Source organism: Anolis carolinensis, chromosome 4, assembly GCF_035594765.1.
Source record: "Anolis carolinensis isolate JA03-04 chromosome 4, rAnoCar3.1.pri, whole genome shotgun sequence".
Classification (NCBI taxonomy): Eukaryota; Metazoa; Chordata; class Lepidosauria; order Squamata; family Dactyloidae; genus Anolis; species Anolis carolinensis.
The window spans coordinates 205,441,683-205,585,861 of record NC_085844.1 but is presented as its reverse complement, the minus strand read 5'-3'; the positions used below and the strand labels follow the sequence as shown (position 1 = coordinate 205,585,861).

Here is a 144,179-nt window from a genome sequence, read left to right as displayed (position 1 = left end):
GCAGGTAGATTCATTTGAGAACAACTTTCTAAAGAATCCTAAGTTTCCTGTTGTCTTCTTTTGGAACTGTAGTGCATATGTTGAAACTTGTATATCATTTACAGTACTGCGTCCTGTGCCACTGCTGTACCTGATGTATCCAATCTGGATTAAATGGAATATGTGCCACAAAGCACTGAACTGGCTGTACATTTCTTTAAAGAGTGTCATTTGTTAGATTAAATATCCTACTCCAAACCTGGACAACAGTATCATAAGCCCTGCAAGATGCCACCAAAGCTGTAGTGGTCAGTTAGAAGGGTGCTGGAAGTCTAATAGGAGGAGTTTAAGCCAATCCAATATAAAGGGTAGAAAAGCAATTAAAAGGATCTGCACTCCTGACACATTAGAATCCCACATTAACATCTTTCCACTTATGTTGAAATTACAATGGCTGAGAATGCAGTAAAAGGCGAACACTCAAGCAGTTCATTTTGCTTCTAACAAAATAAGGCACTTGAATTTTACAATTGAAAATTAGCTTACAGCTCATGATTGGGGAACATAAAATACAATCTACTTTGAAATTTGATCTGTTCAAGAATAAGAACTTAAATGAGGAAAAGAAAAGGACTTTGTGGGGGTGTGCTTTTAAACTTTTTTTTTTTTTTAGACTTTGGGTCAATAGGCTTTCAGAAATGGAAGAACGAACACTTAACTTTTCATCTGCACTTGTGCATTCAAATGATGCAGAAGAGAGGGGAACCTGCTGAGATAGCCTTTAGAAACAAAAAGCAACTTAAACGAATGAGCAAAGAACACAGCTTGTTCCCTATTTCTTTTTTGTGCTCTTTGTGTTTAGAGTAGGTTGTCATACTCCAGGAAAGAGAAGGGAGGGAAGGGGAGAAGATGACTTGCCCATGGACTGAATCTGAATTGCAAAAGAATTTTGAAGAGACTGCAAGCAACAAATGCCAGGCCACCACAGAATGGATGAGTCTGGCTGGGCCAAAGCAGCATCTACTGCTTTCTATTTAGGTGCTGCCACAGCTGTGAAGAATCCCGACCAAATTCCTCCTAAACCAGGGATGTACAGGCTGCCTGGAGAGCTGCACCAGCAAGTTTCAGCACATTCAAGGTGATGCAATAGTACCCCCAGCCATCATTTTGGACATTTTTTTTCTGCACATTTTTTGGGGGAAGGATGAAAAGCTTTATAGGGTTGGGTAGTTTTGTCCCATTTAGGAAAAAAAACTGCCAAAAATTCACCCCCCTTTTAAAAAAAAAATTGGCACTGAAGCCGTAGAGATCCAAAGGATTGTACACAGCGTCCAAAGGGGCACATGTGGCTTTTGGGTTACACTTTGCCCCTCCCCAACCTAAACCAACCCCCCACGAGGTTCTTGAAAGCAGCTTTCAAGACAGCACACAAAGATTGGGCATAGGCTGGACAAGGAAGTCCAGATTCCCTTGAGCATCCAAAGATCCAGAACCACATTGGTGTCATGTGTAAAACAAAAATAGGTTAGGTCAACTTTCTTAAGTGACATCTGAAGCAAGATGCCTTCAGGTGCAGAAGATGTTTTGCTAATGCAAAACTGCTTGGTTAAAATAAAAACTTCCCTTAAAAGATCCTCTCTTTCCCGATTTATTTTTACATGCCTTTGCTCTGTGTGTACACATGCATGTGTAGAGGTTTTCCTTCTCCAATTGAGAGAACTCTCTCTGTAAAGTCCAAGGTAGGAAAATGGATTAAATAAATTCCACAGTGACTTCCCACCGAGGGCCCATCAACACAGTACATTTCTCTCAGGAGCTCTCAGTTCAAAATGGCGGATGGCTAAATGACATCCCCTGAAAATACGGGAGGAATCACTACAAAGCACTAAAAACATGAGATTTTCAGTTGTGGTAAGATCCTACAAGGCAGACTCCAGCAATACATGGAGCGAGAGTTGCCGGATGTCAAAGCTGGTTTTAGAAAAGGCAGAGGAACAAGAGACCAAATTGCCAATATCTGCTGGATAATGGAGGAAGCCAGGGTGTTTCAGAAAAACATCTATTTCTGCTTTATTGACTACTCTAAAGCCTTCGACTGTGTGGACCATAATAAACTGTGGCATGTTCTTGGTGGTATGGGGGATACCAAGTCACCTTGCCTGTCTCCTGAGAAATCTGTATAAAGACCAAGTAGCCACAGTAAGAACAGACCATGGAACAACAGACTGGTTCAAGATTGGGAAAGGAGTGTGGCAGGGCTGCATACTTTCACCCTCCCTATTCAACTGCTACGCAGAACACATCATGCGATGTGCAGGGCTTGACGAATCCAAGGCCAGAGTTAAAATTGCTGGAAGAAACATTAACAACCTTAGGTATGCTCCTCAGCTCCTCTTCACTTTCAGCCACTAGAGTGGTAACTCTAGTGGCTGAAAGTGAAGAGGAGCTGAGGAGCCTTATCACCAAGGTGAAAGAAGAAAGTGCAAAAGCCGGGCTACAGTTAAACATCAAGAAAACCAAGATCATGGCAACGACACCTACTGATAACTGGCAAATAGAGGGAGAAAACATGAAGGCAGTGACAGACTTTATATTTCTAGATGCAAAGATCACTGCAGATGCAGACTGCAGCCAGGAAATCAGAAGACGTTTACTTCTTGGGAGAAAAACAATGGCCAACCTCGATAAAATAGTGAAAAGCAGAGACATCACACTGGCAACGAAGGTCCGCATAGTGAAAGCAATGGTATTCCCCATAGTAACCTATGGATGCGAGAGCTGAACCATAAGGAAGGCTGAGCGAAGGAAGATAGATGCCTTCGAACTTTGGTGCTGGAGGAAAATCCTGAGAGAGTGCCTTGGACCGCAAGAAGATCCAACCAGTCCATCCTCCAGGAAATAATGCCCAGCTGCTCACTGGAGGGAAAGATACTAGAGGCAAAGATGAAGTATTTTGGCCACATCATGAGAAGACAGGAAAGCTTGGAAAAGATCACGATGCTGGGGAAAATGGAAGGAAAAAGGAAGAGGCCGACCAAGGGCAAGATGGATGGACAGTATCCTTGAAGGGACTGGCTTGACCTTGAAGGAACTGGGGGCGGTGACGATCGACAGGGAGCTTTGGCGTGGACTGGTCCATGAGGTCACAAAGAGTCGGAAACGACTGTGTGAATGAAGAAGAATATCCCTACACTCAGAAAATATGGGATTTCTTTAAGTTGGTTTGTTCCTGGGTTATACATATCAGTTCCTGATTGATTGTATCCTAAAAACATGACTAGAGGGCAAAAACTTTATCCTGGCAAGAAAAACTTTGTCCTCCACGTTTCATGAAATTTGTAACATACAAAGGTTTTGCAATGTAATCAAGTCTGGACATATGGCCATGCAGCTTCTGATAATAATAATGACAAAATTCTGTTCTTGGCTTGAAAGTGTCAATTCCTGTTTAATAGTGTAGTCCTAACTTTGAAAGTAGTGTTCCTATTCCACAAACTTTGTTTGTGTGCCACAAACTTCATTAAATGTGTGGAGGATGAAGTTTCTCTTGCCAGGACAAAGTTTTTGTCCTCTAATCAATTTTCACCATCTTTTCAGAATAAAAACAATGAGGAATAGATATGTATAATCCAAGAAAAAAAAAACACAATTCAAGCGATGTGCATATTCGCATCTGTGCATTTAGTTTTAAAAAAAGAAAAACACCAACTTTTCCAGTGGACGTTCCACGGTGGCCACCTTGCTGGTTTCAAAATCCCGTAATGAATCAGCAAGTCTGGACGTCGCAGGCAACAATTCCAGGACCAATAGGTCTGTGTGCAGACCTGTTCTCAGGTGTCGGGTTTTTTTGCCCCTCATGGAAAATCTGCAATTTAGTGCTGTCTGGGAGTGCCTTGAGTCACTAATTTTGGGTAGCAATTAGTAGGTGTTAGCAGCTGACAGAACATAGACTCCCCTTTCCTACTCAAGCATAGGAGATGTGAAGAAAATCCCTAAAATTAGTGCATTTGTTTTTTGCATTTTGTCTCACTAGATTTGGAAAAACTATGTAATGAAATTAATCCAGATTCTTTCTATTTGCTGGAGAGATGATAAATCAGAGTTCCAGAGGAGCTCAGGAAATTTCCCTCCCAATGTGATCTCTTTCCCTAAGTTCAGAAAGCAACTGGTAATACATTGCCACAGCTACTACACAGTTGGGGAGATCGAAAGAATTGTTGCTGAAAGTAGGCAAGGGCACTTCCCTTAGGACCCTCCTGCATTCTCCAAGATGACAACTTTGAAGAATTATCCTTGTGCACTACAGCTACAGTAATTATTTGAACTAGAACTTTGATATAAAGGACTTATAAGTATGAGCTACCCCATAAAAACAGGGAAAACAAGAGATAAGCAGTGTCTACTATAACTTTAGTGCTGACATCTTAATGGGATGGAGTCCTTCTTTCTCCCTCTCTCCTTCTCTCTCCTACACCCCTTGCTTCTATTCCATCAGAATGTTAACTAATATAACTATCAATAGTTGCACCACTGTCATAGTTTCAGCTTCTATAAAGAAAAGTCAGGACATTTTGCGTCAAACTTCTTCTTCCCGAAAATGGCTCATCTTGGAGAATACATTTGAAGGAATGCCAGGACACACCATTAAGTAGCACTTTTGCTACATTTTCAGACACAGCAACAAGTTGTTCCAAGTTGTGTAGGTGCATTCCATTCCATTGAAAGCTGCAGTGTTATTTCTTCCATCCAGTCCAGAAATCCGCTTCAGGATTTTCCCACTTCTTGAGAGACAGGCAATAAGGAAGCATTCTCTGAACCCAAAAAAGTTTACGATCTCCAAATTACCCTATTTTTCAGAAACAACAGGAAACCATCTTTGCATTGAAGAGAGGACCTGAATTTTCTTCATCTTTGTGGCAGTATAATGTGTCTTTTTTTTGGTTATTTACAACTAAAGGTATATCAATTGCTGAAAACCTTCAAGTTCACAATTCAATATAAAATAAATTTTTCAAAAACTTTACATTTTATATGTCAGAGAGTTAACGTGTGTTCTTATTTTTACTACTACTGCTACATATTTCAGGCCCATGATTTTGTACAGGTAATCTTGTAAACTAAGCCACAATTGGCTCAATATTCATATAATGTATACAATTCTGGACTCAGAAATTTCACTCAGAAATTAGAATTCAGTGACACCAAGGTCAAGAGTAGGAGCTTTTATGCAGCAGTTTGATCTATTAGAAACAGACTGGCAAATATGAAAGCCACCATTGTGGTCTCATCCAACCATGATTCTATGGTTGGATTCTATGATTCTACGGTAAGGAACAAGCAAAATAGAAGTGGTAAAGATACATTCCAAAGATGCCTTTGGAAATAAAGGGAAGACAAATACAGAACTGAGAAGCAAGTAACTTTTGCATTGGTGCTGAAAAGAACTTGAAAAGGCTAGATTTCTGCAGTTTGCAGAATCCACTACCCACTATGGCCCAAGGTCATGCTGATTGTGGGGGGAGGGTTGCCATCCAAAAAAGTAACTTTTCCAAGCTTTGCTGAACTATCAAAGGCTAGGATATGTACATGTTCCTTCTACCTGTTAGAAGCTGCATGTCCCACTAGATGGCATCCTCTTCCATTGCAGACTATACAAACTATTAAGGTTTAAAAAGTGCTTTTATATCAGATGGTCATTCTTAAGCTGTTGATTTCAGTGCTCCTTTGTTGATGAACTAGGAATACAGCTTCTCTTTAGGAAAGTATCATTTTGCTGGATTAGAACAAGAGTACAAAGTATTCCAGAATAAGTCTGCAGCAGGCAAACCAGTGACTGGAAACTCTGAAGCAAGTTATATCCAAGTAAGTGATTTAGAATTTAGCACAAGTTTCAAGTACTCGGAAATCAACTTTTTAAGGTGCTCTTCTAGGTCTGCCTTGTGTAGAGTATGGAAGAAGCTACACCTAAGTGATGTAGTTATCGGAAATGAGCTATTTTTTAAAAAGACACACTGTTCAAAAGGAACATGATAAAAGGGAATATTATTTTTGTGCATTAATTTGTGGTTACTTTTTGTAGAGATATTTCACAAATGTGTGCCATTCTTTTACCAATTCACTCTCCCCCACACCCTTTTTTCTATGCACTGTGGGACTTGACTCCCAGCCAAGTCAAGCCCCACAATAGCAAAAGGGCAGTCACACTCTAAGTTCACTTGCCCAGCTGGGTGAACTAAGGGTGCGACAATTATGCAGGGAAAGACAAGTCTTATTTTTCCTTCCTCAAAAGGAGGGTGTGACTTCTTTGCAATGGCGACAATTATGCAATGAAATACGGCAATTGCTTCGGTGGGCTTTGCAATGTAAAGTCTTAATGGATTTTAAAAATAACTTCTCATGCTCTGCCTTCACCAAATTCATTTTGAGAGGATACTCAAATATTAAGTGACAAATCATACAACTCTCTCGTTCCTTCTTCATGACTTGAGCAATAAACTAGAAATACGGTGTAAAATGCAGAATTTCATAGCAGTCTTTTGAGTACTCCCAAGTGGATCAGCTGTGTGTGTGTTGGGTGGCATTAACATGTAGACAAATGAGCAATCTAAGTTTTGTAGATTTCCGAGACACTCAAAAAACAAATCTAAGAACTTTACTGTGACTGCGATTTAAGGCTGCAACTACTTGAGTGGGCAACTTACCAGTAGTATGCAATACTTGGTTTGTTATTTTCATTGCTGGTGGGGAAAGATTTAATTTTGCTGTTAATATAGGATGCCCTAATCTACTTAGGACCTATTTACACAAGATACCTTTTTCCTTACAGAATGTTCCTTACCATCAGGAACATATCTGATGTCCCGTAATTTCAAATGTCATTACAGGTTAGGCTTGAATAGCGTTTGGACCAGTAGGAATATCTGATAGGTCTAGGAAGTAAACCTTGCCTGCAGCTCTAGGGAACCACTGTTGATTAGACATGATAGTAATGGGCTACTTGAACTAGTGCTTTAACTTGGTATACAACTGCTTCCTACTTTCCTACTTAAGTCCTTGAGATCATTTCAGTGAGGCTCTCTTGTGGCACCACCCGTCAACATCTTTCTCATGGTCGATCAGAGCAGGATATTTTCTAGTAGTGTAGAACAGTGTTACTAAAAGTCCAGGGACTTATGTTGGCGAACAAAGCCACTGGCTGTCAGTCCTTGGTGAGTTTTTAGGAAAGAAAAAAAATTAGCCATTGGATATAAATATGGTACCAGTCCCTGGCACATTCTGGCATGGGGGGGGGGGGAATCATAGAGTTGGAAGAGACCTCATGGGCCATCCAGTCCAACCCCCTGCCAAGAAGCAGGAAAATCTCATTCAAAGCACCCCGACAGATGGCCATCCAGCCTCTGCTTAAAAGCCTCCAAAGAAGGAGCCTCCACCACACTCCGGGGCAGAGAGTTCCACTGCCAAACAGCTCTCACAGTGAGGAAGTTCTTCCTAATGTTCAGGTGGAATCTCTTTAATCATGGAGTTGGTTAGTTACAAATAAAACAAACTAGATGCCTTAAAAAACAAATGTTTAAAATATCCCATTATCTCCTCACTCAAAACCTATTTGCCCCTTAAGTTTGGATATAACAAAAGTGCTCTAGCAAGATGTTAGGGAAATGTTACTAAGAAGAAAGTAGGTTCAATAATTATGATTCCATCTTGTTCTGTAGGCATACTAAAATCTAAACAAATATCCTTGTTCCAGACATACACAGCTTTGTTGATATAATGTGACAAGCAAAATGAATAAATCGTAGCATCCAGAAAATTTGTTTGCACACACTGGAGCTGTGACTATCCTCTCCCATTGCAATGAATTAGTTTAAATGCAAGGAATCACAAGATTACCTGCAAGCCTACTTACAAGCAGGGAAGAGAAGTTAAACCTTGTGACGTCCTTATCAACCTGTGCAGGGTCTGAATTAACAAGACAGACACAAATCTCTCTGTGCACCATTACTCAGGCATTTACCTACACAGCTTCCCATCATGTCATGATTGGAGATAGATATAGAGCAGATGAAACAAAGGAGGGCAATTAGTTTCAGAGTTAATAGGTAATTTTATTTCTAATTAAAGTTTTCCCTTATGAATGGAAAGCCTGATATTGGCACCTACTGGAGGGTGATCTAATTAGAATAGCTTCATAAGCTTTTTTGAATATATATAATTAAAATCTTTCCTATCACGTGGCCAACTCAATCTAGCTCTGGAAGTGTTAGTTATACAGTTTTAATTAAATTTTATTTAAATCAGCAACATGCATTAATTGAGATATGGCTTTTATTTATGCCACTTCCAAATAGGAGGAACAACTGCAGCTGTAGCTCAGGACGAGCTGTGACATTTGGAATAATAAACAGCAAGCAATACATTGGCAGCTTAGTGCCAAATGAAAAGAATGTTCTTCACATTTTCAAGTACTTATCAGGTGTTGCCCTGCTTCTTTATATGTAACCCTATCATAGCATTATTTCAATTGTTACTACATATAAAACTATAGACTGGGTACTCATTATTCAAGGCATTTGATACCAGATGTTTTGGATTTCATTTTTTTTTTTTTTGGATTTTAGAGTATTTGCATATACATACATAATGAGATATTTTGGAGATGGAATCCAAATATAAACATGAAATTCATTGAGGTTTCATTTACATCTTACATACATAACCTGAAAGTAATTTTAAACAATATTTTTAAGAATTTTGTGCACAAAACAAAGTTTGTGTACAACGAACCATCAAAAAGCAAAGGTGGCTCTATGCTACCCATGTGGACAATTTGGGAGTATTTTAGAATTCCAGATAAGAGATGCCCCACTTGTAGTGTGATGGTTAAATCCCTGTTCAGGCACAAATTTCACCAGATGACCTCAGACCAGCTGCTACTCTTTGGAGTTCCTTCAAGCGTTAAACTGAATATGGGAGGAAAGGTTAGGACAAAAAAACCCCTTTCTTTACAAAACGTGAAAGCTGAAATAGTAGGTACCAGCTTTCAGATATGGACTTTTTTCCTGAATTATACACTGGCAGGATGTAAACAGCACCATCTATTGAATAGTAAAGGATAAAATAATATGCTTCATCTAAAACAGGCAACATACTCTTGTTTTCATTTTAAAGATTTTTGGTCATGCAACAGTTTAATGTTCACATATAGAAAGTTTAGTCTGAAACTCAATAGAAACATAACCTAGCTTAGTCATGCTGGTTGGGAATGATGAGACTTGTATTCTCACTCCTGCTACCTTTAACAAGTATTTTTACATATTTGAAAATAGCAGTCAGCTACCAGATGTTTTTTTTCTGAACAGAAATATAGGCATCTTGAGATTAATCAGGTCCAGGACCTTCTAGAAGTACACATTAATCTCATCTGAAACCACTAAGATAGGAAATGGATATATCTTAGCAGGCAGCCTGCCCTACATATGAAGTCTAGAAATTAGCTTAAAATGCTATAAAAAACATTTTTACTAGGCATAAGGAAGAAAAAATTCTGGCATATTAGATTGACCATAATGCCTTGGAAAACTCTTTCAACAAAAAAGAAAACACAACATTGTTTTTGCACTATTTCCTAGAAACGCTGCTAAACCACTTCACTTTCTGATGAATAAACGGAACAGAATATAAATACAACAAAAAGGTAGCATAAAAGAGAGAGTGAATCAAACAAAACCAACCAAATATATTGACATGTTTAGACGGAAGGAACAATCTCAGCACCTTCTTCCCACTATTGATAACACCCCAACAACTCTTCAAAATAGATTGCATTGGCATGATAGGCAGTCACCATGTTGGGTGGTCTTTGGTACATCTGATAATATGAACGAGAAGCTTCTTTATAATAGTCCCGCCATGCCCGATAATACGATCTCCAGTATTCCTCAGCACTCAGGTTCTCTGAACATTTGTTTTTCTTGAAAGGCTTTGTGATGGGAGCACAGCAGTCTTGCCTCTTCTGTTTGCTTTCTTTCATCTTCTTCTGGGTAAGAGATGCCTCTTGGATGCACTCAGGGAGACTGGCTTCCTGAATCTGCCTCTGCACAGTCTGATGTGTTGAGAGCATGTTGTCACTATGCAGTGCAGATGAAGGGTGTTTGACATAGGAGTGGTCCTCTGGGCAATATGCAGATGATCCAGAACTATAAGAGCTACTATCACTACCAGATTCTTCAGTCCACACCCCGGTCGTTGTTGCAGTATTTATGCCAGATTCTATTCCTGTAGAATCAAAGCTATCACTTTCTGGGTGTTTATGCTGCTCTCCAGGTCCTGTGAAACTTCTTATGATCTCCACCTCTCTTTCTAACCCTTCCTTAATGAAGTACTCATAGTCATCAACAAACCCAGCCATGCTCCATGCATTGGTAAACAGACATTTCTTATAAGAGGACAAGCAAGGGATCTTAGGGAGCATGTCTTGTAAGATTTTCTTGTCTGCCTCCTCCTTACAGTGTCCACCCATATGGAGATCAGGTTCCACCTGAAGTTTCTGCTGCGAGACCCTATGAGAAGCCCGCTGATTCTCAGTTAGTGCTGCTTCATTGTGCTCCACTCTGCTTTTAAGTAGCTGCTTTTTCTTGAAAATCTGCTTTGGTTCTGCAGCAGGAACATTTTTACAAGCAACGTGAGAAGCCTGTGCTCTAGACCTTTCTGTTTTATGTTGCATTGTCCCTTCCAGGCTTTCTGTTGGTAACACAGATGCACACAGTGAAGCATTGGGATAAGGGACAGCAGTGACTTCTACACCCCAACTTTCAAAGTGTTCCATCAGTTCAGGGGAAACAGGTTCTTCAAAAGAGAAAAATGCTAGCAGTTAGGAACTATACACCATATGTAACAGAATCATAGAGTTGGAAGATACCTCATGGGCCATCTAGTCCAACTCCCTTGCATGCAGGAAAAGCACAATCAAAGCACCCCAACAGATGTCCATCCAGCCTCTGTTTAAAAGCTTCAAAAAATGATTCCACTACACTCTGGGACTTGAGAGTTCCACTGCTGAACAGCTCTCATGGTCAGTTAGTTCTTCCTAATGTGCAGGTGGAATCTTCTTTCCTTTAATTTGAACCCATTGTTCTCAGTCCTAGTCTCCAGAGCAGCAGAAAACAAGTCTGCTCCCTCTTCCTTATGACATCATTTCTAATATTTAAATATGGCCATCATATCAGAGGACACCAATCAATCATTATTAACATTGTTTTCATTTTTAAACTCTTTTATCATGTCTGCCTATTCTTAGCCCAAACATGCCTTCCATTTTGTAGCAAAAAAATCAGACCTGATGTATATTTTAGTTCTTCCATAGCCTATAAATATTTTTACATACAACTAAGAATTTTTAAATCCAGAAGCCGGAACATAGAAACATTCTTCTTAAATTTAATATGTACTGTATGTGTCAAGACATAATCAAGTGTTAAGAATAGTTGTCAAATTAAAAAAAACAGATGGAAATATGAAGACAGACACCAGCAGTAAGTCAGAAGACATTACACTGTACAGCAAAATAGTCCCAGTGGGAAGTTAACCAATAATCATATAGATTAACTCCTACACCCTGTTCAAAGGGGGGTATGTATAACAAAACAACCTTGGCACATGCATTCCTCTTTGGTCTTCCAGATGTTTTGAAATTAAACTCCCACAATTCCTAACAGCTGGTAAACCAGCTAGAATTTCTGGGAGTTGAAGCCCAAAACTACTGGAGGAAGAAAGGTTGGAAATAACTGAGCAAAATAGATTTAAAGGAAAAGATTTCAGAACCAATCCGACTTAATCTTTTGCTGAATTCTGGCAAATACATAATATTCTCCTGGATTTATTTTCATCTTGTCTAAAATCACTGCTGAAGGAAAGTACTTCCTAACATTTATAATGTAAAAGGTTCATGTCTTCCACTAGAAGCAGTTTCAAATTAAAGTATTATTTGCTGGGACAATTAATCACCTTAGTCTTAACAATAATACCATTATTAAAGTTAATGCCAAAGAATTTAATTTCATAAACAAAAGCCTACACAGAAGCAGGTCTCAACGACTCCCATGCAACTTGCTCCAAGGTAGGGATGACTAGGATTGCAGCCTGTTTTAATAACTCTGGAGTGCCAATCACAAGGGCATATTCAAAATTCAAGCACCAATTTTTCACACGTATAAAAAGATATACCTGGTAAAGGAAGAAGGTGAAGGTTACATTTTTGTGCAATTTTCATCATCATGTTTTCTTCTTCTCCACGGCAGCAATATGTCACTGATAATCCTAAGGTTCCTGGAACAAGGAAGAAAAGACAAATTAGTAAGGCTGGTGTTGTAAATTCAGTATCTGCTGCTGCACAGCAAATTCAAAATAGTGTTTACCAAAGCGTCCTGCTCTTCCAATTCTATGCATGTATGTTTCCCAGTCCAAAGGAACATCTAAGTTGATTACTAGATTCACCTTCTCAGCATCAATGCCACGTGATGTCTGGGGGAAAGGAAGGGAAACATCAAAGCCAGTTGTGAGCAGAAGACATGCCAGCATGTATAACAGCCCATCCATACAGATGTCCTCCCATTTACTCTGGTCAGCTGTGAGCTCCACAGAAAGTTCAGCAAAGGTAAAAATGCAAAACATACACACGTGCTCTAATTCAACTTCCGTAGTACAACAGATTGCATTCCTTAATTATTTATGCCAAATGATTCTATAAAGTCACTGGTCATAATTCAAGAGAGTCAATTTCAGTGAAATTAAAATGTTGCTCAGAATGGTATCTGCACAAATTGAAAGGTACCCTTCATCCAAACTGCCAGTCCTGGCTTCAGGGGGAGAGAAGGGGCAAGTAACAGCTCCACCATACAGAGGCCAGGGAGATTAAAGGACCTCTTTCCATCACAAATAAATAAACGAGGAGGAGGAGAAGTAATATTGCCTCAATTGTGGAAAGAAAATCTATACATAGTCCATTTTTCAGAGGCAAGACTGTCCTAGTTTTAGCTCTAATTTCACGTGACTGCTACTCAGTTCTGTAATAAATATGTTTGCTAGCTATACGTGAAGTTGAAATAGGAAAAACTCACCAAATCAGTTGAAATCAAGATCCTGCAATGGAACTGCTTGAGTTTAGCCATGGCATCAAGTCGCTGGTTCTGATTCATACTGCCTAAAGGCACAAATTTCAAAACAAAGTGTGGGTGTGGGAAGACAAATCAGCTTACTAGCAGAAGCATTAGGGCAACTCACTGTTCAATTCCCAGACTGAAAAAATTCAAATATGAATTCACAAAAATTGGGTCTATTTCACATGAGTGTCTAATTTAGCTGCAGGGCATGATGAGAGTAGAATACAATTTGAAACAGCACAACTGTATCTTACAAAAATATGTTGAATATCCCTTGAACACAAAGAAATACTCTTTTGTTCATAATTATCTTATACTAATACTACAGTTTTACATATCCACACAAACATTCATCTTGCTCAGTTTAATGAACTTATTGTACATTCCGAGTATGTACAGGGAATTTAAAATTAATCTGTCTCATAGTATACACTCATGTTTATAAACCTGCATTAGCTGCCATAAAATAAGAAATGAGACCTACTTGCCTGAAATACATTCAGCAGGAAAACCTTTGGATGTCAGTAAATCTGCCAGGTGCTGGGCTCTTTAGTGAGAAAGAAAGACAAAATCAAAGTATCAACACCAAAGTAATGGCTATTTAACTTAAAACAGGGTTAGCATTTCAGAAAGAGTTTTATCTTAAAATACATTCAACCTTATATATTGCATGTACCTTACAAAACCAATCTTAAAAACATTTTGCCCTGATGATATTATCTCTATCCATCACATTTGACATTTGCTTCATGGAAAAAGAAGGAAACACAAGATAACTGCTTTTATTCTGTCATCTTATTATATAATTTAAAGGAAAAGCAAAATACCGGCTATGCAGATTCGAGAAAACCAGGGCCTGGTTGAAAGGAATCTTGCTGAACAGCTCCAGTAAATGTTCAGCCTTCTCCTCAAAAGTCTTGTGAGGCAATGGGTGAGAATTCACAACTTTGAAGTACTGCTTCAATCCTAGCCAAGATAGGATGAACTTATATATCACACAAAACAAAAACCCAAAAGCTACCTAGATGCAAGAATAAACATTTTATAACAAATGCTTTCACCAACTACATGTGACTAAAATTTTGCCATTCTTAGCAATGGTTCAGCAGAATGTACAATTTATTCTAAACACTCATTTACTGATACATTAAGCTGTAGAACTAAATGTACATTTATTAAACACTGGTGGTTGCACAATGGTGGACAAATGGAAATCTACTGAGTCTCTAGGTGATTTTCAGTATTCTACCAATGATTTCTGATCTGCAATTGTTTAACAATGACAGTGACTCCGTACCCTAATATATATTGCTGAAATGAACATGATCTGGAGTAAGGAGTCAGCTCTGATATTAAAAATAAAATACTTAATTCCAAGTGTGTGCCTTTTTGTATCATTAAAAAAAAACCAGTAGATAAATATAAAGATTACATCATACATACCAATGAGACTTGGATCAGTGGAATTTAATCTCACAAAAGTGGGATCTCTCATGTATCTAGTCAAAGTATTAGCCAGTGATTCTGGGTAGGTGGCTGAAACGGCTAACATTTGCTTATTGGCTGGCAGAGAAGAATAAATCCAACTAAGAAAAAAAGGAGAGAAAAAGAATGCAGTGTTTAAAAAAATGTTTCAACTGATATTTCACTTCACAGTTTGAAGCTGCATTTTTCAAAAGGAAACATAGTATAATTTAGAGGTGATCTGTGTAAACGTTACCATGGCCAGATGTGGCTACTCCAAGTTGGAGATTGTAAAAATCTTCTAGCCTCTGTTGCTAATAGAGATTGCTAACTCCAGAAACATTCCCAAGTTGTACATCTAGATAGTACAAATCTCTCCAACCACAACCGTTAAAAGCTATCTAGATCATGTTTTACCAATCTACATAGTCTCTGTCTTTTGAAGCCTAGGTTTCAGCTTGTTCCCCCTCCATAAACGAACACAGACATTTCTTCAAAGGTATGCCTTCTCCTAAAGATAAATGGGTAAAAGTGTTATGGCTGGGTGTAATTCCAATATTGATAATATCACACTCCAAACCAACACCTGATCTTTCCCAGAAGCTTTACACAAATTTAAATGAACTGAAGATAGGTGGGAATCCTGTGACACTTCACTACAACTTTACCATTTACTCAGAGAATGCATGGTACTCTTCAGACATTGTAAGAGTCCAGTAGACCTATATGACCATGCATTTCAGAAGCCAAATCCTTTTGCAAAATAAGAGATGCTTGCTCACAAAATCTATGCCATAAAGTATGTCATTCCTCAAAGCAACTCAAGTCTCAAGTAGAGTACACCAGCAAAGCTTCCTTAATAAGACATTTTTCACTTATCACTCGTACTTGATTTGCTCCTGGAAACTGCCTTCTTCTAGAAGCTTATCAGCTTCATCAAGAATGAAGAGACGGATGCTGGATGTATTCAAGAAGTCCAGCTCTATGAGTTGCTTTATACGTCCTGCGAATCAGAAAAGTCACTTTAATACCTCATGTTTCTATGGAGACAACTATATTACGTAAATCTATAGAGACTGAGTATCTTTTATACGAAATGCTTGAGACCAAACGTACTGTATTTGCTATTTTGAAATACTTGCATAGTTATGAGATATCTTGGAAATGAAACTGAAGTCTAAACGTGAATTTCATTAATGTCTTAAATACCACTTATACACATAACCTGCAGGTAATTTTATACACTACATTTTAAATAATTTTGTGCATAAAACTGAATGTGAGTACACTGAACCATCAGACAGTGAATGTGCCATCATTCAGCCATCCATGTGAACATTTCTGGAATACTTTGATTTTAGAATTCCAATTAAGGGACACTTAACCTGTATAACATACACAATTATATAAACTCACATTAAATAAATTTTCGAAATACCAATCTTTAGAAATACCTGAATTTAAAAACATGTTTTCTGTATCTTAAGGTATCAACTCTCTTCTGTAACACAATTGCAGAAGACTACCAACATGATTTGTAGACCTGATAACCATTAATGAAATGCTATTTTTTCTTACCAGGGGTACCAACTGCAATATGACACTTTTTCAACCTTGTTTTGTCTTGATTTAAAGGTGTGCCTCCAATAAAAACATGACATTCCAAGCCTTCCATTTTGATCCCAATAGTTGTAATAACTGCATGTATTTGTACAGCAATTTCTCGAGTGGGAGCCAAGACTAGAATCTGAAATAAATAAAGTCCAATGCTGAATAAAACAGAAATGGAGAAAGTGCAGCTTGACATATATTAAACTAGACTAAAAATAAGTTTCTCCACTTTTAGCTCTGTAACATTTGAACTTCAGTCCATAGAAGCTCACATTTGGAAAATTAAGGGATGATAACTAGTTGTATACAGGAACTTGGATAAATAGATTTATTTATCGTGTCAGAAGCAAATTGAGAATACAGTTATGTATTTAAAAAAACACAAAGTTAAAAATTTGGCATTATAGTAAATTTTCTTTAACCAGAAGCTGGCCACTTTGAGTGCCTCTGGTGCTACTGTAAGAAAGTCCTCCATTGTGCATGGGGCTGGGCTCAGACTGCATTGTAGTAAGTGGTCTGTGGCTTGCTCTTCTCCACACTTGTATGTCATGGACTCTACTTTGTAGCACCATTTCTTAAGGTTGGCTCTGCATCTCGTGGTACCAGAGCGCAGACTTTCAGCGCCTTCCAAGTCGCTCAGTCTTCTGCGTGCCCAGGAGAGCTTCTCATCTGGTATCAGCCACTGATTGAAGTTCCAGGTTTTAACCTGCCACTTTTGGACTCTCGCTTGCTGAGGTATTCCTGCAAGTATCTCTGTAGATCTTAGAAAGCTATTTACTGATTTAAGATGTTGGCAGACTGGCTGATAACCGTACAGGGGATAAATAGATAAGGTGGTTTCTCTCTCTACCATAAATATGCCATGAATAAATAACACAAGATTAATATGGTCAAATAAACAAATCAAAATGTCTGAACAACTATGTTATGCTGTTATTTGTAAGCCTGCTTTTAATGTTCACAGAATTTTTATCCTTTTCTGAAGGATATAAAGGTGATATAAAGCTCACCTGTGTAACTGGACTTTCCAGGATTAGAGAATCAAGTGCAACAGTAGAGAAGACGCAGGTTTTACCAGTACCAGACTTTGCTTGTACAATGAGATCTGAAAGATAGAGAAAGGGACAAGGGTGAATCACAAGGAAGCCAGGTCAGAGGACTTGCATGAATAAGGAATGAAGTTTTCAAAGTGAGATGCGGTGCTATTCTAGAATTCCTAGAATATTAGTAATTCCTCAATTACAAAACCTGCTATGATGAGCAACTTATCTTAGAACAGTGGTTCTCAACCTGTGGGTCCCCAGATGTTTTGGCCTTCAACTCCCAGGAATCCTAACAGCTGGTAAACTGGCTGGGATTTCTGGGAGTTGTAGGCCAAACATCTGGGGACCCACAGGCTGAGAACCACTGCCTTAGAAGATTAAAAGCATTACTGACTGTCCTTTGCAAAGAGCACATACACTGAAATCCCAGGGCTTATGGAAGCTTTTTCATCTCACACAATGTGTCAGCACATCTAGCGGACTGGGTATTGATCACAAAATTTGTTTTCAGAGAAGCAGCCATATTATACTTCTACAACAAAACATCTAAACTTCTCAAACCATAACAAATTTATTAACTCACCTGTTACAGACTGGCTGCCAGTCTGTTTCCGGTTACAATTCAAAGAGCTGGTTATGACCTTTAAAGCCCTAGACAATTTAGGTCCAGGCTATGTGGCTGGCTGCATCCCCTTGTATGAACCTGCCTGGCCCCTAAGATCCTCAGGAGAGAACATTCTCTCAGTCCCACCTCCTCTCAAGCAGTTGGTGGGAATGATAAAGCAGGCCTTCCTTCTCAATGGCCGCTCCTCAACTCTGAAACTCCCTGCCCAGGGAATCCAGAATGGCCCCCTCCCTGCTGTCCTTCCAGAGGCAGGCTAAAACCTTTTTATTTAGGCAGGCTTTTAAAGATGAAAGTGTTTAAGATCTTTATCAGGGTTTTAAACTTTGAATATGTTTTAATGGATTTTAACTGTGAAATTTAAATACCGTTTATATTTAATTCAGTTTTAATGGTTGCATATTTGTATAATTTTAACTGTATGCTAATGCTTTTATGTTAAGCTGCTTTCAGTCTCCTTCAGGAGAGATAATGCAGGGTATAAACAAATATAACAACAATAACAACAACAACAACAACAACAACAACAACGGGTTAAGTTATCATTACAGCATTAGTACTGCAACTAGGACTCTGGGGTGTGTATATTTGCCTTCAAGTTACCAGTTGTCTTTGGGCTAAATCATGGAGAATCACAGATTATGGGAGCTACAGTTCAAAAACTTGGTGGGGACCCATTGTTTTAAAACATTTAGAAACCACAACACTTGAATCCCATACATGCATTTAAAACTATAGAACTGATGCAGTTTGACACTTCAACTGCCAGAGCTCAATGCCTTCTCTATCAATGAATGCTGGTGCCTCAGCAAAACACAACTCTCCTCATTCTACAGCATTAAGCAATTAAAGTGGTTATCAAACCACATTAATTCTATAATATAGATGTACCCCATGACTTTGGCAACATCCGAACACTAAATATAACCTCCAGCCCCATTCTGCTTCATCCCTCGAAAGTCAGCATATCCTTCTCTGCAATCCAAAAGTTAATGTCTTGATATCATTTCTGACTGACACTACATGAAAAACCTATTCTATTTAGAATTTAATTACAAATTCAACTTACTTTTCTTAAATTTCAATGTTATTTTGTTACAAATGCAGCTACCAGAGCCTGAATGAGAAAAGACTTCTTGAGTTTCCCAAGTTTGGGGAGCAGAAAAAACAATAGTAAAGCACAGATAACACACACATTCCCCTAAAACAAACTCAGATGCATCTTTTCTACATAGTAGAGTTAAGGCAGTTTAAGACCACTTAACTACCATGGCTCAATGCTATGGTATCATGAGTATTTTAGTTTTACAAGGACTTTAGCCCTCTCTGCCAAAGAAATGCTGCTGCCTCACCAAAACACATAAAGCCATGGCAGTTAAAGTGGTGTCAAACTACATTGAATCTACAGTCTAGGATCAGGCACGGGCAAACTTCGGCCCTCCAGGGGTTTGGACTCCAACTCCCACAATTCCTAACAGCCTACTGGCTGTTAGGAATTGTGGGAGTTGAAGTCCAAAACCCCTGGAGGGCCGAAGTTTGCCCATACCTAGTCTAGATGCAGCCCAAGAGCCAAAGCGTCCTCTCCTTACCTAAACCACATCTCCCGAGAGGGATGGCTTTCAGCTGCACGGGAGAAGGCCTCAGAAACCCGGCAGCCTTCAGACCTTCCAGCACGGGAGGGGAAAGCAGCAGCGAGCTGAAGTCTTCGGGCCCTTCTTGCAAGACAACGTCCCGGGTCCGAAGCCAGCTCTCAGTGTGAGGTGTTTCGACAGCCGCCATCTTGGACAAATGCTGATGTAAACCTCGCGAGATGTCCGGACGAGAATGAAAGCAGGTTCTCCCCTCCTGATCATCGTCTTGCGCAGCGAACGCAAGCGAATGAGAAGAAACCATTTGAGGGAGGAGGGGTGGAAGGAGGAGGAATAACAGTTTGGCGCCCAAAGGGGGGGGGGAGTAAACGAAGGGGCCTGATTGGACAATGAGTGAGAAGGTGGGCAAAACCATTGGGCAAGCTGAAGGGGGGCGGGGCGTAGTTCACTGTCGTTCAAACTTGGACCTACTGAACTGCACAGGCCTGTATAGCGTTTCCTTGTAACTTTAGTAATGATATGTACTGACTCCACTTCCCTCCCTTTTTATATATTTCCTCCCCTTCTATGCAAATGCCTTGTGGCAAAGAAGTAGAAACAGTGGTGGTACGAAGATAATTGGAAGCACATGTCATAACTTATTGTTATCAGTATATTTATCGGGTTGCTGTAAGTTTCCGGCCTGTATGGCCATATGCCAGAAGCATTCTCTCCTGACGTTTCACCCACATCTATGGCAGGCATCCTCAGAGGTTGTGAGGTTTGTTGGAAATTAGGCAAGTGGGGTTTATATATTTGTGGAAGGTCCTAACGGCGCTCCATGCAGTCATGCTGGCCACATGACCTTGAAGGTGTCTACGGACAACGCCGGCTCTTCAGCTTAGAGCTGGAGATGAGCACCAACCCCCAAAGTCAGACATGACTGGATTTAACGTCAGGGGAAACCTTTACCTTACCAGAATGGGAGAAAGAACTCTTGTCTGTTTGAGGCAGGTGTGAATGTTGCAATTGGCCAGCTTGATTAGCATTGCAGCTTCAAAGCCTGGCAGATTCCTTCCCGAAGGAATCTTTTGTTGGGAGGTGAAAATCCAGCAAATGCAACTTTCAGCGAAGGACAAGAGGGATCCTCTCACCTCTGCAGGAGTCTACCATATTCCATGCAGCTGTGAACAAGTCTACATAGGGACCACCAAACGCAGCATTGGCCAAACAGGAATCAAGGAACATGAAAGGCACTGCAGACTAGCTCAACCAGAGAAGTCAGCCATAGCAGAGCACTTGATGAACCAACCTGGACACAGTATATTATTTGAGAACACAGAAATACTGACAACCACCATGTCAGATATCATGATATTTTGGTGCTAAATTCGTAAATACAGTAATTACTACATAGCATTACTGCGTATTGAACTACTTTTTCTGTCAAATTTGTTGTATAACATGATGTTTTGGTGCTTAATTTGTATAATGATTACCTAATTTGATGTTTAATAGGCTTTTCCTTAATCCCTCCTTATTATCCAACATATTTGCTTATCCAACATTCTGCCGGCCCGTTTATGTTGGATAAGTGAGACTCTACTGTAATAATAATGGTGAATTAGAACAACACTTCCATTTGGAATAAACTCATTGGTATAAATTGTTGAATGCTTCTATACTGTAGAATTAATGCAATTTGGGCACCACTAACTGTCAAGGCTCAATGCTGTGGAATTAAGGGAGTTGTAGTTTTACAAGATCTTTAACCACCTCCTCCTCAAACTACAACTCCGAGAATTCTATAGCATTGACCCATGTCTGCTTAAAGTGGTGTCAAACAGCATCAATTCCACAGTGTAGACCACAGGCATGGGTAAACTTCAGCCCTCCAGTCACAGCTGTTAGGAATTGTGGGAGTTGAAGTCCAAAAAAACCTGGAGGGCCGAAGTTTACCCATGCCTGGTGTAGGCAGACCCCTTGCCTGCAAATAGGGCTCTGTAGGAAAGGGATGGGCATCATCAAGCAAATCTTTATCCCCTTTCTTTATTTGGTATTGTGATTGTCCCTTTTCATTATGTTATAAGCTAGTTTGAGAACAGTTTCCAAAAAGTAACATTTTCAAAAAGAAATAACATGATATGGGTAAGAAATTGATAATTTGAAATAGTGATCAACAGTGCTCTTTAGTTAAATGCTATATTAGACTCATAGAGTTGGAAAAAGCCAGATGGGCCATCCAACCCAACCCCCTGCCATGCAGGAAAAGCACAATCAAAGTACCCCTGACAGAAGGACATCCAGCCTCTGTTTAAATGCAATCAAAGAATGACTTCCCACCACACTCTGAGGTTGTGAGTTCCACTGTTAAACAGCTCTTACAGTCTGGAAATTCTTCCTAATGTTCTGGTGGAATCTCCTTTCCTCTAATTTTAACCCATTGCACCAAGTCCTAGGGCCCTTCCACACAACCATATAACCCAGAATATCTGCTTTGAACTGGGTTATCTGAGTCCACATGCCATATATTCCAGTTCAAAGCAGAAAATGTGTGGAAGGGGCTGTAGTCTCCAGGGCAGCAGAAAACAAGCCTGCTCCCACTTCCTTATGATATTCTGTCACATATTTATACATGGCCAATATGTCTCCTTTCAACCTTCTCTTCTGCAAGCTAAAAATACCCAGCTCTTTAAGACGCTCCTCATCGGGCATGATCTCCAGACAGTTGATCATTTTCATTGCCCTTCTCTCTTTTAAATTGTGGTGCCCAGAATTGGACACAATATATTCATTAAACCTGTTTTTGAAAATACATGTATTCTGTGGGTTCTTGTTTTGCGTTGCTATCCTTAGTAAATGATAGTTACTAGTTTCTGGTTAAAATAAATTCGCATAACAAGTTTAACTGTTGTTAATAGATATTGGAAATACTGATTCTCGCCAGAAGAGGGTGCAATCTGCATATGGGATGCAACTTTTAAATTGATGTTTGCTGTGCAGGGAGAGTATAAATCAAAACAGTTGCCCCCATCAAAAATTATCCCACTTCTTATTAATGAAAAGGAGTAACAAGATAACCAAGCACACGTGAAGGCATACAGAATCAAGTGTGGTGATCAAATATAAATAAGCCACACAATTGTTGCAAGAACTTCAATGCAGTAGCTCAAGGAACATGCATTATATTTCATATGGGTAAGAATTTAGATTAACGGATATATTTGGTTTGTCATTCCACTGTTTTATCACATCATGAAGACGTCTCAGGAAATCTCACCCTTCACTTCACTTCATTTCTTAATTAGTCGCTCTCCACCAGAGTGCTCCAAGCGACTTACAATTTAAAATATCATTCCACAATATAAAAACATTCAACATAAAAACATTCAGCAGTGACCATTTGGCAAATTAGATCTGATTTACTTAAATGCACAACCAAACAGCCAAGTCTTGAGCGCTTTGACAAAAGATTGTAACTCCGACATTGCTCTAACATATGGAGGCAATGAGTTCCACAGAATTGGAGCATAGGTTGAAAAGGCTCTATGCCTTGTAGCTTCCAGGTGTACCTCCCTAGGGCCTAGTACGTATAGGAGATTTTCCTGGGAGGATCGAGGTGACCACTGATGGAAAAAAGGAATGAGGAAGTCCCTAAGATATAATGGTCCTTGGCCATTTCGAGCTTTAAATGTGCTATGGGCCTGACTCGTTTTCCTTTCCGGATCTACACCCTTAAAAATGCAGTTTGAACTGCATTATATGGCCAGTGTAGGCCCACATAATGCAATTCAAACTGTATTATTAGGCAGTGTAGATCAGCCCAAATCATAATTTAAGCAAGTTTTTTTTTCAGCCATGGGTTTCCAGAAAAGTTGCTAAGAATTCAATTACTGCAAAATAAAACCTTTTTTAAGCCTTAGCTAATAACTTTTTGCAGGGGCTCATTGAGAACTGAAAATTACATGCAAGGAAAAGACTGGAAAAGTCCAGTTTAAGACAACCAGGTGTTTTTTTTTAGATGATCTAACACCCCTTCCACACAGCTGAATAAAATCCCATACTATCTGGTTTGAACTGGGAAATATGGCAGTGTGGAATCAGATAACCCAGTTCAAAGCAGATATTGTGGGATTTTCTGCCTTGATATTCTGGGTTATGGCTGTGTGGAAGGGCCCAAAAAATCAAAATAAAAGCTTCTGACATATTGGTTATGTCTGGTCCAAGCCATTGTACCATGCGTGTAGCTTGATTCATGTGTATGGACATTATTCTCCATTTAATTTGTAGGTGTTACATTATATAGTGAAATATAACATGGACTATTGTTTATCTTTTATTTCCCATTTTATTTCATTAAAACACTTAAACCTTTCATCCTCCATTAACAATACCTTCATAATGTCCTTCCTCCAATGCTTAAGCAGAGGATTATTCATGCTGTCTTATGAAAATGGTGTGAGGTCCTGGACAAGCAAACATGACCAGGATGAGAAGGTTTTTTCCCAGCAATTTTAAAATGTTATACATAAATTATTTTGCAGGTTTTGCTGCCCACAACATGTCTAGGGACTTAGAAGGGATTAACACCCATAGTTCAAGATTAATAATTATTTTCAAATGTGTGTAATTGTTCCCCCCCCCCCCCCCCCCTACACACACACACATAGTGAAATGTAAGCATACTGTTAGGAAGGTTGGTGTAGCTTACTTTTCCCCATAAACCATCACAAACTTTGAATAGAGAATGCTGAAACAGCTGGTTGGGGTTTATTATTTTCTCCTGTTTCAGTTAATGTCATGAGCAGCTGCTTTATGAAGTTAGCTCAGATTTAAAATGTTAAGGGTAGGATGAGAGGTAAAGACAAATCTTCTCCATAAGTTTTGCCAGGCATCATTCCAAAGCAACTTTTCTTGCGTTTTCCAGAATAATAAACTAAAATCACTGGAAAGCTTCTGCTGTACTGTTGTCTAGAACGATATAATTATTCACTCTCTTGACTGAAAAGATAGGAGATGAGACACCACAAGGGAGTTTACTGCAAAGAGACATAGTGTGTTACATCCAAAATACATTGAGATATGAGCTGCAACACACTGAAAAGTTCACATTCGGTTCATTTATTTTGGATACACTTATTGGTAAAGTCATCCCAAATGTAATTCTGCAGGTTACTATGAAATCACATCATGAGAACTAGCATGGAATAGTAAGGATCATATGACTGTATTGCTTTTCCAGGAATTTGGTATATATAGCATATTGGCAAATTCAAAATATATGAGGCTTGGGGGTTCCCAAAATGATATCTATGGGTTTAGGTTCCTGATCTGTCCGATTTCTATACTATGACTAGTAGCAGCTGAACTTGACAATGTGTCTCAGCTAGCAGACCTTAGAGAATATATTTTCTGAATCGCCTCCAGAATCCCCCAGTTCGCAGCCAGTGAATTCTGAGAATTATGGTTCAAAAGTAAATTTTATCACTGTTTTTCTCTTCCATTTTAATTTTCTAGAGTTCACATTACTATGCATGTATGTGAAGGGCTTCATCTTTCAGAAGGGCTTTTTTATCCTGGAAGTTGCACATCAGTCTGTCAACACACCTTCCTAACCAGTAAACTCTTATTACAGAAACCACTTTTCTCCTAGCAGTATGCAGTCATCTCTTCACATTTGTGTTGTTCTGACTTCAGCAGATTTGATTAGTTACCGATTTGATTTTAAAATGTTCTCTCTACAAATCGCTAGGTCCTTCAGTGTGATTGTACAGCCAACTTCCATCAGTCATGCTGAAGGATCTAGAGAGAACATTTCGCTAGGAATATCTAAATCCTTCAATGGAATTCTGTAGTCGGGCTTCCAGTGGAAGTTGACCATAAAATCATGCTGGGAAACCTAAAAATTCCTAGAGATGTATTATCTCAGGTCAAAAAATAGAAATTTATTTATTTATTTCACTTTTATGAAAATCCTGGGCCCACCTCTAACCCCCCAGCAAATGTGCCTGTGCTATGTGGAGATGTGGAAAAATGTTTGTTTTTTTAAAACAGTAACAGCCTAACTGTGTAACCTTACTTTAAAGTCCTGATTGATACTAACATTGACTACACTTCAGCATCAGGTTAAACAACTTTTCAACCAAGAATTGACAGCCTGGTAAGATTCTGGCTTGGATTATCTAATGATTTGCAGATCTTATTTTGCTGGCTGAATTTTTAACTTTTTATTTGTTTTTGATTACCTTAAAATTGTTTTATTGTTTATATCCCTGTACTGATCTTTAATTATAGTGCATACTAGAAATACTTTTAGTAAATAAAATCAGTAAAATCATATCCATATGCATTTTGCGTCCTTTGATCATTTGCACAAAGATGGGTGACAGTTTCCACACTGTTTGATAAAGCTAGACAGAATAAACGAAGGCTCATTGAACTTCACATGAATATCATGGCATTTGCTTAGAAAATGCACAAAATGATTCATTTCCAGAAACACCCAACAAAAGGTAAATATCAATTTTCTGCTACCAGAACATAGTTTATTCATTCATTCACTCCTACAATTTTCTAGTTTGGTTTAATACCAGTTTTTAATTGAGCCAAATAAAAGAGCTCAGAGAAAATTCCTTTCAGACTCTAGTTTTTTTGCCCAAAAGAGGCAAACACCACTCCTACAGTAAACTCACATGAACAAGGATGCAATTGATCACACATTTACTTGGTCAATAATTTGTTGTTGTACATGGCTGGGGCTTAGAGAGAACTCCACTGTAATGACAGAGGAAGGGGGAATAGAAAAAAAATAGTGCAGCTGAAATTAGTTATACCTTTTAGCAACAGGTCGTGATCTTTCAGGGTAGCAGTCTAGGTTTATGTTGCACTTTATGAAATCAGCTTCTATTCATTATGGTCCAAGGCGGTGTAATAAATAACGTTGCCCATTTGGCCTACCATTTATTACAGCTTGATTTGCAATGCTGACAGTGTGATCTTTAGCTGGGGAAGTTATGCTATAGCTGCAAAGTAGGTGGATTTTAAATTGATAATTATATTGGTTCTAGAGTGAAATCTGACTATCATTAGAAAGTTGCAGAAAATGTTCTGACGCATATTGCTGTCTGAAAAGTGGGACATACGTGATACAGTGTTCCCTCACTTATCGCAGAGGTTACGTTCCAGGACTGGATGGCCCATGAGGTCTCTTCCAACTCTACTATTCTATGATTCTATGATTCTATGACCACCCGCGATAAGGGAAAATCTGTGAAGTAGGCTTCTCCTTAGGAACGACGTAGAAAGAGGGAGGGATGGAGGAAGGGAAGAAAGAGGCAGGGGAACATGCGCCACCTCCTTCTCCTCCCACTACCATTTGGGCTCCTTCTCCCCGCTGCCCGTACCCAACTGAGACCACCGTCACTGTAAATCATAATTTTTAATTATTTATAATATCTCGCAAAACAGCAAGTCCGCGAAAAGCAAACCGTGAAGTAGTGAGGGAACACTGTCATTTGAATAATGGAGTGATCCTATTACGAGTTTCAGTAAATCGGCATGGTGCAATGTTTAGAGCATTGGGTTATGAGTCTCAAGACCAGGGTTCTGTTGAAAATCCTCTTATGATCAACTGTTAAAGGTACAGGGACCAACCCCTGACACATACTATATCTGTCATTTCTATAGAACCCTAACATTACCAGATCTTAGGGCCCTTCCAGACAGACCCTATATCCCATGATCTGATCCAAGGTTTTCTGTTTATCTCAGGGCCCTTCCACACAGCCATATAGCCCAGAATATCAAGGCAGAAAATCCCACAATATCTTCTTTGAACTGGGTTATCTGAGTCCACACTGCCATATGTTCCAATTCAAAGCAGATAATGTGGGATTTTATTCAGCTGTGTGGAAGGGACCCCAAATTATCTGGGAGTGCAGACTCATATAATCCAGTTTAAGGCAGAAAACCTAGGATCAGATCCTGTGGTATTGTGCCTGTCTGGAAGGGCCCTTAGAGTTTCACTGAAGTTTCAGGGTGATGTCTGTGACTATTGGCTGGGAGTGTTGATTTTATCCTTCACAAGTTTTCTGAAATTTTGTTTCCATTATCTGCTCTGGCATTCTTCAACCCTATCCGGCAGACTCTTCTGAAGCAGTCATTGTCCCAGCATGGTACTTTTAAAGACTCTACCAGAGAGCACACTTTATATCCCATGCTGTGCTGCTCTGAGCCACAATAACCTAAATTTGCAGAGATAGCAAGGTCTTCTTTCAGTCCAAGATCCCAGGCACATTTAGCAGAAATATATTCCTGAAATCTGTGGAAAGCTATATGTACTTTGTTTAAGACTGAGAATTATTCACCTGTACAATTTAAAATTAAGATACAGTGCCATGCTAGATGCCATGCTAGGTTTGGATGTAGAATATCCAATTGAACAGTCATGAAATTGATTGATTTGAGATTGAATAAGGTATTATGTGATAGCTTAGCCTTCTTCACAGAGTTGTTGTGAGGTCAAATACTTCAAAGAAATGTAATGTATCTATTAAAATATTGCAGTCTTCTGTCCCATTGCAGCTGGATGTAATGCAGTCCGGGAAGAGCTTTACCACCTTACAAAATTGAGTAGGTACTGACTGGCAATAGTAGTCTGATTATTAAAATATCAAAAGAGTTTATTACAATTGCTTCTGCAGCTAATAATAATTTTATGTTTTGAAACGATATAAAGTATGCTTGGATTTGGAGAAAAGTGGAAACTTCCATAAGGAATATAATAGCCTTAAATCCTTTCTGGCCTCCAGTAATATATACCAGAGTTTTGAGCAGAGTTTCTTCTAGAAAATAGGTTTTTTAAAAAGTCTAACATAGCTATATCCACCTATGGATTTGTATCTGCAGTGGAAATAGTGAGAGGCACCACAAGAAAATTGGCAGCCGGAACAAGCACTGAGAAAGATAATCGTTCCAAAGACCCACATGTGATATTACTGCTAATTTAGTAACTACGATATTGTGTTGGAGGTGTCACTGACGTCAGTCTGGCAAGTCTGCAAACTTCCTAGAGAGGGTCGCTGAGATAATTGCTTCCTTCTCAAGCAGAGTTTGCCAAATCCTAACCTCTCAATCCGGTTGATATGATTTGCATAATCTACACTCCAGTTGTCCTAATTTTATGCAAATTACACATACAGAATTTATTTGTGTGATTTGCAGAAGTTATTCAATGTAGTTCATTCTGCTTTCTCAGCAGAATAGAGATTGAGGGAAGTAGCAGCACGATCCTGTTTCATCTAGGTAGCTTTTTGTTTTTTGCTGTTTTTAAATAATCAAAGTCAGGCTGGCAGTTGTGGAAAATTAAATGGAATGGGGCAAGTTTCCTTCTTTTGATGCAAGTTCAACTGCACCTGGATCACATCTGTGCATACTGAGCTGAACTCCTAAAGCTTCAGGTCTTCCCAGATGTTACCTCTTATTTCATGTTCTGCTTCTGGGATTGTCAACAGGATGCAGGATCTGAACTGTTCACAAGTACATCCCCAATACCATTCTCAGGGCCAACATTATGGATCCATCAAAACATAAACTTAAGCATCTGTTTGAAAATATTGGGTTCTTTTGGGTTGGTGAAAAGACCATGGGTTCTCATGAAACAATGATTTCTTGAATCTAAACAAGGGCTTTTCCAATTTTCTCTCCATTTCTTCCTTCTCCTCTTGGTACTCCCTATAGTTTGAAGGGCAACCTGTCTCCTTCCTATTTTTTTTCCAAATCTACCTATATGTAGTGTAAATATTGTATTTAATGTATGCACTATAGTACTATAACTCTTTCAACAGGGGGAAAGGAGAAGAATACATTTTTGTTCTGATTTGTCTCAGAACTGTGAAGAAACCCACACAAGTGCGAGAAAAAAAATGTTGTGGCTAGTGGCAGGAATTGTCACAAAGTAGTCCAGAACAAAAGAACTATCATTGAGACATATTAAAAACTACAGCAACAAATACCATAGCCTGTCCTGTTTGGAGGGCTCTTTACCACAATCTTGCACAGAATCTTTGGACAGAAGTGGACAAACCACGTCACGGGGGGGTGGGGGGGTGGTGGCAGGATTTGAGGCTGAGAAAGTTGTCCAAGGTTAGCCAATAGGCTTCTATGATCTAGCAGGAATTTGACCTCTGGTTTTCCAGTGTCAACCCAGCACCCAAACCATACACCATGTTGGCTCTCTTCTATACTATAGTAAATGGTAAACATGCTGTCATAGAATACAAATTACAATTTTACATGTTTATAGAGTTACATGATTTTCAAACATACTATATTTGTGCAAGTTTTTGAGTATCAATGGATTCCTTTTCAAGCAACAAGATGATAAACACGAAAAGACTAAATGTCTTAGAATTGTTTCTTCGTTTTTTATCTCCATTGAGCATGGCATCCCTTACAATTTAATTGTATTACCTGAAGTGTAAGACATATTTTGTTAGATGACACAATTACTTTGGTTTAGCTTCTAATCTGCAGGACACTTCCCCTGTATGTAACGTAACGTACATCCATGACCTGTATATTATTGTGTAACACTATTGGGGATGGAGATGAATTGGCTTATGTAGTATAAAATAAATATAACTCCTTTGCTTTGTTTTATATTCTTACAAAATGGTGAGATATATATATATATATATATATATATATATATATATATATGGCTTGATCGATCCATGAAAAATTTGATTCTAAACTCATTTCAAAACTAGAGGGGGGCAGCTTTTCGTTTCTGATGGTATTTCCGAATTTGGCCCCCAAAAAATTTCAAAATTAACGAAAATTCGTTATTTTCTAAATTAATACGTTAATGGCGGACGCGCATGCGCAATTCCCAAAAACAGCACAGAGGGAGAGGACTTTACAGGACTCTCCCACCCTCATTTTTTGAGTGATCTTCTTCAAACTTGGTACAGTGGTAGAACACATTTAACACTGATAGCTCACCAAAATTTGGAACGTTTCCCTTATCCTCTGATTTTTGGAGAATTTTCATAGCTTTTATAATAAACCATTTTTTAATAATTGCAGAAATCTGTTCCTGGTTTGAAAGTCTTATTTCCTGTTAAATTGGGTTGTCTTTACTGTGAAAGTCATTGTTCTACTTCAGAAACTTTGTTTTTGTGGCTGAAACTTTGTTAAATTGGTGTGTGTGTGATATATATTGTGTATATATATATATATATATATATATATATATATATATATATATAGTCCCTGCTTGTGTGTGTGTGTGTGTGTGTGTGTGTGTGTAGGTAAAGGTAAAGGTATCCCTTGACGTTAAGTTCAGTCATGTCTGACTCTGGGGGTTGGTGCTCATCTCCATTTCTAAGCCCAAGAGCCAGTGTTGTCCATAGACACCTCCAAGGTCATGTGGCCGGCATGACTACATGGAGTGCCATTACCTTCCCAGAAACACCCAGAAAATGGGAATTCCAGACAGGAAACAATCAGGGCCAGCTAATACCTCCCAACAAAGGATTCCCCCAGGTAGGAAGCAGCCAGGCTTTGAAGCTGCAAGGCTATTCAATGCTAATCAAGGTGACCAATTGCAACATTCACACTTGCCTCCCACAGACAAGAGTTCTTTCTCCCACCCTGGACCTTCCACAGATATATAAACCCCACTTGCCTAGCTTCGCACAGACGTCAAAACCTCTATGTCTGCCACAGATGTGGGTGAAACGTCAGGAGAGAATGCTTCTGGCACATGGCCATAGAGCCCGGAATACATACCACAACAGTGTGATCCCGGCCATGAAAGCTTTCGACAACACAACCACAGTATCCATTCAAGTTCATGTAGCGTGGTATGGACTGGAGACCTGTATTGGGGGGAGGGAGGGTGCGAATCTGGGCCCCTGGGAGCAGCCGAGGACGGGCCTGGCCCACACCCCCTCGCATCCTGGGCCTCTTCCTCCTCACCGCCGGGCCCCTCTCGGTCTCTCCAGGCCTGAGCTGAGGCGAGGCGGCGGCGGCGGCGGCCATTTCCCCCCTCCGTCTTCCTCCTCCTCCTCGGCCTCCTTCCCCCTCGCCCCCTCCCATTGGCTGAGCCTCCCATTGGCTGAGGGGCAAAAGGAAAGGAGTTTGGGTGATTTGCAAAAGCTTTTTTTTCCTAACGAAAAAAACGAAGAAATAAGAAAAAACGGCCTCTCGCGATTCGAAACCGCGATATCCAGACGTGTGGACAACCAAGGTTCTATATTGCTTCAAAACAAACGAAAATAACGAATTAATAACGGGTAACGGGAAAATCGAATTATTTGAGCAAGCCTAATATATATATATATATATATATATATATATATATATATATATATAATTACAGTGTATTTTCTTGCAACTGTATTACAAAGCTTTTTCCAGATTTCCAGAGACTGAAACATTTTTCTTTTCTTTTATTCCATGCTGTTCCTGCTGGGCAAGCAAACGTCCAGCTAAGAGATCGTTATAAGTATTCAATCTTAGCTCCAACAGACACAAGGAGACCTTTTAATTGGGTACCCATGATGAATAGTTTAAATAAAATTCCTCGTAACCATTTTAAACTAAATTGATGTCAACTGAAGAGGCAACAGAGGGGAGTGAGCAGCATGGATAATGACTGGAGGAGATGTGAAGACGAGTCAATATAGCAGCCCTGATTAGATGTCTTCCATTTACATGTCTTATGCTGTGATTTTTCTTAATTTAAGGCAGAAGTCATTATTATGAGTCACTAAGAACATCTTTTTGCATCTTTCTCTTCCTCTGAATGTTTGGTTTAACAGACTAGGCCTGAGATGTATAGTGTTTGTTAGCGTTTGTTTTTCTTTTCCAAATTTAAGTTGTTATTGTTTCACTCTGTAATAATAAATATTTATTATAGGTCTTTCATGGATACTTTTAAAAAGTTACTTTAAAATGCATAGTGCTGTTGTACAGTGTCTGTCCAACCTTACCACTGAAATAAAGCAAAGGAATATAAGGGTCTTACTGTCTCAGAGGAACAGTGTTCTAGCAAGCAAGTCTCCAGTTTTTTGGTTCAAAGCTCCTGGCTTGTGCTGCCAAAGCCTGGTCTGGATAGAAGAGACTTGAAATATAAGAGGGGTAGGCGGGCTCCCATGTCTCATGACTTTCTACCAAACATAATGGTTTCTAGTTATGTCCACCTCAGCCACCAATGTATGGACCTTATCTTGCCCTACCAATAGCCACCAGCTTTGAGTTTACCCTCATGGGCTGTATCTATACTAGAAGTAATGCAATTTGACTCCATTTTAACTCCCATGGCTCAGTACTATGGAAATCTGGGAACTATAGTTTTACAAGCTCTTTAGCCTTCTCTGCCAAAGAGTGCTGCTGCCTCACCAAACTACAGGAGCCATGGCAGTTAAAGTGATGTCAAACTGCATTCATTTCACAGTGTAGATGCACCCCTAGTCATTCTGTAAAACTTACTGCTCTTATAACCCCACAAGACAACACTAGACTTGATTAACTGCTGTCACCTCAGGCACCATGCATCTGAACTTAAGCTTTCCAATAGCCTTTGTTCTTGAAGACAATAACATAAAAATAATAATTGTGCATGACATCACAGATTACTTAATACAATCACATCTCTCACACTCATCTCTTAGGAGCCCCCGGTGGCATAGTGGGTTAAAGCCTTGTGACTTGAAGGTTGGGTTGCTGACTTGAAGGCTGCCAGGTTCGGATCCAACCCGGGGAGAGCGCAGATGAGCTTCCTCTATCAGCTCCAGCTCCATGCAGGGACATGAGAGAAGCCTCCCACAAGAAAACATCAAAACATCCGGGCGTTCCCTGGGCAACATCCTTGCAGACGGCCAATTCTCTCACACCAGAAGCAACTTGCAGTTTCTCAAGTCGCTCCTGACATGAACAAAAAATCTCTTAGCTAACTCTTACTTTAATAATCTCTTTCTCTCACCCTAACTCTCCTAACCACTCAAGATCCTAAAGCCATCTGATTAAATGAATTCATACTCTTGTGGGATCCCCTCTTCTTCCAACCATTTTTTTTTTCGAAATGTCTGCTGTTATCTCACCAATTTCCACTCATGCAAACAAATCCAGAAATGCACACAACCCAACAGAGAAGTCCTAGCTCTTTTTGTTGAGAGTGCTTGTTTTCAGTTCAACAAAGTATTGTGTGTGTGTTACTATTGGTAACGGAGGAAGCAATTAACTTGTACAGTAGTGGCCCCTTCTCTGGTCAATATTCCTCTGGCTAGAATATTCTTTGTTTTGGTGTTCTTTTTGTCAGCAGGGAATACAAGCTCCTAGTAGTTCTCCTATTAAACTGATTTAATTTTACATTTAACCAAGGAGGATTAGGAAAATGACACAATTTCACAAACTTGTTTGCATACATTTATAGCAAGCAATAATTAGCAGAAACAGAGGGGATTGCCCACTTCCACCAAGTATGCCCTTGTGTGTTACTCTAATACTAGATGTAAATGTTTTGTTAAATGTTTTCTTCGGTTAGACATGCATTAACACTAGCTGACTTTCTATACAATTCCTCATAGAAACTTTTAGAAGCAGTGAACAATTTATTATACTGAATAAAAGTTACAATATTGAATGTTTAAATGTTGGGCTTACTGATATTTTTTATTTTACCCATAAGAGTATAGTACAAACATTAACTCCACTGTTGAACATCTTAGAGTAGGAAGGATTTTTCCTACCTATTGTTGCTTACATTTAAACATGCCTTACTAAACTACTCGAAGTTTCTTCAACTTTTGTATGTGTTGAAAAGAAATGGGGATAGAAATCCATCCCATTTTATGATTTGGCTATGGAAATAAATTACATATAGTTATTTGAGATCCCCAATGGTTAAAAAATGAGTGAAACAGCCCTTGTCACTCAGTTTTCTATGTATCCTTTCTAAAAACAAATCATGGATTTCAGTGGAACTTCATTCACATAGGTAAATATAAAACTACACCTTTGCTGTTCAATAATGTCCATCAAATTCAAGATGTCTCCTCTCTGTTGCATCAAAAGATTCTGAATTATACTTCTAGTTCTGCAAATCTGCTCAGGCAGTCATAATTACAACAGATATACAATGTGACTTTTCAGAGAGATATTTTGTTATGTTACACAAAATGAAATGCTTCTAGTCAACCAAGCTCATTCTTTTAGATTACATCAAATCCCAAGCACCAGCCCTTTAGGGCTCTTTCATCCAAATAGACTATTTGTAAAGGGAAGAAACACTTTTGAAAAGCAGGACATAAACATCATATAAAACCATTATTTCCATTGCCAATCTCTATTATTATCTTGTTGCCCAACAGTCAATCCTGAGGGTTGATGAACATGTTTTTGTGTCTTCTTTAGAATCTTTTTTACCTTTTGGAAGCATTACCTTGGGACATTTTAGCTGTTAGTAGTAATAATTATATATGAATCACATTTACAGTAGCAATCCCATTGTACTTAACTCTGTTCAACCTCCCTTTCATTCAGATTCAGAGCGAGTGCGTCCTGTAAAGTCCTGAACCCCTTTCACCATGTATTCTTTATGAACTCCAAACCAAGATACAATATTTGTGTGCCACTTTTCATTTGTCTCCCTTTATATTTCTGGCATCAGGACATATATTCGCCCAAATGAACAGGGCATGGAACAATGGTGATAAGGCTTAGAACAAACACTGGTGATGATTTCAAAAAGGATAGTGTGGATATAACATGAAACTCAAATCACTGTGTAAGAGTCAAACATATTGAAGTAACATAAAATAAACCACAGGTGTTTTTAGACATACAAACACATACAGTTCAGATTCTTCAAATTACTCCTTACTGTGGTGAAAGAGGACTGCTAGGGTTATTGCTTATTTTCTGCTGATTCTACAAGCCTATCTGGTTGATCCATGCTTCCCACAAATCTACCAGAGCAAAAAGCATCATTAAAGTAAATTAAACAGTATATATTGACTGTGAGACTGTGGAGAAGTATTCACATTAGGTTTCCAGATCTGACTTGCACCTAAGCAGGAAATATACCAGTAGTTAAGTGCTAACTTAAATAGTAGATAATGTTCTACCACCACAACTCTTCCTTCTGACTTTGATCAGACGAGAACAGTTCTTGAAAACTATCTCTAGAAAAACAGCATCCCTGTCTTTGCATCAGATTTTTCTGGGATAGAAAATAATGTCAACAAAAATCTCGTTATGCATAATTCCTCCAAGTCAGTGGTAATCAGTTGTCAGGGTCTAACAGTGGGTTGCTGGACGATTTACAATTGATTGGTAAAAGCTACTAAATGTGTTTAACAGTAATACTTAATAGCAACACCACTCATTTCTCCAATCAGCAATTAGAAACTTTAGCCTGAAATAGTTCAGACTTCCACCTGTACCTGTTTATGCGGATCTTACCAATGTGGAGCTCACAAAGCGGAGCAGAGAGATTGTGTAACCCAACGCATTTAAAAAATCACTCAAAACTGGAGGTGTCTTCCATTTTCCAAACTTCTTCAGTGCTCAGAGACAGAACACATTTCTGCCTGCCTAGTTGGCATTCATGTTTACCATCCTTTCCTTTTCACTACTTCTTTGATGCAAACATAAGATCGTAAAAGAGAATTGTTTTCCTCTTTCTCTCCAAAGACGGATTTTTTTTTTTTTCAGTTTCCTTTTCAGTTTTCCTTTGAATGGAAAGAATTCCAAAATTGAACAAAAATTTCAAAGAAATTAAAAATATATCATTAAATCTACATCAAATATCTAATTAGAAAGAGGGGAAGGAGGAAAAATGGGAAAATTCAAGCATTGATTAACATTCTAAAAACTCTAAAGGACACAAGATGCTTGGAAGCTACACAGGATCAACCCTTGTTAGTACCTGGTTGGAAGGCCACCAAGGAATAACAGGTGCTCTAGGCTATATTTCAGAAGAGGTTAATGGCAAATCATCTCTGAGAGGCAGAATAAGGTGGTCACCTCAGGCAGTTGATTTAGGGTGTAATGCAAGGCAGCAAAGTTTTGTGAAGATTTATGTTGCTTTTGTACTTGTGGGACTCAAGGGAATTCAAAACTGAAAAATGTAAAGACTTTAAAAAACTCAAACACGAATAAAAACTTAATAATGTATCATTTCAAAACACAGCTGCCCCCCCCCCCACACACACAGTTTTGTACACATGATTTGGGTAAATGGGTGTGGGTTCCCATTTTCTTGTACACTTCAGGCAGCAAAATGACTTGAACAAGCCTTGCACAGAGGTATCTCTTCTTTCCTTTGCTGCCACCCTTGCCTTAAAAATACGGCTCCCTTTCCTTAGCCTTTTTATCATTGAAAAGGCTTTTGTATCTCATTTGACCGAAAACTGCAAAAGCTCTTTCTGCTTGTGTTTTTCAAAAGCATCTCACTCGGAGGAGTCTCTAGGCATTAAAATAGATTGCTTTCAGAGTTTCAAAGCTGTTAAGGGCAAGCACCTTGGCTTTGCATGCCCATTCCTCATGGATTTCCTCATCTGCTATCAGCTCAACATGTACAGCTTCAAAGAGCTCCCTTTTGTATCTCTGTGATTTAGGTTTATTTAATAGGCATATTTTCGAAAGTGAGATAATTGTTTCCTCCTCCCCTGAAAATTAGGGTGAGACGATTGAGGCCTCTTCAACAGACAAGATTCATTCATGGGGCAGAGGTATTTACATCTGTTGTTATATCTCCATGGTGACTATTTTTGCTCTCCAGAATCGAACCACTAGAATGAAAAGAGACTATTGACGTTGGCATGAACACAGCCTCCATATTCATCATCAAAATGAGTGTCTCGGAGCATCTCTGGCATCCATTTTTCTTTTTAAGAAAGACACTGTAATTTGCCCATCAGTCGACAAGGTTTCAGGCCAGCACTTAACAACCCGGTTGCTCTGACAATTGGCAAAGTACCATATTTTCCCCAGCAGGATTGATATAAGGAACCACTATGGATGATGATATAATAGGGTCTAGTGCCTCCATTTATAATGTGTTTCTTCCATTGACAGAATATATATAGATAGATATATAGAAGATACAATCCCTAGGGTGCACAAAAGGATTACTGATGCGATTATTTAAATTAAAATTCTTCTTCAAGAATACTACAGTCAAGAACAATGACCATTATGTATGCAGTGGGCTTGCCATGTCCACAAAGGTTTGGCTCTAGTATCCCACAAGGACATGAGAAATTGTACATGATCATGCCCCAGATTATTAAATCCTGTTTAGCTTCCAATATCACATGGGATTTGGACCCTTTAAGGTATATTATTATTGTTGGGTTAAACTGAAGATTGGACTATTTGTATGGAAACAGAATTGGATTAAGACTATGGGATTCCTGCTTGCTTATGTCCTATGCAATTCTAAAAAAAAAAGTTCAAATCAATTTATTTGTATCTTGACTACTCAAGCCAACTTTACACATGAAAAAAAAACAAAAACAAAGCACAAGTGTTTCAAAAACCAAATGCATTCAAAACATTGCATTAATTAAACAAGAGCAGCTTCCAATACTAGCGGAAATTACACAGCAAGTAAGATTTGGGATTGGAATTATATTAATCTAAAATGCAAATTGGCCAATCACCAAGATTACTACATGGATTCCTTCCCATTAGCAGAACTGTTAATATCCTGGTGATCAGCTGATTTGCATTTTCAGTTTATTGTTATTCCATGCAACTATAAGAAAATGGAGTAATAATTACACAGGCAATTAAATAACTAGTCAGACTGTGGCAGCAAAGTCAAGCTAACAATGCCTTATGAGAAATTATTTATGATGAGTGTTTTGGCACTTCTTTATGGTTTTTCTCAAGTCTTTGTTTCTGGCTTGGGATGCACATATTTAGGGGTCCCTCTATTATGATACAAATCTGCAAATTCATCCTCAGAGATCTTACTCCAGATGCCCATAGCTGATGGTGGAAATTAGAGGAGGATTTTTTGCTTCTGTGGAAACCTATGTGTACGATACAGACAGACTTGCTGCTGGATCCTTTGCTCAATACGAGCTTATCTTCATGGTCACCTAAATCTGGGGCATTACTGTTTCAGACCAGCCCCAGATTCAATGGAGTTGTTTACATGCTCTGTCTCCCAAGTTGCAGCAGTGGCAGGAGCAGAGCCCAGACTTTTCAATTGATGTGTATCTGATTTGACCCCACTAGACATTCAACAGGCCTGTCTCCCCAGTTGCTGTGGTAACTGGTGCAGAGCCCTGGAAGCACCTGACCATGTAAACAATGGGCCAGTTTGACATAGTCTTCCACTGAGGCTGAGAGTATGTGGCTTTATAGAGGTCACCCATTGGGTTTCCATGGTTGATCAGGGATATGAAACCTCATTTCTCAGAATCCTAATCTAAAATAAGGCTTGAAAATTAAGGTCTGAAGTAAAAATCTAAGAAAATATAATATGCACATCCACCTTTAACAAAAAATTAATAGAATGGAGTTTACAGGACATTCCTTGGCACATTTCTTCAGTGGTAACCATCACTGTGTTCAATGGGACTTAAGTCCCCAGTAAGTATGTTTATGATTGCATTCTCTATCATATTTCAACACTCTTTATTTCAATGTCAGAGAGCATGGGAAATAAGTTCATTGACATTCACAGTACTGTGAAATAATTGCTAGAAAACAGAATTTTCAGTTCAATCATTTAATATACTCTGTGTGTGCATGTGTATTGTAAAAATGAGTAGCTGTTCAAAGCTGCCACATGACATCTGATATCCTTGCGGAGCCTGGAAAATATATACTAATCTGAGCAGTCTATACAGAGAGTCCAGCTGGCCAAAAGGAGCAGACAGATTTCACGATAAAATGTGCAGCCAGGCCATGGTTTCTTGGCTTTGATTTTGAAACAACAGTCAAGCCTGGCAAATCTTCTGCTTGCAAGGTGGAAGGAAGATCTCCCAAAGGAAATGGTTCCTTTTATCATTTTTTTAAAAAGCCTTTCAGTGATATATGATATAAGAAACTCACAGCTCAGCCTAGAGTCACGCTGAGTCTTTTGCAATCAAGAGATTTGGTTTCTCACCTCCTTTTTTAATGGATTAGATAATGGAAATCTTTAAATGAGTATAAAAAGAAAAGCACAGAAAAGTAGCAAGGCAGGGCTTAAGGCAAAGAAGGGGATGTGAAGGGCTTAATGAGGAATTCAGTAGGAGCAGAGGGCATGGGGAGTCTCATTTTAAGGCTTTGGGAGTATAGAATTCTTTTAAAGCATCTTTCTAATAAAAGTATCAGGCTAAGTACCGTAAATATGAACCACTGGTTTCTGTGGAATCTGTTTCAGTGCATATCTGCCTTAGGACAGTAAACAATCATTGATATTCTACACAAAATTCTTAGTTATACCTGCATAATTAAAGATAGTTGTCACTCCATATTTGCTGTTCTGACTGACGGATCTGATCATTCAAGGATTTGATTAAAATGCTCTCTCCAGTTATCTAGGTCATCCAATGTTATTGTGTGGTCAGCTTCCAGCAGTCATCATCTCAGGTTAAAACATAGTGATTTCTTTATTCACAATTTTTTACTTTCACTGGGGTCCTATGCTCCTAATCCCAGAAAATATGGAGGGTTGGCTGTAATGTTGCCCAACTCCTCTCTTGAAAGCCAGCAGCTGGATTGAGTGGTAATCAGGGTGCAAGGAAATGGCATTCTCACCTTCTCTCATCAGTGAGCAAGGCAGAGATGTGGGTTTGAAACAGAGGTTTATCTTCTGATTGGTGTAGAAGGGATGAAATATTCACCTGGAAACTCAATGGATTTCCTTCACCCAGTCCAGCTGCTAGCTCTTAAGGTGGACTGGAGTAATATTTATGTAGTTTTACAGTAAGACTACATTGTCTTATTCAATAACTATCCAACTATATTTGGATTACTGAATGCCAGCCAATATATCCAAAATAATCATTGGTCCTCTCTTTCTCTCATTTGACTCTAACCTGATGAAAAACACTAAGTCAAAAAAAACCCTCAGAAATCTTTCCCTGTCTTAATAGGTGCACATTAGTATTATGAAGTAGTCATGCATGACATCTCTACATTTATTACTGCGAAAGATAAAGATATTCTTCACTCCAGAAGTTAGCTCATATTACTTTACAACAAGCCAGATATTATCCGACACAAATCCTCCTATCCTCCTCCTTTGACAGAATGTTCTTATGAAACTGATGACATAAAGCATTGCAAGTTTAAACGGTGGAAAAAGGAGGTCTCTCAGTTCCCCAAAAGTCTGTGATCAGAAATAATTTGAAGGCATACAACAAGTGAAGATTTAATAGTGAAAGAGACCTTGAAGTGACACTAACAAATTTTCTCACTATACTTTCCTATTGGATGAGTGTTAGGAGTTATTATATTGCAAATCCCAACATTCCTAATCTTTGCCTCATGGGACAGGGCTACTGAACAAGAGTTCAAAACCATCTGGAGAGCTACATGAATCCCATCCTAGCTAGATTCCTATATGGAGAGAAGGGAGGGGGAGAAATAATGAATGGTTGTGTCGAGAAAGAGTCAGGCTTCACTGTACTTCAGACACAACACATCCCTTCCAGGATGGTTGAACTATGACTGCATGATCAGTCATTAGTAGATGTGAAACTCTGTCTGCCTTTATATTGTTGAGGTTCTCAAAACCATCACCTGCATTTTCCCCCTTGCTTCCCATCAGGTTGCAAAACATGATGCCTGTATTGTTGAAAACTTTCATGGCAGGAATCACTGGAGTTTTATGTGGTTTCCGGGCTGTATAGCTGTGTTCTAGCAACTTTATCTCCTGCTGTTTCACCTGCATCTATTGCTGGCATCTTCAGAGAGCCATACAGCCCAGAAAACACACAACACCCCATGATGTTGTTCTTCAGTACAATATTTGGTTACTCTTTTCCTATTCTTTTCATTGGTCTGTTGACCTAATACAACTTTTCCACATTAATTAGACAGCGTTTCTGGGTATTTTTCCACTGTTTTGTATTTTAAAATATATATTTTTAATTTTTTTCAGATATGAACTATTAGCCTCACAAACATGTAAATGTTCAAATCAAGGTACCTATTATCTTGCCATCAATCTTGGGTGGTACAAATAGATCAGGGCAGTTGATTCCAGTAAAAATTATTTTAGTTCCTACTATACCTTTCCCTTCCTATATGATCAGTTTAAAATGATTTTTAAAGCTGCGTTCATTTCAGGTGCTTCTTTTTACAATAGGTTAAGTAGGATATTGAGAACGTTCATATTAACATTCTGGGGGCCCTTCCACACAGCCATATAACCTGGAATATCAAGGCAGAAAATCCCACAATATATACTTTGAACTTGGTTATCTGAGTTCTAATTTATCTTACATAGCAGAATCCTATAGAATCCTTGGGTCTGTAGTTTGATAAGGAATTAAGACTCTGTGGCTGAGAATTCTTAATAGCCATCTCTGAACTTCAAATCCCAGAATTCCATAGGATGTTAATACGTATTATGGAAAATATGGAATGATAGCACTGCAATTATGTTGTTGGAATCACAGATGCCTTAAAGGGCCAGACTTAAAAATGACTTCAAAACAGAGTTTATTGAAACAAAAGGAAAAAGGATGCAGGGATACTAAAATGCAGTTTCACTGGTCAAAAACTCAAAAACCCAAACCAGACCTGGTCCAAAAGGTAAACAGAAATGTAATCCAGATCAACTGGATGCAAAAAGCAACAAGTCAAACAAAGTGCTCTAAGGCAAAACAAAAAGGCACAGTACACAAATGGTTAACAAAGGGAGTTGCAAGAAGAGAAGCCTTGTCAGCTGAAGTCCAAGGTCGAGGCAGGAGGAATCCAAAGCAGCGTTGCTTCAGTGTCCGCAGAAGCAGCATCTTTAGCCAAATAGGTTCAGGTCCAAACTGCAAATCCGAGTCCAACGCTGAACATGAAACAGGCAGCAGCAAGACTACAAGAAACTTTCTCAATACACAGCACACGAACGCACATCAACACCTTTCCTTCTGCAAAGACCCCTCACCCCTGAACCCACTTTTATCTACAAACCATCATCAGAGGACGAACTGACCACCGCCCTATCACCATCCCCTGCAGCTGTTCCCAGCTCTTCACCTTAATTCCTTTGACTCTCCCTCCAATTCCTCCATCTCCTGTCAAGACTTAGATCCCCCCAAGAATCAGTTGGATCCCCTGATTGCCAGTCTTCACCCCCAAAGAACCCCATAAAGGTGTCACTAGTTGTTGGTGCTTGCACTTATCTTAGTCCAATCCATGGTGTCTCCTTCTTCTCTTTCACTCATTGACCCATCATCCCAGGAGAATCCCTCAAACGACTCCTGATCTGTAGGTGCTGTAAGTATGTCCCGAATACTCTTTCTCTGCTGCTCATCATCGGATTCCTGCTTCCGAGTAACCCTTTTTCCCTTTCTGGAACCCATACCTCTGTTTGTAACGTTACTCACGGGCTCTACTACAACATATGTAGTGTGAAAACCCCAGTTCAAAATTCCCACTGACCTATGAAAAGTCTTAATTGCTCTATTTTGTCCTGATCTAACCAACATGTTTCATGAGAAGCCAAAATTAGAACAGGGAAAATCATGTTGACATTTTGAGCTTGTTGAAGGGAAGGCAGGGTGTCACCAGTGATTGAATATCCCATGTATTGCAATGTTTTTTTTCTTTACATTTCCTTTCTTGTTTTACAATGTCTCGCTCCCCCGATTCATACTATTCACATTCCATGTTCCTGTAATATTTGTTGTGTAACTCTGGACTTTCCTTTCACCTCTGACCATGCCAACAGCAAAATGTTCTCTTGGCTAGAGTTTGATTGCATAATTAGTCACAACACTATTCAGAGTTATCCTTTGCTCTACCCCAGTAGCTTCTTTAGTTCCTTCTGAGCTGGGATCACATCTTCTTGCCTTCACTCTTGTTTCATTCTGGATTGTCTTGTTATAAGATTCTCGTGGTAAAAGACACCATGAGAAGGAGACAAGTTTTCCTTGCCTCCTTCTGAACAGTAGTTACAAGTATTAGCTGTGATGCCACTTCCACCAGTGCCAGCTGCTACTACTGGTACTGCCCTGTAGCTGTTTGGCACATTTAGTCTGGCTTTTTAGCAAAAACCCATTTGACAAGGAAGACTGTATGGGTTGCAGTGAGGAAATGGAATTGCAAAGTACTGTTGCAAATGAAAAAGGCAATTCCCAATGACATTTCAATGTTTAAATAGCCCATAAAAGTCTCTTAGGGGGGCATCTATACTGTAGAATTGATGCAGTTTGACACCACTTTAACTGCCATGGCTCAGTGCTATGGAATCTTGTGAGTTATAGTTGAATGAAGCACCAGCACTCTTTGGCAAAGAAGGCAGAAAGAGCAGATGGTAATACCAGAAAACCAGAGGGATTTGGACAGATAAATGCAGTTAAATTCATATGTTTGTGAAATGAAAGTATGTAGGAGAATCTACTTCCTACCATAGCCCTATTAATTATATAGGCAAACTAGTAGTCTGGAGTTGCAATCTTAAAGAAATACAAGCTAAACTAGAAACAATGTTCAATTTTTATAGTTCTCTTTCTGTGTCAACTTCCTATTGCCCCCAAAACCTTTTTGTATCACACACAGTGACGGAAATGTGTTTTGCCAAGGATGTTTTTACTTTGCTGTATTTCAGGAAGCCAAACCATGTGAGTTGAACTAATGGATAATGAATATGAATGTTACACATGTCATCATGCAGTTGGAGGCAATTATTTTACCCTTTGCATACAGTAAATACGTTCACCACATACAGGATCAGTTGTTTTGCATGTGACAGCAAACTGCCTGAATATGGATTGCCTCATGCTCAATGGGTACAAATGGTCATTTACTAGAGATTGTCACTTGTAAAGAAGAAAAGTGGCTGCTACAAGCAAAGCAATTGCTTAAATTCAGTGCCAGTCAGAAGTGATGTTCTCAGAAGAGATGTGTATGAATTCATTCATTTATTTCACCTTAAAATGCTAATATATAGCAGAATAAAACCTATTTCAAAGCGTCAGTTCCAGTCTGGAAAAGCTCTTGTGGGATTCTGGGAGCTGTCCAAGAAAGGTAACTTTTCCAAGGGAATCACCGTCATAGTGCTCATAGCCCCAAATCCCCATTGTTAACTTTTCCCATTCTTGCCCTCTTAAAACACACAATGTTCAGGGCTCACAAGTTTCATGTGGCCGTTCCCACAATCCACTGACGGATACATTATACACTTGCTTATAAAACCCACTATATGAAGCAATTTCCATTTAAATTAAGGTGGGTGTGCAGCATATACTTTGTTTTGAAGCCAGTGACTCTTCTAGGAATGATAATTCAAAATATGATGCATACTTCTCACAAATACACCATGCGTTTAAATGGAAGAGCCCATTTAGTGGTGTTTTACTGCTGAGCTTCTGAATTCTAGTGCAGTAATACAATTAAAGAAAAAACCGCATTTTCCACATGTAAGCATTCATCATGCCAAATCTCAGAGGTGGAAAGTAAGGTCCTCAGGGGATACGGTTGCTTGCCATGAATAAGCCAAACTACAGAGCACTTTCAAATCATATTGCAAATACAGTATCTTTGCATGTCTATTGAAAGCAAATATGAGATATATGCTTACTTACAAACAGTGTACATAATATATTTATGAATTCATAGTTATAATGATTCCAATGTAGATTCCTTTGAATATTGCTCCTGAAAATGAAAAACAAAAATGACATGTTTGTTTCCTACTGATTCACTTTCCCTTCTCAACAGCACTATTGTTCTGCCCAAGCTACCCTGTTGTGTACTCTGTATATCACCAAAGGTTTACAGTATGCACAAAAAAGCAAATATTGTCTTTCAACTGAAATGCCTGTGATTTGACGTTGTTCCGCTGTGGCAACAATCTCTGTGGAGCATACTGTCCTATAAATCTGAGTAGAGTTGTTGTTGTAAATGAAGGAAAGGGGCAGTCAGAGAGACAGCTTGGATATAAAAACATATTTTCATGTTACTGTGGGAGAGAAGACTTTCACTCAGCATTTTCCCGTTTGAAAATTGTTGGTAGATAAAAGACCTGCTGGGCATGTTGGAGAATCTACCTATCTCCCAGACTGACTAGAAGAAGAGAAAACAAGGCAGATCTCTCAAAACATGGTTGCAGCTGATGTGGAATGGAATTGGGCTATATATAAAAGAGAAAAAAAGTATTGTTGAAAATGAGGACAATTCCCAATACAATTTCAATGATTTTAAATAGCCAGTAGAATTCTCTTTGTAGGTCCACATTGTAGAATTAATGCAGTTTGACACCACTTTAACTACCATGGCTCACTGCTGTGAAATCTTGGGTTTTATAGTTTGGTGAGACACCAGCACCCTTTGCCAGTGAAGGCCAAAGACATTGTAAAACTACAACTCCTATGATTCCATAGCACTGACTCATGGCATCTAAAGTAGTATGCAGCAGCATTAATTATACAGGGAAGATGCACCCCTTAATAGGACAATAATCAGGGATGTTATGAGAGTCATCCATTCTAGACCAAAAACATGGGAAAACTAATGTTTTGGATAAAAATGTCCAGATTACCCCAGGGATATGACTAATCACCAAGATGACTACTCACCATCCTGGGAGTTGGTATCTCAAAAAAACAACTTTCCCAACCCCTGTCACTGATGACACACCATAGAAAATTTGAATATTACCTCACATTATCTCTCAACAAGGAGCCCAATCATACTGCCTTAGTCAGCGGTCACAACCAGCCGAGTGCTGTTGAGAAATTCCCAGACAGGTAGTTATTGCTCATATTTATCTGTTGCAACCCCCCCCCACCCCCCCAAAAAAACAACAACAACAAACAAACAAGAAAGTCATCTTACGGCACCATCAAAGCTAAGACTTTTATCATGGCATAAGCTTTTGAAGAGTAGAGTCCATTCCATCAGAGATATGGAGCACTGAATAATGAGATGCAAGGGAGCAAGTGATGGTTATGCATGCATACATTCATTTGTCTTTTAGACATAGTAATTTATGTTTCTAACAACAATAAAAATTCATAAACTAGAAGGTAACATGTTATAAAGTCAGATATCTAAAAGCAGGTAGCCATATTTATTCAGTCACTTTTCTTAGACCTCAACTTTTATTCTGACTACTTTTCCTATATCCCTTCTTCATTCTCTCCCAAGAGCAGATTCTCTGGAACCCCCAATATATTAACTAATGTCAAAACAACCCAGGCTTATGCTTGCAGAATTTAGGTGGCTTTCTTTTTTATTTGTGCAAAAATACCTTAAAATGTATTAATAGAAGGTAGCTATGTTCAGAGGATGCACCTGCCCTGTAGAATTAATGCAGTTTGATACTACTTTAGCTGCCATGGCTCAATACTATGGAATCATTGGAGTTTGAGGAGGTGCCACCAATTTGGCAGAGAAAGCTAAAGACCTGGAAAACTACAACTCCATGATTTCAGTAAGGCATGGCAGTTAAAGAGGTGTCAAACTGCACTCACTCCACAATGCACCCAAAGTATCCACTGACATAACTGTATGCAAATACGACGCTAAGTTTGCCATATGACCTGACTCCCATCTAGTGCCAAAAAACACAGTTTCAGAAGATCTGTTCTTTATTTATTTGTACCATTTAACTCTTTTCAGTCAAAAGGTCTCCTTCAAGGAAATGATAATCAAAGGAATATCTCTGTCCTTGGGTTTAAAGCTAAACAATCTGGCAGAAAAGACAATAGAATTAGGATATTGCTCAGTCGCATAATCATTTCCAACTCTTCATGATCTCATGGACCAGTCCATGCCAGAGCTCCCTGTCGGCCATCGCCACCCCCAGTTCCTTCAAGGTCAAGCCAGTCACTTCAAGGATACCGTCCATCTATCTCACCCTTGGTCGCCTCTCTTTCTTCTTCCTTCCATTTTCCCCAGCATCATGATCTTCTCCAAGCTTTCCTGTCTTCTCATGATGTGACCAAAATACTTCAACTTTGCCTCTAATATCCTTCCCTCCAATGAGCAGCCGGGCATTATTTCCTGGATTTTCCCCTAGCACCAAAGTTCAAAAGCATCTATCTTCCTTCATTCATTCAGCCTTCCTTATGGTCCAGCTCTCGCAACCATAAGTTACTATGGGGAATAGCATTGCTTTGACTATGCGGACCTTTGTTGCCAGTGTTTAGGATTAAGATGGAAGAAGAAAAAAACAAAACCAAGCATTGGTTCTCCACAACTACAGGAAAGAAAAAAAATCGTTAAAGGAGATCAGGATCTTAAAAGTTTCTTCTTGATCAGCCAGTGTAATGAAGCATCTCTGTCCTTTGGGTATCTCAGTTGAGCCTGATGGAAAGATTGCTGCGCAGTGATGGTTGATGGAGAAAGTTTGATGGAATGGCTTTTGCAAGATGTTCAGTGGGAACCTAAATACTATAAAGGCCCCGAATCCTTTCTGATCCTGGTAACTAAAAAGAGTCCGCCTGTTAGTACTTGGATGGAAGACTGCTAATGAATACCAGGTGCTGTAGGCTATATTTCAGAGGAAGGAACTGGCAAAACCAACTCTGAATATTAATTACTAAGAAAGCCCTATTAAATTAATGGAATCGCTATAGGTCAATGGGGCAACATGAAGACACACACACACAAAGTGTGGGAGAGGCATGGTTTTATTAATTTGACTTCTCGACATAGCTCTTTTGCTACTACAGCCACATGGAATGGTTCTGCTTTTTAATTGCTGATCCAGTAAGAATGGGCTGCATGATGTCCAGTTGCCCAATAGTGCTGTTGCCCCCATACATTTCTCTCATTCCTGTGTTGTGGGGTCCAAGTTATAGATCTATAACATGGAATTCCAAAAACTGAAATATTCCAAAATCTGAAATTGTCCACTATCGGCTGAGGTAATGACATCTTTGCTTCCAGATGGCTCAATGTCCACTTTGTTAAATTATTAAAAATATTAAAAATATTTTGTATAAAATGCCTTCAGGCTATGTGTATAATAAGGTGTGCATACATGATCATAAGGTGTATATGAGACACATGACTCCTTTTTAGACTTGGGTTCCATCTCCAAGATATCTCATTATATACATATATGCAAACATGGGTATTTTAAAATCTGGAAAAAAATCAAAATACTTCTGGTGCCATGCTATTCGGACAATGGATACTTAACCTGTACAGCTTCACTGAGACTTCAGAATTCAGGTACAGAGTCAGATATGTCAGGGGATTAAGCTTGCAATGGCAAGGAATTTGCCCGTTTGGAGGCTGGAATAAATTCTGGAAGGTTAGAGAGCAGAGCCTGACAGAGAAAGGTAGAACTTGTTAAACACTGAGCCGAACTAAAAGCAAAACCTCACAAATCAGAGTCAAATATGGCCTAATCTGCCTGGCTCAACCCCTGTCTGGAAGATTTGAATCTTCCTTTGAAGACTTGAAATGATTAACTTGCTTCTGAAACTAAAGGTCAAACCCTGAGACCTGATAATTTGGATTGGGAAAGCATCTTTAAATGGTATGTGTTCCTTCAAAGCTTATGATGCCCATGCAGCCACTGTTAACTTGCACACCAATAATCTAGTTAACATGGAATGCTGCTATCACCACGAAAAATAACTCCAATCCAAAATGTGGAAAAGTAACTTTTTGGACATCTCAAATTCACCTTCCATTGGCTAACGATATTGTAAACTGTAATTCAAAAATTACTGCCCATCCTCAGCATCTCAAGATATGAATCCTCTCACGATAAACTGCCCAATACAAGATTCACCAATGCAAGACATTCCCCCTCCTCCCTCAAAATTGGTGTCATCTGCATGTCTGATGTGTCTTAAAGTATGTATTGTGGAGGGTGCAATGATAGAGGCCAGCTGCCATTCCTGAAAGGTGCTCCAAGGATTCTTGGATGAAGATGACATCTCCGTGTGATGTAACCTGTTGGTGTTCCTCTTCACTAAAACCCTTAATGTTGTAAAGCAGACAGCCCACTTTTACATATGGATCCCTTCCACCTTGTAGTGAGGTCTTCGTTGTTAACCGCCTTCAACGTGGACTCTGACTTACGAGGTCCCAATGAATGTGAGGTCAAGTCATTCAACAATCCTGTTCAGGTCATTAAATCCATCACCATCGGTAATTCAGTTTTCCTGCTGCTTTCTTCCTTACCAATCATTATTCTCTTTTCTAGTGAGTCATGTCTTTTCATGATCTGGCCAAAGTACAACGGTTTCAGTTTAGTTGTCTTCTAGGGAGACTTCAGACTTGATTTGTTCTAGGAGCTATGCATCAGTCTTTTTTTTTTTTCTTTTTTTTTTTTGGTGTTGACAGTTTCTATAGAACTCTCCTCCAGCATCACATTATAGTTGGAGCTTGGTATTCTCTGGAGTTTTGTTCCAGGACTCCCTCTCCTTGGATACCAAAATCCATGGATGCTCAAGTCCCATTGGATACAATGGCTAACAAACATGTTGTCCCATATATAAAATAGTAAAATCACCATTTGCTTTTTGGAACGTTCAAAAATATTTTCAAGCTGTGGATGGTTGAATCTATGGATGCAGAGGGCCAACTGTAGTTGATTTTCTGAATGTCAGCTTTTTTTCTTCACTGCTCAGCTTTCACAGCCATATATAGAAATGGGAGAAATGGTGGCATGGGCTATCCTAACTTACTTTATACCCAGTGAAATACTTTGACACTTCAGGATAGTTCCTTCAGCAACAAAAACTCAGTGATGATGATGGTGAAGAGGAGAAGGAGGAGGAAAAAGAGACTGAAGAGGAAGAGGTGGAGGAGGAGGAAAGCGGGAAGAAGAGGAAGAAGATGAGGGAATGTAGAAAGGGAAGGAGGAAGAAAAGAGAGGGAAGTAGAAGATGAAACAAAGAAGAGGAAGAAAGAGAAGAGGAAGCAGAAGAGGAAGCAGAAGAGGAGTGAAGGAAGTAGAAAGTAGCAGAAGAAGAAGAGGAGGAGGAGGAAGAGATGAAGAAGAGGAGGAAGAGTAGAGGATGTTGGAAATAACTAGCTCGCAAGCCTTTCACTGTTAATTTGTTAATGTATATATTTGCTAACCTGTATTCTATGTGTATGTTGATTTGCCAGTTTGATTGTACCTCTTTGGTGTGGGAGGGGTTATAGACATGTGATTGTACTGAGCATGTTCAGACTCAGGACTCTGTTTTTTATTCAATTTGCATCAGACCTCAGTGGAGGTGGGTGCATGTTGCTGTTTGAACTTCAGTGGAGAAGTATGATTTATGGACTTCAGTGAGTACAACTACACCTAAAGACTACGGATTATTGATTAAGAACGATACTCTTGTATTCAACACTTTACATCCAATCTATAACTGAACTTTAATAAGAAATGTGCCTGTATGGAAAATTAATACAAGAAGTTTGTGAGTAAACAAGATATCTTATTGTTCAAAGAAGACTCTTTTTTTTCATCTCTGACTGCATATTTTAAACTAAATGGGTTGTACATATACATTGGCCTTTGTATATTGCACTTTAGTTCTAGTGGCCCCTCCAGGCCACCCTCTCCTCCATCCCAGTGGGTTTTTTTTCTTCTTCTTCTGTGATTCATATGTTATTTGAGTGATTATACTGCTCCTGTTTATGTGATTGTCTTAGTCAATTGTTATGTGGGGGGGTTTTTTGTATTTTTATAGCGTTTTATAGTGTTTTTGGTGTTTTATTGTACAATGTTTTATGCTGATTTTATATTGGAAACCGCCCTGAGTCCCTTTTGGGAGAGAGGGCGGTATACAAATAAACTTTTACTTACTTACTTCAAGGGAGTGTATATCTTTTAGGCAATTTCAATTTCAACTTCAACTAAACAACCATCCTCTGCTAACCAAATATATTTTTGTAGCGGCATGTCTGTATCCTTGGCAGTTCATAGACATGGTTCCTCAGTTTAACAGCTGAATTACTTGTGTGCCATTCCATGAATGCTTATGAATATCACTTGTTCAAAGGGTTGACTTCTAACAAGGTCTTGGTCAATAAAAGTGGTTTTCCAAAAGTGGTCTCCACATGGAGATTCACAGTGATCAGGGACCGGGTGGCGTTCTTGGGGAAACTACTGGACACACCCCCGGGGAGGCGGGCTGTGGTAGGAAGCCCCCGGTGCTAAGTCTCTCCCCTTGGCTTCCCCCATCCGCCGCGTGCTGCTTCTTCCTCCTGTCAATCAGGCGCCACGCGGGGTTGCCCAGCCTCCCTCCTCCTCCCTCTCCCCCCTCCCACTCCGCCGCCTCCTCCTCCTCTTCCTCGCGCGCGGAGAGCGCTCCTTGCAAATGCCCACATCCCAAGCGCGTCTGGCGGGCGTTTGCAGAGTCCCGCGCGATTCTTTTGCAAAAACCGCCCGGTTCCTCTTGCATCCGCGCGCGGTGAACTTTTCCCCTCCCGCCATCCCTGGAGCAGAGTTGGAGCTTACTTGCCCACCACTCCAGGGACCAATGGGCATTTCTTTGCTTTTACCTTTCTTGGATTAGTTGCTGAAAAAACTATCAACAGCTCTTGGCCAACCCTGCATGGTGCAAAGAAGCGAAGCGCCGCTACAACAGCTGAGCTCTTGGGGAGCTGCCGGGTGGACGTGGAGGGCAGGATGGAAAAGAAAAATATGGATCATTACCTGCGCCGCTTGAAGCAGGAGTTGGTAAGAAATGCTGGGGGAAAAGGGGAAGTTGCGGGCCCGGGGATGCACAGGGTGACCACTATCCCTTCTCCGAAATGCTTGGGACCAGAAATGGTATAGCATTGGGATTTATTGGATTTTGGAATACTTGCATATGCATTGTGCAATTCATTAAACTAGGTTGCAATGAGTTATCCGAGCTGTATGGCCATGTTCCAGAAGCATTTTCTCCTGACGTTTCGCCCACATCTATGGCAGGCATCCTCAGAGGCTGTGAGGTCTACTGGAAACTAGGCAAGTGGGTTTTATATATCTGAGGAATGTCCAGGGTGGGAGAAAGAACTCTTGTCTGTTGGAGGCAAGTGTGTATGTTGCAGTTAATCAGCTTGATTAGCATCGAAAAGTCTTGCAGCTTCAAAGCCTGGCTGATTCATGCCTGGGGGAATCCTTTGTTGGGAACTGTTAGCTGGCCTTGATTGTTTCCTGCCTGGAATCCCCTTTTAATTTATTATTTATTTATTTACAGCATTTATATTCCGCCCTTCTCACCCCGAAGGGGACTCAGGGCGGATCACATTACACATATAGGCAAACATTCAATGCCTTTTAACATAGAACAAAGACAAGACAAACATAGGCTCTTAGCGGGCATCGAACTCATGACCTCCTGGTCAGAGTGATTCATTGCAGATGCCTTGCTCTCCAGCCTGTGCCACAGCCCGGGCCTAATGAATGTTGTTCTTTATTTACTGTCCTGATTTTGGAGTTCTTTAATACTGGTAGCCAGATTTTGTTCATTTTCATGGTTTCCTCCTTTCTGTTGAATTAATCCACATGCTTATAGATTTCAATGGCTTCTCTGTGTAGTCTGACATAGTGATTGTTAGAGTGGTCAAGCATTTCTGTGTTCTCAAATAATATGCTGGTTAATAATGGCACTCTGAAAACAGGGGAATTCCAGAGATGAAACACTCAAGGCCAGCTAACACCTCCCAACAAAGGATCCCCCAGGCAGAAATTAGCCAGGGTTTTAAGCTGCAAATCTTTTCAGTGCTAATCAAGGTAATTAATTGCAACATTCACACTTGTCTCCAACAGACAAGAGTTTTTTCGCCCACCCTGGAACTTCCACAGATATATAAATCTCTGAGGATGCCTGCCATAAATGTGGGCGAAATGTCAGGAGAGAATGCTTCTGGAACATGGCCATACAGCCTGGAAAACTCACAGCAACCCAGTGATTCCAGCCATGAAAACCTTCAGTAACACATTAATTCTCATGTGCATTTTATATTCATCAGGATAATGTAATGCACAGCATTTTGAATAATTGTGTGCATGATTCAAACTTTGTGTACATTGAACTGTCAGAAAGCAAAGTACTCACTATGGCAACTGCCCACATGGACTATTTTGGAGCATTTCAGATTTACAAATCAGGGATGCTCAACCTGTTCATTGCTGTCAGGTGCCTTCACGTTGTTCCTAACCCATGGTGACCCTAAGGCGGGCATGGGCAAACTTTGGCCCTCCAGGTGTTTTGGACTTCAACGCCCACAGTTCCTAACAGCCTCAGGCCCCTTTCTTAAGCGGCTGAGGGGGCAAAGGAAAGGGCCTGATGCTGTTAGGAACTGTGGGCGTTGGAGTGCAAAACACCTGGAGGGCCAATGTTTGCCCATGCCTGCCCTAAGGTAAATATGTCGCAGGGTTTTCTTGGCAAGATTTGTTCAGAAAAGGTTTGGTTTGCCATCTGAGGCTGAGAGAGTACGACTGACCCTAGGTATGTTTTTGTGACAAAGGATTTAAACCCTGGATTCCAGAGTGGTAATCTAATGCCCAAATCCCACTACTAGAGATGAATTTTTAGGAATAGTTTCTAGACTCCAGATGCACTCCTGCCTGGTTGGTTTTTTTCTCACCTCTTTTTTGTAACTTCCTATGTGGTGACAGTGAATGCTTCCCTTCTCTTTCTCTGAGCTTCACTTGCTCTGTTCATTTCCTGGGCTTTGTTATAGGTCTTCCAGCATCCTTCCTTTACAGCTGTACACAACCTCCAATAATTTCCCCTTTCCTAAAAAAAAAAAAAAAAAACTCACATGAATTTTACAAGCCACCAGAATAAGAAGTGACAAAGAGTAAGGATTTCCCAGTCCATCTTCCCATTTCCATCCAACTGCTCCATCATTGAGAAAATGGGCTGCTTCAAAATCCATTTGCACACCTGGGCATTTCCTCTGACATGGAAGCTAAATCCAGTTGATACTAAGACTTATTTATTTATTATGCCCAGTGTGTGCGTTTCCTCCTAATTTGTAAGACTGAAGTGCTTTGCCTCTATTTCTAGGGGCACTGGCACTGTCTAGTGAACGCCCCCACCAACAGCCTGGCTTTGCTATTCCTGTGAAAGCATTGCTTTCTGTTTGTATAACCGTGACAGGCGGCAGTGAACTTTGTAATCAGTTTAGACACAGAGTCCATCACAGCCCAGAAAGTGGCAGTCTAGGATTATATCACATCACAATCTGTTACTGTCTTCTTTGGAGCAGTTTTCCAGAGAGGCAGCTGAATTACTTTGTTCCAGCATCACCAAAATAATACACAAAGAGTCCTATGTTCCTTTCAAAAGAGCTTATTTATTTCTCATCTGAGCTTCTGTGAGTTAAGAATACATTGCTTCAGGCACACAGAGTACAACATTCAAACCTCATGCATATATATGTAACATACATACACACACACACACACACACACACATATACATGGTTGTGAATAAATTGGTATATAAAAACTTTCCGTTATGTTATTGACACTGGTCAGGGTCATTCGTGTAAAAATCTTGGCAATAAGTCAAACAGTTCACCAAGAGGAACAGTACCGTACTTTTTTGTAGCTGGACCTGACAATTGCCTCTCCATTTTCTCATAACCTTGTTTCACTTCATTTTCTCTTTCCTGACACGGACTTGTCAGGAAGGTTTACAATCATCCCTCCCCGATCACCCAGACCCTTTCTTCTCTTGGAGCCCTGCTTTGAGTCCTCCCCCTTCCTCTGCCATCCCGGCACAGATGTGGCTGCGTAATCTCTCCAGGCATTCTGTTTGCCAGCCACTTCATTTAATTATAGGGGTGACTACAAATCTTCTGTAGGCACTTTGGAGATGGGCTGCATACCACAAGTGCTGATTTCCCATTAGCTGACTCTCAGAAGCTCCTCCTTTTTTGTTATTATTGTGTATTGTACAATTTTGCTAATAATTCTGTTTGAGCAGTTTTATTCTTATGCAAAATAACCACGTCTGGTCCAGTTTTGGAAAAAGCAAAGCGTTACTAATTCAGTGTCTGTGACTGTAAGAGCTTCACACATCTTCAGGCTACGTCTACATCAAAATTATTCGTCTTTTGTACTGGAAATTTGATTATCCTTGACATCTGCTACCTAAGATGGTCATCTTCGTCCTCATCCCTGTTTTACAGATGAGGCTTCTCAGCAGAGTTCATAATTTGAACCTAAGTTTCCTTTAGTATGGACTGGCAAAGTTGCCCCTTCATGACCAATTTCCTACAATGTTTACTCCGACATACTGGTCTTGACTTACAATAAATTATTTCAGTTGTGCATAAAAATAATAAAACCAGAAACCTAGAATGCTGCTAAAACTCCAAAGATTGATGTGCAAGTAAAGAAAAAGTTTGCAAGGGAGCTTACCATGTATTCTTTGACATTGCTGATCTACTATTCTGTCTTATAGTACATCCAAGCATCTTGTCAGTCATTTCTAGTCCCTTGCCTACTGCAAGTCTGTCTTGTCACCGCCTGTTCTATTCATATCCCTTCAGTCAGATTTATGTTGCTGGAGGGAAGCCAGTCAGGTAGAATGTTCCACCCAGACATTCCCCTTAAGGGCTCAGCTTTGCTGCTTTGCAAAATCCTACATGTTTCCTTTTGAAGTGCAGTCATTACAGGCAGACCCAAGTTACGAACAAGATAGGTTCTGAAGGTTTGTTCTTTAAGTTGAATTTGTTTGTAAGTCAGAACAGGTACATTTTAAAAGTGTATCACCAGCCTATATGTGTGTGTGTATCCATAGTATGCTTTGAATACCATAGTAAAGGTAAAGGTTTCCCCTGATGTTAAGTCCAGTCATAACTGACTCTGGGGGTTGGTGCTCATCTCCATTTCTAAGCTGAAGATCCGGCGTTGTCCATAGACATCTCCAAGGTCATGTGGCTGGCTTGACTGCATGAAGTGCCGTAGGGAAGGGTTAACACCCCTGTGGAGTTTGTTTTGCTGCCTGTGCCCCCATTCAGAAGATTTCACCACACTTTCTGTCCCTGTGATAATTGGATTTTGACAAATTTGTCTTGTTCTGGAAATAAGGATTGGTGATAAAGCTTCAGTGGAGACACTTTTTCACCATGAAATCTCTTTTAGGAGAGGGTTTCCCTTTCTAGAGGTTGATTTCTCTCACTTCCTGTTGTCTTACCCCTATTCTTAACTATGAGTTGTTTGTAAGTTGGATGTTTGCAATTTGGGATAGCCTGTATGTTATTTCTTCTATTTGTTTTTTCAGTGCCTTTTTCCTAAGAATTTTCATAGCAACCAAATGAAGTAGATCAATCTCAGTCTTATTAGTATCTAACACTGATAACCAAATACCAGATAACTGGGGGAGCTGGGGTTTATGTTCATTCTTGTTGTCCATGTGTACTTTCACGTTTCTTCCAACTTATGATGACCATCTGACAAAAGTTCCATGGCATCTTCTTGTCAAGGTTTGTTTCAAGGGGGTGTGCCATTGCCTTCCTCTGAGGCTGAGGCCCCTTCCACACAGCTGAATAAAATCCCACATTATCTGCTTTGAACTGGAATATATGGCTGTGTGGACTCAGATAACCCAGTTCAAAGCAGATATTGTGGGATTTCTTGCTTTGATATTCTGGGTTATACGGTTGTGTGGAAGGGCCCCAAGAGAGTGTGACTTGGCCAAGCAGGGAAATGAATCCTGGTATCCAGAGTCATAGTCCAACACTCAAACTATTACACCACACCAGCTGTCCTTACATTCATATCTTCCAGATCTAGGTAAAATAACTAATCTGCATTATTTCAGAACTAAATGGGAATCCCCATTGGTACTTCCTGTTTCCAGGAAGGATGCAAATGTCCCTTTGTACAGAGGCAGATAATAGTAACATTTCAGGCGAACAGATCTACCCTTCCTCTACATCGCTATTCCAACCCAAGTATTACTTGCTGTGACACGCTTGGACTTGCCCACCGGCAGATGCTGCTTTCTGATGCCCTAGTTTTTGTTCTAATGGATTAGTAATGAAGAACCAGGAAGCCTTTAAATAAAGCATTGCAGTTGTTCAGTAAAAAGCTTGAAAGGGTAGGAAAAGAAGAGAAATGACAAAGAAGAATTGAAAGTACATGGCTTGTGAATAAATAATAGCAACTGCAGTTTTTAAAAAAGGTCACACACAAGTCAAAATTGCAGGAAGAGCTTTTGAAATACAAAAGGCTTCTTTACAGCTGAAGGATGACTACCACCACACAACAAAATCCAAGCAGGGGCAGACGGAACAGGAATTCATAATACGCCCCAGTGTCTAAAACCATGGTTTGCCAAGAATTTAATCATATGCAGAACCATAAAAGCAGCTCTTGTTAAACACAGTGATATTACTTCCATGTACGACATAAATATGTAAAGGATTTGTGCTTTTCTGCTGATGTGCAAAAATCTTATAGTGTCTGGGTATTCCAAAGCTCAGTCCTTTCATGCCTATGCAAATGTAAGAACCTTTAAGTTGAGTGGCACTTACTCCCAAGTCAGTACGCATAAAACTGCAATTCTTTATAGAGCGGTCTCATATATCACTCTTGAATTGGAGGACTATCGCCTTTTTGTGTATGCTACACTCAGGAAGGGCAACCAGGAAAAAAATGTAGCACGGAAGCAACCTATCCACAATACTCCTTGGAAACATTCCCACAGCCCAACTGCAAGAGACTATGCCAATGACAATGCACATATGCCATTTATACTCAAAGGATGCCAGTAACTAATAGGGATGCTCCCCACCAGCACACATGTCTACATACAATATCATCACATATTCAATAACCAAAATTTTGCCATGGCATCTTTACTTGTGAAGCCACCAACAGCTCTACTTGTGCCAGTGCTCAAGCATGCCTCAGCTGGCTCCACATCCAAGGCAGTTTTTTGAAACCACTTGTCCTCACAAATATTGATGACATAAACACTCTCAAAAGGATATAATTTATACAACACAAACACTTAAAGGGAAGGAAAAATACATATTCCATCTTGAATAGGACACTTCCAGAAGGCACATGCTTCTATTTCTCTGTGGTGACCATCCACAATTCCCCTAAGGAGGAAAATAACTTTATATGAAGCAGCCAAGAGTAATCTGAATTTAGAGCAAGAACAGCCATGGACACAGAATGACAAAACAAAACCTCTAAACTGAGAATTCATTCCCTATTGCAGTTCCCTACCTTTGGTCCGCCATGTGTTTTGGACTTCAACTTCCAGAAATCCCAGCCATCTTACCAGCTGTTAGGAATTGTGGGAGCTGAAGTCCAAGACACCCGTAGGACCAAAGGTTGGTAACTACTGTAACAGGGAATGAATTTTCAGTTTAGAGGTTTTGTTTTGTCATTCTGTGTCCAAATTCATGCCTTAGGGCATGAATTTGGGAAGGATAAGATGGAAACTAAAGCCCACTATTGGAAAAGGTGAGATAGCCCCCACATAATAACAAGGCAGAAGAGCTGGATTCCACTACAACGTTGTAGGTAGTTCCCTGAGCAGTGATGGATCTCGCCTCCACTGCTTCAGAGGAATGAACCTGTGGTGGGTCTTATTGGAATGATTAATGGGACCTATCTATGGTGCTGAACATATGAAAGAAACACGAATCAGCACCTTGGATAGCTTCTGTAAAATAGAAATCTGTTTCTGCTATAAAATCCATAGTATGGCCTGTAAAAGCCACCATGGATTCACCACTCTGATGCAGAGGAGCCCTCAGCTGCTACTGTCCACCAAACAACATCAGCAGAAAGCAACCTGATACTTCACAAGGCACTTGTATTTTCGCCCCAGTCTTGGCAACCCTAGTTATAAATGTTAAAAGCCTGAGAATTAGGGCAGTAGCTGTAGCCAAGTGGAACAGGTCCTTCTTGATATGTAAACGGCTTCAGTTTCAAATCCATGATATAACACATACTTGGAAAGACGGAATGTGCCATAAGGGGGTAAGGAAAGTGAAGATGGTGGACTATTTTGGGACTGAAACCCATCTCCCTTTGTCTTCCCATCTCATACACACACCCATTTGATTCTAAACAGCTAGACACCTCATTGATCACTTTCTGTTTTTGGAGAAAGCAGGCCCCAAATAGGTTGTCTTGAAAAGGAGTAGTATGGCCAATTGCACTGCACAGAGGATAATATTGGTTGTTTTTAAACAAAATTTAAAAAAGGTTAGTGGGTGCCTGAGCCAGTTCAGAAAACCACTAGAATGGATCATGGCTGATGTCATGGGGAGTGACACAGAACAGTGGCAGAGGAGGAATCGGTGGAGGAGGCAGAGGCAAGAGCAGCCTCAGCCCTCATCATCACCTAGTGGTGTGCATTCGGGACTTAACTTGTCCTGTTGCGTGTTCGTCTGACCTCCCAAAATCTGGAAGTCAGACATTTGTTTTGTTTTCTCTTCTGGGCTGAAAGATCTGCTTTCTTTTGGCCCAAAGCACCCAGGCCTACAGGTGCAGGCTTTGAGCCTACGCACCCGGGCTTCACAGGGCCTACAGTCAGGTGCCAAGTAAGAAGGAGTGCTCCTTACTCAGCACCCGGCTGTAGGCCCTGCGAGGCCCAGCCGATTGCCAAGTAAGGAGTGCTCCTTACTCGGTAATCGGCTGCAGGCCCTGCAAGGCCTGGGTGCATAGGCTCAAAGCCTGAACCTGTAGGCCCGGGAGCTTTGGGCATATGGCTGCAGGCTTTGGGCCTACACACCCAGGCTTCACAGGGCCTGCAGCCGATCGATCTGAAAAGCAAGCTTGGAGTCAATACCACCTCCCGCCTGCCTTTAGTTTTGATTGCATTTTTTGTTTTGTTTTTTGTTTTTTTGGGGGGGGGGTCCATTTTGTGCCATACGAATGAACGGTACAAAAGGGAAATGCAAATGCAACAAATACCACACACATCTCTATCAGTAGATTTAAAGGAATACAAGAAACACCAAGAAGCAATGCAACTCAGTAGAAAAGAAAGCAATTTCACTTTTTATTTAGGCCATGGGAGGTAACAACTGTGCAAAACATAAATAATGCACTACATACATACACTCACTCCTAGCACAGCCCATACAATGTAAAGATTTGCAGACCTCTGTGTAACACTATGTTGCATAAGTGCAGGGGCTATTCAAAGCAAAATTCTGATAAGGGGGGACTGTGATTAGCTCTATGTGGTTCTCCTGTTAGTCAGATAGATATAGCAGAATTTGAGTATTCTTGCCAATCCTTATATTGAAAAGTACTGGTATTTAACAGTCATTTCATATTTTAAAAGATATGGTAAGAAATATGAAATCTCTATTTCATATAATAGGTATAGGAAAAGAGACAAGTATGCATCTAAGCATGAAATAATGGTTAGAGTGCTTTTGTACTTGGCAGCATAAAATTCAGTTTATATTGAAACAATATGTAGTTTGATTTACTATGTCTTTTGATTTATTGTCATTCAATTTTCGACATTTCTTCAACAAACATTATGAGGTATAAAAACATGCTTTATAAAAGATAAAGCTGACATTTCACAGTTTTATTCATGACCTGCAAGAATTGTCTCCTAGTCATGCACAGCAAGATGTAATAATTATGCAGCCTTACTTCAAAATTTTTCCCTCTTAATTTCTGTTTCCTTGTTTGACAAAAAGCAAATGACTCTGTTATATTTAGCCCAAACCTTTACATTTGTCCTCAGAATCCCGTATGGCCACACTTTACGTCATCCAAGAAAACAGAAACTTGCCAGTAGGCTTAGGTTATGCTTGATAAACAATAGCAAAAAACACAACCAAACCTGTCACCCTGTGTAACTTTGGCACACTCAGCTGTTACTGATGTGTCATGTTTGATAGACTGTAAAGTGACTGTGAAAAGACATAAACAAACACACTGGGCAATGTTGTCAGAAGTTCTGTTCCTGTAGATATTTTGTATTAGTTTTTAAATAAGAGATGTATTGCTTCCAGATATGCTGAATATTAGTGAAGAAAAAGCATGGCTAGATGCAACTGCTTACCGTGTTTCCCCGAAAATAAGACAGTGTCTTATATTATTTTTTACTCCCAAAGATGTGCTAGGTCTTATTTTCAGGGGATGTCTTATTTTTCCATGAAGAAGAATTCACATTTATTGTTGAACAAAAAAGTGAACATTTATTCTATACTGTACAATAGTTGTCATCACAAACCAACATAACCAAACCAGACAAACTGACTCCTGTCAAGAATTTCTTGTTACTACCATTATTTCCATATACAACTGGTATGTACATTTACCAATCCTGCATGCTATGGTGTTTTGTTTGGCGGGTGCCAGGCATGCTTCCAAACAAATAGTTTGCTAGGTCTTACTTTCGGGGGAGGCCTTATATTTAGCAATTCAGTAAAACCTCTACTAGGTCTTATTTTTTGGGGATGTCTTATTTTTGGGGAAACAGAGTGGTAGTTTCATAATGTAGAAATCTTCTGTGAAGGGCGACAGAGGTATTGTACATAATTACATGTTATCTTGACAGATCTGTGTTTTCAAATTTGTGTTTTACTGTACATATTCTTGAGCTTGGGGAGAATTGGTGAGAGATTTGTGGAAACTATAAAGCATCTGTACCATGCCCTTGTAAGTTTTCCAAGGGCCCTCTGAAGCTTGTTTCCAGTTTCAGGGATCAAATGATTAAAGATTATATAGAAAAGTTCCTCAATTAACAGACGAGATGAGAGTTTTCATTATAACGTACAACTGCTTTCATAAAATCTTGGAATATATTCAGCAATATTAAGTGGTTTTGTGCAATTTCACAATTCCAATGTTATGTGTACATATGTGATTTTTTTAAAAGGGAGGTACCTATAAATGTAATTATGGATGAGACACGTTTGTCTGGAAACACTTCAAAAAAACCATGCTTGGCAACTGCTTCATATTAAAAACATACCCTGTAGCTAAACCCAATCTGGTGCCACATCGTGCCCTAGTTGTGTATATTATATCTTGCCTTCGGCTGCTGTGCCAAGAGGTGAGTGTTTAAGATACTTATAATTTTATTAGATACAGTACTTAAATACACCATGAGAGAGAATTTGCCAACATATCTATCTCATCTTTGTTATAGGCCTGGACAACTTCTGAGGAGTAAGGGGCTGAAATTTGATAGGCTAAGTTTCTTGGAGTTGCAAATATGTTTTTAGCACCCCACTTTCCAAGGAAGGTATAATTGTATTGTCGAAGGCTTTCACAGTCGGAATCACTGGCTGCATGGCCATGTTCTAGCACAGGTATGGGCGAACTTTTTTGCCTTGGGTCCGCATTGCAAGTCTGGCCAGGAGGGAGGGGGGTGGGGCACATGCTGGGTGGGGAGGGCCAGGAAAGGGCAGGGCCTGGGTCATCCTCAGGTTGTTCTCCTGGCATAAGGATGGGGCTGCTCACTTCATTTTTATGCTGGGAGAAAGGCAAGATACGTGGCAACTGCCCCTATCCTCCTCCTTGATCCTTGGGCTGTCACTTGGCATTATGCCAGGAGGAGGGCGAAACAGGCGGTAGCTGAGAGTGCTTTGGAGAGCTCTCAGCCGCTGTGTGCCTTCCTCGAGCCATCCTGGCAAAACGATGGGGTCACTCGCAGTGTCCTTTTGCTGGGAGGAGGGTGAAACATGCTGTGGCTAAGAGCTCTCCAGAAGGCTCTCAGTTGCTGCGTTCCTTCCTTCATCGTCTTTTTGACATAAGGATGCAGTGGGTCACCATGTCCTTATGCCAAGAGTACAAGGAAAATGAGGAAGGCCTGAGGTATGCACCCAGGGGGCCACATCCGGCCCCCGGGCCTTAGTTTGCCTATGCCTGTTCTAGCAGAATTTTCTCCTGATTTTTCATCTGCATCTGTGGTTGGCAGTTGGAAACCATTTTTTGTGCAGGCCTGGCTTAGAGAATTATTACAACTACCTGAAGGTAAACAGTTCATCTGTGGATAGATTCAGTGCTTCTTAGTCCCAAATAGAGAATACACGTTAAACGAATAGGAGTTTGATAAGTCAATGCTTACAGCTAATCCCTGTTGATTCAATGGATCTACTCTACTTGAAACTAACCATTGGAATTGGATATTATGGCCAACTTTTTGTAACAGTTGGAATCATGCAACCCTCTAGACCAGGGGTCCCCAAACTTTTTGAGCAGAGGGCCGGTCCACAATCCTTCAGACTGTTGAGGGGCCGAATTATCATTTGAAAAAAAATACAAACAAATTCCTATGCATACTGCACATGTCTTATTTGTAGTGCAACAACAACAACAACGAAAGAATACAATATTTAAAAATGAAAACAATTTTAACCAACATAAACCTATTAGGATTTCAATGAAAAGTGTGGGCCTGCTACTGGCCAGTGAGATAGTCAAGTTAATTAGGATTGTTGTTGTTGTTGTTGTGTGCCTTCAAGTCATGTCAAACTTTGGCTGAGCCTAAGTCTAAAATTAATTATTTATTTACTGCATTTATTTACTACATTTATATCCCGCCCTTCTCACCCCGAAGGGGACTCAGAGCAGCTGTATGTACATACAATATATTATATTATTAGCATAACACAATATTAGCATTATATATTACTATATTGAACTATACCACTATACTATTATATAATATGTAATATATACCATATAATTAATATTATTATATGGTATTACTATTAGTATTATATTGTAAGATAATAATAAGATTATTATCAATATTATATGTATATACAATATATTATATTATTAAAACTGATATAAAAATATTATATTATAAAACTGAGGGCGGGGGCCAGGTAAATAACCTTGGAGGGCCGCATCCGGCCCCCGGGCCTTAGTTTGGGGACCCCTGCTCTAGACACTATTGGCATGTAATATCTTGCAGCCCTATCTAGTATGGGTAGTGGTGAGGAATTCTGGGAGATGTAGTCTAGTACAGATAGAAAATTGGTTGTAGACTGTATCTTTGCCCTACAGACTACTTTGGTAATATTAGTATTAATGTGCTTTCTAAACTGAGATTTTAAGAACTTAAAAACTCAACAACTAAGTGAAATGAATAAATAAATGTTATACTGACATCTTTAATTTATTCTGGAGCCTTTTTAAAGATTTCATCAGGATTTAAGTTAAGATTCTAAAGTGGATTGTAAACTGTAGATTAGGTTCTGTCTGTGCTTATCTTAATTGTCTTCTTATTGAAAGGAGGGAAATATGTGCCTGTTTTAAAAGACAAAATATGTTGACATATACCTGTCTGCCAACACCACACCCAAGTCTGTAGCTTTGGCTCCTTAGTATGAGACCACAGTGGTGGAAGTTGGATTTTGCTCAAACGGTGTATATTGGATGCACATGGGTTTGTATGCACTTAGGAAACGATGTGCAGAATTACTCAAGTGTAGAATTGCCAACTCTCTTTAGAGGGCTAAACACAGCTATGTAGACAGTACTTGATAAGAAACAGGTAGATGCAGTGATAAGAAACGGTTTTCTGTGACTCACCATTTGTATGTGATACAACTGTCAGATGGCCAGGAATTGTCACGGAAAACAGTAACAAGAGTGGAATGCAAAATTACTGTATTTATTTACCTGGATGCAAGTTCATTAGTTTCTCAAGAACTGAATTAATGTTCAAAATACAGGCACTACATATTTCTCTTTGTGGAAGGCTGGAAGGACTTTGGATCCAGGGTGCTCCTCTTATCTGTCTCCAAAATCTCTTTTTGCAAGTTTAGAGTTCTGACTTAAGCCACTTGCAGAAATCTGCATGGCAAAGAGGAAGTAACCTTGGCAGTGCAATCTGTCAGACCCTGAGAGTTGAAGTTTAGTGAGGTACCAGCACTCTTTGACAGGAAATGCTAATAACTTTGTAAAAACACAACTTCCATGATTCCATTGAATTACTCCATGACAGTTAAAGTGGTGTCAAACTGCATTAATTCAACAGTTTATATGCATCCCAAGTTTTGGGAAACTCAGTGAAAACAAATACAGTGAATCAAGTACACAAACACATATGGGAAATTATTGAAGCACTACCTGAAAGTATACAATTCTATGAAACTGAATGTAAATTACAAAATACAGAGGTAGCAGCTTCTGCCTTCCCAACCCTCCTCTTCTATTCATGTATATCTCCCCTTTCATAGAAGGCAGCTTACAATATATTAAAAACAATGCAGTCTGCCTTCTATGTGCATGGATTCTGCATCCATGAAATCTTACCATCTGCACAACCCCCACATAAAAAATATCCCAAAACCAAGCCTTGATTTTGTTGTTTTATATAAGGCACACCATTTTACTACGCCATTATATATAATCCACAGATTTTGGAATCCATGCAGTTCTACTTGGATGTGAGACTGCCAACAAATAACAGATGCTATAGGTCCAGCGTAAGCTATATTTCAGAGGAGGGAACTGGCCAAGCCACCTCTGAATATTACTTGCCTAAGAAATCCTGTGATATTTTAGTGTTTGCCAGAGGTCAATGGGCTATTTGAAGGCACGTTCACACATGTTTATGTCCATGTTTTTTAAACAAGTCACGTTCACCTTAACAAGAATGTCAAGACTGTATGGATTTGAGAGGCCTGTACTTGCTAACCATTTGAATGAGCAAATGGACTTCCAGAAACTATGTTTTAGAAAAATGCCATGGAATCTTTTCTTAGATCTGCCCACTAAGGCTGAACTTTCTTTGAAGATCTGAGAAGAGAATGTCTGCACCTTCCTTTGATCAGTTAATATGTCCATGAGATCATTGGATTGCGATATCAGGTGTCATTTCAACAAAACATTGGTACCTATTAAAGCCCGTTTTGTTCCAGTCAAGTACTGAAAGCTTGTGTTAAAGTTTGGGTGGGTTTTAAAGGCTGAGTGGGTCATTCACCAAATTTAGTGCACAGGTAACAGCTTATGAGAAAGCTATTGTGCAAGAATTTGTCATCTGTCAAAATAAGGGAGTTTGATTTAGCTGTACCATTGATTTTGGATAATTTTCTTCATAATGTCATATGCTGCCCAACAAGCAGTGACATAAATTAGAAAGACAAAAGAAAGATGTTAGCTGAAGCCATTCTATGTCCTATATCCAGTATTAAATATTTCAGGATCAATACTCTATCCAGGTAGCATGCAATTAAAACAGATGAAGTTTCGCTTTTTAAAAAGGCAAGCAATTTAACTGACAGCTGGAGCTGTCTGGATATAATGGGTGAGGGGGAGGGGGTGGGAACTGAATCTGTTGACCCTGACATTTTCTCCACTTTCTTCATTACCAGCCAGGTCATGATTTAAGCTCTTAATTCACCCAGACCTAAAAGCAGTCTCTTTGTATCCGTAGATAAGGACAATAAACACCCTATGCACAGTTTAAGTGGGCAGTCAGTTTCATACTCCCAGTTGTTATTGCATAAAATGTCAGTTTGCATGTCATATACACAAAAAGCTTCGCTTCTGTGCGTCAACAGGAGCAGAATAAATGTCACTTTTCAGTAAGGTCTTGTAAGGCTGGCCCACTTAAAGAGATGGACCTTGTTAGTGGCTGGCAACATAAGGAAGCTAACTAGACCCTGAATTCAGGCCTGTAGCGAGGGGGGGCGGTTAGGGGTTCAAACCCCCCCCCTGAAATTTTTCAGGTTAAAAAAAAACCTGGTTTACTCATGAATTTTAACTGGTTAACCAAATCTCCATGCTAAGTCTATGAGACGTAAAACATTAAGAGTCCCTCCATGCACTATCTCAAGCAGATATTGACAGGTCTGAACCCGGGGGTTGGGTGGGTCAGGAATTCACCCCCCCCCCCGAAATTTTCAAAACCCCTCCCAAAAAAATTTTCTGGCTACGGCCCTGCCTGAATTAGTTTGGGTTTGTGTAATGGGAAGCTCGAACCTATGCCTGTTCATACAGAGGAGTGATGGTAAGGTAAATCACTGCTTCTTAAACAGGGTTCCGACCCCAAATGAGGTTCCCTTAGCTCCATATTGGGGTCACGATAAATGTCACAACAGTAAAGGGTTTCTGAATGCCATTCATTTACATGAACCTGTTAGCAATAACATGCAGTTAACAGTAGACTCTGAAGAAAAGGTTTCAGCTGTACTCACAAAAAGGAAAATCAGCTTGTTTAGCAGCCCTTGCGAATGCTGATTTATTATCAGTAAATGTTTGGTTTTTATACCTGTTTCACATACCTATATATATATGGGTCATGTAAAATTTTCTCAACTGGAAATTGGTCGTGAGTAGAAAAAGTTTAAGAAGCCATGGTGTAAATACTCATGACAACTGGATGTAAACAAGGAAGAGGCTGCCACTCCAACAAAGTTTAATAAATTTCAACAACTTAATTCATTGAAGTGTATTTTTAATTTGAATATTAATGGAAGAACCCAATGTGCTGGAAATCTCTTTTTTAAAAGCTCTAATGAATTAATAATATAATCATTTAATTAGTTAGTTGGCTCTGTGGAAGTCTGGGAGAGGAATGGGAGGCACAATTTTCATCTCTATTATGAAGAAAAGCATCAATAAAACAAGTGCAAATCCACTTGTTTATCCCAACTAGAATAAACCCATTTGACAGTGAATGTAAGTGTGCCTACAGGGGGATTTAGGAATGGATGTGTAAATCAGCCTGAGCTTGAGTTTACTCTTGACTTTTTACTCCATGCATTTGGATACCCCAAAAACAGTCTTTGGCCATGCAAATGAGTAGCCCAGAAGCAGCATCTGTCACTATACAGTTTCACTACCAAGTGCTGAAACTATATGTTAAACATTGTTTGCATAAATATACTCTGTACTGGACTTCAAGCTCTCAGACAAGACTGGTTCAGATGTCTGTGTGATCACACCTACCTAAAATAAATGTGCTCTGAATGAATGGAATATCTTTTGACTTTCTGGCAGGGTATGTTCCCCCATGGAAGCTGATAACCACTGGTGCACTCACATTTCTTTCCAGATGGCTTTAATTCAGATGATTTGAATTGTCGAAATAGTAGGCCTTGGAAGCTGTGATCTTCTCAGCTGGCACTTTCATTCATTAGAAAGGGCAAAACTATAGAAAGCAGGACTCGGGGAAGCCAGTGTGTATTAGTTGTTGTGCACTACATTCTTACAAATGACTCTTCCCTGATAATTTTTCATTAACTCAACTGGGTGTAATAAACATAGGGTAAAAAATATGGAGAGTAGTATTGCTACAACTGATTGCTGGTATTTGCCATATTTGAAAAATCTGGCAGTGTGTGTCTCAAGGTAAAGCGGCAAAGCCCTATCCTTAAAACAACAACAACAACAATAATAATCCTACTGGAATCTGCGCGCATCATCCGAAAATACATCACACAGTCCTAAACACTTGGGAAGTGTTCAACTTGTGATTTTGTGATACGAAATCCAGCATATCTGTCTTGTTTGCTGTGTCATACAATGTCATTGTGTCAATAATAATAATAATAATAATTTCACACAGTGAAAGTTTTTTTTCATGTGAGGAGTGACTTGAGAAAATGCAAGTCACTCCTGACATGAAATTGCATTTTTAAAAATAAAATGTATCAATGTGGCTTTCTAGAGTGCTAATATCATATCTTTATTTTTTGGTAATATTGCATTTTTTCCTAGGAAAAAGAGGGAGAAGATAGGTCTTTTTTAAACTGGGTTCAAATTTCTCACCTATAAAAGGCCCTAATATTTTAAATAACCTTGGCTTTGTGCAGATGCTACTTCCTTGTCTATGGTACAAACCTTCATTGCTTTGTGTATCATAATTAGTGATTAAATTGGTTGTGCAGAATTTTATAACATACCAGATTACATTCTGCCAAAGTCTAAACACTTAGATTCATGAACAACTGTGCTCTAATATATGTATTTGTGGAAGAGTAAGTTGACTTTAGTAGCTCTGGACATAATATCAATGACAATGGTAATATGGGAGTCACACTCAATCCCATTTTTGAGAAGGTCAGGGTATAAATTCAATAAATAAATAAAATAATTAAATAAATGTTGCTAATATTAAGAAAGAAATTGTGTGGTTATCCAGAACTGGATTTTGTTTAAAATGATAATTCACTGAGTTCTCTTCTGGCATTGATATGCATTCCTAGGCTCAGAGTATGCTCTAGTGGCCCTCCTTCTTTAATTATAATTATACACCTTTGTATTTGGTTGGTGGATCTTGGATTTTCAAGTAAAAAGAAAAGGCAGCACAAGACTAAAATCTTCTATCCCTCCTCAGTCAACCTCGCTATTCTATTAACTTGCTTGGAAGTAGTCAGCAGCTGTACTGGGGAGCAATCAATCTATAAAGTACATTTCTCCAAATTTCTTCTTTTCCACCTACAGGTCCATTCACTGTCAATCCCATGTAGATTCTTAACAAAATAATTGAGAAAAAAAACTATTTTCACATTTTTGTGAGAACTGTTTTCAGATGGATGCCGGTTACATTGACTAAAATATGTTTGTGTTCATTTTGGAATTGTATGCAGTATTTTCACAACTTTTAAAAAAATATGTGCATAGAAAATACACTATACCACATTGTTTTTCTTCCATGGAATATATTATCAGTTCATAAATGCATTTTGTTACTATTAATCCAAGGAGTATGTCATTGAATGCATCCGTTCAAAAATACCCCTACGAAATTAATGTCTTGCATAGACTTTCTTAACAATTGTGAAACTTCCCTGCCCTCCTTTTCTCATATCAAAACAAATTATTAAGGGAAGAATGTTGAGTCACAGCTAGTGCTAATTCAAAGGAGGAAAGGTGTCTTAGTTCTTCATAAGAAATGACTAATTTTTGTAAAGTCTGAATCAGTGGGAGGCACTGCATTTAATCAGCTAGCCATTCGCTCTAAAGTAGTATTGTTTTAGATCAATAGATACTGGAATGAATTGATACTTTTGAATAATTTTTTCTCAGTCATTAAGTAATCTAGGTTGATGTCAGATTAGGTTAGAGTTCAGCATTATTGACCTGACTGCTCAATTTTGCGTGGAGAGCTGGGAATCCCAGACATGGTAAATGACTTCATCATTCATCATGCTATAGGAAGGAATATGTTGGTGCTTGTAGTGAATTATCCTCCTATTTTGAAATGGTTTTGTTAGAGTGAAAACTATCCCTGAATATTTTCATGGCTAGATATGTGAATACATGTGTGTGTGTAAAAGGCTTTTTGCCCCAGAAAAATGAATAAAATTAGATTATGGAATATTTTACATTTGAGGGATAAGAAATATGTATAATGTTGGGAATCTGCGAGCTGTTAAGCTCAAATGACCCTCCTTTGTAAGGTAAATTCCCAGGAAAAACAGCAGAGTGAGTGGAAGTATCTCTTCCAAAACAGCAGGAAACTTACACGGAGCGAGTTCAGGAAAGCCTTTGTCTTCTGGATGGCAAAGGATCGCAAAGTCAGCTTACAGGTTTAAAAGCATTTATTGAGGTAAAAGAAATCCACTGATGGATAGAAAAGGTTTGGAGCTAACCTAGATTCTCTAAGCTGGTCTAAGACAGGTGGGCGAAGGAAAAATAACAAAGAAAACTAGATAGCTACATTTTGGCTACGAGAGGAGACAAAATGCATCCTCTCAGTGAAACAAAAGCAGGAAGAGTAATGGCGACCACCACATGGGCAGTCCCTTTCTACTCTAGGGCCATAAAAATTCCAAAAGCTAAATTGAGGAAGTTGCATCAAGCCCTAGGAGAGATCACATTTCTAGATCAGCAAAAGGATGGGGTGGACCTAAACAGGACAGGAAGAAGGAAATAATAGTGAAGCCTATCAAGCATGCATGGGACTATGGGAAGGTGTCCCTAACTTTGTATCTAGGCTTACTATCTAACGATAGAGACTTAAGCAGTGCAGGATGACATCTCTAACATATAAACATAAAAATAACAGTAGATGCCAAAAGTTAATGTATGGTAGATTGTATTGAATATTATGTGTCTGTTGTAAAACAAACGATGTATAATAAATGTATTGAACTATGATAAAATAAATAAAAATATTTTTAAGGGAATATTTTACATTTACTGCCCTAAAATAATTTCTAAAAGGAATTTAAGACTTTTATGCAAGACTATATACAGTATCAAATGAACACCATTAGTGGTCTTGGTTTCCCTTTCTTGGTTCCTTACATAGGGATGAGTACAATCTGTCTCCTTGACAATATGGAGATCTGGGGTTCATTTATATTATAGAATTAATTCTACAGTATAGATGCACCCTTGGACTCCCTCAACTACCAGTCCTACACATTATCCAGTATAGGGACCCAACTTGATCTCTCATATATTACTCTATTGCTGAAAAGATAGATAATATTGTTTGGTGCTATTGGTCAGTCTTGGTATACCAACGTTTTTTCCATGTTTCCTGGATCTGCAAGTTACAGTTGGACATGTGGTATTGTCTGATGATCATAATCTCAGATGCTGTTTCTTGTGGGTTGAGTAGGTGATTGCATGATGTGTGTTACCTTGTTGAAACAAAAAATTGAACTGGCCAATGCATCAATGTGAGACTGGCAGGGAACTCTTGGCTACTTCATGCTGCCTTGAGTTCCATGATGGAAAAACAGTGAGCTATTAAAGGCTTGAAATAAATCAAATCTTAGCTATGCAGTGAAATAAGTAACACAAAAAAGATAATCTCTCCGCCTTGATACAAAGCAAAAGTGCCAGAATAACATGTGCCTGTAAAGATCTGATTTGGCCCTTAGACTGCCATGTGTGAGTAGAATGTTATGACCAGGCATTAAAACCCTGCTCCATTAATTTCCAGCTCATATATTTGGCTATGAAATTTAGATCTCTAAGCAGAAGAAATTGGTCTTCACTCTTAGCGATAAAGAGAGCAAATGACTGAATGAAAGCCAAAGACTGCATCTTTCCAATTTCCTGTCCATAAATTCACCTGAACTTCCATAGAGAAACATCAGTATGACTTTGAGGAAATGTGTGTGCTTAGTCAAGAGCAGTCTTGGTAAATAATCATTGGTGGATTTGATATGGAATGAGTGCTGTCAGTTGGCACCCTCAGAAGTAATATCAACCTAGATTCTATCACTTAATCACAAGGAGCCTGGAGAATAATTAATTTTCAGGGACACAGGTTATTCATGCATTAAGTTATTTATACTAAAGGCACAGCTTGATTTGATGATAGAGAGGGTAGAAAATTACCAGTTTTCATTCCAAGCTACCTAGAGATTGCCAGATTTTTTTTAACTTCATTATCAGACAACACATCTCAATTGCCCAGACTGGCCTAAATGGAGTCTACATCAAACCCTGTGAAATCGACCTATAATGAAGTCTACCTAAAATCTTGTGAAAGGAGAACAAGTGATCGCTTAGGAATCTGGAACTTACACAATAGGCCTTTCTCTTCATAATTGGCTTTGTTGGCTAGAATTGATGAAAGTTGCAGTCCAGCAACATCTAGACTGCTGCACCTTTCCAACTTTTGTTTAAAGTAGTTTGAACTTTTGAAGTTCTGTTTTCCAACCCAGTGTTAAAAACATCAGTGTGAATTGAAACTCCCTCCCATCTGAGAACATGATTACCATTGGCTTGATGTTTATTTCCCCACACTACCAGAACATAATATTCCTTGTGATGAGTGCTATATAATTCTTTGATTTGTATTCTGTCCTTCTTTTGGCTTCTGAAAAAGCAAATGTGCATTGTCCTCATTCAAACAAAATGTCCCACATAGTGTGTTCCTGAGGAGATGCTGTTTGGGTGATGATTTAAGTCCAATTTAGATGTTAACTCAATTAGCCACTCAAGCAATGCTGTGTAAATTCAGCCATAGGAATGTGCATTATCCTATTGACCTCTTGTTACCACCCTTGCTTCTGTTGGCAGAATCTGCAGCTGAGGAGCAATCATTTTCACAAATTGACAGCCCAAAATGGGAAGGGAGGCAAGAGGGCTGGAGATGAATCAGTGATAGGAGCTTTTGCTTTGTTATGCATTGAATGCTATGAAGATCTAAAAATGAATGGATAAACATGCTCTTTGGGGCAAAATACTTTCTACCATTGTATATGGTTTATTGAGAGAGAGGAGAAAGTTTGTTTTATCATTTTATCATTTATTTGCACCTGAAATGTTTGTGGAATCATCTCTCCAGATCTTTAGAGGTTTGTCTCTATAAAACAACCATGGCGAACATATTCTTGATTAGCAGCTTTTATTATCCCTTACTACCGACTGCTGCCTTAATGGTTGTTTCAGCCTGGAAGACCCTTACTGTCCACTCCTGAATATACAGATTTCTTTAGCTGTTGAAGCCGAGGGGAAGTTATTCGGAAGTACACACAGGGCAAAAACCCTCAGGAAAGAACGTGTCTCTGCATTGCCTAGCTCACTGCCACAAGTCTTAATTTGTGTTGCCTCAATTTACAGCATTTAAAACTTAAAACATTTCACTGTAAGTAAATAAATAAGAAATACAGTAACTAAACTAGTTGGGAGTTGCTACTTAGTAATATGTTTGTCATTGTCACTCAAGTCAGCTTCAACTCATGATGATCTTATGAATGTGTGTGTGTGTGTGTATATATACCTTCAAGTCGCCTGTCAATTTATGGCAACCTCCTGGCTTTCATAGGTTTTCTTTAACAAGAAATACTCAGAGGTCCTGACCTAGAAAGCCCTATACTTGGGTTAAAGATATATGGTGGACCATATCTCTCTTTATGGGCCCATTAGAGCTCTAGGATCTTCTAAAGAGTCCCTTCTTTATGTACCACTAACAGCTAGGGGTTCTTTGGTGGGAACAAAGGAACAAGATGGCCTTCTCGATGACTTCTGTTTAGTTGTGTATTGTTTTTAAATATGTTGTTAACTACTTTAAGTTGTTTTTAAAAGCAGCACTATTGGGAAGTTGCTGCTGAGAGAAATAAGGATGAACACCGTGAAAGCCATCCACTGCATGGCTATCAGCCTCTTTCCAATAGACTCAAATCAAGGAAAAGCTTTATGAGAATCACCACTTCTCTTAATATTCCCCCAACATCAGCAAGAGTATTCCTCTGGGCAACTAAACCAGGAAATCCCAATTGGATGACCCCCCACGGGGGTCTGCCTCCAGGGGCAAACCAGGAATGGTCGCCTTGGAACTCCCTGAACAGACTCAGAAGTGGAGTGGGCAGATCAAAAGACAACCTGGCAAAACTGCCTAAAAGAATCCTCCACCTTGTGCGACTGTGGAGCAGAACAGACAACTCTGCATCTGTATGTTTGTCCGCAATGTCTTGTCTCATGCACAGAGGAAGAATTGTTTGAGGCTTTAGACAATGCGGTCGCTGTTGCCCATTTTTGGTCCAAAGATATTTAGCCGCTTGTGCTCCTTCTATTTTTACCAGTTTTATGCTAATTTATGCAATGTTTTTGATACAAAATAAAGCTGTGTTATTGGGAGAACAAATGAAGAAAATGACAAGAACTGGAACAGCAACATCTAAGTGCCCTGAAAATACCAGATCCTGTCTGATGCGGAAGATAAGCAAGGTCAACCTTAGTTAATAATTGAATGGAGGACAGCTGAGAAATACCAGGTGCTCTAGGCTATATTTCAGAGGAAGTAACTGGAAAAATTACCTCTTAGTATTCATTTCCTAAGAAAGCCCACTTTATATATCATTGCACCAGAAATTGTGAAATACTGATAGGAGGTAGCATTGCATGCATATCTAGTCAGGTAAGCGCAGGAGGAAAGCTGAGTCAGCTCCTCTGCCTTTGCTATTCCTCCTTAGGTCATGGAAATGTGGTTTGTAGTTTATCCATGTGGCGCCAACCTTAAAATACCTTTGACTCATAGGACTAAAAGGTAGAAGCTTTGGTGGATTACCGTGTAGGGAAATGAGATTAGCACCCTTTGGATAAATTCCCTTTGGTTGATTGCAAAGCTTGCGAGAATTAGCAAAGGCATACTTTCATTCCAAACAGCTTGAAATCAGTTCTCGGGACCCTCTCCTTATCAATACATTAAAGAAATGGCTTTCTAGTGCTTTTTTTATAGGCGTTTCACAAATCATGAAATTTCACAACTAATCCAAGTTAAGAAGACTGTAGAATTGAGCATACTTACATGCATCAGAATTTTTTTAGTTTAGTTTTAGGATATTCATCCAAATATGTTTTCAATATGTAGGACTGCATTTTATTAGTATATTAGTGTTACCAGGACAGGAGCTCTACTTTGCAAACTGGGAAGGTTTTTCATGTCTAGAAGTTTTACATTAAAGCAGATTGGTACTATGAATATTTAATTTTGCCCTGTGCCCTAAGATTTGCCCATTCTGAAATCGTTCCCAAATTGTGATTTACTAAGATGCTTCATACTGTAGTAGCTGAATACAGCTTGTTTTTTTGGAGACCACCCACACTGCAGAATTATAGCAGTTTGACACCACTTTAACTGCTATAAGGCCATCCTATGGAATGCTCAGATTTGTAGTTTATTATGTAATCATGTCACGACCCAGGCTGCAGAGCACCAATAACCATACACAGAGGCCAGAATCTAACTAATATCTTTATTAAGGAATTGTATAAGGTAAATAAAAGCAAGTGTAGGAAATAGTTCAGGAGTAGACCTTTCAGGGAAGGTCAAAATTAGTCCAAAGAAACAATGTCCAATATGAAATATTAAGGTCCAAAGTTGTAATCCAATAACCGAAACACTCACTTCGCCAAGCGAAGTGAGGGGAGATGACAAGGTCCTTTAGTCCATGAAACTTGAGCAAGGCTAGGTAATAACTTGATACTTGGAACACAAGGCTTGAACAAGGCAACAAGAAACGAGGAGCAAAACCAAGATCCGTGGAATTTACTTGGCAAGGTCCGGGAAGCAAGGCAAGATCCGTGGAAGTAAACAAGGCTGGGAACGAAGGCTTGGAAACAGGAACAAGGCTTGGAAACAGGAACGAGGCTTGGAAACGGAGTAGCTGTCCACACACGCTACTCCAGTAGCTGACGAATTGACTCCGCAAGATTCCAAAAGGGGCAAGGAACCTAAATAGGGCCTCGTTTCCCACCAGAGAACACTTCTCTGGGGAAACCAGAAACGAAAGTCAATCTCTGTGTCCAGATGTATGACTCCCTAAAATTTCTCATGGAAGCAGGCTTAATCATCAGAATGCTTTGCTGCGATTCTCAGGCTTCGGCGATTAGCCTGCTGAACTCCTTTTTGTTGTAGATAATAATTACGGCGAGAAAATGGGGGAGATTTTGACTCAGGGCTTGTTTGGCAGATTTCTGGAATACAAACCTCCTGCAGGTGCAAGGGCTCTAATTCAGGCTGGGAAAGTTCCCTTTCTGGCTGAAAAGGTGGAAAACCCAAGTTTTCCTCTTCATCTGTCACAACAGCACTAGGAACGGGACTACATGGCCCATGAGTCATCACACTATCCCCCTCCTCAAGCCCCCTCTCAAACTGGGACTCTCTCCCCGAGGCGCGAGGCCGCGGCTTGGCGGGATAGGTCTGATGGAAACGGCGGGTTAAATCTGGGGCATGGACTGTGGAAGCGTCTTCCCAAGAGCGTTCCTCGGGACCAAAACCCACCCAGTCAATGAGATATTGAAGGCGGCGGCGGTGAAAGCGAGAATCCAAAATGTCCTGAACCTCGAATTCCTCCTCCCCATCCACCAAAATAGGAGTGGGGGCCGGCCGGTCTACATCAGGGCGCACACCTTCCGCCGGAAGGAGCAGAGAGCGATGAAACACTGGATGAATGCGCATAGAGCGTGGGAGTTGGAGTTTGAAAGTCACGGGGTTAAGTTGCGCCACCACTGGATAGGGACCAATGAAACGGGCATCTAACTTCCGGCAAGGGCGATGGGAGGGCAAAAAACGAGTGGACAGAAGAACCCGGTCTCCTACCTTGATTTCGGGCCCCGGCTGGCGATGTTTGTCCGCGTGACGTTTATAGTCCTCCTTGGCTTGGTCTAGTTGCTGGAGCAAAAGTTGTTGCACCGCTGTGAGTTCCTGCAGCCAGTCTTCGGCTGCGGGAACTTCTGAGGTTTCAATGACAGGAGGAAAGAAACGTGGATGGAAGCCGTAGTTTGCAAAGAACGGTTTCTTTAGTCGAGGCCTGGACACCATTGTTATAGGCAAACTCTGACAGCGGTAACAGGGAAGCCCAATTGTCCTGCTGGTAGTTCACATAACAGCGAAGGTATTGTTCCAGAGTGGCATTGGTGCGCTCAGTTTGCCCATCCGTTTGGGGATGGTGAGCCGAAGATAAACGAGAGTCTATGCCCAATAGTTTTTGTAGTGCTTTCCAGAAACGAGAGGTGAATTGGGACCCACGGTCTGTGACCAAACTCTTGGGCAATCCATGCAATCTGAAAACATGTTGAAGGAATAAATCTGCAGTCTCTTTGGCCGTGGGAAGGCCATCGCAGGGAATGAAATGGGCTAACTTAGTAAAAAGGTCCACCACCACTAGGATTGTGGTGAATCCACAAGAAGGTGGTAGATCAGTGATAAAATCCGCAGAGATTATTTCCCATGGGCGAGATGGGGTAGGGAGGGGATGCAGAAGCCCTGAGGGCTTTTCCCTTCTTGTCTTGGAGCGCTGGCATACTGGGCAGGTGTTGACATATTTTTCCACATCCTTGCGGATCTTGGGCCACCAGAAATCTCTTAGGATCAAATGCATGGTTTTAAATAGTCCGTAGTGCCCTGCTGGCTTGCAGTCATGACACAGACGAAGTGCTTTTTCCCTGCCCGGTCCTGGAGGAATGTAGACATGATTTCTATAGCAGAGTAGCCCATCCTTAAGCGAAAAGGGGAAATGTAGTCCTTGGCGAAGTTGGTCCTGTGCCCAGGCATCTGCTTGCTGACTAGCCCTGATTTCCTGAGCACAAAGGGGCCCTGGAGTAGAGGGAGTTGATTCAATGGGAGTGGATTTGGTGTTTCCCACAGTGAGCGTGGCAAAGTTCTCGGGCTGTAGCAGCTGGGACTCAAAGGTCTCTTTGCGCCCTGCAGCATATTCCGGTTTCCGTGACAGAGCATCTGCTTGCTTGGTCTGGGCTGGGGTTACATAATGGATTTGGAAGTTAAAACGTTCAAAGAATAAAGCCCAGCGTTGTTGCCTCTGATTTAGCTTGCGGGCAGTTCTTAGATGCTCTAGGTTCCGATGATCAGTATGGACTTCAATGGGAAATTTGGCCCCTTCTAACCAATGTCTCCAAGTTTCAAAGGCTGCCTTTATGGCCAAAAGTTCCTTTTCCCAAATAGTGTAATTCCTCTCTGGTGCAGTCAATTGACGGGAATAAAAGGCACAAGGGTGAAGATGATCTCCCACTGGTTGTAGGAGTACAGCCCCAATCGCCACATCGGAGGCGTCCGCCTGCACGACAAAAGGGGTTTCAGGATCTGGGTGCGGAAGGATTGGCTGGGACGTGAATAATTTCTTTAGTTGCTGGAACCCTTTCTCTGCTTGTTCTGTCCAGCGGAAGGGCTGTTTCCCCCGGATGCAGCTGGTGATTGGATCAGACCAGCGGGCAAAGTCTGGAATGAACTTGCGGTAGTAGTTCGCGAACCCCGAGAAACGTTGCACCTCTTTCTTGTTGGTTGGCGCCCGCCATTCCAATACTGCTGCAACCTTTGCCGGGTCCATGGTGAGCCCTAGTGGCGAGACGCGATATCCCAGGAAATCTACCTCTTGTAGATCAAAAGCGCATTTTTCCAGCTTGGCATAAAGTCCATGGTCCCGCAATCGTTGTAACACCATTCTGACGTGGGTCTCATGTTCTGATTGTGATCTAGAAAACACCAAAAAATCGTCCAGGTAGATAATCAAGAACCGGTCTAGATAATCCTGAAAGATATCGTTGACAAAATGTTGAAACGTTGCGGGAGCTCCACATAAACCGAAATTCATGACCAGGGTTTCGAATAAACCGAATTTAGTCTGGAAGGCAGTCTTCCACTCGTCCCCTTCCCTGATGCGAACTAGATTATAAGCTCCTCGTAGATCCAGTTTGGTGTAAACCTTAGCCCCTCGAAGCCGGTCTAAGAGGTCCGAGATCAAAGGCAGGGGATACCGGTTTCGCTTAGTGATATTGTTCAATGCTCTATAGTCCACCACCAAGCGTAGGTCCCCTGACTTCTTTTTCACAAACATCACCGGGGAAGCGGCTGGGGATTGAGAGGGTCTGATAAACCCCTTGCGGAGGTTTGTCTCTAAGAACTCCCTGAGAGCTTCTTGCTCTGGTTCAGTCAGGGAGTAGAGGTGTCCTCGCGGGATCGGGGCCCCCTCCACCAAGTCAATGGCACAGTCATAAGGTCTATGTGGGGGTAGTCTCTCGGCTTCTTTTTCATTGAATACATCCCAATATTCTGAGTACTTCTTGGGCAAGGTGATGATGGGTTCAGCGTCTGTGGCATGGCAGACCTTGGCTACAAGGCAATGGTTTTGGCAATATTTTGAAGCAAACTGCAGTTCTCTGTTGGACCAGGAGATGTTTGGGTCGTGGAGTGTCAGCCATGGAATTCCCAAAATCACAGGGAAGTGGGGAACCTCGGTAACAAAGAAGGAAATCTCTTCCATGTGTTCCCTTATCCACATTCTGGTGGGCTCCGACCACTGGCTTACTGGACCTGTCTTGAGGGGGCGGCCATCGATGGCTTGCACCACACGGGCGTTCTTGAAGTCGTGATATTGTAATCCCAGAGAGTCGGCATACTCTCTATCAATGAAGTTGTTTGTGGCTCCTGAGTCTATCATGGCATGGACCATGACGGGTCCTTTTTTCACTGACCACAAGGTGACCACTAGAAGAAATAGGACCCCGGTTGGCGGCTCTTGAGTGGGGTTTTTGACCGGGTTGGCGAGCCTCTCTACGCCCGGTCGCTGGCTTCCCCCGCCGGCTGTGCGCCAGCCGCCTCAGACGTCTTCGTCTCCGTGGAGGACGCCGCCGCCAGACGAGCGGCGGGCTTCCCTTTGGCTGGACACTCTCTGGCAAAGTGGCCCCCGTTTCCGCAGTACCAACAGAGATTTAGGCGTTGGCGGCGGGCCTTCTCGGCGGCATCTAATCTGGGACGCACATTGCCCAACTGCATCGGCACCTCCTCGCTTCCTCTGGGGTATGGGGCTGGTGGCGGGGGTCTCCACACTGGACGCGGCTGGACGCCGGTGGGAGCGGGAGGTCTCGCTCCGGTCCTACCGCTCTGGCCTCGGATCCATTGTCTTCTGTTGGCAATCATGACTTCAGCTCGTAAACATTGATCAATGAGTGCTTCAAGAGAGTGTGGAGGATCCACCTTGGAGATTTCCTCCAGCATCTCGATATTGAGACCCTCCCGAAATTGTCCTCTGAGGGCTATATCGTTCCATCCGGTGTTATGGGCCAGCACTCGGAACTCGGCTATGCACTGGGACATGGGTCTGTCCCCTTGGGAGAGGCGCCGGAGTTTGTGGCCGGCTGCCTCCAAATTGTCCTCAATCCCCCAAGTCGCCTTAATGTGATCTAAGAATTGTTGCGCTGATCTTAGATGTGGGGAGTCTTGGTCGAACAGTGCCGTCGCCCAGTTGGCCGCTGGCCCGTCTAGGAGACTGTAGATCCACGCCACCTTGATGTCTTCTTGGGGAAACTCGGCATTACGGGCCTCTAGATAAGCCTGGCATTGGCGACGGAAAACATGTACCTTAGAAGCTTCTCCAGTAAACTTGGTTGGCAACGCCAGGGCCGGGAGACGGATTTCGCGTTCCTTCAATCCCCTTATTTCTCCCTCCTGCGCATTGAGCTTATCACGGATGCGGTCCACTTCATCCTTGTCGATGGTGTAGCTGAGTGGTTGGGCCCCCGGTCCGGCTCCGGTAGACATTCTGGCCTAGGTTAATTGGTGCTTAGGGTGGCGGAGTCAAACTGTCACGACCCAGGCTGCAGAGCACCAATAACCATACACAGAGGCCAGAATCTAACTAATATCTTTATTAAGGAATTGTATAAGGTAAATAAAAGCAAGTGTAGGAAATAGTTCAGGAGTAGACCTTTCAGGGAAGGTCAAAATTAGTCCAAAGAAACAATGTCCAATATGAAATATTAAGGTCCAAAGTTGTAATCCAATAACCGAAACACTCACTTCGCCAAGCGAAGTGAGGGGAGATGACAAGGTCCTTTAGTCCATGAAACTTGAGCAAGGCTAGGTAATAACTTGATACTTGGAACACAAGGCTTGAACAAGGCAACAAGAAACGAGGAGCAAAACCAAGATCCGTGGAATTTACTTGGCAAGGTCCGGGAAGCAAGGCAAGATCCGTGGAAGTAAACAAGGCTGGGAACGAAGGCTTGGAAACAGGAACAAGGCTTGGAAACAGGAACGAGGCTTGGAAACGGAGTAGCTGTCCACACACGCTACTCCAGTAGCTGACGAATTGACTCCGCAAGATTCCAAAAGGGGCAAGGAACCTAAATAGGGCCTCGTTTCCCACCAGAGAACACTTCTCTGGGGAAACCAGAAACGAAAGTCAATCTCTGTGTCCAGATGTATGACTCCCTAAAATTTCTCATGGAAGCAGGCTTAATCATCAGAATGCTTTGCTGCGATTCTCAGGCTTCGGCGATTAGCCTGCTGAACACCTTTTTGTTGTAGATAATAATTACGTACATGTTTTTCTGAAGCTCTCACTTTATAGGGTCTTGAACAGATGAACATTTCAATAGATTAGTCATCTCAGTAGATTAATTTTGTTGAGAATTATCCTGTATCACAATCAATAATGTTTTTTGTCCTGAAAGGGTCTTCCCCTCAAGGGGCTTCTTATACATTTACTTTTGAAACATCAGTTTCACATTATAGGGGCTTGAACAGAAGAACATTGCAGTGGACTATTAATTTTGTTTTGGATTGGATGTCTCCCCACCAATAAAAATTACTCTATTGTTACTCTTTCAGTGAAAGATTTTTATCAGTATGAACATCTGGCTTCATAACCTCAACCTTCCATCCTTCCCACCACTGAAAAAGAAATCCTCAATGGTATTGATGTCATTTCATTTTTGAAAAAGAAGTGCTGATCATAATGTCCTCTTTAGCTAATCAAAACATTGTTCATTGGGGATTCCTGTTTCCTCCCCTTCATTATTAAAAGCTGCTGTAGTAATCCCATCTTTCCTTTTCCCAGGGTTTCACTGAACAATAACTCTCACAACACCTCTTTTCACCCAAGGGCCAGACATCTGTCTTACTTCCAATTATAAGAAGCTTCTTCTGGCCTCTTACTCAGCTAAACTGTGCTATCACTTTCATTCCCCCTGGTCTGGACCAAAATATTATCACAGTCATAGGCAGTGCAGATGTGATGTTGAACTAGAATCAAAAACAAGTTTGATCCTAGGAGACTAGATGGCACTGAATTCAAGGGAAGTACTTTCTAGATGCTGAACTCTATCTCTTCTAAAGGTAAATGGTTCAAGAGTTTTCAAGATATGGTGACTGAATTAATGGATTTCAAAAAACTTGAAATGTTTGGGAAAAATAAGCAAAGACATAATTTATGGTGTTCTCCTCCCCCCCCCCAATAATTGTTTTATTCAGCATGCATATAGGTTGTGACAGAGGCCCCCTCTATTCTTATATCCCAGGATATGATCCCAGATCATTTGCTTTGAACTGGATTATATGAGTCTCCACTGCCAGATAATCTGGGATAGCAGATAATCTATTATCAGATCCTGGAATATAGAGCAGTGTAGAAGGAATCAGAGAAACCAGTGCCGCATTTTAAGAAATGTCTAACCAAAATATGTCTTGGGTTTGTCTTTCACTATTTTGCATACCATATACTCACGTTATTGATAAATAAATATACAATAAATATTTTCATCCAGGATATTAGCTTTTGTTAAGATTACATCACCAGAGTGGGCATGCATTTTTTAAAGTAATATATTATTATATAATTGTTATATAACTTCTCTGAAGACTTGAGATAGTCATCAGAATATTTAAACATGTTATCTATCGGGGCTATTCCATAATATATTACTGGTTGAGGTGAAGGGAAAATGGTGGCTTCTTTCCAATCCATGAATGGAAACTGATTAGTCTTGGATTTAAAAGATTCATAGTGGTCATCTATTACACTTGTAGTAGCAGACTAGTTTGGATTTCCCATTGACGTTATGGGACATTTCCAATATCTGTGCTCACTCACTTCAGAGAGGAACAGCTGGGCCTGGGGTTGTGTCTGTGTGAGGGACAAACAGCCTGTCCCAACTGTTGTCCTCCATCTGTCACTTGAGGCAGTTGCTTCAGTATGTGCATTAGAGTTGCCCCTCCTTTCTACCATGGACATCTTCTAGAAAACCCTTTTGAGCTCTCCCTTTTCTCTTTCTTTGTTATCAGTTGGCATTGCATCTTGTTATATTGTACAAAAACACAATTAATTGCTAAAATCAGAAAAATGCACTCTACACAGTACACTTAATTTTTTCGTGGATATAAAAGCAAGTGAACCATGTGTAGCATGCTCCATTTGATTTTAAGTAGCCACAGCTTAAAATGCATGCAGATGGTCCACTCTACAGTTTGTGAACAGTCATGTAGCTTCAGATTCTCAAAACCACTCTGAACTAATTGCAACCTAAAATTTGTATCTATACTCAGAATTTGAACCAAAGTTCTTTGTTTGTTTATTATACTGTTTATTGTTTTATTTTTGTTTTTTAAAAGAAAGGGCTTGATCAAAAACTGGTACCATAAGGTTTTTTTTAAAGGATACAATAATAAAACATTACAATTCACAAAATCCTTTGTTAAAAACCATGAATAATTTGAAACAGTCTTACCAACAATTACAACACAATTGAACACTGACAAATGAATTTTCCAAAACATCTTTCTATATATCTGCATCTACTATTATCAAGCTGATAACTGAATCAGTTAGAGGTGAGAATAAGCAAGAAGCCATGTGAAAAATGATTACCAGCTGAAAATTAAAATATGCAATATAAGTTTGACAACGTTATACTTAACAAAATATGTTTATAACACTAATATTATAGTATAAAATATGTAAGATATAATATTTTTGCCAGTTTAAAACTAACTTACAAATATCATAAATATATTAAGATTTGGCACTTAAGCATTGACAGAAAGAGGACAATAAACAGATTTCTATAGTCAGAGGAATAAATTTAGAAATAATTACTGCAATTAGGAATAATAATATAGTACATCTCCCTATTCTGAAATGGCTGACTGGTCACCTCTGTACCTGCTCAGTCTGTTAAGTTTGTTGGTAATTTCATGTACTCTGTTTTCCCCTCTCACAGATGTTGAGGCTTGGACTCAATTCTGGGATGCTTTTAGGAAACTGGAACTGAATGCAGCAAGTGCTTTGGCACTCAGCGCTTTGAAGCCTTCACAACATAGCATACACTAATGCCCCTTGTTCCCAAAGCTTGGCTGCTGCTCTTTTCCTCTCCATCCAACACAAACTGGGATAGGAAGGGGGAAATGACCATGAGCATAAGAGATGTGAGAGCAGTAAAGCTTTGGAGAAACAGGCTACCCAGATCCAGCCAGTTTTATCTACCTTCATTTACCATGGTAGGCTGGCAGTCCTGGAAAAATGCAACTGCTAGCACAATTCTGTCCTCAGCCTAAGTTGACAGAAACTTAGAGTCATATCTTCACCATTAGTGTAAAAGATACCTGAAAATTGGGGGCTCTTCTGATACATAATACATACATATATATATACACATACACACACACACAGTGTCAGAACACATATATCCTGAAACTAATCCCTGATCTGATCTTTTGCAATTTATTCATGTATTATGGACCAGATTGATCCAAGAGTTCATGTAAAGTAGAAAAAACCCAGGGCAGGACTTCTTAAACTTTTTCCACTTGCAATCCCTTTTCACCTGAGAATTTTTTAGGTGACACTGGGTATATAAGTACATAAAATAGGTATAAAACCAAACATTTACTGAAGATAAATTGGCATTAGCAAGGCTTGCTAAACAGGCTGATTTTTCTTTTTATGGAATACAGCTGAAGCATTTTCTGCAAAGTCCACTGTAAACACAGCACGTTGTTACTAACAGATTTGTGTGAATGGTTGGCATTCAGAAATACTTTATTGTTGCCAATGTTTTGTGACCCCAGCATTGAGCTAAGGGAGCCACATTTGGGGTAGGGACTCATGGTTAGGGTGACCTAGAGCACACTTCCCCATCCTGCAACCCTGCATCCCAACCAAGCAGTTAGATATGCCGATGGAGAATGATTGGAAGAGTTCTTTCACAGTGTACAATTATAACACTATGATCCCATTTTAACTGGCATACTTTCACCCTATGGAAGCCAGGGATTTGCATTTCAGGGAGGGGGTCAGAATTCTCTGACAAAGAGCGCTGGTGTCTCAGCACGCTACAAATACCAGGATTCCACAGAACGATTCTGTGTCCTTGCTTTTATCATTTTGTTTTCCTCCCATGAGATGTTTCAACAATATATTTCCCACGTTATATTTTCCGTGTGCAAATTTTCAGAAGAGACAGTAGTTTCTCTAGTGAACTAAAAATTATAAAATTTTAAGGAGATGCCACTCACTACACATATCTATCAGTCAGCTTCAGGGGAACTTTGTCTCCAGTGTACATTATGTAAGGATTGTATCCGTTTATATAAGCCTCATCTAAATAAAAAATGACAGCTCCTCAATTAATTATGGCCTCTATATTCAGAATGGTATTAAAGAAGTTGGTTGCAGGAAGCAACACATATTTCTGGATTTTCTCTACTCTCATGGGACTGGCAACAATCTAGCCCAAGAGACACAGAAAAGAGCTTTCTAGTGGTAGTATCTTTAGAATGCCCTCTACTTGGGGCTCATCTACAGATATAGATGGACGAGAGACAGGGCCTTTTCAGTAGTGGCTCCCCGCCTATGGAACGCCCTCCCCATTGAAGTCAGGCAGGCTCCCTCCCTCCTATCCTTCCGTAGGAAGGTAAAAACTTGGTTGTGGGGCCAGGCTTTCGAATAAGAATCAGCAGCATTAATTACTATTATGTATACTGGAACTCAATTGACAGACCCAGTCTTTTAAACTTGTACACGCCTATCTATATTTTATAAATGCATTTTATGAATGTTATATGTAAGTTAATTTTTTAACTAATTTATAGTGTATTGTACTGTTTTTATATGTCTGTTTTATTGTAAGCCGCCCTGAGTCCCCTGTTGGGTGAGAAGGGCGGGATATAAATATTGTAATAAATAAATAAATAAATATAGTAAAATCCAGAGTATTTCTGCTCTGGGCCAGCTCCTGATTTCACAGAGTTGTTCAGACACTCTGGCCCTCAGCCACAACAGCATCAGGCGTATAGTTCATACCATCCAATTTGGCCAAACCTGGTTTGGCTATGCTGGGTGGTCACTCTTACCTGGTCTGTCATATCTGTCATCACAACATGAAGTGACTTCAGTTTCTGCAATTTCAGGGGTCCAGGAACCTGGTGTGCTTAGGCTCCGAAGTGTGAAATGAGACATAAATGGGTTAAAGCCAAAGAACAGAGACTTTATTCACTCAGCCAAAGTGGATATCAGGAGAGACTGCACTCTCAAATCTGACATAAAGGCAATAGATACATACAGAGATATTTCTAGGAGTTTGACAGCTATTCAGAACAATGGACTTTTGCTGCCCCAAGCACTGATTGATGCAGGTTGGTGCTGGCTAGGATCCGCATGGTGATTGGCTGTTGCAGAAGATTGGTCTCGGTCTGGCAGAAACTTTAATAAACTGTCATTGTTCAATTTGAAGTTTGTGACTGTTTCTTGGGTCTGCCTCTGGTGGGTACGTGAGGGAAAGGAATGTGGTTAGGGTACAGGCTGATGGGTGCTAATGGCTGTATTCCAGCCAGCCCAGGGTGGGACAGTGTGTCCAGACTGGCAAAACAATGGATGGTAATGGGTGATGGCATACCCAAAAAGATTCTAAGGGCATGGCATTGGGAAACTTCCATGACCTTTTGGTCTGCCTAAAGAGTAGTCCTTTGTTGGGTGCATTGTTAAGAGATTACAACCGCTGCCTAAAGGGATGACAGGAATTGCCCTATGTTCCCCCCGGTGTGTGTGTACATGCTAGTGCAACTTGTAGATTCTGGGCAGAAGTTCTCTGTAGAGGTTAGCTGGATTTGGTTTCTGGGGGAAAGATCACCCAAAGACTCAACACTAAGACTCTTTTTGGCATTTCCTCAGGCTGTGGGCATTTAGGTCTTTTTTTGGGGGGGGGGGGGTGTCCCGGGGTTTTGAAAGAAACAGCAATGGAGATACGGAGATCTCCTGGCTGTCACTGGGCACCTTTGTTGATACATGTTAAAGTGCCAGTGCAACAAAAGAGAATGGACGGTTGGGGGGGGGGGGGGTCTCTATGACTGGCTGTCACAGCAACAAATGACATGACCCCGATCCATCTCCTTTTTCCTGTGTCACAAAACACAAGCATGTACACACACAAAATCACCTTGACAACCTGTGTGGACAACGAACCAGTTCAGACTAGAGCCAGTTCTGGTAGTCACACTAACACCAAAGGACATCCATGTTCAACTTGTGGTTGAAACTGGGACATAGGGCCAGTGTAGACAAACCCTTGGTCCTGGCTAGTAGCAGCATTCCTATGTTTTGTCACCAAGTTTTTCTTTTGCTGTTGATTGAATTCATCTTCAGCCTTTCCCAGGATGGAGTTGTTTGGGATTTAGTGAGATCATGACATGGTTTTTAAACTTTCTATTTATATGATATATTTTGTTGAAGTGATTAAATTGTTTTTATGACTTTAGTGTTTTAAAATAATTTCTCTGGTTGGACCACATAAAAGTTAAGCCCCAAAGTTTTGCAGGTGATTGTTAAACCCGGGGCTTACTAGTCCCTTTTTTATTAAGTGGATTTTTGAACTAGATTTATAAATAAAAGAAGGAAACGGAGAAAAGAGTGGGAAAAGGAAAGTACATAAGTACACAGAATACAAACATGGGCTAGGAATATACCTTAATATAAACCACCAGTTTTTCCAAAAATACATTCTCATAAAGGTAGCTTCTATAAAATCTTCATCCATGCATAGCAAAAGAAGTGAGATTTTTTACCATTGAATAATGAATGGTAAATTGTTATGTTCCCAGCCTTGGGAGTATAAGAAGCAGCAATAGTATTACCAAAAGTAAAAGCACACAGGATACAGCTACACTGACCATTTATTAGATTCCATATCACAGTGATATAATTTAAAATAACACCCACATGTACAGATGTCAACAATTTTTCTAATACCGGTATGTAGTTAATATATTATTTAATTACTTCATTGTTTTAAAACATAATTCATACATTCATAAATACATGAATTTTTATTACAGTACACAATTAATGCATCCAACCAAAAGAGGTAACATGCCACAAAGAATTATCTGTATTATATTGTCAACATTTAGTTGACAGTTTCTTTCTAAAAAGATATAAATGCTTGAAACATCCATTTTTGTTAGACTTGGCAGTTTTAACTATAATGAAATATTTGGCAGTGAAGGACAATTTTTCATTGGTTGATTTGCACAAGACAATGTCTTTATTCCACTCTTTATTGACTCAAACTAGTGCTTTCCATCATTTAGAAACTAGACTTGTTGATTTGAGTTTCCTTGATTATATAATTAATGTTTCCAAAACAGGGATGGCTTACCAGTAGCCACTATCCAGCTATGCCCTGTGATAGGAATGGCCTATGAAGTTTACCTGCCTATGTGCAGAAAAAAACATTGTTACCACTGTCTCTGTCTCCTTGTTACCAGGAGCCACATTTTTCCATACCTAATCTGGAAACCCTACTTGCATGGGAGACAGCAATAAATGCCAGGTGCTGGAGGCTATATTTCAGAGGAAGGAACTGGCAAAGCCATTTTGTAGTATCCCTTTCCTAAGAAAACCCTATAAAATTCAACAGGCAACTTAGCAGATACACATGCACAACCATATTGCTATGACTGTAAGTAGGATCAAGTCCCATAAGCCAGGCAACCATAAAGTGTGTCTCTTCTCATCTCCATTGAGCAAGATAAAAACTTTCCCAGAGCTTTCAGTTATGTAGTTTCTTTCTGCATCTCATTTGCTAATGATCTTCTGGCAAGCAGTGGAGATTATACAGAAAATGGCAGAAAGAGCACAATACAGAAGGACTGTTGCCTGGACGGTTACTGGCATGCTAAGACCCATCCCATGCGCCTAAATCTTGTTGTTAGTCCTGATTAAAGTAGACCCACTGACTCAATAGTATTTATTTACATGTTGACATGATCTTCAACAATTGGTTGAAGGGTCTACTCTAGTGGGTACTAACCAGTAGGATGCCCACCATAGGTCCCAGACTCCACATGCTCACAATGGGAAATGTTGTGTAATAGAGGATATAAGCTCACTCAAAGACAACAATCCACTGAGATTGCCAAAATCTGAAATCATTCAGATTGATAACCCTATCAAAGTCTCATATTATCAGATGGGAAAATATGGTCCTACCACTAACTGATCAAAAGTCTATAATAAGGATTAAGACATATTTCTAATTAGTTGGTGTTTGATATCCCATTCAACTTCTTGTGATGATTTCACAACATGCTCTCCCTGCAAATGAAATGCATAATATTTAGTGCCTTTGGACATCCTGCTGTGGGGTAACTTATGTAACATCCCTTGGAAAACTTTTGCTAAGTGCATCTCTAGCAGTATCCTGCTGACTTTGTGTTGTAGGGCTCTTTTTATTGCTGAAGTGCAGTCTGAAATTGAGATTATATAATAAACCACCATGTGTTCAAAGCTTGAATTGAAAGCTTGATTAGGCTACTGTCCAAAAATATGCTTACTCTAAAGATTTAGTCTCAAGAGAAAAAGAAATGGTCTGAGAAAAAGAAATTTCAGTTGAATGTAGTGGGATTTGCTGCTGAATAAATTGTCAGCTGGCTGTTTAATCAAAGAGCACAAAACACATTGCATCCCAATATTATGCAGCATTGTATTCAGGTTGCATTAGGAGATTCCAGTTTTGCCTCATCTGAAACATCTACTATGAAGGGTTCGCAGAGTCAGCTGAAATAGGGGAAACCCTAGAAAATGATTGTTTGAAAGGTTATAAGAACATTGTGTTCTGTCTCAGAATGACTCTTCTTCTGTTCTATGGTGTTAACATTCTGTTCACAAATTGGCTAAACCAGGTGCCTTTTGGGATGTGTTAGCTCTGGTTATTACTTCGATGAGACAACAAATAGTAGATATTTCAGAGGAAGAAACTGTCAAAACCACTTCTGAGTATTTCTTGCCTAAGAAGATCCTATGGACTTCATGGAGTTACCATAAATCAGCAAGTGACTTGAAGGCACATACATTCATTGACCTCTTTGAGCGCATACACACACATAGATGGAAAGCCCTTGCACAGCAAAATAATACAACCACACCTTCCTATTTGTTGCTTCAGGGCTTCAAAGTATATTTAAACTATTTATGCTTTGTAATGCTCCTGATCGCCAATATATTAAAAGCCAATTGAGTACATTCAAGAGATTCAGGACATTGATAAGGTCCAGAATTCTGATTGGTGACTCGGAGGGAAGAGGGGCAATCTCCCGCCTCACTACCACATGAGGAAGCATTCATGCCCCCCCCCCCCCCAGCAGTAGCCCACTGTTACAAATGGAACAGTGAAAACTCGCATGTTGCCGGCACAGCGTCCTACGATGTTTCTGACCCAGTTGACCCACAGAGCCCCGCCGGAAGTGAGGCTATGTCATGTGATGGGCAGTGTGCAACTCCATGGGCTATCTGAGGCAGATTTCCATCATGTGATGAGGTCCTCGGTCCCATTGAAAATACTCAGTGGTACTTTTTTCACCACCATTTAATGTGTTTTCACTTTCTGTTAGTATTTTGGCATCGATTTTACAATCCTTTGCTGAATGATCATGTACTGAATGGGAAGAAATTCCTGTCGTATGTAGTTAATCCGTCAGCCTAACTGAGCAAATGAAACTAATTATTTCCTCCCCTTTTAAAGTGATGTAAGGAATATGGTAGAATGTTCCATTGCAGAGGCAAATGCAGTAGACATCAGCCCAGTTTTGCTGAAATAGAGGTGTCTCCCACCTATCATACATTTTCACGCTGAAAAAGGGTGCAGAAATGTTTGCAAAATTTGTTGACCTTTTTGAGCTCAGTCTAACATTCAGTACACAAACCACTAAGTAAATGTATCTATAAAAATAGTTTTAACTGGCTAGGAGATTCTGGAGTTGTAGTCTTAAAATTAACTTTTGAACCCACTGGACACGGCCTCCAAGAAAAGGAGTAATTAAAGAATAATTCAGCTGAATTGAATTTGCAAAGAGTTAAATATGGGGATATATATGTATGCCAAGTGGGTATTTTTTTAGTTCATAAAAGTGAAGGGAAATGATTACATTCAGGCCATAGTGATAAGAGTGCTAAATCTGAACTACTTTCACTAGACTTGTCTTTGTGTTTCTTTGTTATAATCTTACTCTCTTGAGACAGAAGCTGGGAATGAGTGTCTCTGAAATATTAATAATTCCTAATAGGTCTTTGTCATGTGAGGCTGCCTTTGTGATGATACTCCCTCACTCTCTTCTCTCTCCCCCCTAAAAAAACTGGGAGTTAATTGAATCAATGAAGTGAATAGCATAGCCATCCAGCATATGCTGACTTTTCCTATCAGCCCCAGTCATTACTGGAGGACCCATTGTCACTCATCATTGCTTGATTACACCACTTGGTCTGCGAGGGGATTTGATTGAAAGTGTCCAATGGGGTACAGGCTGTTCCCAAAGCCAGCTTTGCAAAGCTCCCGATAAAAGGGGGATTCCATTAATAAGGCAGCAAAGGTTACAACAAGAGGCATTGCAGCAGATCTGGAAAGAGGTAAGGTGATTGTTTTCTCTGAGGCTTAGTGGAACAGATGGGGCCCCAGGAGGCTGTTGACAGAGGTTGAGATAGCTTTCGTTTTTTGGGTTGTTTTTTTTTTTACAGTAAACTGAGAAGAGAGATTTTTAAAATGAAATGAGAAGTTAGAGCACTTATGTAGTCCCATTCTTGCTCTTACAGCAACTGTTTCTATAAGGACCAATTCTTAACTTGAATTGCACTGGGGGGTGCTTATGTAGGAGGCATGCCGTGGTTTTTGTATCATTGCAAACAAGCTGGCTGTTTTGATCAACAAGGTCTTGAAATTCAAAACAGCCAAGGAAACTGTGAAGGGGCTGGCAGCTGAGTTAATGTAGCGAAAGGATGGACAGATAATTTGCGGTGCAGTGATTGTCAGCCCTGCACACAGGTGTGAAAGGGACAGCTGCAGAATGAGAGACCCCAAAAACAAACCACAGAGAGTTTTGAATATAGGATAGCAGACATATAGATGCAAGCTTCCCCTGCCCCCTTTTTCTGTGCCTTTGTGAACCCAACTGCAAACCTCAGCACATCAAAGACTTGCATCCTTTCCTTCGGCACTACAGCTGAAAGAGGGGAGAGCAAATAGTGGCAGCTGTTGGGAAGTATGGCCCATTTGCTTTATTGATGCCACTTTGGGAATGAGATCTGGTTCCTCTGGAAGGGAAAATTTATAGTAAAAGGGCAGAGTGGAGAATGTAGAAGCTGAAGGAAAATAGTCGACACGTTTATCATGGCCACGTAGGTAACGAAAAAAGGCATACTAATGATAGGTCTGGCCTGAAGCAAAAATAATCTGTTGGGTTTTTGTTGCTGCTGTAGCTGTTTAAATGGATGGAGTTATTTGTGCTCTTAAAGTAATAATCACTATTTTAATTTAAAAATTGCATGTGCATTTGTGTCATTTCTCAACTGGCACTACAGCATTAAAACCCAATCTTGGAAAAGTGACTTTGTTGCAGTGCAACTCTCAGAATCCCCCTGTGTCCATACTCGCTGGGCAGTTTTGATATCCTTAATCCAGGTGGCAAAATAACTTTGGGTCAAATCTGAAATAAAGGTATGGCCAAGCTATCACAAAACTGGACACTAACTAGATTTATCTCAGATTGAGGTTGGGGGACCACATTGCTAAGTGTTCCTCTCCACAAAGTCTGGCTTTATACTATAAAATTAATTCAGCTTGAGACAACTTTAACTGCCATGACTCAATTCTATGGAATCCTGGGATGTGTAGTTTGTTGAGGCACCAGCACTTTTTGGCAAAGAAGGCTCAAGACCTTGTAAAATTACAGCTCCCAAGATTCCAGAGCATTGAGTCATGGCAGTTAAATTGGTGTCAAATTGCAATAACCTACAGTGTAATATACCCCAAGACATTTCTTGCAGATATAAAAATTAGCTCATAAAGAAGAAGTGTGTTGATATAGCCTTCTTTCTGACATGCTAGTTGTATGGCAATTAATCTCTCTACAGTTTGATGTAGTATTATCTATAGACAGAGTTACCATTTCATATATTGTTTTAAAGAAATATTGATGCTTGCATAATCAGGGCAGTGAGAGAAAAATAGAGAAAAACAAATGGAAGACAGGAATCCTACTTGTTTTTTGGAATAGCCCTTGTGAGTATTTCTTTGTTGAAGTAAAGTGTGATTGATTGGACAGGATATGGAAGATTGAATTTGATGGAGCTGATTGATAAAATCAAAACCTAAAATGAGAAAAATGGAAACTATTAATTTCTTATCTAATCTTAAAGTGACCTAAAACTGATAACATGCTATTTTATTCCTTTATATCTCTATATCTAGAAAAAAATCAGGGTAATGAATGGCAAGTAGGCCTATGTAAGTCATATGAGTGGAGGATAATTACTTTATTTCTTCTGTAGCCATGTCAGTGAGATCTGCTCTTATTCTGTGACTTCTTTTGCATTGATGTAATATTATCTTTTCCTCCCTTCTCACAGTTATCCATGAAGGAGGTTGGGGATGGGCTGCATGAACAGATGAACTGCATGATGGGCGCCCTGCAAGAGCTGAAACTTCTCCAAGTCCAGACAGCTTTGGAACAATTGGAGATTTCAAGCAACTCACACCAGGTTCCAGGACTTGGCCACCATCAATACTGTCAAAATAATAAAGAGGTGCCAAGGGCAAGGAGAGAAGTCAGCAGGCAGAGTGAGAAACGATTGGGAAATGGTTATTTGGATGGCTGCAGTTCCTCGGCCTCTTTGTGCTCTACTCAGGTGTCACACTGCTCCAGCCCACTTTGCCACATTACTTTGCCAGACAGTAGCCATGGGCACATGGCATCATCCCTTAATAGCATAGGTAGTGAAGAATACTATCATGCCAGTGGTCCTTCGTCAACAATAAGTACTGCAGAGTATCATTCATCAACAACATTTGAATCATCCACTGAGCACATGTCTAGGAGTTGGTTTTCTCAAGACACAAGCAGCTTTTCTGAAAGTAAATCAGGTTGCCACGGGTGTCATTTTTCTGATGAGACCAATGATTGGACTTCATCACTCATGTCCCAAAGCAGGAATCGACAGCCTTTGGTTCTGGGTGATAACATCTTTGCTGATTTGGTTGGGAACTGGTTGGATTTGCCTGAGATAGACAAAAAGGGAGAGAAGAATGAGACATCCTTGCCAAGCAGCAGGTCCCAGGAGTTCTACAAAAAGTTTACCCTCACAGCCAATATCTTCAAGAAGTTCTTAAGGAGCATTCGGCCAGACCGAGACAGGTTGCTCAAGGAGAAGCCATGCTGGTTGCCAACAGAAGACAAAGAAGCTGAAATCTTAAAGAGGCCCAAAAAAGCAAACAAACAGAAGGGGACCTTTTATTTTCCAACCCATGGGAACCTACCAAATGCTCAGGACAAAGCAGAAAGGTGCCAAAAGAAGGAAACAAGCAAGGCCAAGGCCAAACACTGTGTTAAGAAGATACATAACACAATAGAGTACACGCAAACGGGGTTTGATTTTAACACAGCAGTGTGGGTTTAAACTCCCAGAACTCATAATCTTTATTTGCCAAAACTCTTCAGTTACAAACAAGAGATAAACCAAAAGAGTTATCTGTCATACGTGGAATCATGTGAGGAAAAGAAGGAGAAAGTAGTCTCCATAAAACAAATGTGGACACAAATCATTTCCACAACACTGCTTATATACTTGTTTGATAAAGGGAATCTGATGGTACAGAAAAGCTCTCCAAAGCTAATGCTGCAGAGAGAGTCCCTCAGAGTTCCGGGTAGGTGAATTTCAGAGGAGTACTAGCTAGTCCCTCTGTTTTTCCACCTATAAAGGCTTCACGTTTGCCAAACATAATCAATTCATTTCTACTTCAGGTAGCAACAGAATGTTAGAGGTGGTTGGGTGTGTTTGTATGGTGTGTGAATGTGTGTTCTTTTTCTTGTGTGCACTAAATCCTGGTTTATGCACCAGGCAAATAAATGAGCACTTAATAGTTAAATTAAGAGTGAAGCATGAATCTGTAAGAATAGAAAGACTGTGTGACTTGAACAGCGGCTGAGTGAAGTTGGTTCAGCCAGTCATCACACTGCATTTTGACTTTTTTTCTAAAGCATTATTTCTGGCTCACCCCTCATGATCTTCACTGTACTAGAATGTGTCTAAGGAGTGCTATGTAGTAGGTAGTCATGCTGCCACAGAAACTTTTAGGATTAGCAGAAGTTTTTAACCTGTTCATTTTGCCCTCAGAGCCTTAAACTCTTGATACCACACTGAGGTCCCACATTGCAGTAGACCCCTTCTCTGGTTTTGTTGTTCTCTTTTGAATTTCTTACTGTGTATGACTTTTGTCTTGTGAAAATTAGTTTTCCTGTGGTCCACTCTCTGACTGTATTAATAAAGTGATGTTCATATCTCTAGTTGTGGTCAGGTGGGCCTTTTTTGTATTATAATAAACTGGTAGCCCACTCTAAAAACACAGCTTCTAATCACTCCTCCTCGCCCCATACATAGACACGTGTGTTTTTCATTTGATTGTATTTGTGTAAATATAACAACAATGCAACATTTGCCATGTGCTTGTGGAATATTTGTGAATATCAGGAAAGCCATAGCAGATATGGAGAACTTGCAGCCATGATGGAATGGATTAAACAGAATGAAGGAAAGCTGTGATTAGGTGCACAAAAATGTATTGAATGCATGCCCTAGTTGTCACAAATGCAAGCAGGTAAGTCTGTAACAGGAGGTATTTGACTCATACATCTTCTAATTTTGCATCAGAATTTTGCATCCTTGCATTTTAGTTGCCTTTTTAAAACTATTTCAGAGCTCTACTTGCACACTAATAACACTTTCAAAACATGCAAAGCCAAAGAAGGGGCAGAAAAATAAAAATGTCAACATTGTTTCAAGCTAAAACAAACAGGCAAGTTAGAATAGTAATAAGGAGAATGTATATGTGCCTTTCCCCCAACCTCAAATAAATTAAACATAGGCACAAGACAAGTGCTATTTTTACTCTTGAAGGTAAAGGTTTCCCCTGACGTTAAGTCCAGTCATGTCTGACTCTGGGAGTTGGTGTTTATCTCAATTTCTAAGCTGAAGAGCTGGCATTGTCTGTAGACACCCCCAAGGTCATGTGGCTGGCATGACTGCATGGAGCGCCGTTGCCTTCCCGCCGAGCGGTACCTATTGATCTACTCACATTGGCATGTTTTCAAACTGCTAGGTTGGCAGAAGCTGGAGCTAACAGCAGGAACTCACTCCGCTTCTGGGATTTGAACCTGGGACCTTTCGGTCTGTAAGTTCAGCAGCTCAGTGCTTTAACACACTTTGCCACTGGGGCTCCTATATTTTTTTTTACTCTTAAAAGAAATAAAAAAAACGACAAAAGATGATCTATGAGCACAGAAATATGTGTGCATGTTTTCTTTTCCCAGAAATTGGAAGGACTTGTTTGTCCTTTGACGCTTACCATTGAACCTTTTAAGACAATATTATATTTTCTCATGATTGCTATGATATTTTAGTGCACATAATAGCTGGATATTTATTATTATTATTATTATTATTATTAGGTACAAGTTTTTCATACAAAGAAAGGGTAGTTAGTTCAGGCCAAAATAGCATAAAAGCCACTAGCTCAGCATAGGGTTCTCAAGGAATTTCCAAGTAGATTATTTCTATTGCTTTTCTTTACTTTTTTTAACCTGAAGCAGACAGAGCAGTCTGAATCAGAAGAGGAAGAACATCTATTCATTCTTTTATCATTTTCAAGTTCAAAAATTACCTTCAACCTGCTCTTTCATCTACCATAGAGAAGATGTAGGAACTCTGGGTCTTTCTCCTGGGGATGAAGAAAATGCTAAGTAGAGAGTAGTTTAAAGTGAAAGGGTTAAGTAGAATCTATTCAGCCTGTCTATGAGTTTAAAAATAAAAACATGACACAAAGAATGTAACATGGACTTGTATCTGATGGGGTTTCAGCAACAACAAAAAAGGCAAATTAATGGGGGACAGTATATCAACAGCTACTGTATAGCTCTCCATCTCTTATCCTTTAAAATCCTTGAAAGTGAATTAGAGGCACAACATGGAAGAAATACTGGACACAAGAAGAGGCCATCTCCATTGAGGACGCTTGACAGAAATAATAGACTAATTTCATGGAAGACATTTATAGACAGAGGGTCTATAATGAGGTATAGTGGCTAAATTGCTGGACTACAATCAGAAAGAGGGCTTGCTTTCCTGCTCAACCATGCGGTGCATCTCCTGTAAAATTAATGCAGTTTAACAGCCATGGCTCACTGCTCATGCAGATTGTAATTTGGCAAGATAGCACCCCTCTTTGACAGCGAACGCTAAAGACTTTATCAAGCTACAATGTCTATGCTACATTCCAAACATTACCAATCCTAATGCTATGGAATCCTGGGAGTTGTAGTTTTACAGGATCTTTATCTGCTGAAAGTTAGTGGTGTCTCACAGAACCCCAAGATTGCATAGCATTGAGCCATGGCAGTTAGGTGTCAAACTGCATTAACCTTGGACAAATTACACATTTTCAGTCCCAGAAAACCCGATAGGTTTGTCGTCGCAATGAAGGCACAGAACAACAAACAGCAATATATAAAAAGATGAAACTGCAGGACTTTTCCATGCAGTATGAAAAAATATCCTATGCAATATTACCAACAGTCTTTTTTGTTGTTGTTGTTAAAAATGGTTACTCAAGCTGCCTGTTCACATGCAGCCACTCAAGCCTTGTGACTCCAGGATTTATAAATAAGGTAATAAGAGCTGATTTGGCCATGACACATGGTTCCTCGCAAATAGGTTAAGCCCCCAGTACAGCAGCTGTCAGCAACATTGTCCTCCTGCTGTCTGACAAGGAAGCCAACTGGAACTTCTCTTGAGAAAGAGACCTTTGGTTCTCCCTGCCTTTCCCCTGACAGCTGCGCTAAAGGCCTCCGAACACTGTCCCCTTTTATATGATATTGGGCATAGGGGGGGGGGGCAGGGGGAGTAAGCTATTAGAGAGATAAAACATTGCAAATCAAAATCTTGCCTTACACCATGGAACTGTTGAGAAACTCACAAGAACAGCCAAATTGATGACATTTCACTTAGTTGTGGGAACTTAGTAAAAACTTCAGAGGGAAACAAATTCACAAGGCTCTTGTATATAGCGGTGCATATAACTGCTTGCAGTATTATAGCCTTTTGGAACAATTTCTCCTACACCTTTTGACTAGATTATAAATCTTGTTAAGTAGGCATTAAATTCATTGGCGGTCTTCCTTATGGATAGGTCCAAAGGTTTCCTCTACATTGGTTTTTCTTCTGAATTTTCAGAGGTGTACCCTCTCAGGTACATCTGGGCCTCTGATGGCATAGGTTAAACCACTGAACTGTTGAACTTGCTGACCAAAAGGTCAGAAGTTCGAGTCTGAGAAGCGGGGTGAGCTCCCGCTATTAGCCCCAACTTCTGCCAACCTAGCAGTTCAAAAACAGTAGATCAAAAGGTACTGCTCCAGCAAGAAGTTAACAGCACTCCATGTAGTCATGTCGGCCACATGACCTTGGAGATGTCTATGGACAATGCCAGCTCTTTGGTTTAGGAATGGAGATGGGCATCAACCCCCAGAGTCGAACACAACTAGACTTCATGTCAGGGGAAAACCTTTACCTTTACTACCCTCTCAGGTGCCTATGTCCATTCCAGATCTCTCAAAAGGCCTTGCAAGCCTAACATCACACAACATTTACTTGATCACTACACAATTTACAAGCCTTCTCTGCCAAAGAGAACTGGTACCTCACCAAACTTCACATCACAGGATTTCATACCATTGAGCCACAGTAGTAAAAGTGGTGTCAAACTGCACTCATTCTACAATGTAGATCCACCCAAAGTCACCAAATGTGAATGATCCTCAAAATGTGCAGCATTTGATGACTTTCTCCTGTGACGAGGAAAAAGGAAAATTATTAATTCTTGCCTGCAAGAACAACATTTACAAAGATTTACATCTCCATCCTCCAGCTGCACTTACTGGCTTCTGCCCAAGGTTGAAAGCCTTCCTTTCTATTCCTTTCACATGTCCTGCCGGCAATGAAGATTTCTGAGATTGTGTAGTCCCAAGGAAACAGTGTACAACAGTTTAGGAGTTTTTTTCTTCTTCCAGCAGGGAAGTAAGAAAGCATATACAAAGGGGAACTGAAACAATTTATCTTTTTAATAAATAGCTGTTATTGCTCCAGTTATTCTTGGGGGGTGGGCAGGGAGAGGTTCGAAATCCCAATGTCTATAATTTCACCATCTCTGTATAGGGACATGTGGAGGGATACATTGAAAGTATTGAGGATATGAGGTTTATTTCCCATACACTACATTTGATTTCTCGGCTGACTATATCACATTTTCATTATCATTTTCTTCTTTGAATACATTTTTTAAAAGAAAAAACCCTGAATAATAATAATAATAATAATAATAATAATAATAATTATTTTATTTTTATACCCCGCCCCATCTCCCCGAGGGGACTCGGGGCGGCTTACAAGGGACCAAGCCCAGGCAATAAACAATATATAACTCAGCAATAAAAACAAATTATAAACAAATAAAATCACATATACCAATAAACTATAAGCACACTTTGAACTGTTTGGAATTAAAGCCACAGAAGCCATTTTTCTCATTACACATTACTGTCAGAACCCTGCTACTAGAGCCTGGATGTGGCTCTGAGTTTCAGGGTCACTGACATGTAGACTGATAAGACACCTGCATCTCGGGATCCTGAGAAGAAACGGCTGTTGGACTTGGCGGGGAAACTTCGCGGGGTTTTGTTGGGCGGGAAATGCTTCTTCAAATGAGGGGGAAGGGTATATAAAGGAATGCTGGCAGACGCCTCCCATTCTTGGCTTTTTCCATGTCAATGTTTCCTGCAGTAAACTTTCTGGTGACAACACAGCTAGTCTTGTGTATTCATTCAGGAGCGGTTGTAGTGAGCCGACATCAAAGCCAAGAATTTTGGCACCATCCCGCCGCAGCGGTGAGGTGTAATATGCAAACAGAGGAAGACGAACTCCTGGGCGCAGGAGCGGATCAGTTGGGTCGGGGCACCCCCGATGAGCCGGATGCTGATTTCCACCAGCTGGCAGCCCTAGCGTCATCCACTGCTTATGCCCAGCCAAACGGGGTAACCCAGAGGCGTGGAGGAGTGCAGAAAGACAGCACCGGAGGAGAGGGAGATCTACACTTCCCATCCCCACAAAGGATGGTGTTCCTGGAGGAGAGGATGTTGGCGATGGAGACCACCCTGGTAATAATGTCGAGGGCTATGGAACGCCTAGCACCTTTGGCGGAGCCAGAGAAAGGAAGGGAACTTTGGACTGGCTCAATGGGGGACTTGAGCATGGGAAGCAGCCAGAGCTTCGCAGACCTCCCAGCACCGAGGGGAAGGGGAATGCGAAAAGAGCTTGGCGCCCGACCCAAGACCTTAGCAAACTTGATGCGGGTGGAGGAGAGCGACGACGAAGGGGAAAGGCCCCCAGGAATCCCAGCCACGTTCCAACCTGAACCTCTGGTGCCCCTAGTGAATGCTGGGCGTGGCACAGGGCAACGGGAAGCAGGGGCGGGGCCTCCAAGGCCTCAAGGGGGCTTGCGACGGGCGGAACATTGGGGATTGCCGCCACAGGGACCCCAACCGAGGCGAGAGGAGCTGAGGATAGAGTATGGAGGAGAGTCCTCTGAACTGGATTTTTTCCTAACCACGGTGAGGGGCTAAATGGAAGACAATGCCCATACCTTTAGGACCGAGTCTAGCCGGGTCCGGGCCATCGGTGCAGTGCTGAAGAGGGGAGCAGCTAGCTGGTACGTCCAGCTGCACGCGCGGCACGACCCATGTTTGGGGTCAGTTAGGCGCTTCATGGAAGCTCTGGAGGCCTGTTTCCGAGACCCATTGGAGCAGATCCGGGCGAGGGAGAAGCTAAAGACCGTCTCCCAGGGACAGAGATCGGTATCTGAATACGCGGAGGAATTCCAGTGCCTCGCCGAAAAGGTGCCAGAATGGTCCGCAGTGAGATCTTTAAAGAGGGACTCAGGCGGGAGATTCTCTCTTGGGCAGTGCACCGTGATGAGCCTGACACATTGCACGGATGGATCCAGCTGGCAGGGTGCGTCGAGACATCGCTGGCCCAAGCGAGGAGGCACAGAGGAGGGCAGCAACAACAGCCGCAGATGAAAGAGGGAAGCCGGAAGGGAGAATCGATTTCAGCCGGGAGGAGAGTGGAGCCGAGAGGGAATGTGAAAGCCAGCAGGAGCGGTTGTTTTGTGTGCGGCCGGCTAGGGCACAGGGCTGCCGAATGCTGGCAGAGGAAGGGGGAAAGCGAAGGTCCACCCAAACCGAAGGCCATGGCCAGCAAACGTGCAGAGGAAAAACCACCGATGAGGGACCTTTCGGGGGGGGGGGGTTGGTAAGTCAGGACAAAACTATGTTGGTGGTCCCAATTCAGCTTGAGAGTGGCAGCAAAGAGGCAACATGTAAAGCGTTTATCGATTGTGGATGTTCCAGGAACATCATTACACCTGAGTTAGCAGTGGGGCTAGGATGTGAAAGAACGAGCTTAGAATCCCCAATAGCCTTTTCGCAGTTGGACGGATCTACGGCATCAGGATCATTAGCCAGACACAGTATCGAGGGCGTGAAGTGTAAGATAGGGAGTTGGGAAGGAAGGGTGTCATTTCTGATATCACAGATAGCCAGATACAATGTTATACTGGGCATGCCGTGGTTGGGGAAGACTGGGAAGATAAGAGCATGCATTCTGGAATAAGGTTGGGAGAGGGGAGCCAGGAAGTCGAGAGGGAGCCAGGGAACAGGGGGGAGGAGGACTCTATCAGACTAGCGGAACTGGCGGATAAATTGCCCCCAGAGTACCGTGATTTTGTGGACGTGTTTAACGAGAAGGAAGCAGACAATTTTCCACCGAAGCGGAGTGTGGAAGTGAAAATAGAGCTAGTCCCAGGAGCAGAGCTTCCTAAGGCGAAAGTGTATCCGATGTCGGCTAGAGAAAAGGAGGAACTGAGGAAATATATCGATAAGAACCTAGCGAGAGGTTTCATCGAGCATTCAAATTCCCCTTTAGGGGCACCCATGTTGTTTAGGCGGAAAAAGGACCAATAGTTGAGGCTCTGCATTGACTACAGAGGCCTGAACGCAATCAGCACTGTAAATAAATACCCCCTACCTTTAGTGAAGGATTTGATTGCCCAGTTGTCAGAGGGGAAGATATTCACCAAATTAGATTTGATTGAAGCATATCACAAATTACAAATCAAGCCAGAGGACAGGTGGAAGACGGCCTTCTCCTGCACTTTCGGTTTATTCAATTATTGCGTCCTCCCTTTCGGTTTGTGTGGCGGCGGGGCCGCATTCATGCAATTAATCAATGAAGTGTTGCATCCATTATTGTACAGGGGAGTCTTTGTTTTTCTAGATGATATATTAATAATATCTCGGACCAAAGAGCAACACGTGAAACTAGTTAGGGAAGTCCTACAAAAGTTGAGGGAAGCAAAACTGTACGCAAAGCTAGCCAAGTGTGAGTTCAACAGAGACCAGATAGACTTTCTGGGGTATAGGATTTCCCCCCAGGGAGTGGCAATGGACCCTGCGAAAGTGGAAGATATAAGGGGGTGGGAAGCCCCCAAAACGCGGAAGCAGCTGCAATCCTTTCTGGGGTTTGCAAACTTCTACAGAACATTTATTAAGGACTTTGCGCGTCTCACTTTACCATTAACTGACTTGTTAAAGACGAAAGGGAGGGGAGAGACGGCCAAAGTGAAGGCCCCTGGTGCCAAACTGACCTGGACATTAGAATGCCAGGGGGCTTTCGAAGCTCTTAAGAAGCGATTCACAGAGGAACCCATCCTACAACACCCTGACATGTCTAAAGCATTTGTGATACATTGTGATGCGTCAGACTGTGCATATGGGGCAGTTTTGCTACAGAAGGACGAAGGGGGGGATCTAAAGCCATGTGGCTATTTGTAAAAAAAAATTAGTGATACAGAAAAAAAACTGGCCAATTTGGGAGAGGGAGGCCTTAGCGATTTTGAAGGCATTAGAGTGCTGGAGACACTTCCTGGAAGGGAGTGGGATACCATTTGAGGTGTGGTCTGATCACAAAAATTTGCAATACCTGAGATCCCCTCGCAAACTGTCAGCGAAGCAAATAAGATGGGCCCAATACTTTAGCCGCTTTGATTTCAAGCTAAAGTTCTTCCAAGGGAAACACAACATACTTGCGGACGCTCTCTCTCGGATGCCCCAACATGGGGGAGGAATTCAGGAATCTGAAGGAAGCATTTTCCTAGATAAGCAATGGGGCCTGGCAGTGCTAACTCGAGCACAGGCAGCTAGAGAAAACAAACGTACTGCTATTTCCACAGGGGGAGGAGAAATATGGGAAGGAGAGTTGAAGCGAGCATACGGGGAGGATGTCTGGTTACAAACGAACAAGGAACGGGGAGAACTGTGTGGGGATTTGGTGTTTGTAAATAAGAAATTGTATATTCCTGAAAGTCTGAGGCAAGGGATGTTGAGAAAATGCCATGATAACAAGGGTGCAGGTCATCTGGGCCCTACCAGGACAATTAAACTGTTAGCCAAACAATACTCGTGGCCCGGAATGAGGAAAGACGCCAGGCTGAACGTCACTCAGTGTGAGTTGTGTGCAGAGAGCAAAACACCACCTGGAAAGCCCCAGGGGCTCTTGCAGAAGGTGGTGGAGCCCACGAGGCCGTGGGAATGCGTGGCAATGGATTTTGTTGGCGAGCTACCCCCCAGCAGAGGCCACAGGTACATTTGGACAATATTGGACCTCTTCTCAAAACAGGTGCACTTTGTAGCCCTGCCAAAACTCCCTTCTGCTGAAAAGCTTGCTGATTTGTATGTAAAGTACGTCTATCGCCTACACGGATGCCCTGACAAAATAATTAGTGACCGGGGAGTCCAATTCACTGCTAAATTCTGGGGGAAATTCTTACAGCTGTTAGGAACAGAAAGGAACCTGAGTTCGGCCTTTCATCCCGCAACCAATGGGGGGGTCGAACGCACTCAACAAACACTGTGTCAATTCTTGAGAATGTACACAAATTATAGACAGGATGACTGGGCAGAACTACTACCTTTTGCTGAAATGGCATTTAATGGGGCTGTACATTCGGCTACAGGTCGTGCCCTGTTCGAAATAGTGTACGGACAGGATGTGGCACCATTCCCCAGGCTACCCGAGTGGAGGGAAGAAGAGGGCCAGACAGATGGGGAATGGCCAGCTAAAATTAAGCAAGGGTGGCAGGACGTGGTGGAGGCACTGCGAGAAACGCAAAGAAAGTACAAGCTCTTTGCTGATCATAGGCGCCGAGAGGGGGACAGATTGGGCGAAGGAGATCTAGTTTGGCTGAGTACCAAAAACCTGAAGTTGGGATTTCCATCGAAGAAATTGGCACCACGCTATATAGGGCCATTCAGGATTACAAAAAGGATAAATGAAGTAACCTATCAGCTGAGGTTGCCCAAGGATCTAGGGAAGGTACACCCGGTATTTCATTGCAGCCTTTTGAAAACGTACAAAGGAACTTTGGACAGCAGAGAACAATAGTTGTGTTTAATCTTTTCCTTTCAGGACGAAGGGGAGGAGGATGCCATGTCAGAACCCTGCTACTAGAGCCTGGATGTCGCTCTGAGTTTCAGGGTCACTGACATGTAGACTGATAAGACACCTGCATCTCGGGATCCTGAGAAGAAACGGCTGTTGGACTTGGCGGGGAAACTTCGCGGGGTTTTGTTGGGTGGGAAATGCTTCTTCAAATGAGGGGGAAGGGTATATAAAGGAATGCTGGCAGATGCCTCCCATTCTTGGCTTTTTCCATGTCAATGTTTCCTGCAGTAAACTTTTTGGTGACAACACAGCTAGTCTTGTGTATTCATTCAGGAGCGGCTGTAGTGAGCCGACACATTACATTTTCTCTTAGAGAAAGAATAAACATGGTCTTCAGTACATTAACAACATGTTTCACATCACAGATTAATGTTAAAGTTGGTTTCAAGTCTAGGAAGGCTGAAGGCTACTGCTATATAGGATTTAGAAGAGCTATGAACAGCGACTGCCAGGTATCATACCAGCTCATACAGCTGAACTGATGGGTTGCCCAGACTTTACACTATGAATTGTGCAGAAGTTGCACAATATTGATGACTGAACCATTGTACAACCAAATGTGTACGTTTATCTGCATGTGCAGGCATATTTATGTATATCCATGTGCAATATGCATGTGCTTCCATGCTCAAGGGTACCACATGCAGAACTCTGTAACCTTGAACTGAATAGAGACATTCTGCATTGGACAAACATGGCCAACTGCGTTCATGAGGGAATTAACAAGTGCATGAGACACCAACAGGATCCCCATCATGATTTATGAGTCTCAGCAGGTATAGTTTTGGCAAAGCCTGTGTTGAACAGTTGGCAGTACTATCACCACAGGAGAGTGTGGTGTTAGTTGAATGAGAGAAAAATGACGAAGGGCAGAATACAAGTCTCAATCCTGGTTGGAAGTTCCATCTAATCTCTGTTTACAGACCACCTTGATTAATTTTGGCAAGGGGCTCTCATTTAGTATTTTGAAGGTATCAATTGCTTTCTCATTGCCTTTCCTGACTTTCCACTGACAAATAAAGGACTTTTCCTTTGCCTTGGTGGTATTTCCATAAAAATGGCTTTGCATTGTTAAGGATGGGGCATGCCTAATTAGCCTGACAGAGGTATTTAATGAGGCAGCATATGATTCTTGGGTTGTGGATTTCATCTGTAATTGCAAAGCACATAGTACAATAGCGCCATCACTTTTTCCTATCCCATTAATTACACCATATTCTCCTTCAGTCCACCCCTTATTTCACACACAGTTTATGTGAGGAATAAAAAATGAACCTTTCCTTTTCTCCCCTTTTTCTTTCCTTTCGTCTTTTGCAGCATATGATCCAAAGAGGTTGACATTGAGTGTACCCACTTGGTATTACATTATAAATCTTCCAGTACTGTAATTCTTTGCACTATATGTTGCTTCAGGTGAATTTAAATAATCTAGACTACAATATGCCTCAATCAGAGAGTAAGAAAAATAATAATATTTAAGAGGGAGGAACAGGCAAAGTCCCTTCTGAGTATTCCTTCCCTAAGAAAACCATTTGAAATCCATAGGGTTATCATAAATAGACTCATAACTTGAAAGTACATACACACTTTCTTCCCTCTTAGACTAAGAGTTTTGGGGCCCTTCTACACAGGCCCTAAAATGAGGAAGAAACTAGGATGAAAGGAGGGTGGCTAAATGATGTTTGCCAAAAATGCACACTAGATTGCATTATTGGCCAAAAAAAAAGTGTGCTTAAAACCCAATTTTGGCCGAAAAATGTGCATATCCGCATGACGTGTTCTCCTGCATGCAAGGAAAACATATGACTTTGTCCCTATACAGTGGTGTGAAATGCTCCAGGACATATTTGCATTTTAAAAATCTCAAAACAGCTGATGAGGGCTATAAACAAATGGAGCCATGGACATACAGGGGGTTAAATGGAAACACAATTGGAAAGCAATTTCCACGAGAACTCTCTGCAACCATTTTTTGTTCTGATGTTGAATTTATACAGTGGGTACTAGCATGGCATACAAGTGACCCCAAAGGGAAGAGGGGTTCAGGAGGGAAAAAATAAAGGTCACAGGAAGGTGAGAAGAGATAATGACAAAACAATTGCTTGTGTGTACATTCAGATATCCACATCAGCACTTATGAAGTCCAGCGCATCTCAGAGAACCAATATTTAAAAAAGTAAAAGTAAACTTCTAGCGGATTTCCCCTATCCATTGTGGGGATTTCTAAAATCTGATATGAACAAACGTGTCAGGATGGTGGCGGAGAATTTACCAAGACTGACAACTTGTTGTCAAGTACCACGATTTTTTGCCCCACTTCTTTGTCCCACATTTTGAGACTGTCTGGAAGGGTTCTTAGCCATCCCCTGTCCCTCTCCCCCAATTCTTAGATTAAAACATCTCATGACCTTGCACAGATTTGTGTGCTTTTGGGTCTTTCTAATAAAAGTATTTCCATAATAAGATTTTTTATGAACCACACAGTTGTTTGGGGTAAGAGTGACAAAATAGTACTGCAGAGCAAATTGACCTATCAAAGAAATCAAAGACTCACTGTATTATTAATACATCAACTTGGTTGTGCATTTGGGCTCATTATTGTTCTCTGATCAGGAAGGAAGTGTTCTTTCCCAATAGAGAAATAGATGGAAAGATTATAGAAAATAGCTTTAATGCAAAAAATTACTGAGCAGATGCAACCATAGAAGTAACAAGTCAATGCTGACTGGTGGTGGTGATGGTGATGGTGATGGTGGTAGTAGTAGTAGTAGTAGTAGTAGTAGTAGTAGTAGTAGTAGTGGCTTTATTCCTTTGTGCTTTCAAGTCAACTCTGACTTATAGTGACCTTGAGTTACAGAGACCATTGCAATCTGCTCCTCACAAGAGCCATGACATGTTTTGATTACTGCTGGACAGACCGTAAGTTAATGAGATCCACAATGGCCATCAAGATCGCTCCCAAACACAGACTCCAAGGAGGAAAGATAAGATATAAAATGAACACTCAAGCCCTTCAAGAGACCTCCAAACGAGCTCTTCTCCAAACAACACTCAACGATCATCTACTCACAGAACACCCTGAAAATGTTGAGGAACATTGGAATAAACTGAAGACCTTCATCATCACAGCCTGTGAAGAAACCATTGCCAAACTAAGAAACATCAAGACTGGCTTAATGAAAATGATAATGAGGTCCAACAGTTAATTGATAACCCTATTATACACCTGCGAAACGTGAACCATCTACAGACATCACATTCAACTCCTAGAACAATTCCATCAGTGTTGCCTCCAAAAAATCCTGCAAATCTTTTGGGAAGACAGGTGGCCAAATATTAGCACTGGAAGAAGTAAAAACCACCAGCACTGAAGCGATGATCCTCCAACATCAACTTCATCGGATTAGCCATGTGATCCGAATGCCTGATCACCATCTCCCAAAGCAGTTACAATACTCCCAACTCAAGAATGGAAAATGGAATGTTGGTGGACAGGAAATGAGATTTAAAGATGGGCTTAAAGCCAACCATAAAAACTGTGGCATAGACTCCAAAAACTGGGAAGCTCTGGTCCTTGAGCAATCTAACTGAAGGTCAGCTGTGACCAACAGTGCTGTGGAATTCGAAGAAGCATGAATGGAAAGTGAAAGGGGGAAATGTGTCAAGAGGAAGGAGCATCAAGCCAACCCTGACTAGGGTTGCCTTTTACCTAGGAATCAATGTCCTCACTGTGGAAGGATATGCGGATTAAAAATAGGTCTCTACAGTTACTGTGATGACTCATGGGCCATGTAGTCCCGTTCCTAGCGCTGTTGTGACAGATGAAGAGGAAAACTTGGGTTTTCCACCATTTCAGTCAGAATTGGAACTTTCCCAGCCTGAATTGGAGCCCTTGCACCTGCAAGAGGTTTGCCTTCCAGAAATCTGCCAAACAAGCCCTGAGTCAGAATCTCCCCCATTTTCTCGCCGTAGTTATTATCAACAACAAAAAGGAGTTCAGCAGGCTAATCGCAGAAGCCTGAGAATCGCAGCCAGGCATTCAGCTGATTAAGACTGCTTCCATGAGAAATTCTAGGGAGTCATGCATCTGGACACAGAGATTGACTTTCGGTTCTGATTCCCCAGAGAAGTGTTCTTTGGTGGGAAAACGAGACCCTATTTAGGTTCCTTGCCCTGAAGGAATCTTGCGGAGTCAATTCGTCAGCAACTGGAGTAGATTGTGTGTGGACAGCGCTACTCCCGTTTCCAAGCCTTCGTTCCTGTTTCCAAGCCTTGTTCCTGTTTCCAAGCCTTCGTTCACGTTTCCAACCTTGCCTTGCTTCCCGGACCTTGCCAAGTATTTACCACGGATCTTGTTCCTCGTTCCTTGTTGCCTTGTATCAAGCCTTGTGTTCCAAGAATCAAGATTACTTCCTAGCATCACATCAAGTTCCTTGGATTAAGAACCTTGTCATCTCCCCTCACTTTGCTTGGCAAAGTGGGTGTTTCGGTTATTGGATTACAACTTTGGACCTTAATATTTTATATTGGACATTGTTTTCCTGGACTATAATTGACCTTTCCTGAAAGGTCTTCTTCTGAACTACATTCTACACTTATTTTTATTGACTTTATATATTTCCTTAATAAAGATATTAGATAGATTCTGGCCTCTGTGTATGGTTATTGGTGCTCTGCAGCCTGGGTCGTGACAGGTTGACTCCGCCACCCTAAGCACCAATTAACCTAGGCCAGAATGTCTACCGGAGCCGGACCGGGGGCCCAGCCACTCAGCTACACCATTGACAAGGATGAAGTGGACCGCATCCGTGATAAGCTCAATGCGCAGGAGGGAGAAATAAGGGGATTGAAGGAACGCGGAATCCGTCCCCCGGCCCTGGCGTTGCCAACCAAGTTTTCTGGAGAAGCTTCTAAGGTTCATGTTTTCCGTCGCCAATGCCAGGCTTATCTAGAGGCCCGTAATGCCGAGTTTCCCCAAGAAGACATCAAGGTGGCGTGGATCTACAGTCTCCTAGACGGGCCAGCGGCCAACTGGGCGACGGCACTGTTCGACCAAGTCTCCCCACATCTAAGATCAGCGCAACACTTCTTGGATCACATTAAGGCGACTTGGGGGATCGAAGACAATTTGGAGGCAGCCGGCCACAAACTCCGGCGCCTCTCCCAAGGGGACAGACCCTTGTCCCAGTACATAGCCGAGTTCCGAGTGCTGGCCCATAACACCGGCTGGAACGACATAGCCCTCAGAGGACAATTTCGGGAGGGTCTCAACATCGAGATGCTGGAGGAAATCTCCAAGGTGGATCCTCCACACTCCCTTGAAGGACTCATTGAACAATGTTTACGGGCTGAAGTCATGCTTGCCAACAGAAAGCAATGGATCCGAGGCCAGAGCGGCAGGGCTGGAGCGAAATCTCCCGCTCCCACCGGCGTCCAGCCGCGTCCAGTGTGGAGACCCCCGCCACCAGCCCCATACCCCAGAGGAAGCGAGGAGGTGCCGATGCAGCTGGGCAATGTGCGACCCAGATTAGATGCTGCCGAGAAGGCCCGCCGCCAACGCCTAAATCTCTGTTGGTACTGCGGGAACGGGGGCCACTTTGCCAGAGAGTGCCCAGCCAAAGGGAAGCCCGCCGCCCGTCTGGCGGCGGCGTCCTCCACGGAGACGAAGGCGTCTGAGGCGGCTGGCGTGAAGCCAGCGGGGGAAGCCAGCGACCGGGCGTAGAGAGGCTCGCCAACCCGGTCAAAAACCCCACTCAAGAGCCGCCAACCGGGGTCCTATTTCTCCTAGTGGTCACCTTGTGGTCAGCGAAAAAAGGACCCGTCATGATCCATGCCATGATAGACTCAGGAGCCACAAACAATTTCATTGATAGAGAGTATGCCGACTCTCTGGGATTACAATATCACGATTTCAAGAACGCCCGTGTGGTGCAGGCCATAGACGGCCGCCCCCTCAAGACAGGTCCAGTAAGCCCGTGGTCAGAACCCACCAGAATGTGGATAAGGGAACACATGGAAGAGATTTCCTTCTTTGTTACCGAGGTTCCCCACTTCCCTGTGATTTTGGGAATCCCATGGCTGACACTCCACGACCCAAACATCTCCTGGTCCAACAGAGAACTGCAGTTTGCTTCAAAATATTGCCAAAACCATTGTCTTGTAGCCAAGGTCTGCCATGCCACAGACGCTGAACCCATCATCACCTTGCCCAAGAAGTACTCAGAGTATTGGGACGTATTCAATGAAAAAGAAGCCAAGAGACTACCCCCGCATAGACCTTATGACTGTGCCATTGACTTGGTGGAGGGGGCCCCGATCCCGCGAGGACACCTCTACTCCCTGACTGAACCGGAGCAAGAAGCTCTCAGGGAGTTTTTAGAGACAAACCTCCGCAAGGGGTTTATTAGACCCTCTCAATCCCCAGCCGCTTCCCCAGTGATGTTTGTAAAAAAGAAGTCAGGGGACCTACGCTTGGTGGTGGACTATAGAGCATTGAACAATATCACTAAGCGAAACCGGTATCCCCTGCCCTTGATCTCGGACCTATTAGACCGGCTTCGAGGGGCCAAGGTTTACACCAAACTGGATCTTCGAGGAGCTTATAATCTAGTTCGCATCAGGGAAGGGGACGAGTGGAAGACCGCCTTCCAGACTAAATTCGGTTTATTCGAAACCCTGGTCATGAATTTCGGTTTGTGTGGACCTCCCGCAACGTTTCAACATTTTGTCAACGATATCTTTCAGGATTATCTAGACCGGTTCTTGATTATCTACCTGGACGATTTTTTGGTGTTTTCTAGATCACAATCAGAACATGAGAACCACGTTAGAATGGTGTTACAACGATTGCGGGATCATGGACTTTATGCCAAGCTGGAAAAATGCGCTTTTGATCTACAAGAGGTAGATTTCCTGGGATATCGTGTCTCGCCACTAGGGCTCACCATGGACCCGGCAAAAGTTTCAGCAGTATTGGAATGGCGGGCGCCAACCAACAAGAAAGAGGTGCAACGCTTCTTGGGGTTCGCGAACTACTACCGCAAGTTCATTCCAGACTTTGCCCGCTGGTCTGATCCAATCACCAGCTGCATCCGTGGGAAGCAGCCTTTCCGCTGGACAGAGCAAGCAGAGAAAGGATTCCAGCAGCTAAAGAAATTATTCACGTCCCAGCCAATCCTTCAACACCCAGATCCTGAAACCCCTTTTGTCGTACAGGCGGACGCCTCCGATGTGGCAATTGGGGCTGTACTCTTACAACCAGTGGGAGATCATCTTCACCCTTGTGCCTTTTACTCCCGTCAACTGACCGCACCAGAGAGAAATTATACTATTTGGGAAAAGGAACTTTTGGCCATAAAGGCAGCCTTTGAAACTTGGAGACATTGGTTAGAAGGGGCCAAATTTCCCATTGAGGTCCATACTGATCATCGGAATCTAGAGCATCTAAGAACTGCCCGCAAGCTAAATCAGAGGCAACAACGCTGGGCTTTATTCTTTGAGCGTTTCAACTTCCAAATCCACTATGTAACCCCAGCCCAGACCAAGCAAGCAGATGCACTGTCACGGAAACCGGAATATGCTGCAGGGCGCAAAGAGACCTTTGAATCCCAACTGCTGCAGCCTGAGAACTTTGCCACGCTCACTGTGGGAAATACCAAATCCACTCTAATTGATTCAGCTCCCTCTACTCCAGGGCCCCTTTGTGCTCAGGAAATCAGGGCCAGTCAACAAGCAGATGCCTGGGCTCAGGACCAACTTCGCCAAGGACTACAGTTTCCCTTCTCGCTTAAGGATGGGTTACTTTGCTATAGAAACCATGTCTACATCCCTCCAGGACCGGGCAGGGAAAAGGCACTTCGTCTGTGTCACGACTGCAAGCCAGCAGGGCATTTCGGACTATTTAAAACCATGCATTTGATCCTAAGAGATTTCTGGTGGCCCAAGATCCGCAAGGATGTGGAAAAATATGTCAATTCCTGCCCAGTATGCCAGCGCTCCAAGACAAGAAGAGAGAAGCCCTCAGGGCTTCTGCAACCCCTTCCTACCCCATCTCGCCCATGGGAAATAATCTCTGCGGATTTTATCACTGATCTACCACCTTCCTGTGGATTCACCACGATCCTAGTGGTGGTGGACCTTTTTACCAAGCTAGCCCATTTCATTCCCTGCGATGGCCTCCCCACGGCCAAGGAGACTGCAGATTATTTCCTTCAGCATGTTTTCAGATTGCATGGTTTCCCAAGAGTTTGGTCACAGACCGTGGGTCTCAATTCACCTCTCGTTTCTGGAAAGCACTACAAAAACTATTGGGCATAGACTCTCGTTTATCTTCGGCTCACCATCCCCAAACGGATGGGCAAACTGAGCGCACCAATGCCACTCTGGAACAATACCTTCGCTGTTATGTAAACTATCAGCAGGACAATTGGGCTTCCCTGTTACCGCTGTCAGAGTTTGCCTATAACAATGGTGTCCAGGCTTCAACTAAAGAAACCCCGTTCTTTGCAAACTACGGCTTCCATCCACGTTTCTTCCCTTCTATTGTTGAAACCTCAGAAGTTCCCGCAGCAGAGGACTGGCTGCAGGAACTCACAGCGGTGCAACAACTTTTGCTCCAGCAACTAGACCAAGCCAAGGAGGACTATAAACGCCACGCTGACAAACATCGCCAGCCGGGCCCCGAAATCAAGGTAGGAGACCGGGTTCTTCTGTCCACTCGCTTTTTGCCCTCCCATCGCCCTTGCCGGAAGTTAGATGCCCATTTCATTGGTCCCTATCCGGTGGTGGCGCAACTTAACCCCGTGACTTTCAAACTCCAACTTCCGCGCTCTATGCGCATTCATCCAGTGTTCCATCGCTCCCTGCTCCTTCCGGCGGATGGTGTGCGCCCTGATGCAGACCGGCCGGCCCCCCCTCCTGTTTTGGTGGATGGGGAGGAGGAGTTCGAGGTTCAGGACATTTTGGATTCTCGCTTTCACCGCCGCCGCCTGCAATATCTCATTGACTGGGTGGGTTTTGGCCCCGAGGAACGCTCATGGGAAGACGCTTCCACAGTCCATGCCCCCGATTTAACCTGCCGCTTCCATCAGACCTACCCCACCAAGCCGCGGCCTCGCGCCTCGGGGAGAGAGCCCTATTTTGAGAGGGGGCTTGAGGAGGGGGATAGTGTGATGACTCATGGGCCATGTAGTCCCGTTCCTAGCGCTGTTGTGACAGATGAAGAGGAAAACTTGGGTTTTCCACCATTTCAGTCAGAATTGGAACTTTCCCAGCCTGAATTGGAGCCCTTGCACCTGCAAGAGGTTTGCCTTCCAGAAATCTGCCAAACAAGCCCTGAGTCAGAATCTCCCCCATTTTCTCGCTGTAGTTATTATCAACAACAAAAAGGAGTTCAGCAGGCTAATCGCAGAAGCCTGAGAATCGCAGCCAGGCATTCAGCTGATTAAGACTGCTTCCATGAGAAATTCTAGGGAGTCATGCATCTGGACACAGAGATTGACTTTCGGTTCTGATTCCCCAGAGAAGTGTTCTTTGGTGGGAAAACGAGACCCTATTTAGGTTCCTTGCCCCGAAGGAATCTTGCGGAGTCAATTCGTCAGCAACTGGAGTAGATTGTGTGTGGACAGCGCTACTCCCGTTTCCAAGCCTTCGTTCCTGTTTCCAAGCCTCGTTCCTGTTTCCAAGCCTTCGTTCACGTTTCCAACCTTGCCTTGCTTCCCGGACCTTGCCAAGTATTTACCACGGATCTTGTTCCTCGTTCCTTGTTGCCTTGTATCAAGCCTTGTGTTCCAAGAATCAAGATTACTTCCTAGCATCACATCAAGTTCCTTGGATTAAGAACCTTGTCATCTCCCCTCACTTTGCTTGGCAAAGTGGGTGTTTCGGTTATTGGATTACAACTTTGGACCTTAATATTTTATATTGGACATTGTTTTCCTGGACTATAATTGACCTTTCCTGAAAGGTCTTCTTCTGAACTACATTCTACACTTATTTTTATTGACTTTATATATTTCCTTAATAAAGATATTAGATAGATTCTGGCCTCTGTGTATGGTTATTGGTGCTCTGCAGCCTGGGTCGTGACAGTTACCTACAGACCCACTGCCAAGACACTACACTTGGAAGACAATCATACTTGAACACGAGTGATTGCCGACGATGAAGATGATAGTGACTGTACTTTAGGGTTCTTTTGGCATGTTTTCTTGGCTACTGCTTCCTTCCTCTAAGGCAGAAAGAGTATAACTTGTCTAAGGCCATCCAGTGGATTTTCATGGCTGAATGGAAATTATATCCCTAGTCTCCTAGAGTCCATATCCAATGCTCAAATGACTACACTATAGTTTTCCCCTTTAAATGATACATAACACACATCTATGGCTAAACAGCAATAGATTTGATGTACAACATACCCTAATAATTATTTATTTTATTTATTTATTTACAGTATTTATATTCCGCCCTTCTCACCCCAAAGGGGACTCAGGGCGGATCACATTATAACACACATAGGGCAAACATTCAATGCCCATAAACACATCAAACAGAGACTGAGAGACACACGCAGAGGCAAGTTAACCTTCTTCTGAGGGGATGTTCGATTCTGGCCACAGGGGGGAGCAGCTGCTTCATCATCCACACTGACGGCACTTCCTCATTCCAGGTCGTAAATTAGAATCTCTGGAATGATTAATATTAGGAAGGCTGGGAAATATTAATATGCAACATTATAATATATACTTACATATTATTGAAATGCATATATTTCATTACTAATTAAAACTTAACAAACTCTATCTATGATAAAGAAAAAGGTCATTCTGAACATTTCTTGTCCATGTCATATCAGGGCTGTGGAAGTCCCAAGTATCCATATTATCCTGGAAGCTTCTTAGTACAGTGTCCCATCAACATTCTATCTTATCTATTCTGTAGTCAGAAAAATACAATATTGATTAACTAGCCTTCTGTCATACAGACACTGCATTTTTCCCTTAGGAAAATTCATAGAATTCGAATCCTAGTTCTGGGAGCTTCTGAAAGCTCCCTTTTCAGCAGTAATTCTCTCTTTCCATTTTAGGCTGTCATGTCATCCCTTTCTACCTATCAGAAATTTTGAATCAGCTTCTTTGCTTTTGACTCAATTGGTCTACCAATTGACCTTCTATTGTAATTATTGTAAAGGATGGAGCATTCATCACATGCATGCGCTAGGAATTTATATTTGATTCTTGTTTCTTTAATATGCAAGGAATGAAGTGCTCACAAATAGATCAAAGGCCAGCTTGCTTCTTCTGACAGATTGGGGCACAATTTAAGATTGCAACAATTTTTGACAATTTTGCTGTCACTAATGCATTGCATGAGCATTATGTAAAAGCAGCTGCATAAATGAGCAACCATCATAGAGTGGGGTTTCCCATATCTACAGGAAACTCTGTGACTGTGCAAACCAGACATCCTCTGTTCTTTGGGAGTGGGCAGTGAATGGCATTTCCACATTGAAGCTGCAAGGGCACAACACAGAGAAGCAGTCAACTGGAATGATGCTGGCTGGCATCTTGTTAGGCAGTTATGATGTCACGGTTCTAACTTAGGACACTGAAACTGCTTCATATTCTCATTAACAATTGTGCCATGGCTTCAAATGATCCTGAAACCCACCTTAAAAGCCAATCAACTATATGGACTGATGGAAGACTGTGCCACTGCTGAATGGGGAACTGCAAGATGTTATTATTGCCTTCTCTAATCAGCAAGTGACGCTGGAGGGAGCAGAAACAGCATAATTCACTGGTCACTGCTTAGCAGCAGAACAGAGCTCCATTGATCCAGATAGCTGACTGACTTTTAAGGTGGGTTTCAAGAGTATGATATCATGGCTATGTGTTTGATGCACAATCTCAATTGGTGTTTATATTTCCTTTACTGGAACCAGTTAGCCACTGCATGGGGGCATCTGGGAGACAGCACATTTGATATAATGTTGTTTGTAACAAAAAAGGCTACCACCTACTTACATCTATTTAAATGGATATTGAGCTAGTATTTCTCAGCCCAGCCTACTTCACAGGTTTGCACTGAGAATAAAAACTTGTGAAAAATACCCATCTGTGTTGCCTTCAGTTCATTGGAGGAAAGGGATGGAATGACTAACAGATAGATAAACAAATCAACTACTTTCAATGAGCAGTTCTTTCTACTCAAGAATCACATTGTGATTGGATGGAATTACCAAATTAAGATTAGAAATGTCTCATCCTCCAGTGCATGTGGTGTTGTTTCTCTTTACTTCAAGGAAAAGGGGCACGGACTCCATAGAATTTATGCAACCAAAACATGAAATAGTGGATTCCAGACAAAAGTAATTGAAATACTTTTACTTAATTGTATTTTACCTTTTTTCCGTTTTGGCAACTAACATCCTTGGCCCATTTTATATAACAGCCCCCTTCTGAGATAGATCAGGCTAAGATCTGTCATGATATTCAGTCAGTACCATGACAGATCAGTTGGCATTTGAACTTGGTCTTCCCATATTCAGCACTTGGTATTTTATGATTGGCATTGTATTTGGACTTTGTAATGTTGGTATTTCATAATTGTGGTTTTGCATTGCGTTACAAACCCACATAGTCCCAGGACCAGTATCCACAGTACTGTTTATCCACATCTAACAAAATAGATTGCTAGTTCCTTCAGCATCTATCTATGACATTCTTGCACTGCATGTCCTTTACTTTAATAAGTTTTACTGTTGTCTGCAGTTTCATATGTCCATGAAGGAAAGTATATGCCATGGATATGGTGGTTGAATTGTACAAAAACAAATATACATTTTCTGGTACAGCAATACAATGTTAGCCATGTTTGGTTTGTCTAATCTGCTTTGATAGTGATTCTCTTCTATTTGCTCATCCATGGAGAAACATCAGAGCTGTGAGTTGCCTGGGAGGCATTCCTAATATAGCAACAAGCAAGGCAGCTGCTACAGGCCTTGCCTATGAAAATGGCCTTGAAGATGGGCAGCACTGTCAAGTGTCAGAGAGCAAGATTTGCAACTGCAAATCGAAGCTTCGCCTTTAAAGGATCCCCAGAGCCAAACTGCTCTAATTAATTAAAGCAGGATAAGAAATCTTGCCCAAAATAAGGATTCTGTATGACTATAACAATAAACAGAGGGATTCATAAATGTTCCCTCATATAGATAATTTGTGGCCCAAGAGCTTTAATTTTAATTGCAAACGTCTGATAGGGTTCCCACTTGCCAGAGTTTTACAAGCTCTTTAGGGTTTTATAAGCCCCACATTTTACTCTCATAATCTGAAACAGAATTGGAAATTGTATACGACAAGTCACTGTTTCGATGCTTTCCTCACATCTATTGCATCATCGCTACAAGGACAAGCCAGCACTTGTACCACATGATATTCCCCTTCCATCATTTAGAGATGTTACAACTTTGCAAGTTTAAAAGTAATTAAAAGAAGGATGAATATATCCCTCATTACATTACCACCATAATGGTGTACATTTATATTTTACTTTGTGGGAAATAGAGTTAATTTGTAACCAGTTACATCCACTCTTTGAATTCTGGGTGCATTTAAAGGGCACAATGTGGACCCAAAGCAAGAACTAGAAAAGGAATACAATGTTGCTTCTTATCCAATTGCATTTATAAGCAACCTAGCTATATAACAGTGCAGTGTGACTAATAAAAGAGATTCTGTAATATACCTAGATATAAGAGCCAATGTGGTGCAGTTGTGTAAATGTTTAATTATGACTGGAGAGCAGAATTGGTTCCCAGCTCAGCCATGGAAACTTGAACAAGCTACACTTTCTTAACCGCAGAAGAAGGCAATGTCAAACCCCCTCTGAACAAATCTTGCCAAGCAAACCCCATGGTAGGTTTACCTTAGGATCATGATAAATCAGAAACTACTTGAATACACACAACGGAAGATCTGGGAATTTTACACATGAATGACATTTCCTGTAATTAGATGTCAAATTGCACTAAATGTATAGCAGAGCAAATAGGAACACAAGAAAGGGAAATTCTATATGTCCCCATAAAATGTGTGGGGAAACTTTTCAAACCGTTGGATTACAACTCCTAGAATTCTCTACAGTTGGCCTTGCTGAAGGTGAAAGTCCAAAATATCTACAAAGCCACACATTCAGCACTCTTGCCTTCAAATTTATGTAGGCATGCAAGAAATAGGGGCACTATCTCCATGTAGCAAGGTTTATTTTTCCTCAGCTCCTATGAAACCATTGGACCCTGGCAGTGTCCTTAGTGAGACAAGCTTCTTATCTGTCCATGGCTCCATAAACACTCTGGACATCCCAGTGGATATGAAGGAAGAATCCAGCAGCTGGGCTAAGTGTCCCTGGCATAGTAAATGTTCAACATAAAAAAGTGTATGAGGGAAAGAGAAAATAGGGGGTTTGTGCTGCATGCCAGATTAAGACACTGTATAAAAGACTCTTTCTTTTCTATTCCTCTCTTTATCCAGCTGAGGGTTGTTCTAATAGTCAGGACCTGGTGTTAAACCAAATGATCTCCAGACATCTTGGGGCTGGAACATTTTCAAAATTATCCCCAAATCAATTTCACACAATATTCAACTTTTCTTGCTGTGTGATGGAATTTCTCAAATAATCCCACACTGTAGGAAAGAGAAAGTTATGCTTGTTCGTCTTACTTGTGTAAATTTTTTATGGGGCAATAGAAAACAACTTATACTGGAAAATTAAGGAAGCATCACTTAATTGGGCTTTTTACCCTTCATATCAATCAACATGCATCCCTACATCCCTGGCAACATCTTTCTGGACACAAACATTCTTTCTTTTAGAAGTCACACAAGGCCAGTACTTTGCTTTGCCTTTTGCTTTGCTTTGCTTTGCCTTGCCTTGCAACAATGCTACATTTACTTTAATGAGTAACCAGATGATAGCTCTTGGTAAAGTGGAATAAACAAAGAAATAAGGAAGTTCAACCAGTCTTAGAGACTCAGAACTTCAATGAGCAAATGTCCTATTGGTCAAATAAAAATAATAATTAAGACACCAACCCCTTTCAGTCAAACCTGACAAATCCAGTGTATAAGTTATACAACTAAGAGAAAAATGTGACCATCTTTATTGCCTCTTTAAAAAAACAAACAAAATAAAAGCATGTGTATTTTCAAAGCCTCTCCCATAATTGCTTAGTTGTATTCTCATTATTCAGAAGTTAATAAAATTTGAGCATGGTATTTTTCTTAGTACAAAAAACACCTGCATTGTGAAGCCACAACCCACTAAAACTATAAAGATCATTAAAAATATTCATTATTACACTGCAAAGGAGTTGTAGGGCAGCCTATACTCCAAGTCCCTCCAACAGAGATTTCTTCACTTTAATCCCATGCCCTTGTTCCTTAGCTGCAATTTGCACTATGCCATTCTCTTGCTCTTGTTTACAGTTTGGCCATGTTTTACGGCAGTTGTCACCATAGGTTATTGGGCATTGTTCTGAGTTAAATTCTTGTTTTATATGCTATTGGTTTTACTTTTTTGTATTGTACTCTGTGTTCATTTTATTGCTTTGTTTTAGGCACCTTGTATCATATGTAAGCTGCCACGAGTTCCTTCGGGGAGATGGAGGCAGGTACAAAATAAAGTTGTTGTTGTTGTTGTTGTTGTTGTTGTTGTTAATAATAATAATAATAATAATAATAATAATAATAATAATAATAATGGAAGGACAAATTCCCCAGTTGTTGCAGAAGGAAGTAGATACTTCACAACCATTGCACTTGACACAGGAGGTGATACTAAAGTGCCAGGCCAATTCTACCTGTCTTTTGGTAAAAATGCAGCATTTCCTGTTCTAACACTAGACATGAAACTCATTCCAAAAAGCCAGTGATTTCAAAAAAGGGAAATTTTAGGCTTCCACCTTTTTGTATTTTATTTTTACTTGACTAATATCGGTTACATTTGTTCTCTTATCTCCATCAGCATCCCTAAAGACACAGGGACACTAAAACGTTTTGTAAGTCTCTACTCAGGAACCAACATACACTCATGAGTTCTCAGATGCCCTTTAAAGATGAGTAAAACTCAGTCCAGCCCCGCTGGCACACCATGTACTATTACGCTCTATTTTTTATTTCTACTTTATGCATTAGCAGAGAATGGAGTCATGCACTACAGCACACTGAGCAATTCCATTAATTGGCTTTGCATTCTCTCTAGCATATAAAGAAAATGGCCCTCATCCGACTTTAACTCTTGCCAAAGAGCCTTTTGCTTCTTTCTACATTCCTCCATGCTTCTATTATACTATGTAAAGCAATTGTTGTTCCTTGGCTATAAATGTTATTTTCTAATTGGATCTATCATAACAAGATGGAAAAGGTTTATTATACTGCAAAAACCATATTTTTGCAGGACATCCTGCAGCACATTTTGCTATAGTTTTTCAATGAATATCTCATCCAGTCTCAATCAATTCAACATAGTTTGTGGCAGCCACAAAAACGAAGGTTCTAGAGTAGAAAAACTACAGTGTTGCCTCACTTATCATGGGGGTTAGGTTCCAGGACCACCCGCAATAAGTGAAAATCCACGAAGTAGGGACGCTATATTTATTTTAATATTTATACATTGTTTTAGTAGTTATACACTATTTTAAGTCTTTATCAACCAATTGTGTGTTGATAAATCACCTCCTTCTCCTCCTGTTGCCACTTGGGCTCCTTTTCTCTCTCTTTGGCTTCTCCTTCCTCCCTTCCTTAAGCTGTAAATTGTAATTTTTAATGATTTATAATAGTCTTTTAGAGTTTATTGAAAAACCACAAAACAGCGAATCCGTGAAAAGTGAACTGCGAAGTAGTGAGGGAACACTTTACTTTTAAAGTAAGTAAACAATTAAACAGGAATAACAATTTCAAACCAGTAACAGAATTGTTTAACATTTTTGTTACATAGTGTTATTATTCTGATGTAGATATTGGTGATAGTACACTATCCAGGTCATTTAATATAAGTGTAGGACCTTCATATAGGCTTTTCCCATGAAGCTTTGATGCACACATAACATTAGAACATAATCACTAATGCAAGTCATGGGACCAAAGAATAACTAACATGACAACCTGTCTTGCTTAATCTCTCTCTTTCTCTTTGTCCCTTATTCTCTCTGTATGCACAAGATGTCGTACCATAAATGCAATATATTGTGTCATCAGCCAGTGAGAAACCAGAAATCCTTGCCACAGATCTTTGTTGCTTAGATGTATAGCTGTCTTTTAAATTATTATTATTATTTTATTTTATTTTATTTTATTTTATTATGACACAGCAAACAAGATAGATATGCTGGATTTCGTATCACAATATCACAAGTCAAACACTTCCCAAGTGTCTAGGACTGTGTGATGTATTTTCGGATGATGCGTGCAGATCCCAGTAGGGTGGCCTTTTGCAGTTGGCAGATTGTGATTATTATTATATTTATTTTACCCCACTTTATCTCCCCAAAGGGGACTCAATATGGCTTGACGTAAAAGCATTAGTACACCATTTAAAATATACAAATATACAAACTTTAAAACAGAATTAAACTCAAACAGCACTAAAAAAAACCCTCACAGTCAAAATTCATTAAAACATATTCAAAGTTAAAAACCACAACACCCCCTGACTTGATCCTAAACACCTTTATTTTGAAAAGTCTGGATAAGAAAGTTTTAGCCCACTGCCAGAAGGACAGCAGGGAGGGGGCCATTCTGGCTTCCCTGGGCAGGGAATTCCAGCGTCGAAGGGCCACCACCGAGAAGGCCCTCTCTCTTGTTCCCCACCAAATAAGATTGAGATGGAAGTGGGACCTAGAGAAGGGCCTCTCCTTAAGATCTAAGGGCCTGGGCTGGTGTGTACAAGGGGGTGCAGTCAGTCAAATACTCTGGACCTGGACCATCTATGTACAATGTAAATGAGTGTGTGTGTTGGGAGTTAAAACACAGCAACAATGTGGGTTTTGTTTGGTGCAGGGACTCAGCCTGAATATGTGGACACTACAGTTCATCTACTATGAATTCACTGTGTGATGAAATTGTACATATTTTTAGACACTAGTTGTTTTTTAAGCTCTTCAATCTCAATTGAAGTGCTAACCTTAAATCTATGATCTATTATGTTCTTATTGATTATGCATTCAGTCAATCTCTCTAATATGAATTCACTGTGTGATGAAATAATTCATCTCACTAGATATTCATTGTTTTTGTTATTCTTGCTTTAAAAAATATGGGTTTCAAGCTTCAAACAATACAGGTTTAGATTAGATTTCCAGAAAGTTGGGAAAACTAATATCTTTGCTTGGGAGTTGATCCTCAGAATGTTACAGAAATGAAGATAATGTCACATTTTGTGATCTAATTTTCATACCCTCTTCAGTAGTACTCTGATTTCCCCCCATTTTTACCACAGAAAAGCCATCCTCCAAAGGAGAGAAAAGAACAACAAAGTTAAGCATGCAAATCCTATTACTGTGCTGTCCACTCCATTAAGCAAAGCCACTGTCCACTGAAGATTTATGTAATGTATTTTGCTGATTCTCTAATGCTTCCCAAAGGGGTTTCTTTAAAAAAACAAACAACCTTTGCAGCTTCACAACCTTTGCTTTCTTACAGCATGTATATCTGGCCATTTATTACAATATACTCCTGCAATTTCTGGACTGCTACACATTGGATTATATTCGAGTGGAATAAATACGTCTTTCTAGAGTGTCCTATATATGAGATGAATTCTTTGAGATAAAAAAGGCTATGAAGACATTTCCATGGAATCTTGGCAAGACCAAGCAAATATCTGCCATTTCCCGTAACATGGATCAAGCTTGTAGCCTATCCATATGTGATTTTGAGGCTTCTCAGTAGTATGTATTGAAAAGCTTTGTTTATAATAAATGCCTAAAAATTGACTACATTTTGTGTCTATATGAACACACAGAGATAAAGAGGTGAATTTCTGCAATATATAACATTTACCTTTTTCATGATCAACACTGCTCCATGATAGCATTATATATTTAGAAGAATGGAGGGTATATTGAGAAGTTGCACTAAAACTCTTAAGTGTGCACTATTCAAAGTGTACTACATTATATTGTGATTGGTGTTGGACCTAACCCCCACTATTCTGATAGTCCATCCATTAATCTCTACACAGAATGAATAGCTGAGCTGTCACAAATGCTCGTTTTTCCACTACTTGGTCACCATCTAAGCATTTTTGACAGAAGTTAATAAGACTGGTAGTATGCCAATAGTGCTGCATCAATTTTCAAAATCATTGTACTGTACACTAATGAGTCATGGCCCTGTAGAGATGCCAAGAAACAAAATATGATTTAAGCTTTGATCAAAAGCATGGACAATATTTTGAAACCAACAATAATCAAGAGAATAATACTTTACCCCAACTTGTTGCTGTTTATGTTGTCGCTGGCTTTGTGAGGAGAAACAAATCTGGAGAGCCAAGCAATGCCAGCTTGCCTGCTCCTGAGAACAAAGTGCAACTTTGCCCCATTCTAAAATACATAACAGAAGAGGGCAGGTTTTTATCAATGATAACCTAATTGTAGATATAAATGAACTGCATATAATGAAAGTGAAGATAACAAAAACTAATTTAAAAATCTATGGATAAGGCATGACCCATTTATCTTGGATGATCTAGGCCTTGTTGAAAAAGAGCCATCAATATATGAAACATATATATTTTAAACAAAGGGATTTCTACTCAGAAATAATTCTAATTGCATTTGGTGGATTCACTTCCAAGTATAACCTGGAATATAATTGTCAAAAGCAGCTGTACAGTTGTAAGATACATATAACAAGTTGCTTAAAGTTGAATTCTTTGCTTCAGTAATAAAGGCATAGCATCAGCATCAGCATGACAACAACATTTTATTTTTAACACCCTTTTCACAAAAGAGTGAGAAATCAATATGTAATCAAAGAAATTGCAATTATATATCTTCCCTTTTAAGAGGTAATTTTCCAGTCTGTACTCAGTAACCTATGGATGTGAGAGCTGGACCATAAGGAAGGCTGAGCGAAAGAAGATAGATGCTTGTGAACTTTGGTGCTGGAGGAAAATCCTGAGAGTGCCTTGGGCCGCAAGAAGATCCAACCAGTCCATCCTCCAGGAAATAATGCCCGGCTGCTCACTGGAGGGAAGGATATTAGAGGTAAAGATGAAGTATTTTGGCCACGAGGAGACAGGAAAGCTTGGAAAAAATCATGATGCTGGGGAAAATGGAAGGAAAAAGGAAAAGAGCGAGATGAATGGATGGTATCCTTGAAGTGACTGGATTGACCTTGAAGGAACTGGAAGCAGTGATGGCTGACAGGGAGTTCTGGCGTGGAGTGGTCCATGAGATCATGAAGAGTCGGAAACAAATGAACTAATAAAGAAACAAACTAGTAAAATGTGGGCTAGACAAAACTACGGTTAGGTGGATCTGTAATTGGCTAAGCGAACGAACCCAAAGGGTGCTCACCAATGCGTCGTCTTCATCATGGAAAGAAGTGACAAGTGGAGTGCCGCAGGGCTCCGTCCTGGGCCCGGTTCTGTTCAACATCTTTATTAACGACTTAGACGAAGGGTTAGAAGGCACGATCATCAAGTTTGCAGATGACACCAAACTCGGAGGGATAGCTAACACTCCAGAAGACAGGAGCAGAATTCAAAACGATCTTGACAGACTAGAGAGATGGGCCGAAACTAACAAAATGAAGTTCAACAGGGACAAATGCAAGATACTTCACTTCGGCAGAAAAAATGGAAATCAAAGATACAGAATGGGGGACGCCTGGCTTGACAGCAGTGTGTGCGAAAAAGATCTTGGAGTCCTCGTGGACAACAAGTTAAACATGAGCCTACAATGTGATGCGGCAGCTAAAAAAGCCAATGGGATTTTGGCCTGCATCAATAGGGGAATAACGTCTAGATCCAGGGAAGTCATGCTCCCCCTCTATTCTGCCTTGGTCAGACCACACCTGGAATACTGTGTCCAGTTTTGGGCACCGCAGATGAAGGGAGATGCTGACAAGCTGGAAAGCGTCCAGAGGAGGGCAACTAAAATGATTAAGGGTCTGGAGAACAAGCCCTATGAGGAGAGGCTTAAAGAGCTGGGCATGTTTAGCCTGCAGAAGAGAAGGCTGAGAGGAGACATGATAGCCATGTACAAATATGTGAGGGGAAGTCATAGGGAGGAGGGAGCAAGCTTATTTTCTGCTGCCCTGCAGACTAGGACACGGAACAATGGCTTCAAACTACAGGAAAGGAGATTCCACCTGAACATCAGGAAGAACTTCCTCACTGTGAGGGCTGTTCGGCAGTGGAACTCTCTCCCCGGGGCCGTGGTGGAGGCTCCTTCCTTGGAGGCTTTTAAGCAGAGGCTGGATGGCCATCTGTCGGGGGTGCTTTGAATGCGATTTCCTGCTTCTTAGCGGGGGGTTGGACTAGATGGCCCTTGAGGTCTCTTCCAACTCTACTATTCTATGATTCTATGATTCTATGATTCTAGAAGAAGACTCTTAGGTTAGTGTGAAAGGTCTGTATCCCTGATCAGCCATGGAAATGCAATGAGTGATTTGGGGCAGGTTACACTTTCTCAGTCTGAAAGAAAGGAAAGCAATGGCAAACTTCCTCTGACATGCCTCTGCTCCCTATGAATGCCCCCTTATGCTCCATCTGTACATTGTTGTTGTTGTTAACGACCATCAACTCTGACTTATAGCAATCCTATGAATGACAGACCTCCAAGTCACCCTATTATCAACAGCCATGCAGTGTTCTTGCAGACTCTGGGTTTCCTTGACTGAGTCTATCCATAATTGTACAATAAACTATACACAAGAAAAATGCTGTAACTTCATAGAAATTTCCTACAACTCCGGAGTCCTCAAAATTCGAATAAATGGGAAGGAAGAATATTACAATACTTTGTGTTAGTTCTATAACAAATATGGTGATTTTGGTTCCTTAATTACTGTCCAAAGCTATACATGTTTGCTTGAATGAAAATCTGCATACCGTTGGGTTTTCTGTGCCTTCAGATCTGACTTATTGTAACCTAAACTGGACCTACACTGCCCAATATCCCAGGATCTGATCCCAGACTATCTGATTTGATCTGAATTATCTAAGTCTACACTGCCAGAAAGCCCAGGGAGGGAGAAAGAACTCCTGTCTGTTGGAGGCAAGTATGACTGTTTCAATTAATCACTTTGATTAGCATTGAAAGGTCTTGCAGTTTCAAAGCCTGGCTGATTCCTGCCTGGGGGAATCTTTTGCTGGGAGGTGTTAACTGGCCCTGATTGTTTCATGTCTGACATTCTCCCATTTTCTGAGTGTTGTTCTTTATTTACTGTCCTGGTTTTAGAGTAGCCAGATTTTGTTCATTTTCATGGTTTTGTCCTTTCTGTTGAAATTGTCCACATGCTTGTGGATATCAAGGGCTTCCCTGTGTAGTCTGGCATAGTGTTTGTTAGAGAGGACCAACATTTATGTGTTCTCAGATCTTCCACAGATATATAAATCTCACTTGCATAGTCTCCAACATATCTCAACAACCTCTGAGGATGCCTGCCACAGATGTGAATGAAACATCAGGAGAGAATGCTTCTGAAACATGGCCAGAAAACTCACAGCAACCCAGTGATTCCGGTCATGAAAGCCTTCGACAACATAAAGAGTTACTTTCATTCCAATAATAAGATAGTATTTCTATGTGCTTTTTCATTCCACTCTTATCATTCTTTTCTTTTTGAAACTGGTTTTCCTGTTTATCTTTACATTCCTCTCTTTCTTACCGCCTGAATGTCTTTCTCTTAATCTGTCTCTATTCCTTTTTCTTTCCTTTCCCTTTCTTCCTTATCTTTCTCCCCTTCAGTGCCTCGCTGCTTCCTTCCCCCTCTTTTCCTTTCTCTCTCTACTCTTCTCCTTCCTTCACCCTTCACTTTCCCTTCCGAAAGGTCTGATTCTTCATGACCTTGCTGCTTCTGCTGCAGGCAACCTCTAATTAATTATTTCTGACTGAGGATAAACTCTGGTTACCACATTATTATGGTTTCTGATGAATTGCGGTAATCCCTTCTGATTTATTCCTGATCAGAGATGAGTTATCACGATTTGTCCAGAAATGTTGCTGACAACTGATGGCCTGAGGCTATTCATCCTGAATTATTGCTGATTAGTGATGACAAAACAGTAATCTAATCAATTTCAGCATGCAAAGATGGAGACATGCCTGTCCAAAAATATGTCTTGAATGTTTCTAAGAAAATTAGAGGAAAAGATTAATAATCTTCAAGGCATGCCTGCTACTTCTTGAATTGTTCAAATTGCTTTTGGCCCTGGACTTTTGCCCTGACTTTTGGCCACTGTTGTGACTTTTCTCATCAAATTTTTACATCAAAGGCAATAGTGCAGGAGAAGGTAGACAACTGTTGGGGAGCAAAGGATCATCGCGGCTCTAAGAAGACTGCCCAGCCAAGTCTAGCCATGCATGAGATCAATGGTGAGAGGGTAGATTGGGACTCTCACAAGTGAAAAAAGCAAATAAACCCCTCCTTAGGGATACCAGAGCATCGCTCCTAACTTCTCTACCAAGCTTCTTCCTAAAGCACCACCTCTGCCAAACCTACCATGCACCTCCCTGGCAAAGCTCTGTATGTGAAGTCACTTGATCTATGGTCAGAGCAAGATGCCCATCCATGATATCAATGATGGGTGTGTGTGTGTGGGGGGGTAGATCTTGAGACTAGCCCCAACAAAGAACAAGGAGACAAAACTTTGTATTCATTGCATTAGAGGATTAATATGCACTGTTGAATGCCATATTTACTTGTTAAGTGAAGAATGGAAATGTTTGTTCATGTATTTAGTTGAATTTAACTAGTCGTGTCCAATCTCTAATAGTGAGTGTTGCTAACTAACAAATTAATTTGTCCAGCCTTATATTTGCTTGACCTTTAGTTTTCAAAGTACACATGACTGGCTATTTTAAAAATTGATTTTAGTGTTTGGATATTATCTTTTGACATTTAAGTGTTTGAGATCATATTTAGCTAATTATTTAGTCAGTTAATTCTAAACTTCTATTCATTTTAGTTACAATTGAACTTTCTTCCTCTCCTGCTTTCATATACAGTAGAGTCTGGCTTATCCGACCTTCACTTATCCGACATTCTGTCTTATCCGACCCCCCCTTTTCCTCCAGCATCTCCCCTTCAATTAAAGGAGTGCTCCCCAACTCTCTCTCCATTCCCAATAAGTGAAAAAGGCAAGACAAAGAGGAGGAGGAGGGAGGAAAGGGGAAAAAGAGGCAGGATCGGAAGCAGAAGTGTCCTCCCTCCTTCCCTCTGTGATTTTTTTGCTCCTCTTCTCTGTCCGGACACTTCTTGCTGGCCCGCTCTAGCCCCGAGGCTTTTCTTTGCTTTAACCCTTTGATTCCCTGTTAGTATTCTAGGTGTCTAGCATTGCGTTGGATGGGTAACAGTAGGAGACTCGGTTTTATGTGTCTGATGTTTTGCCAGCCCATTTATGTCGAGTAAGCGAGACTTTAATGTATTTTCTTCATCTAAAATTTGAGGCATACATGAAGAAGAAAGCATTGTAAATGGCTGCGTAAAGAGTGGGAAAAAGTACACAGGAAGTCCAGGGCCAAGTTGCAGTGGTGGTGAAAGAGGAGTGGCTGACAGATAATCAATCTACAGCCCCTGCCACAGTGAAGGAAATCTAATGTTGCCTAGGCAAGACAATAATCATCCTGGTAGTGGAACCATTTCAGCACTTTGTTATCCAAGGAGATAGTCATACCTGCAGTCTTGGTGACTGCATGGGATAAGAAGTAGTAGTTATTGTCTCAATCAGGATATTGTAGAACCCAAACTTGCAAATTCCATTACCTTGAATACTTTTCTGTTAGTGGTTAGTGGTTATTTAAGGGCAAGGGGTAATTATTTGCCTAAAGGCATTGGGGTTTATTGTTGTTTTATATGTACTAGGATGCAGTCCTTTTAAGCCTTAAATTTAAAACTTAAATTAAGCTTTGGATCTGAATTTAGCTGCATGGAGAGATTTAGACCCAGCAAGGGACTGGAAACTGTGTCTCTCAAAGCAAAATATAGTCATTGTTTACCACTGGAGCACATGGTGCTTACTCACACAACATACACTAATGAAGAGATAGTGAGAGAAAGTGATTAAGATTGCATGGGGTGACATGTGACATGGGGAGACATTCTGGTGTCCCTAAAAGTGACACCAGAAGGGAAGATGAGATGACTCCACTAACCTATTATTATGGGATGGGCTCACCTCCCAGCTGCTATTTTTCTGATTGTCATTCTTCATATGACTGTACATTCATCTGCCTCCTTTCACACCCTTTTATCTTCCAGTCAGCACCCCACCCTTTCCACGCCAGCTGCCAGCTAATTAGCCCTTTGATACCATCAATGGGTCTTTGCCAAATATGTCTAGCTGAAGGAGGAGGAAGAAGGAAAGGAAGCAGCCATTTGCTCCCCAAATTGAAGACTCAAATTGTCTCTTTATCACATGCCCTAAAACCACAATCCTCAAAGCTCAGTGCCTCCTATGTATGATGATCTAGTAGGGCATATTGTTATTCTTACATTTTCCAAATGTTCTTTCTTATAGCTCAGTTTGGATTTCCTTTATCAAGCAATCACAGAAAGACCTTATGACTATGGGATTCTCCTTCTCCCTCCACATTAGTCATGCTCCTTGCATTGTTTCCCTCTGACTCTTTTGTGAGTTCCCAGTTCAATTAGGATGCAAACAATCATTGAAGAATGTTTAATTAATATTTAAAGGTGTGTGTGTGGGGGGGTGCGCGCGCATGGATTATTAAGCCAAAAGGGAGGAGGTACTATTAATTTATTCAAAGGAGTTGGTGGCCAATTGTTATGAGAAGGAAAACTTAACACCCAGGCAAAAAATCCTCATTTGCAATTTCCTCATTTGTTATGCCATAATTGTCTGCTTCAATCTTTTACATTTCTTAACTGTAAAAATGCTTTTCCACTCAATCAATGTTTTATATTTACTGTCAGCAGTGTCCTACGTAATGATAAAAAAATCTGGCTATAAGGAGACCTTCAAAAAAGGAGATGTATAACATATAAGCAATCACTTTCAAGCATACACTGCCATCAAATAAGCCCTAGTGAGATATTTTGTATGGAAAAGAGATGATCTTTTCTCTGGTTTGTGCCATTTAGCCTTTGTTGGGGAAGGCCTGAAGTCTGAGTATATTCACAATGAGGTGGGGGACAATTAGATAGAAAGTTACTCTATCATGAAGACAAGATAAAGAAAATTTACTCTGTTTAACTTGCTTTTTTAATGTATTAGGACATTCATTTTATGCAATTGATAAAGTATTTCAGATGTGGCATTCTGAACATACAAGGAAATGCTAATCTTGGAAAGTGACTTTTTAAAATAATATGTTTTCTATCACTCATTATAATGTTTGAAATGTACTTCATTCCCTTATTCACTGCGATGTAAATGTAATGTGTTTCATTACTTGTCCAGCTAACTATTTTTGGATTACTTTTGGTTGCTATTCACATGAAGAACCTTAGGACTGATAAGATAATTATATGAAACATTAAAAATAAAATATCTGTCTAAAATGTATTAGTGTCCTTTACATTACTCCTCTCAAGTAACGTTATGGCCACTTGTTATCTTACCTTTGAAATGTGACATTTCTCCACATCCCTTTTCAAAAGAAGGGTAATTTGTTATAAGAAATCATGCTACTTGCAACTCCTTACTTTCAAGATCAAAGCAAACATTGTGCCATTTAAAAGCTGTGATGTAAAGCATAAACTGGTGTTAACATGTGATCCCCAAGAAAAATATAGCCAGAGGCAATATAGTTTGATCTAGCATTTGACGCTGCTGTTTTATACTTCCTTATTAACTCCTCCTTCATCCTTGTCATAAATGGTCCCTCATGTAATCTCATTCATTCACCAACTACTCCTCATCTACATCTTGACAGCAAGAGGAGAGACAAAAGGACGCTCTCTGAAGGTTGATTTGATTCATACATCACAAATAAGGATGGAAACAATATTCATTTTCCCCTCCTTTTCAGGTCAGAAAATGGGGTTCCTGAAAATCAGAAAATTCCATTGGGAATAATTAGACCAGCAAGATTTTTGCACAATTTTCTCCCAGTATTCAAATGTCCCAAAGTGTTGCAGTAAAAACATTCTATACAGAAAAATATGTTGGTTTTCTTTTCTTTTTCTTTTTCTTTTTACACAAAATGCCTTGTTCTTTGCACAGAGAATTTATGGAATAAACTTTTATATTAGGAAGAATACTCGAACAGCAAATCTTACTGATTAAATAGCAACAAGGCAGCATGAACTAATGTTATGTTCCTAGGCTGTACTACTATAGAATATATGCGTATGAGTCAGTTTTGTTGAATATGAAATCAGTGGCCTAAGCAGACACACATAGGATTTCATTGTTGTGTTGCCACTGCATCTGCACCTTTTTGGAATTGAGTCACATTGAATTCAGGGGGTTTTGTTCTAAGGGCCCTTCCAAACAGGCCCTATATCCCCATATCTGATCCTAGGTTTTCTACTTCAAACTGGGTTATATGAGGCCACACTGGCAGATAATCTGGGATAAACAGAAAACCTGGGATATAGGGCCTATCTGGAAGGGCTCTAAGTAAATTATAGAGTGTTCTACTGTTATACATGGATTGTAAAAAATGGAATCCTATTGGTGACATACGATTCAGAGTTATGAGCGTGTATACAAGATATTTATTCACTATTTTCTTATGCATATGTAATATCCAACTAACTGTTCCAGGGCAGTTTTCAAGTGCCAAAGATGCTACAACAGCCTTTTACTGGCCAGGCAGCCAGGCATGACCAGGCAGCATCCAACCTGGCTACAGAAGAGAGCTGCAATATTTTCTGCAGAAGAGACCTCAGTTCTCTTGAATCAACTCCTACCCACTAAACAGCCACCTCCTCTTTTACTATTCCTTTCCACCCACTCAGTCATTCTATTGTATGTAATCATAGATATTTTACATGGATTAAAACAGGGGTTCTCAAACTTTTTAAGGCGAGGGCCGGTCTACAATCCTTCAGACTGTTGAGGGGCCGGATTATCATTTGGAAAAAAAAAATACAAACAAATTCCGATGCACACTGCACATGTCTTATTTGTAGTGGGAAAAAAACAAAACAAAAAAAAACAACAACAACAACAAAAGAACAATACAATATTTAAAAATAAAAACAATTTTAACCAACATACATTGATCAGGATTTCAATGGGAAGTGTGGTCCTGCTTCTGGCCAATGAGATAGTCAAGTTAATTAGGATTGTTGTTGTTGTTGTTGTTGCTGTGTGCGCCTTCAAGTCATTTCAGACTTTGGGTGAGCCTAAGTCTAAAATATATTTATTTATTATTTATTTATTTACTGCATTTATTTACTACATTTGTATCACGCCCTTCTCACCTCAAAGGGGACTCAGAGTGGCTTACAAATTATATGTACATACAATATATTATATTATTAGGATAGCACAATATTAGCATTATATATTACTATATTGAACTATACCACTATACTGTAATATTATTAGTAATATTATATGTAATATAGAATATAATAATTATAATTATTATTAATATGTAATAATAATTATAATTCACTATTATAATTGTATATTTATATTACATGCAATATTACTAATAATATTGCAATATAGTTGTATAATATAATATATTGTATGTATATATACTTGTAAACCGCCCTGAGTCCCCTTCGGGGTGAGAAGGGCGGTATATAAATGTCGCAAATAAATAAATAATAAATATATAATTAATATTATTATATGGTATTATTATTAGTGTTATATTGTATTACATTATAATATTATCAATATTATATGTATATACAATATATTATATTATAAAACTGAGGGCGGGGGCCAGGTAAATGACCTCGGAGGGCCGCATCCGGCCCCCGGGCCTTAGTTTGGGGACCCCTGGATTAAAATAATCTCAGAAACTCACAGTGTATCCAGATTGATTAAAAAGACCAGAAAGTCCCCAGGTTTTTTTTTCCTCTTCCTTCCAGTTTCATTTTGGAGATTCATGAAAATGTTGCTTATCTTATAATATTCTCAGTCAGTTCCTGACATAATCAAAAATTTTATACCAGTGCCACAGGCTGATTTATTTTAATCTAATATAATATCTGAACAAGCCCAAAAACTGGAACTTTCCAATCAGTTTTTGTACTTCCTTACATGTGGCAGGCACTGCAGCTGGATCCTGCCACATGGCATCTACCAGTCATCCCCATCCTGCCAAGTGATTCATTCACCCCAAGCTATTAACAGGTAAAAACCATCAACATTTCAAAATTGACTATATTCCCATCACCTAACCTTAGTGTGATGGGCCCTTCTGCTACTATACTGGCTGCGATAATGTGAGAGTGTGTGCAGGATTCTCCTTCTGTTCCTACTTTGCATTTATTTTATGTATAATTTTGCCTTGTGTAGGAGTTAATGTTGAAATTATGCAAATTGTGCTAACAACAACAACAACAACAACTGAATAGGGTAGGGATTAGAAAGTGGAGTAATGGTGGTGTGCAATGTCTGATCACAGGACCATGGATAGACTGGCACAATTGTGCTACTGAAGGTGCTCAACACAGTATGTATCCATTATCTACACTTATATGTGACTGTTGTGGAATAGTAGGCTGGTATAATCAAGTCCCACATGTGGCTTCAGAAACTTTCCCAGAGAAAAAAGGTCTGCTGGTAAATTTCTGCTGTGCTCGCTGCCCTATGAGGCAGCTTTAAAATGGCAATTTTTCATGCTCCATTTCTGCAATGGAAAAGTCAGGTGATGTTTTATAACATTTGGAGTCTTTGGGGCGCGATGATGGAACAGAGGTTTTGCCAGGAGCAATCCATACGTATATGAGAGGCATGTAGTGCTGTTATTTTCAGAAGTGCTGAGAACCTGGGCTAGAATTGACCTTCAGAGGGATTGAAGGTGCCTAACTTGCCCCTGAGGAAATCATTGCCAACTAGACTGAAAAAAGGGAAGGAGAGAGAGCACTCTTTCTTGGTTGCTTGCCCTCTCTGATACACACACACACACACTAACACACATATGATTCTCAAGTCAGAAGGAATCATAAGCAGGAAACAGGCAGTTTAGCTCCCAGGGTTGTCAGTGCCTGTTTGAAAAAAAAATCTCAAAGATGAGGTACTTGGAGAGACAAAAGCTGTTTAATGCTAGCATGGTTCTGTGGAAAGGGATGGGCAGCCACAGCAAACCTGTTGTTGTTGTTGTTGTTGTTGTTGTTGTTGTCATTAGCAGTAGCATTTATATCCTGTTTCTTATCTTTCAAATGAATGAGACTCAAAGCAGCTAAAATTAAATCTCTGTGTTACTCTCTAAGGTATTTCTTCTGTTTTCTACTCCTTTTCATCCACTCAGGTCACATCTACATCTACCACTTAGGTCGATGTAGATGAGGATCAACTCCAATGCTGCATGGCACTGATCTGGGGTAACACAGGGCAAGGCCACCTTCATGCAACCTCGCCCCATGTAAACCAAAATCACAGGAAAGTCCAAATTCGGCCACTGTTCCTCCAAGTTAGGGCCTGTGGAGAAAGTAGGGCCAGTTCCCAAACAGAACCAGCTGCAACTGTCCCCATTGCCACCACACATTTCCCAGGCTTGGGTGGCACAGATGTCAGTACCCTCCCATCTTGCCCTATGTGTTGCGGCAAACTCTGGCTGTGACTTGGGTTTTACCTGCTCACCATCATGTGCTTTGAGGTCAGCTGAGACGATGGGCAGTGCTGGGAAGGGAGGGGGAGAGAAGGGGGTTTCACCCCTCCTCCTCTCTCAGCAACCCTTGCCTCAGCTGACATCACAGGACACGACAGAGGACAGATAGGATCTGTGTTATGGCAGGACCTCAGAGCATGCAAGGGAGGACAGGTAGGACCTGTGTCTCAGTTGGAGACTGCTGCCACATGGGGGAGGGAGCAGTTAGGGTGTCTGCCCAGTGGCACTGAATTGAGTTTGGCACTACTGGGCAGTAGGAACTGCCTCCTACCTCTGTAGAACCTGGGGCGAGTCTGAGGACTATACCTGAGTAACTCCATTGTTCAGCATACTGAATAGGTCCTAGATTTTGTGTCTGTTTAGATGTCACCTCAGTCATTGTATTGTATATAGCCATAGATTGTAGAAGTTAAACATGCTAATCTAATTACTTGCATGATGGAAAGGATAGCCATGTTAGTCTTCTGCAACTGAAACAATTATAGGAATCCTCTGGCCCTTTAAAGATTCTGGCCCTTTAAAGATGATCAAGTTGTATTTGGTGTAAGTGTTTATGGACTGCAGCACACTTTTGAGAAGTGGATCTGATAGGATATGCAGCAGTTCTGGACATCTTACAGCAAAATGCAAACATATTATAACTGAAACTTTCAACAGGAACACTCTTCAGGGGATATACACACTGTCTTGCACAAAAGGGACCCTGTCAATCCTCAAAGGAAACAGGTCTTGGTAGTAGGTGACTCCCTCCTTAGAGGAACGGAAGCCATCATTTCCAGACCGGATGGGATGGCTCGAGAAACATGCTGCCTCCCGGGGGCAAAAATACACCATATCACTCAGAGGCTCAGCAGGCTCCTAAAGCCCCATCACCCTCCCCACCTTATGTTGATTCATGTAGGTACCAATGACACCGCTAGGCATACTTTTCAAAAGATCACAAATGATTTTCGAGCTCTGGGAACAAAGCTAAAACTGTATAATGTACATGTGATCTTTTCATCCCTCCTCCCTGTTGTAGGACACGGCTCTACAAGGGCTGGAAAAATAGTACAGGTCAATAACTGGCTCAGAAAATGGTGTCAAGAGGAGCATTTTGGCTTCCTTGACCATGATCTACTCTTCCAAGAGGATGGACTACTGGCAAGCGATGGGGTGCATCTCACACAAGTAGGAAAACATCTTTTTGCACACAGACTCACAAACCTCATCAGGCGCACTTTAAACTAGATCCACTGGGGGAGGGGAACAACAGCCTGGCGAACACTATATTACCCACGACCACAGGGAACCGCCGAAAGGCTAAACGGAGGGCTGCACAAACACAGCAAGGACCAAGTACAGAGAGCACAATAATCCCAAATAAACAGTTCGAGGGGAGGTCACAGGGGCTTACATGTCTTTACACTAATGCTCAGAGCATGGGAAATAAGCAAGACGAACTCCAACTCCTAGCACAGCACCACACATACGATGTCATAGGCATCACTGAAACCTGGTAGGATGACTCCCATCACTGGAATTTAACCATTGAGGGCTATAACCTCTTTCACAGAAATAGAACAAAGGGGAGAGGAGGGGGAGTAGCTTTATATGTCAAAAACAGTTACGTTGCAGAAGAAATGCAAGACTGTAATCCGGGAAACCAGCTTGAAAGCATCTGGATAAGAATCAAGGGAACCGGGACTCAAAAAGATCTTGTCGTGGGTGTCTACTACAGACCTCCGAGTCAGGATGAAGGACTTGATGAAGCCTTCTGTCAACAGCTGACCAAACAGGCACAAAGAAGAGATATAGTAGTCATGGGCGATTTCAATTATCCCGATATCTGCTGGAAAACAAACTCAGCCAAGAGTACAAAGTCCAACAAATTCCTCACTTGCCTTGCAGATAATTTTATGGTCCAGAAGGTAGAAGAGGCAACAAGGGGATCAGCAACTCTTGATCTAATCTTAACAAATGTGGAAGACCTGATCAATACAGTTGAAGTGGTTGGATCCTTAGGGGCAAGTGACCATGTGCTCCTGCAGTTTGCAATACAAAGGAATGCTGAAACTAAGACAAGTCAAACACGCATTCTGGACTTTAAGAGAGCTGACTTCCAAAAAATGAAGGAATTACTGAGCGGCATTCCATGGACGCCGATATTAAAAAACAAGGGAGTTAAGGATGGATGGGAGTTTTTCAAAAGTGAAATACTCAAGGCGTAAATGCAAACAGTGCCAACAAAGAAGAAAAATAAGACAAGTGCAAAGAAGCCAGAATGGATGTCCAAAGAACTTCTAACTGAGCTAAAGCTCAAAAGTGACATGCACAAGAAGTGGAAAAGGGGAGAAATCACCAAAGAAGAATTCAAACGTATAGCCAACACCTGTAGGGAAAAGGTTCGCAATGCTAAAGCGCAAAATGAGCTCAGGCTTGCCAGGGACATAAAAAACAACAAAAAAGGCTTTTTTGCTTACGTTGGTAGAAAAAGGAAGAAAAAGGAGGCGATAGGGCCACTGCAAGGAGAAGATGGGGTGATGGTGACAGGGGATAGGGAAAAGGCAGAACTGCTTAATGCCTTCTTTGCCTCGGTCTTCTCACAAAAAGAAAGCCATCTTCAACCTCAGCAACATGGAATGGACGAAGGATTGGGGGAAATCCAACCCCAAATAGGGAAACAAGTTGTCCAGGAACACTTGGCCTCTCTAAACGAATTCAAGTCCCCAGGGCCAGATCAGCTACACCCAAGAATACTGAAGGAACTAGCGGAAGTTATTTCAGAACCACTGGCAATTATCTTCGAGAGTTCTTGGAGAACGGGAGAAGTCCCAGCAGATTGGAGGAGGGCGAATGTGGTCCCTATCTTCAAGAAGGGAAAAAAGAACGACCCAAACAATTACCGTCCGGTCAGCCTCACATCAATACCAGGCAAAATTCTGGAAAAGATCATTAAGGAAGTGGTCTGCGAACACTTAGAAACAAATGCGGTCATTGCTAATAGTCAACACGGATTTACCAAAAACAAGTCATGCCAGACTAATCTGATCTCTTTTTTTGATAGAGTTACGAGTTGGGTCGATACAGGGAATGCTGTGGATGTAGCGTACCTGGATTTCAGTAAGGCCTTCGACAAAGTCCCCCACGACCTTCTGGCAAACAAACTAGTAAAATGTGGGCTAGACAAAACTACGGTTAGGTGGATCTGTAATTGGCTAAGCGAACGAACCCAAAGGGTGCTCACCAATGCGTCGTCTTCATCATGGAAAGAAGTGACAAGTGGAGTGCCGCAGGGCTCCGTCCTGGGCCCGGTTCTGTTCAACATCTTTATTAACGACTTAGACGAAGGGTTAGAAGGCACGATCATCAAGTTTGCAGACGACACAAAACTGGGAGGGATAGCTAACACTCCAGAAGACAGGAGCAGAATTCAAAACGATCTTGACAGACTAGAGAGATGGGCCAAAACTAACAAAATGAAGTTCAACAGGGACAAATGCAAGATACTTCACTTCGGCAGAAAAAATGGAAATCAAAGATACAGAATGGGGGACGCCTGGCTTGACAGCAGTGTGTGCGAAAAAGACCTTGGAGTCCTCGTGGACAACAAGTTAAACATGAGCCAACAATGTGATGCGGCAGCTAAAAAAGCCAATGGGATTCTGGCCTGTATCAATAGGGGTATAGCGTCTAGATCCAGGGAAGTTATGCTCCCCCTCTATTCTGCCTTGGTCAGACCACACCTGGAATACTGTGTCCAATTTTGGGCACCACAGTTGAAGGGAGATGTTGACAAGCTGGAAAGCGTCCAGAGGAGGGCGACTAAAATGATTAAGGGTCTGGAGAACAAGCCCTATGAGGAGCGGCTTAAAGAGCTGGGCATGTTTAGCCTGCAGAAGAGAAGGCTGAGAGGAGACATGATAGCCATGTACAAATATGTGAAGGGAAGTCATAGGGAAGAGGGAGCAAGCTTGTTTTCTGCTGCCCTGCAGACTAGGACACGGAACAATGGCTTCAAACTACAGGAAAGGAGATTCCACCTGAACATCAGGAAGAACTTCCTCACTGTGAGAGCTGTTCGACAGTGGAACTCTCTCCCTGGGGCCGTGGTGGAGGCTCCTTCCTTGGAGGCTTTTAAGCAGAGGCTGGATGGCCATCTGTCGGGGGTGCTTTGAATGCGATTTCCTGCTTCTTAGCAGGGGGTTGGACTAGATGGCCCATGTGGTCTCTTCCAACTCTACTATTCTATGATTCTATGATTCTATGATTCTATGAAATAGAAAAAAATGAAGTATAATTGGGGATTATTAATGGTATCCTTCAAAAACTGACTACACTTTTCCCAATCAAACCAATTGACACCACCTTGGGAGTGTTTCAGAGGAATATTTCCCACTACAGAAATGATAGTTTCTGTAATAATTTGAAAGAAGAGCTATCACCACAAGCAACACATTAATTTGAGTTTACCGTGAAAGAAGATAGAGAGGCAATGATAATGTAGGGAGCAAGCTTTTTGTTTTGGGACCTCCAGTGTGACTCTTTGGTACTCTTCCAGGAGAGGTTCACCATACCTAGATATTCTCAGAGAGAGCATTTTAGTCAACCTTTGAACAAATCTGCAAAAGTGTAACGTAAAAATGTGGAGTGCTGACTGTACAATTATAACAATATGTTTCCACTTCAACTGCCATGGCAACATGATATGGAATCCTGGGGTTTATACTTCATTAAGGCTTTGAAATTCTCTAGATTAGAATTCTAAATATCTCCCTAAACTGCAAATATCGCGATTCTGTAGGATGTTGTCATTGCATTTAAAGTGCGATCATAGTACTATGTGTAGTGTGAAAAGGTCTTAAATAAATTAGATTTTGCTAAGAGCAAGAGTCAAAAGTATTTCAATGCTTTGAAATATCACTTTAGGAATTTTCTGATGCATATTGCATATTTCAACAGGACACGTTCCTGAGAATATGCATGTAGGACTGCAGCTATGATTTTTCATTGCGTGATCTTGATTTAGTAATTTATGATGGAATATCTCCCTGCTGAAACTAATGAAAATGTGCTGTGGATTTCAATGGGAGATAGTTCAGATTCTTGTTCTTTGTTTCTCATCTTCCAGAAAACCTTTTAAAAAAGCAATTCGAGGACTGAACTGCAAATAAGGAGAACAACTTTCATAGAAAAGACTTATGAACATCCTCACTTCATCACATACACAGACACATGTGGTTTACAGCTTGCAAAATATATTTGCTTATTTTAATACCATGTGCAAAATAAGATAAGGCACCTGCTATTGTGATTTTCTACAATTCTACACTTTTAAGAAGCTAAGTACAATACTCACACTTGTTCTCCTGGACTTTGAAAATGATAACTATAATGTAGCCAGGAGAATGAGGAAAAACAAATTTCAGGAGGAAAGATTGCTTCTAAGGACACCCACAACCTCCTTTGCATCATAATCAGAAATTGATTTCAATATTCTTTCCCCAAGTTGCAATTCCTGTGAACAATACCTAATCATTTAATCGCATTTGTTAGCTCTGCATAATCTGAACAATTTCCACTGCATCCAGGAACTCTGCTGCTGCATTTACTACTAATCCTTTAAGAATGGTTGCTGGTCCTTGCAGATTTAAGGAACTTGCAATGGGCAGAAAAAGAATTAATAACATTTCTTTCCTTCTTTTTTCCGTAGTTAGCATTCCTAAGTTGAATAGGACAATATGTTACGCATTGCTCAAGAATGGAAAACAGCAATAGTGGAGAAGCCAGTTTTTTCCCTGTGCTTCTCCCAATGGGCCAAACTATCTCACCCAATAAGATCGCAAACAATGTCATATTACCTATAGTTTCTTTCTTCTCTTGCTTTCTGCACATGCAATGCATTTGAGCTTTTTGTTACTATTAATTGCTGTCAAGTTGACTTTGATATATGGGGGCCTTATGAATAAGAGATCTCCAAGTCACCTTATCATCAGTAGGCTTGCTTAGGTCTTGCAGACTCAGGGCAGCGGTGGCTTCCTTGATTGAGCCTTTCTATCAGAATACAATACATTCTTCCTTCTATCTAATCAGCCTTTATGATCTTTCCTAGTGAGTCATGATATGACCAAAGTACAACAGTCTCAGTTTAGCCAGCTTGACTTCTAGGGAGAGTCTAGGCAGGGCCGGCCGTAGGCAATTTTCAAGTGTAAGCAAGCAGCAGTTTGGTCCCCCCCCCCCCCCCCCCCGAAACCAATCACTGAAAAATAAAAGGTAGAAGGTAGAGGTGACTAGAATATGTGTGTGTGTGTGTGTGATTGTGAGATATATATATATATATATTAAAGGTAAAGGTTTCCCCTGATGTTAAGTCCAGTCATGTCTGACTCTGGGGGTTGGTGCTCATCTCCATTTCTAAGCTGAAGAGCCAGCATTGTCCATAGACTCCTCCAAGGTCATGTGGCTGGCATGACTGCATGGAGCGCCGTTACCTTCCCGTCGGAGCGGTACCTATTGATCTACTCACATTGGCATGTTTTCGAACTGCTAGGTTGGCAAAAGCTGGAGCTAATAGCAGTCACTCATGCCACTCCCGGGATTTGAACCTGTGACCTTTTGGTCTGCAAGTTCAGCATCTCAGTGCTTTAACACACTCTGCCACCGGGGCTCCATATAGATATATATAGATATATATATATATATATATATATATATATATATATATATATTCTATTCACCTCTACCTTCTACCTTTATATATATATGGCACATATGGTCCCTGCATATGTGTTTTGTGTGTGAGTGTATAATATACATACACATACACACAATATGTGGAGAGGTAGATAGATAAGTAGAGACCCACAGCGGAGGAACCTTCCCGGGAGCAAGGGCTAATAATAATAATAACAATCAGACCAAAGACGGTTCTACCAGAGTCTGAACCAAACAACAGACACAGTACCCATAAAGCCAGAGAAAACTGCAACTACAAAGTTCTGGAAAGAACTTTGGGAAAATAATAAAAACTACAACAAAAACGCTGGGTGGATAAAGGAGTTTGAAGGAAAATTCTCACAGAACAAAATGGAACTGATGGAAATAACAACTGAAATGATCAGCAAACGAGTGCAAAAAGTCAAGAACTGGACATCGCCTGGTAGTGATCAACTTCATGGATTTTGGCTCAAACATCTGATTAGTTTACATGGAAAAATGGCCCAACAATTCAATGAGATGCTGCAGAAAGGAAGTATCAGTGAATGGCTAACAACTGGAAGAACATACCTGATACAAAAGGATCCAGCAAAAGGAGCAGCACCAGGAAACTACAGGCCAATAACGTGTCTGCCCACTATGTTTAAACTACTGACT

General features: G+C 40.8%; 2 protein-coding genes across 4 annotated transcripts; one reads left to right on the top strand and one right to left on the bottom strand.

The window, feature by feature from the left end:
* Positions 1 to 5,186: 5,186 nt before the first annotated feature.
* Positions 5,187 to 19,754, bottom strand: ddx20 (DEAD-box helicase 20). The gene is made up of 11 exons (XM_062978657.1): positions 19,466 to 19,754; positions 17,222 to 17,316; positions 16,179 to 16,347; positions 15,489 to 15,603; positions 14,580 to 14,722; positions 13,964 to 14,102; positions 13,621 to 13,683; positions 13,095 to 13,173; positions 12,393 to 12,498; positions 12,202 to 12,303; positions 5,187 to 10,824 (listed from the first exon to the last, which is right to left on the bottom strand). The coding sequence occupies exons 1-11, from the start codon at positions 19,653 to 19,655 to the stop codon at positions 9,764 to 9,766; spliced, it is 2,262 nt and encodes a 753-aa protein (XP_062834727.1). The 5' UTR covers positions 19,656 to 19,754; the 3' UTR covers positions 5,187 to 9,763.
* Positions 19,755 to 51,850: 32,096 nt separating this feature from the next.
* inka2 (inka box actin regulator 2) lies at positions 51,851 to 96,519 on the top strand. Of its 3 annotated transcripts, none has more exons than XM_008109830.3 (2): positions 51,851 to 52,262; positions 94,586 to 96,519. In XM_008109830.3, exons 1-2 carry the CDS (start codon positions 52,212 to 52,214, stop codon positions 95,630 to 95,632), a joined length of 1,098 nt encoding a protein of 365 aa, XP_008108037.2. In that variant the 5' UTR covers positions 51,851 to 52,211; the 3' UTR covers positions 95,633 to 96,519. The 3 variants fall into 3 exon arrangements, with proteins under 3 accessions (XP_008108037.2, XP_008108038.2, XP_008108039.2); XM_008109831.3 differs by lacking the exon at positions 51,851 to 52,262 and adding an exon at positions 93,238 to 93,355; XM_008109832.3 differs by lacking the exon at positions 51,851 to 52,262 and adding an exon at positions 93,238 to 93,359.
* The last annotated feature ends 47,660 nt before the right edge of the window (positions 96,520 to 144,179 follow it).

Coding starts and splice junctions, on each gene's coding strand:
- ddx20 (XM_062978657.1), bottom strand. CDS start 19,655: ATGGCGGCTGTCGAAACACCTCACACTGAGAGCTGGCTTCGGACCCGG. Junction 17,317..19,465: donor TCTCGGGAGATGTGGTTTAG/GTAAGGAGAGGA, acceptor TCTATCTTTCAG/ATCTCATTGTACAAGCAAAG. Junction 14,103..14,579: donor CACTGATCCAAGTCTCATTG/GTATGTATGATG, acceptor TATCTTGGCTAG/GATTGAAGCAGTACTTCAAA.
- inka2 (XM_008109830.3), top strand. CDS start 52,212: ATGGAAAAGAAAAATATGGATCATTACCTGCGCCGCTTGAAGCAGGAG. Junction 52,263..94,585: donor GCCGCTTGAAGCAGGAGTTG/GTAAGAAATGCT, acceptor CCCTTCTCACAG/TTATCCATGAAGGAGGTTGG.